The 124,314-nt window shown below is 35.2% G+C and overlaps 9 protein-coding genes across 16 annotated transcripts; 4 read left to right on the top strand and 5 right to left on the bottom strand.

Moving 5' to 3' along the window:
• The first annotated feature begins 4,114 nt into the window (after positions 1-4,114).
• LOC133859465 (uncharacterized) lies at positions 4,115-8,720 on the top strand. Of its 6 annotated transcripts, XM_062294876.1 has the most exons (9): positions 4,157-4,174; positions 4,799-4,866; positions 4,965-5,067; positions 5,293-5,329; positions 7,130-7,203; positions 7,305-7,398; positions 7,530-7,612; positions 8,259-8,458; positions 8,578-8,720. In XM_062294876.1, exons 3-8 carry the CDS (start codon positions 4,996-4,998, stop codon positions 8,442-8,444), a joined length of 546 nt encoding a protein of 181 aa, XP_062150860.1. In that variant the 5' UTR covers positions 4,157-4,174; positions 4,799-4,866; positions 4,965-4,995; the 3' UTR covers positions 8,445-8,458; positions 8,578-8,720. The 6 variants fall into 6 exon arrangements, with proteins under 6 accessions (XP_062150857.1, XP_062150860.1, XP_062150855.1 ...); XM_062294871.1 differs by having other exon boundaries at positions 8,259-8,720; XM_062294872.1 differs by lacking the exon at positions 4,157-4,174 and adding an exon at positions 4,269-4,313 and having other exon boundaries at positions 8,259-8,720.
• Positions 8,721-17,212: 8,492 nt separating this feature from the next.
• LOC133859464 (isocitrate dehydrogenase [NADP]) lies at positions 17,213-23,299 on the top strand. The gene is made up of 16 exons (XM_062294870.1): positions 17,213-17,357; positions 18,968-19,011; positions 19,107-19,216; positions 19,548-19,585; positions 19,719-19,796; positions 19,888-19,941; positions 20,013-20,114; positions 20,298-20,389; positions 20,490-20,593; positions 20,780-20,848; positions 20,939-21,054; positions 21,212-21,246; positions 21,822-21,964; positions 22,127-22,249; positions 22,335-22,424; positions 22,982-23,299. Exons 1-15 carry the CDS (start codon positions 17,309-17,311, stop codon positions 22,414-22,416), a joined length of 1,239 nt encoding a protein of 412 aa, XP_062150854.1. The 5' UTR covers positions 17,213-17,308; the 3' UTR covers positions 22,417-22,424; positions 22,982-23,299.
• Positions 23,300-24,306: 1,007 nt separating this feature from the next.
• LOC133859474 (uncharacterized) lies at positions 24,307-42,753 on the bottom strand. Of its 3 annotated transcripts, XM_062294885.1 has the most exons (16): positions 42,411-42,749; positions 42,208-42,291; positions 41,429-41,569; positions 41,236-41,306; positions 38,141-38,234; positions 36,385-36,462; positions 31,712-31,778; positions 30,588-30,673; positions 30,402-30,452; positions 29,312-29,359; positions 28,135-28,255; positions 27,848-28,028; positions 25,623-25,760; positions 25,362-25,474; positions 24,986-25,057; positions 24,307-24,906 (listed from the first exon to the last, which is right to left on the bottom strand). In XM_062294885.1, the coding sequence occupies exons 1-16, from the start codon at positions 42,717-42,719 to the stop codon at positions 24,779-24,781; spliced, it is 1,782 nt and encodes a 593-aa protein (XP_062150869.1). In that variant the 5' UTR covers positions 42,720-42,749; the 3' UTR covers positions 24,307-24,778. The 3 variants fall into 3 exon arrangements, with proteins under 3 accessions (XP_062150869.1, XP_062150870.1, XP_062150871.1); XM_062294886.1 differs by lacking the exon at positions 25,623-25,760 and having other exon boundaries at positions 42,411-42,753; XM_062294887.1 differs by lacking the exons at positions 24,307-24,906; positions 24,986-25,057 and adding an exon at positions 25,066-25,218 and having other exon boundaries at positions 42,411-42,752.
• An 8,811-nt stretch (positions 42,754-51,564) lies between these two features.
• On the top strand, positions 51,565-62,047 carry LOC133859462 (glutamate decarboxylase). The gene is made up of 7 exons (XM_062294869.1): positions 51,565-51,773; positions 51,953-52,151; positions 59,351-59,557; positions 60,135-60,349; positions 60,475-60,728; positions 61,087-61,139; positions 61,214-62,047. The coding sequence occupies exons 1-7, from the start codon at positions 51,688-51,690 to the stop codon at positions 61,697-61,699; spliced, it is 1,500 nt and encodes a 499-aa protein (XP_062150853.1). The 5' UTR covers positions 51,565-51,687; the 3' UTR covers positions 61,700-62,047.
• A 16,242-nt stretch (positions 62,048-78,289) lies between these two features.
• On the bottom strand, positions 78,290-79,759 carry LOC133860927 (universal stress protein PHOS32). Its single transcript, XM_062296599.1, has 4 exons — positions 79,536-79,759; positions 79,307-79,416; positions 79,106-79,224; positions 78,290-78,559 (listed from the first exon to the last, which is right to left on the bottom strand). Exons 1-4 carry the CDS (start codon positions 79,708-79,710, stop codon positions 78,466-78,468), a joined length of 498 nt encoding a protein of 165 aa, XP_062152583.1. The 5' UTR covers positions 79,711-79,759; the 3' UTR covers positions 78,290-78,465.
• An 8,093-nt stretch (positions 79,760-87,852) lies between these two features.
• Positions 87,853-93,228, top strand: LOC133859459 (transmembrane 9 superfamily member 2). The gene is made up of 8 exons (XM_062294868.1): positions 87,853-88,075; positions 89,076-89,116; positions 89,216-89,801; positions 89,888-90,025; positions 90,137-90,293; positions 91,321-91,805; positions 92,668-92,918; positions 93,013-93,228. The coding sequence occupies exons 1-7, from the start codon at positions 87,927-87,929 to the stop codon at positions 92,885-92,887; spliced, it is 1,776 nt and encodes a 591-aa protein (XP_062150852.1). The 5' UTR covers positions 87,853-87,926; the 3' UTR covers positions 92,888-92,918; positions 93,013-93,228.
• A 943-nt stretch (positions 93,229-94,171) lies between these two features.
• On the bottom strand, positions 94,172-103,421 carry LOC133859458 (pre-mRNA splicing factor SR-like 1). The gene is made up of 5 exons (XM_062294867.1): positions 103,238-103,421; positions 102,321-102,706; positions 99,246-99,326; positions 96,109-96,180; positions 94,172-95,390 (listed from the first exon to the last, which is right to left on the bottom strand). The coding sequence occupies exons 2-5, from the start codon at positions 102,606-102,608 to the stop codon at positions 94,518-94,520; spliced, it is 1,314 nt and encodes a 437-aa protein (XP_062150851.1). The 5' UTR covers positions 102,609-102,706; positions 103,238-103,421; the 3' UTR covers positions 94,172-94,517.
• Positions 103,422-107,431: 4,010 nt separating this feature from the next.
• Positions 107,432-109,880, bottom strand: LOC133861374 (microtubule-destabilizing protein 60). Its single transcript, XM_062297158.1, has 7 exons — positions 109,840-109,880; positions 109,645-109,701; positions 108,538-108,579; positions 108,342-108,440; positions 108,158-108,217; positions 107,960-108,054; positions 107,432-107,859 (listed from the first exon to the last, which is right to left on the bottom strand). Exons 1-7 carry the CDS (start codon positions 109,870-109,872, stop codon positions 107,727-107,729), a joined length of 519 nt encoding a protein of 172 aa, XP_062153142.1. The 5' UTR covers positions 109,873-109,880; the 3' UTR covers positions 107,432-107,726.
• A 5,019-nt stretch (positions 109,881-114,899) lies between these two features.
• On the bottom strand, positions 114,900-121,662 carry LOC133860981 (cytochrome c oxidase assembly protein COX11, mitochondrial). The gene is made up of 8 exons (XM_062296670.1): positions 121,474-121,662; positions 119,146-119,242; positions 118,194-118,554; positions 118,002-118,054; positions 117,128-117,200; positions 116,725-116,829; positions 115,198-115,278; positions 114,900-115,104 (listed from the first exon to the last, which is right to left on the bottom strand). Exons 2-8 carry the CDS (start codon positions 119,217-119,219, stop codon positions 115,003-115,005), a joined length of 849 nt encoding a protein of 282 aa, XP_062152654.1. The 5' UTR covers positions 119,220-119,242; positions 121,474-121,662; the 3' UTR covers positions 114,900-115,002.
• Between the last annotated feature and the right edge of the window lie 2,652 nt (positions 121,663-124,314).

Genomic DNA, 124,314 nt, shown 5'->3' with positions numbered 1-124,314 from the left:
GGTTTTCCTAAAGATAAGTCTCGTAATTTTTCTCTTAAATCTCGGCAGTCTTTATGTCTACCAAAAGATTAAGGTGGTTTGGGTTTTAGGCTCATGAAAGATGTTAACTTCTCTCTTATCTCTAAGCTTGGATGGAAACTTCTCACTAATCACAACAGCACTTGGGTAACCTTTTTCCAGCAAAAATATATCAAATATAATAATCTCTTATCTTCCCCTCTTTCTTCTGGATCTTGGATTTGGAATAGTATCAAGGCTATTGTTCCTCTCATTTTTAAAGGTGCTTGTTTTTTTCCTTGTAAATATTCTAGTTTACCCATTTGGATTTCTCCCTGGATTCCCACATTACTAAACTTCATACCTGTTTCCCGTTTACCCTATGAGAAATGATCCCTACACTCATTTCTCACAATAGCCCCATAACAAGCTGACGTGGCTGGTAATATTTTATTATTTTTTTTTGTTTTGTTTTCTTTTCTTTTTGTAAAAAAATAATAAAATACTACCAGCCACGTCAGCTTGTTGTGGGGCTGTTGTGAAAAATGAGTGTAAGGATCATTTCTCTTACCCTATCTTATTTCTTCTTATCCTTTTGGCTATTTTTGATCTTATCCACTCCTCTACCTCCACTTGGAATTCCACCTTTTTGTTTTTTCTTTTTCATCCTCTCACTGTCTCATAAATTTTGAAAATTAATATTAGCCCCCATAAAGATTCTGTTATTTGGACCCCTTCAACCACCGGAGCTTTTTCCACAAAATTAGCCCACCATCTCCTCACCTCTTCCGTCCCCCTCACCCCATCTCCTCTCCCCAACCCCAAAGTCTCTCTGGAAAGCTTTATGGAAATTGAATCTCAATCATCGCTTAATATTATTTTTATAGAAAATGGTTTGGAATATTATTCCTACTAAATTCCGTATTTCTCAAACTATCAATTTCATAAACCAGGATACTTCTTGTTCTCTTTATTCTTCTCCAGTTGACTCCATTCTCCATCTCTTTTTTTATTGCCCTATAGCTCGTGTTGTTTGGCGTCAATCTTTTTGGCCCATGGATAGTCTTGCTTTGCCTGTTCATAAACCAGGACACTTCTTGTTGGCCCATGGATAGTCTTGTTTGGCGTCCATAAACCATGATACTTCTTGTTCTCTTTGTTCTTCTCCAGTTGACTCCATTCTCCATCTCTTTTTTTATTGCCCTATAGCTTATGTTGTTTGGCGTCAATCTTTTTGGCCCATGGATAGTCTTGTTTTGCATGTTCATAATATTGTAGATTGGCTTCTTATTATCCTTAACCTAGCTGTTATTGGTATTCCTCAGACAGATTCTCATATGTTTCAAATCTTTGCTGTAGTGGCTTGTGATTAACTATGGTTTTCAATGAATAAAGCTCATCATGACAATCATGTACCAAATGCCCTTCTTATTTCAGCTACTATCAACAAACTTGTCTTGAAACATCACTCAACTTGGTCTACTACTCTGATTCAGAATCCTGAGGTTTGGAAGAAACCAACTTTCCCTTTCTACAAGATCAATTATGATACAGTTATTCATCCATCTTCCTCTGCTCAAGCGGCGGTCATCGAAAATTCCTTTTGAGTTGTTATCAAATGCAGTTCTCTTATCAGCTCTCCATGCGCAACCCTTTTTGGTGAAGCCAGAGCAGTTTTATTAGTTGTTTAGTTGGCATTCTCTCTGCAGATATCTTCTTTTATCTTAGAAGGGGATTATCTCACAGTTACTCTGGCGCTTTAGAATCCAACTATTACTCAAGACTGGCGTATTGCTTCTACCATCTCACACATTCGCTCCATCATCTCACTCACAACTAGCTGGTTAGCTTGTCATGTTAACCGAATTACAAACTTTTATGCCCACTATGTGGCATCCTGGGCCACAACCAAACTTCATGATGTGAAAATTATAATACTCGCAAGCGCACGAATCTTTTGCAATATAGTGTATGTGCAAGTGCGAGGTCGATCCCACAGGGAATTGCGTTGCAAAAATTAATCTCTATTCAAACTAATCCTATTTTAACCTAGTTCCAAATTTAGGGTTTTTGTTAAAAGAAAGTATAAACGAAAATAACGAAAATAAAGGGGTTTAGGGTTTTGGAATTCACACTCACCAAATCATATCAACCTAATCTCATGCTCATCACACTTATTCAAGGTTGTCACTTATAAATCTTAGGTATGCTCTACATTGCTTCAAAAATTATTTAGATCATTCAATGATTCCGTTCATAGCACAAATCACAAAGAGTACCAATTGAAATCCAAACATCCAATGTATCATTCAATCACAATGGATATCTTCATTCTAACCGATAAAACAATGTATTAGTCAAACGGCGCACAATGAATGTCCAATGTTTTGATAGATGAAAAACCAAGCAACCGATTTAATGAAACTTATTCCACATCATCACTTGTATCCGGAAACCATAAGAGATATCAAAACATCATTTCAAGAAAATCGAAGTAGAACAATGAGAAATCAAACCCATAAACTCAAATAGCATGAACAAGCAAGAAACTCGGTTTCTCTTCAATGGTGAGGTTTCATCCTCAACCCCAAACGAAAATATTAGCTACACATGATAAAATAACTACAACTTAAAACATTAAAAGCATAAAAATCAAAGAGTTGCAAAAGGAAAGAAATAAGCTACAAGAAGAAGAGAAGCAAGAAGTTATGTACAAAGAGGCTCATGCCTCTTCCTCTTTTTTTCATTTTCAGCCTTGGTCTCCTTTTATAGCCAAGTGGTTTTGTGTGGAATGGGTGAGTGGGTGTATGAGTGGAGAGATGAGTGGTGAGTGTTTTATGGAATGAGTGGTGAGTGTTTTATGGAATGATGTTGAGTGGAAAAAAGTGATTAAGTGGCTGAGAATGTGGAGAAAAACGAGTATTGGCTCTAGCTTTGGGGAGACAAGGGATGAAGCAAAAGAAAAATAATAAGAGAGATGGTTCCGGATTTTCGGGATGATCCGACGACTGAAATTCAAACAGCCATATCTTTTTCCACGCATCTCCGAATTGGCTGAAAATTGTTGCGTTGGAAAGCTGACATCTTGAACTTCAATTTAGACCTAAGAAACTCCCAAAACGGATATCTTTTGGTCCTGTTATGATCAGTCTAAATGTACTGGTCTGCTGCATCCGAATTTCCTTGTATTTTGCTTGAATTGTATCATTTCTCTCTTATTGTCCTACAAAATATAAAAACACTAAAACTAACCAAAGCATTAGAAAATAACAAAGCTAAAGGTTTAACTAATGTAAATTAAGGGGTCCAAATACACAATATTTGGTACTCATCACTTCACACTGGCTGCATTCCAATTTTTTCTGCTTGTTCTAGAGCCTCTCCGACCTGTTTTGGAACGGCTTCCTCTTCTTCCTTTTTGGTTCCTTAAGTTTTGTTTGCTCTTTCTGTTTAGTATTTATTTAAAAAAAAAAAAAATGTATGGCAACCACTATACCCCACAATGTCGTTTAAGGTCATGGTGCCACATCCGCCAAAGCAAACTGGGACTAGTTGTTGGGTTCCACTTGAGACTAGATCCAACGGTTCAGATGTCATCTGCAGCTGATGGTATAATCCCACCTGGCGTGGCCACTTGGTTTAATTTGTGTTTGACAATTTTTGTAATGTTATTTAGTAGATTGTACGAGATTGCTATACTATTATAATGATATAGCAATTATATAATAATTTACTAAAAGCATTTTTAGTTACTAATATCAAAATTCTATTATTTGTTGACAATTTTACTTCGAGTGGGGGGGAAGCATATTTTTTATTAAATCATCTTAAATTAAAATATAAGAATAATTTATTTCAAATTCTATAATAATTTTAAAAATTACTACATCACCTACAAATAAAAGAAAGATAAAAGTCCTACTTTTACAGTATAGATGACATGGCTCTTTCCCTTTTTACACCAAACTCGCTTCTTCCCTCGCTAGTCGCTATTGTAGCCGTTGTCAGATCCGCTCATCTACTTTGACGAGTTACGTCAAATTATTTCTTCCCTTTTTATATTCCTCTACGCGCGCTCCCACTCTTTCTCCTGCTTCCATATCGAACAGCTGCCTTGCATTTTCTTCCACGACAGCTCCTTCGTCTTGCTGTTGGGGACTTGGGGTATATCATTGAGGTAATCTTTTCTCCCTCTCGTTGCTCTCTCTCTCTCTCTCTCTCTCTCTCCTCGGTAATTTTCCCCTATTCCGTTCACTCTCTCCTTTTCTCTCTCTGTATATGTCCAAATTTGGAGTTTGAAGAGTGCTAGGAACTGGGTAATCGATATTCTGATGACTATTTGAAGGTTTAGTTCATTTGTTTAGTAATATGTGGAATTTGGAGAGGAAGAACAGTGAACCTATATATTGTATGTCACAAATTTATCCCTAAATTCGTGTTGGTGTGTAGGTGTTGGTTGAGTCCAATTCATGAGCAAGAATTGATATGGCTATTCATATGTGTTGATTTTATTTGATGATTTTTTGTTGGGTTAGCAAATTGAATGGGGGACAATGCGTTTGAAACACGCATTTTCCTATTTCACATTAAGGGGGATTGATTAGAGAGACTTCAATACCTCTGGTTCTGAGGTTTTGGGGGATGGGTCTCGACGAGAATTTCCCGGGTTTGGGTTACACACACTATAGTAGCTCAGTACATATTCTGGGTTCTGAATTTCGTTGGTTGGTTAGTTCAAAAGGCGAAAGCTTTCCCTCTCCAAACCTTAACCAAGCTTTTTTGCTTATAAAATTCAATTCAGGGAATATTTGATTTTGACAATTCAAAGCTTGGGACGAGTTGGGTCAGAGGATTTTAAGACTCGCCTTGGTCCTTGTTCCCCAAAGCTTTCCTTTTATTTCTCACATTTTATTTGTGTCTTTGTGTGCATTTCATTTTATTTATAAACTTCTTTTGATCGTATTCAGGGCATAATCAAATAAAGTAACCGAAACAAGAATGTTTACCAATGACCAGAGACAAGAAGAGCGAACGGGAAGATATGGAACTCCAAGGCTGCAATACCTTCAAGTACTCTTCCTACAATTTTGACAATCTACTTTGTTATATACTGTCATTCTACTTCTTGTATGTACCAAAGTTCTGTGAATTTTCGATGATATGTTAGTTTTATTCTTTAGGATGTTGATACGGCCGTTACCTTTTGATGGGAAGGTTGTTGATTCATCTATGTGTATTTGATTTGCTGACCTTTGATATATTTAAGTGGGACCAATTTTTTCCATTTTGTTGCAGGAATTGGTGAGTCAGTTTCAGAACTCTACTGATGAAGGTGTGCATCATCTTGATTATGTTCCTCTGTTTTTATGTGGGTAGCCTATTTTCCGACTCTATGACTATATGAAGCATTAAATTTTTTATTGTGTACAAAAATGAGGAAATGTCAAGCTTGCCATGTAGCAACCATAGGTATGGCAACAATTTAATGTCCCTCTACCGTATCCGTATGGTTTTGCCTCTACCACCTGAGAAAAGATGAAATCCAACTTAAAAGTTGACTAGTGAAACGAAATAAAATGAGGCCTTGAGTAATATGAGTATGGATTCTGAGTTTTGTATTGAAAAGTTGCACGATTTGTGCTGAAAGAAGCATATGTATTTTTTATGTTGTGTGGTTTGTAACTGTATTTTTTTATGGAAAGGGGAAAGGAAAAGCTCGAGTATGGATACATGTTACTATTTAAGTTTTAATTGTCTGCTGGTTTATCCTATTGTCTTTGCTCTAAAAGGAAGCTTCGAATTTCTATAAGGCTAGCAAACAAGTACAAGCAATCATGTGCAGAACCCAATCTAAATCTGGTTTACAAGTGCGTTGTCTTTAACTTTACTGCAAGTCTTTAACTTTACTCCATGGAATTTACACTTAACATAGACTTGTAGATATATATGATGTGCCCACTTTGAATGAAAAGGTGGGTGTCTATTTTGGCAGACCACCACTTGTGGCTGACTGAGATAGCAGACAGCATTTGTGGCTGCTGGACGATGGGTTGGCTGACTGTGATGGTATGGCTGTCAACCAGTTCTAGCAGTGGTATCAGCAAATGTTAGATAATCCCTTATATTGTTATAGTATTAGGGCTCTATTGTGAATAGGCTCTTAAAACGTTAGGATGCATGAATCATGTGATTTGGTTGTTATTTGATGATTGATTGTTACTAATAATAGGCACCACATTTGTAACGCTACCCATGTCAGTGTAGTAATTTGTCTATGAGACTAAGGTATTTATTTTAATGAAACAATTCTCCTTTCATGCTACTCTCATTGCTGATAACCTCTTGCCTCATTTTACTTGTATACATCAAGAGAATGGTGCGGCGGAACATGTTGTCATTTTGTTGGGACCAACCCAACTTGCTGGGCAATTAGTGCCAGTGGTCTTTGGATCAAATGGCATTTCCTCCCCCATTAAAAAGGATGGGGAGTGAAGACACTTGTTGAATCCTATATGGTGCTTACTTACCAAAAAAGAAAGAATCCTATATAGCGTTTGAGTCATATTTGCATATCAAAACTGAAAAAAGAAAAATTACTGAACCATTCGTTGTTCTAGCCATTGGTCTTTTTCTCCAATATTTGTATTCATAGGTTACCTCGGAGTTGTGATGAAGTAGCTACTACCACTCATAGGTTGGAAGCCACGATTCAAAAGCCTATTGTTCTTGAGGACACAAGAATTCTCTTAATTGAGCTTTTTTATTTTTTTGATAGGTAAGAAATTAATTTTATATAAAAAGCGTAAGGCGCCCCTTAGTACACTAGTAGTATACAGGGAAAACGCCTATCTAGAAATAGAAAAGCTCAATTAATTCTCTTAATTGAGCTTTGAGGGAGAAAAAGCGTGTCATTCACCATTTATGCTAAATGTAGACATGCTCCTTTGCTTTTATATGCTTTTTTGAGTTATATTCTAAAAATAATTATTATCTGATATTGTTACTCACTTTGTCAATATCAGGGTACATGGTGTACTTAGCTAAGATTTTTAATTTTTAATGACAGTTAATTCACCTGTGGGAATATCCTTAACTCTGAAACATGTAATTGATTTTGTTCTTTTATTTACAGAAACAAAAGAGAGAATTGCTGCTAATCTGGCAAACTTTGCATATGACCCTTACAATTATAAATTCTTGCGCCAGGTATGGTACATTGCCTTTGGTTATAATTTTTCTACGAAATAACTAAAATTTCTTCCATAACCTTTTCCACCTTCTAAGATTTACTTATGATTTCTAAACAGCTCAATGTTGTCGAACTTTTCCTTGACTGCATAACGGAACCCAATGAGAAGCTTGTGGAATTCGGGCTTGGAGGGATATGCAATTCCTGCGTAGGTAAGTATGGAAATTTACCCTCTTTGCAGTTCCTAAGAAATCTTAAAGGCACATTGTTTTCCATTATAAAATATAATGATGGTTGGGCCCTAGAGCGTGATTTAACAAGTTTTTGTGTTTTATTTCTGCAGATCCAGTGAATGCTGCAATTGTCACTCAATGTAGCGGGATTCCTCTTATCATTCAATGTTTATCGAGTCCGGTTAGAAACACTGTAAGTGCCACAACTTTTAGTCAATGGATTTTTTGCACTCCTTTAACTCAATTTTTGCACTCCTTTAAGTCAGGTTTCTTTTTCTTTCATCTTTTAGAAGATGGTAAGTAGGTGATAGTATGATTATGGTTCTTGAGATATGTGTCAAATTTCAATTTCTCTATCTTTTCAATTTAATCCTTACAGTTTAAAAATGTCAAAATGTTTTTGTACGCATATTAGGCGAAAGAGTAATGTTTATTGCACACAAAGTGTACACAAATCTGATTTGTCCAGCAGTTTTTTTTTTTTTTTTTTTTTTTTTTTAAAAAAAAACATTTCCACGTCAGATTTGTGTACAAAGTATGTACCTTTGTGTGCAAGAAACATTACTCTGAGGCAAATAACAATTGTTTTTGTACTCGTATACGTGTTAGTCTCATAAAATCAGAATAGATTGGGACGTGAAAATTGAATTTGAAAAAAATCATTAAAAAAAATTAAAATTGTGTTCTTTAACAGGTCACGTGTGATGTGTCTTTAGATATCTGATTTGATTTTGGAATGCTTTATCAATATGTAACCTGAAATTGATGGTACCAAAAGCATATATGTTTTATGGTTTGGTGTGCATATATTCATATATAAAATTCACATTGATTTTTAGGTGAATTATGCGCTTGGTGCTCTTTATTATCTCTGTAACGCATCTAATAAGGGAGAGATTTTAAAGCCGGAAGTGATTGATGTCATCAAGAGATATGCTGCAGCTGAAGCGGTTAGTGTCAGCTTTAGTAATCTGGCGAAGGCATTTTTGGACAAACATGTGGGAGTGGGAACAAGTGAGCCTTAAAGGCATGCTTTCTCGTAGGGACGCCACTATCATATGAAAGCTCAGTTCGCATTGGCAATTCGTTTCTCTATCTTGCTAGAAATTCTTTTGATTCCTTGTTTGGTTTAATCATTACTCGTGTGTCCATGTGCAGGGGTTTTGCATTGTGCTTGATGGTTATGATGTAATTATGTAACCCAAAAAGCTTGAACTCGACCCAAAAGGGTGGCCATGCCACATTGGCATGTGTCAGCCCAATTTCTTCAAAGTAAGCGGCGGATAGAAGTTTTTTACAAATCGGTTTGTAGAAAATTTTATAAAACTCACATATAAGAGTGACGTGTGTTCTTTAAATATGTGAGAATTACATGTTTTTTTATTAATGCTATTAAAAAAGCATACGGAAATTTATATACTATTAAAACGCGTGATTCTCATGTGCTACGAGACATAAATCTTATATGTGGGTTTTATAAAATTTCTGTCCGTTAGAGGCTACCAACTTATTTAGCAATTCAATTGGATATATTTTTTTTAGAAAAAAAAAAAAGAAAAAAAAAAGAAAAAGAAAAAAGGAAAAAGAAAACTCTTTTAACGAAGTGGTGTGCTGTCATCAATTCAAATACAATATGGGCTTTTTGCTTTTCTCATCAAACCCTAATCCCCATATTCTTATCTAAAAGAAGAATAGATATATATAGTCGGTTTCTTTATATATATATATATATATATATATTAAAGGAGACACATGTCACCTTTAGATTGGATATGATGTGCCAGCAGAAGATGGGATGGAAAAGATCTATTTAATAAATTTTAAAACTTATAGAAAAATTTAATAAAAAGTGATAATTCACTTCTAAAGCAGTTTTTTCTAAAATAAAATGAGATAGAAAAAACAAAAATGATGGTTCAACCAGCTAGTCTCCAGCCAAAAAGAAAAGAAAAGAGAGAGACAGCTGGTCAAACTTCCACTATTCAATTTTGGTTGTCCAACTACTGCTGGCTTTGTCCTACTTAAAAAAGGAGTCACATCTGATGTCCTGATTAAGGGTAGTTTTCACTTTTCATATACCCCACTTCCAAGAAGATTCTTTTTTGTCTCTGCCTGCTTTTAGTTCTTGTTTGTTTTTTTTTTTTTTTTTAAGGATCTTGTAATATCATTAAATAACTGACAAAGTAAGCTCAGAATTTACAAGTCCCGACAGACATGTCGGGTAAGAGTCAAACCACACCTTGTTTTGCTCAGAAGAAATAGCAAATTTTGCAAGATTGTGAGCAACCTGATTACCTTCCCGTTTTACATGAACAACAGCCCAAGACCCAAACTCCCGAAGAGTAGCCCGAACATCCATAATAAAATTGCCAAACTTACCAACGTTATCTTAATTATTGTTGAGAGAGTTAGTGATTTCTAACGCATCGCCCTCCAAAAGAATAGATTGAATACCCAGAAAGAGTCCAAATTGCACTGCTTGGCGCACCCCGTAAGCCTTTGCAATAGATGAGTCCATAATATGCTTTTGAGTTGAACACGCAGAAGCAATTACTCGTCCATCTGCATCTCGTGCAACCACTCCCACCCCAATCATTTTCTTTGGTCGACTGATAGCTGAATCCCAGTTCACTTTAATCACATTCCCCATTGGATGAGACCACTTCACTGTAGTAATAGTGGAACCAAGACCGGCATTTGACATCACGCCTTCACTGGATTTCCGAAATTCCTCTAGATCTTCAATTGCACATTTCATCGAACAAATGGGGGGCACAAGCTCTCCTTCAAAAACCCTTCGATTCCTCCTAAACCAAATCTTCTGAGCAATCAAGATCAGTAATTCGATCTCCTCCTTCTCCAACCGGACCTGCAATTTCCCAAATAAATCCATAAAACTAGTCTCCATCACCGGACACTTCTGGATTCGGACTGGGCTTTCATTCCACACGGCCTTAGCTGCTTCACAACTCCAAATGGCATGGACAGTAGACTCGGCTTCTAGACCACACATGGGACAGAGTGGATCATCAGTAATCCTGCGTTTGCATAGATTGTGCTTTGTGAGCAGAATCTCATTACAAGCTCGCCAAAGAAAGAGCAAAACATTCCGTGGAAGATGCAACTCCCAGAGTTTCTTCCACAGTGGCGTCTTCAAGGCTACAGAAGAGGTAGTTCCTTGTAAACTTGAATGACTTTCCATTTCAAGATGATATGCACTCTTTACTGAAAAATGCCCTGTTTTTGTTTCTGCCCAAATCACCCGGTCTTGCAAAAAACGTGGAGAAATGGCTATACTACATATTTGTTCAACCAAATCGGCTGGGAATAATTGCTCAATTACAGGTAAATTCCACCAATTCACATTAAGATCAATTAGATCACTGACTTTGGCCTCTGGACTAATCCCTGGAATTGGAATTTGGATTTTGTGAGAAAAAGTGTTTGGTATCCATTTATCCCCCATAATTTTAACATTCAAACCATCACCAATCCTCCACATAATACCATCACTCTTGTTTGTTGAAATTTGGACGTTGTTTTCTTAGACTTAAATATTTAAATTTTATTAATTTTAATTTTTAAAATAATTAATAATTTAACATAATTTTATATTAGAAATTTTGAGTTTGAACTCACAAATAAAATAAAGCATTAAAATAATAGTTGAATATTAAAAAAATAATTATTTTTAAAAAAAAAAAAAAAATTAGCTTAAACTTTTGAAATAATTAATAACTTTACAAAGAAAATACGGGCTCGTTTGCTAATAAGAACTAACACTAAATTTGATATATTAAAATATAGATGAATGTTATATCTCATTCTAGTGTCCTTTTGGGATCTTTTTATGCTAATATGACACCTTATATTTTTTTTATAAAAACAAGAAAAAGAAATCAAGCTATAATTTTTCTTTATTAAAAACAAGGTGTTATGTTAGCATAAAAAGACGACAGGAAGATACTAGAAGGAGCTGTAACATTTCTCTATAATATATGAGATGAACAATTTGAACCCTGATTTCCAGAATATATATGATTAAACATTTAGACCCTAATTTCCTGAATATATCTCATGAACCATTTCTTACCTGGATTTTTATTTTTATTTATTAAAAAAATCTCAATCAAATAACAGTATAACACGAAGAAGCGTTCATATCGAGTCTACTTTCTAAATTCTTGCTTTCTTTTTCGCTTTTTCTTTCTTCTTCTTCTTCTTTTTTTGTTTTAAAAATTTTTATCTAGACTAGTCATATTTTTCAAAACCGCATTGATTGTTCATCTCATCTCAGAAAAAATGAATAAATAAAGTGCCGAAGGTGGTGACTAGGCTTGTCAATTTTTTACGCTACCCGCGAACAAAACACGAAAAAACAAGATCTAGGTTTGGCATTATCGGGTTCGGACCATAATCGGGTCAACCCAATTATAACCCGTTTATAATCGTGTTTAGCAGGTCAATCTGCGGGTTGGCCCCCAAACACGACTATGACACGGTTCCATTAAAAAAAAGAAAGAAAGTGAATTTAGTGATTTAGTGAAGAACCATAGCCACCCGCCTTTTGGCCCTTTCACTATTTTTGTCTTTCTGGACGATGAAGATCACTTCTCATTTCTACCTTCACCAGTTCACCTTTCACGCAGCCAACAGCCATGACGCCTCATCGGCTTCAGCCTTCACGCAACGCCCATCCCGTCTAAAACTCTGAGTCTCTGACCGACCGAGGTGCGTTAATCTTTGATTCTTTGTTCCTCTGTCTGTAGACTTTGTACCGAGATGCTTTGAAGCTTTTGGTTTAGGCCCCTCAAACCTTGGAAGCTCGTGTCTGAAACTCTGAAATCTGAATCTTGTTGGTAATAGCGACGAAGTCCCAGCGGCTTAATCAGTGAATTGTGTTTATCGGGTCATGTTCGTATTACCCAGTTCACACTCGGATCGTGTTTAGGTTATAGGTTCCAACCCGATTAATAATTGGGTCGGGTTTGTGTTGGACCCGATTGTGTAATTGGGTCAATTGAATCGATACGAATCTGACCCGCTAACCCGAATTGCCAAGTACAGAGGTGACGGTCCTCCTATCCCATGATTGAGAAAAAGATTCCAATAAATATATGTTTCTTTTTTCTATGGGAACATATTTGATTTTTCCTCCTTTTGGCTGCAAGTCTGATTTGGGCAACTATTTTTTTCAGACGGTGCTAGGTTATTGTGTTAGGTGGAACTCATGTGACGTCGCAGATTATTGGCATTGCCCACTGGTTTAACTCCATTTACATTGCTGCCATTAAGCCACATTTTTATTTTTATTTCATTTTTTGTGATTAATAAATATTCAGAATCTAGAGAATTTAAGTATGTCGTATTTTTTTTAGGAGTAATACTATTTTTTACACATTTATTATATTCATTTTATATAACCTAATGTAATGTAAAATAGATGTAATAAATAAGTGTGAATAGTAACATTATTCATTTATAGCATGTTGTCGAAGGTTTAATTAATGGGAATTGAGAAAAATTAATACAATTCAATTAAGGAACTAAAATTATGAAGAAAAAAAAAAAAAACCTTTTTCTTTTGGGCAATATGGAAAGAGCAAAGTTTTTATTTATTAGGCTAAGAAAATTCATTTATTCATTCAGTTCATAAATCAATCAAAAAACACCAACCCCATAACAGGATCTAAGGACCACTTTGCTCCTTAATTACAATACTATTGATACTTCGTATAGTATCCTCCAACCAAATACAATATACCTTATTATGAGCCGCCTCTTTAGCGAGTACATGAGCTGTGAAATTAAAATCTTTAGACACATAAGTAAAACTCGTAGCTCGAAACCATTTTATTTCATATTGAATGCTCTCTATGAAATGACCCATCTTTGAGAAATTGAGAAAACTCGTGTCGATGTCGGTAAGAATTATATAAATTCTAAAAACATATGCTAGTTTAGTAAATTAGATTAAAAAAAGTTCTTTCATTTCAATTTGGAGAAAAATGTTATCACTATGAAAAATGTTTTACTAGCAATAATTTATTCCAAACCTTTCACAATCCATTTGTTGAATTGTTCGTTGCTTGGTTTAAACTCAATAGGAACGAATCCCCCTTTAGATAATTCGCTAAAAGAATGAAAAATGGTGACCTGATTTACATGCCAAAAGTCAGTGGGATAGGACTTTTTCTCTAAAGTGAAAGACTTTATTGTTGAAAATCCCAACCTTCCAAGAGTTAAAAGTGGAATTGGTAATGGTGGTTGTTCAATTGCTTCATAACTTAGCTTCTACGGAGCATTATGTTTTTGACTATTTATGCTGTAAAACTACGTTTAGTTTTTAAAGAAGTACAAAAACATTCAATTATGAAAATTCTTTAGGTCAGATGGATCGGAATTTGATTCACTGGCGGAATTGAACTCGGCTCTATTCGTGAATGAGAAAGGGTTCGATTGAGCTCATCTGCCTTTAAAAAAACTCGAGATGCAAAATTCATATGCTCAATATATTACATAGGGACATTCTTTCAATTGACTATTCGAATTTGTTGCAATTTCAACGGTCAATTACGATAAATTTTGGTTTAAGAAAACGTACACCCCATGACCCAATTTCGGTTCAAGATTTTTTTTTGGGGGGGGGGGGGGCAAGCATGAAGAAAACGTTACAAATAGTAGTTTATTCAAAACCTTCATACATATGGATATATATGAAAGTTATGATATCACATTACTTTTAACATATGGTCCATACCTTGTATTGACATGGTTACAAGATCATTATTTTAAAAATAGAATCAGACCAACTCTTTTCATGTACACCCAATGCATGACCTCACAAGAGAGAAAAAAAAATAGATAACTGAGTACATTTTCTTATAATTATTGGACATTGGCCTAGTCACCAAGGACATCCAAGTCAAAGGTGGTGACAGAATCAAGATCTGTGCTTGTAATCCTTTGCGTTGTCAATTTGTCAGTTTCCTTTTATTTTAGGCCTTTTATGCCAATTAAACATGGGAAGTTTTCTAACTGGACAACGTTTTTGTATGTAAAAAATTAGATCCATCATATACTTTAAAATACATTGCTAACATAAGGGATTGCCAAAGCCAAACTATAATATTTTAGAAGTTTGAGCAACAAAATAAGGAGGATGTATAGAATATTTCTAAGAAAATATATTGTTTAACATTATAATATTTGCACCTTAGACACCCCCCTTTAGGATATATATATACAGAGAGAGAGAGAGAGAGAGAGAGAGAGAGAGAGACTTAAATATGAGAAATATTTAGACACCAAGTTGTTAAATACTCAAGATTACCGATCCCATTTCCATAATAATCAAAACCAAAATCCAATAAAGCAATAAAACAATCAACACAAAGATTTTGATAATAAAGTGAAAACATTTTGAAAAATTATTCAAAAGTAAAACCATTTCAGGGCAGCCAACTCTAAAGGCATTCACTATAAAAGACTTGTGTTACAAATTGTTCTTGTAATGCCCCGACTTTAGATATACACACGCCTCACCACTGTTCACTTAACAAAACAATAAAAAATTATTAAAATTTTCTCTTTTTTAAAAAATAAAAAAAAAAATTATTTCTCATCCATCACACACAACTTTCCTTTTAAAAAAAAAATATTATTTTAATGAAATAATGATATTGAATAGTTAAAATGTAATGCTTTAAAAAAAATGGATGACTAAAATATAGAAAATTGGTTTTTAGCTATTTTGGCTAGTGGTCTTACCAAACATAGTCAATTGGGTGAGTTTGGTAAACATTTGTGTTGTAGATATATATTTATTTATTTTTTGAAATAGTAATAAGAAATAATTGGCAATAAAATAAATAGAAGTTATGGATTTTTTTTTCGTATAAAAAAGTGAAAAAAAAAATTGTTAAAAAGTAATTGGTATAATATAAAAAGTAAAGAAAATTGTTAAAATAGAGTTTACTTTTTGAGGAAAAATATAGAGTGGTTTGCCAAATATATGTCTCAAAAAAATAGTGCTATACATTTTGAGTTCAGGATGAAATCATGATTTTTTTATTGAGAGGAGCAAAGTAGAAATAAGGGTCAGACCCATTTTTGATAGGGATCAAACCTAATTTTATATATATATATATAACTTCATAACAAAAATTTAAAGAACTTTCAAAAACCACTGCATAGTTCCATCACTGACTGTGTTTATTCTAAGTGCTCAAAATAAAATAAATTACTACCAAATCTGATGGTTAATACTAATACTAGTTTTAATAATCTCATATACTCATACTATGTATCTAACCTTGTTTTACCACTCCGACGGTTTTGCATGTTGATGCCTCTGTTTGTTTTTCCTCGATGGTCTTGTAGGCTTCAGACCGATGGCTCGGGTGATAGTTATCTTCTTTGGGTAACCGTTCCCTTGCAAGAGGTGCATTTTTTGGGTTAAGGGGTTTCTTTCGGGTGTGCTTTTGGGGGCAATTTTGTCGGGTGTTGGTTCCGGATTCTTCTAGTCGGTTTGATGGCGTGACCCAGTTTTGTTATGGATTTGTCATTGTTCCCTGTTGTGTTTTGTTTTAGTCTTGTTGTAATATTATAAGGCAGTTGCTTTGTATTTTTAGATCAAACCTGGTCTGTAAAAGCTAGTGTATAACACAAAATGTGTGACTTCTCATCGATCAAGGAGAGACTTATATATACGTAGATGCATCTTTTGTTGTCTAGGTTATTTTGTAGCAGATGTGGTCTGTTATAGTGGTTTAAGTCTGACATTGTCTGGATAGAAGATTCTCTGCCCCTATGCTTCTGACTTAATTTATTATGAATCTTTTGTACCCCTGAACATTAGACCAATTCGGTCTCGTTTCTATCTATTGAAATGGATCTTTCATTTCATAAAAAAAAAACCCCTGTTTACCATCCAAAATGACTAACCAAAAATAAAAAAGAAAAAAAGAAATAAGTTATTGCACCAGCATAATTGGTTGCATTCTCATTTTCCCTCCTATCCCATTTGTAGCCGGAAAGATTCCCCCCTCTCTCTCTCTCTCTCTCTCTCTCTCTTAGTTTGACTATTGTGCTTTTATGATTTAGGTACTATCTTAATTACCCTTTTGGTTAATTACCCTTTTACTAATTCCGTAACCGTCCAAGGCAACAATGGGTCAACGCTATGATAATTATCTCCAGCTGACTAAACCAAACAAGCACCATACACGCCTTGTTGGATTGGATGGTCCAGCTTACAGAGTGCCAATTAGGTAAGCATTTTACCCGCGGGCCTTACTCAAAGTTTAGAATTAATCTTGTCCAAAAAAAGCATCAACCTTGATTAATCTCAGTCTCTCCGTCCTAAACGTATGGCATAATTATTAAGGGATTTTTACAAATGAGGTTTCGAACTCTTAGACCTGCATTGTGTGAAATGTAAAATATAATCATTTCATTTTAAGTAATAATCCCTTAAAATGAAATGATTATTATACCCATCGCCATCGGATACTCTTCATTTCATTTTAAGTAACATGAAAAATATAATCATAATCATAATCATAAAATAGCTCCTCTCCGCTTTAAGCTTCGTTCCCTAAAATTTTGATTTATTTTTTTATTTTTATTTTTTGAAGAAAAAATTTTGATTAATTGAATTTACAAGAGAGTGTTTATTTTTCCACCAACGAATAGAATGGCAATACAGGTAATAAAGAAGGAGTAGAAGGACAGAGAATTACTTCGCTCATCTAGTGCATAACGGGATTCAATATATATAAAAAGGGTCTTCCTGCCTCTCCACCATCCCTCCACTCTCACATCGCTCTTCGTCTTCATTGATACCAATTCCTGCACGACTCTATATTTTCAGAGAGTTCAGAGAAAAATGGCGTTCGAGAAGATCAAGGTGGCCAACCCCATCGTTGAGATGGACGGTGAGATCTCCTCCCTCTCCTAAGAAGCGCTTTTCAATGCCCTGATCCTTCTCTCTCTTGAGCTCCCAATTCGCAGATATTTTTGTTCGACCTTTACCGACTGTTTATACCTATAAACACCTACTTCATTATCAACGAACGAAGAACGACACTTTCTCTTTCATTAGATCACAAACAACACCTGTGATTGCATATAAACTATGATCAACATGAAATTATTTTAATATCAACTTCCGGAAATGGCCGATCTATCTTTTTTAATTGATAGAATGCTTTTCTACGCTCTAAGATCTGTCCGGTAGAGTATTTAATGTACATATGTGTCGTAGCTAAGATCTCTATATATTAATAGTCGTTTAGAGGTTTTATCTTGATGAGAATATTCCGATCCCTAGCTTTTTGTAAAGATTATTCAATAGTATGGATTTTGTTCAATAGTATCTTTATGGTAACCAATAGGAGAATTTTTGGTCAATATATGCATCAACTATATATATTGTTCCATTTCGAGCTCTGCTCCGCTTGCGTGAAAATCACCGTGATTGAGCTGGGCCTGGCTGGCCTCGCCTTATTTAATCGGACAAGCTCAACTACTGTCTGTTGGTTGATTGGTTAAGTTATTTGATTACTTTAGTTGCTAATCTGAAGTTTAGAAAGTAATTCTAGAAAAATATACCAATAATATTGTTGGTGAAGATGACATGAGACAGCTGACCTGATTGCTATTATCTGTGATAGACTCTGAAATTTACTCCATGTTTTTGGGTTCATTTTCTATTCTTTCCCTGGTCTGCAGCCAATTCTTTGGAATAATAATTGAGAGTGGTATTTGATAATAAATTATCTGTATGACTAATATCATTGTAAGTGATAAGAGCCTTGTGATCTGATATAAATGCAATTGGTTGCTATCAATTTTGATATATGTATGAGTAAGATTGCTGCCTCATTCTATCCATGATGAAGAAGTCCCTTTTCCAAAAGAAAGTTCTCAAAATAAGGTATATAACCAAAGTTTATGAGCAAATAATACAATATCAAGCTCGAAAAGGCTTATAAAAATATTAGAAAGTTAAAAAAAGGATAAAAATGAGGCTCCAAAAGAATAGGGGATTCAGTAGTGGGACAGGCGTCTGCTGCAATTTGCAATTGATGAACTTGTATAGAGCTTTAACAACGTATATGCGAGTTCATAGGTTGTTCAGATAAGCAAGTTCTTGCTTGTTGGTGACTTCATCTCATTCTCTAATTCTTTGACAAACTTTGCCATAATTCGCAACACATGCGGCATATTAACTATGTATTAGTAGCATATCATGCTGTCTGATATGCTACTTCTTTCGGTTGGAGATTTGCAATGGCAGATAGAAACAATGATAGGGAACAGAAAATTCCTGTTTTGGAAACAATCTAATCTCTATGAAATGGTTGATTATTGGAAGAGGGCCTCGCTTCATGTGGGTGTGGCCACAAAGCAATACACTATAAATTTGACTAGATATTACGTCAGACTTTGCAATGTTCAATGTTTCAAAGAATTACTTTTATGCAATGAAATATATTTCTCTTTTCTGCTTCTCATACTATGCATTTTTTATTCCATGACACAGGAGATGAAATGACTCGAGTATTCTGGAAATCAATAAAGGATAAGGTGATTTAATATTATTGTGTCTCATCCACGTGTCATTCTGGTCAAAACTTTGAGGGACTTGCTTATATGCATAATTTTCTTTGTTGTATCTGCAGCTTATTTTCCCCTTTCTGGATTTGGACATTAAGTACTTTGACCTTGGACTTCCTCATCGTGATGCCACTGATGATAAAGTTACAATTGAAAGTGCAGAAGCTACTCTTAAGTATGTTTTGGTACATTTTTTTCATAAGTTTCTAGAAAAAATGTTGGTTCTTGTGGTTAATAGTATTCGATCCTTAACAAGCAGAAAGAAAATGTTGGTTCTTGTGGTTTTTTAATACCTGTTCCTATATTTGTTACCTTGATATATTTCTATGCCTATGATTCTATTAATATTTGGTGGTAAAAATCATATTATCTGACTATGATGTGACCTAATTATGATATATGACTTGTGCTGTTTTTATTTGTAGCAGCATAGAATTTTTTTTTTTTTTCTTTGTCTGGCACCCTTTATTATTGTTGTACATTGACGGTTATTTTGTCAATTATAGGTATAATGTAGCCATCAAGTGTGCAACTATTACTCCAGGTACTAATGTTGAACATGAGCATCCATTTTACTTGTTAAAATCCTGAACTGCCTGGATCCTTACTATTATTATGATATTTCCATCAGTACTGGACATGAACAGGAGTTTCATAATTTTTCTGGTGATTGACAGATGAAGATCGTGTGAAGGAGTTTAAGTTGAAGCAGATGTGGAAGAGTCCAAATGGGACAATTAGGAATATTTTGAATGGTCAGTGAACTTGAACTTATGATAATCCGTCTTGGTTACAATTGTTTGCATTTTCCTTATGATGGGCTGCTGTGGTTGGCATATTCTGCAGGTACTGTCTTCAGAGAACCAATTATTTGCAAAAACATTCCTCGCCTTGTCCCAAGTATGTACAACGAGATTTCCTTTACATTCTTTTAGTGTAGTAGAATTTCTACTGACTGTGACTGTTATCAGGTTGGAACAAGCCTATATGCATCGGAAGGCATGCTTTTGGTGATCAATACCGAGCAACTGATACAGTTATTAAAGGAGCTGGGAAATTAAAACTGGTGTTTGGTAAATCTTTTACTTTGTTTGATGGCCTTTGGAGATCCTACATATTTAGATTCTATAATTACTGCCAACTGTAGATACAGATGATTCCTTTGTACTTTTAAAAAAAAAAAAAAGTACACAAATTTCTCCAATTGGTATTCATGTATAATGGTTTATGAGAAAAGGTTCATAAAATGCTTGCAGTACCAGAAGGAAAAGAGGAGAAGACAGAGTTGGAGGTCTTCAACTTTACAGGTGCTGGAGGAGTGGCATTGTCTATGTATAACACTGATGAGGTTTGATTCTTGGGCCTCCTTTGTATTTCAGTTGGAGACAAATATCTCAATTGCTGGACACAACTGATTTTCCTTTTTCATATTTGACGCGGGCATTCAGTCTATCCGTTCTTTTGCCGACGCTTCCATGAACACTGCCTATCAGAAAAAGTGGCCACTTTATCTTAGCACAAAGAACACCATTCTTAAGAAGTATGATGGAAGGTATGTGACCTTGTTAGCTTGTTACTTATAACTCTTTTTAAATTAATATTATTGTTATTTTCTTATTATAGAAATTTAATATAATTCTTTTTCACAATTTAATCCTGTGGGAATTTTGTTAAACCCATGTTCCTGGCCTCTTGTTCCATCAATATATGTTTGATAATATGCATTCATTCAATGAAGATTCAAGGACATATTTCAAGAAGTTTACGAGGCCAACTGGAAATCAAAGTTTGACGCTGCTGGCATATGGTGAGCATTCTGTTAGTTTTTGCTTTAAAGTGATGGTTTATGCAGGTCACCCTTTCGTTTATTAAGTTAGTTACATGATTGAATTGGAAGGTATGAACACCGTCTCATTGATGATATGGTGGCTTATGCTCTCAAGAGCGATGGAGGTTATGTATGGGCATGCAAGAACTATGATGGTGATGTCCAGAGTGATTTCTTAGCCCAAGGTGTGTAACAAACCGCTAATGACTTTTAAGGAGTCAACATAGAGAGACTTTCTGTATTCTGTGCCTGGACCTTAGACATATTATAACTGCATTAATGTTGTGAGTTGAATATTGTATCTGGGAATTCACTGCTTTCTTTTGAAATGCGTGCTTACAGGGTTTGGATCTCTTGGATTGATGACATCTGTACTGGTGCGTTTTTTGTTAAACAGTTCCTTATGTAAACTAAAATTATGGGTGGCATCTTGGATCTCTTGTGTTAGCTTAGTATATATGCCTGCACTGTAGATTCTATTTGCTACTTATCCTATCATCAAAAATTGCTTCAAGTTCAAAAAATATTGCTAGATTGTACTGCAAATGTTCCCATTTTTAGCTTGCAATTGTATGCTATATAATGCCATCAACACTGTTTACTCACTTGTCACACCATCATACCATGTATATCTGCAGAAATAATGAACTTTTCATTCGAGAAAAATGCACAATTTCAACATTAGGTGGTAAGATAGACATAAATGCCATGGACTTATTTCCTTGCCATTTTTTATTTTGCATATGAGTCTATGACTGAATGACAGCCCAATGAACTTGGAAATAAGGCTTTGGGAGTGGAGGAGCATAAGCATTTGGGTGAATACAAAAATATAGGATGTAGAAACACACTAGAGCAGGCATTAGGGTTAAAACATGATTCAATCTTTCTCTACCTTTTTCGTTCCTTTATGTGTGTGGTTTGGCTTACTGGTAATGTGGATTTGTTTCAGGTTTGTCCAGATGGGAAGACCATAGAAGCGGAAGCTGCCCATGGTACTGTTACACGGCATTATAGGGTTCATCAGAAAGGAGGTGAAACCAGCACAAACAGCATAGCCTCGATCTTTGCTTGGTCGCGAGGGCTTGCACACAGGTATGGTTTTGTTTATCTGCAGAGTTGGGCTCTGCACTAGGTTCTTGAGATATTATGTATATTTTAAGCTTCATTAGGGGGAGAAACTTGAATGGAAATGAATTTACTTATTTAGAGAAAATGGATTTTGTTTGAGTATCTAACTATATTTTTGGTTGACAGGGCGAAGCTGGACGAGAATCCTAAACTCTTGGATTTCACTGAGAAACTAGAAGCAGCTTGTGTTGGAGTTGTGGAATCTGGAAAGATGACCAAGGATCTTGCGCTTATTATCCATGGACCTAAGTAAGCATGTGTAGAGTAGGTAGATGTTCTATTTAACATGATTTACTATTTTCATGTTTGTGATATACCGCCATGCGTTGTACAGGCTTGCTAGGGAACACTATCTGAATACTGAAGACTTCATTGATGCTGTTGCTGGGGAACTTAAAGCAAGACTTTCTGCCTAACCATAGTTGTACGTAAACATTTTTATCAATTTCATTCTATGCGCTAGAATGGTGTTTATACCTCAGTTTCTGATTTGTTTTTGTTTTTGCCCCCTCCTGTATACGATGAAAGATAAAAACTGCGAAATAATCTTTTTGGCGAATACTTTGACCTAAATCCTCTTATCTTTTCTGCTAGAGATAGATGCTTGTTAGGTGGTTTTTAATGTGCAATGCCTTGGATACTTAAAGAAGTATGAATCGATTTGTCACAGCGTCATTTATTAGTGGGTAGCATCTCCCAATATGATTTAAGAATCTTATTATTATTTTTAAAGCTCATTTCACAGAGTTTTTCAGTCTCAAGATCTCTCTCGGGGTTCTGGTTCCAAGATTTTGTATTATTGCTCGTTTTGTGTTTAGGTTGGGGGTACACATGGCTTATAAAATTTGAAATTAATTACACCTTCATGTTCTTCTTTCCGTTGGGTCTATGAATTTTTTCACTTTCATTTTGAGCCATGATATATGAGAACTTGAATAAATGAAGTTTTGGTTTTTTTTTTTTTTTTTTTTTTGGTGGCAGGAGTGGATCCTACACCGTGAAGAAAGAATGAGAAGTCGTTTTGGTAACTCGATATGATATTAAGGAACAATAAAACATTTGTTGGGGGGGTTGGATTGGACGTTTCGGTGTCTTCATGTGGCGGAGTTTTGGGGGGCGCTAATTCTGATTGCTTTAACAGACAGCTCTCGACTTTTGATCATCTTTAATCTCATTTTCACACTAGACTGGTGCTCTACTTGCTTGAAATGAATTTGGTTCTACACTATTGAACGTATCGTATGTCTAGCAGTCTAGGTTCTATCAAAATTATATCGAGTATCAAATTTGTGTTTTCCACATCGCCAAATAATATTAAATTGAATTAATATCCTCCCAATTAATTAAAGTGAATTAATATCAGAGTCATTGTGATAACTTCCCATTGATTAACATATGGATTCACGCCGTGTGGACCACGGCAGTTTCATACTTTTTAAACCCTTTACTGTGACTATTGCATGCACTTCTAAGGACGTATTTCGTAATTGTATGTTAACACAACACGGTTATATAATTCATGTTCAAATTTTCAAACTTTTGTTTTGGCATATAACATGCTGACACTTGGCATGGTTCTACAGCGTGACTGGCTAAGCAAGCTTCTGGTATGTTTTCATATTAAGTAAGGCTACTTAGTATGGCTATCATTTAATCACAATGGTGTGATAGTAAAAATTAACTTAAAAAAATAAAAATTTAATAGTTGCTTTTCATTGTAACATTACCCCAATTATATAAGATTGTTTAGTAGTCTACTGCATAGCATTTCTTTCATTTTTGAGTGCCCTTATCAACTTGTAAGAAAGTGGACTGTTGATGGGGTAAGAAGTATATGGGGGAGAAAAATGGAAATGCTTGCAATAAAGACTTACTTGCAAATAGAAGTTCTCCAAACTAGGTTAGGAGAGTTTTTTTCTCTAAAACTGTTGTGTTCTTTTAAACATATAAAAAACACGTTTTCTTAAAAACCCCAATAGAGTTTGGACTTACCATGAAGGTCTTAAACTGTATCTTTCTCACACACGCATGTAGAGTCCAAGAACCTGTTTAGAATTGTGTTGAAAAATAGAGCATTTGAGATAAAAGTTTCATGTTCAAGCTTTTTTCAAAAATGCGTTTTGGCCCTTTTTTAGAGTAAAAAAATAAAATAAATAAATAAAAGTACTTTTTGACCTTCTTTTTTATCAAACAGACCCCTTTTGCATTGCACCACTTTTTGTGCAGTACTTTTTAAGCTCTTAACGCAATTACAAACACTCTTTAATCCAAGTTTTTCCCTCTCAGACGTTAAACAAAATTGATGGTAAACCAACAAAATAGACCCATATATATATATATGGTCCTATGGATGTAATAAAACTAAAAAGGAGTTCCCTTGGAGGGACAATGGTGTCTTTTGAAGATGAATCTCAACCATACTAGAATCAAAACCAAGGGTATATGCAAAACTCACAAGGTTTGGTTAAGGCCTAAATTAACTGACAAATACAGCCAGAAAAAGGGTTCCCTCGGTTGAAAGATAACAATATAGATGGCCACCCCAACTCTTATTGATCCCTAACCAGAAATGAATGATTTTCTCACATGTATCCAACTCAAAGATGTGTATATACCAGTCAAAGCAATCAGTACGCAGATCAGCAGCTTCAGAATATCCCTTCAGACCACCGAATATGCACCTAAGCACCTTTTAAGATTGTAGGCAGCAAGATGGAGACAAACATTCAGGCGACACCGATCAAAAGGACTAAAATGAGACAACATGAAAAGAAATCTTCATCTGGGCTTGAATTCAATGCACAAAGAAAGCTTGAGGATACTCCTTATAGCACCAACAAACGTTTTACGAAAGGTCCAGAGAAAATGCCTGACGTTCTCCATCCAAGAAAGCAGCTCCAGTACCTCTAAAATAGATCAATACTAAAGTCAATGTGGTGGTTATGATTAGATGGGTATCAAATAAATACTAAAGTGAAAACTTACCAAGAACAAGCCTTAACCGAAGATAACTAACATTTGTCTTGAATCTGTATAATAGTACTTTTACAGTAGAGTCTGAAGCACAACAGAAGGAAGAAAATAAATAGGAGTGGGATATCTGTATGACATACAGAAGACATGTTTGGAAACTTGTAGGTCCAGTCCTATGGTCCGAAAGGCCCACAGGACATAAAAAATTCACTGCACGTGTGTGTGTGTCATGTATGTTCATTATCCTGCAGCAGAATTCAGCACCTAGTAAATTTTAATTCTATCATATCATTTCCTTGTTGATATTATTAGAAAGCAAGTCCTTGCCAACAAGACAAGAAAACGAAAAAAAGGGTCATGATTAGAATTGTGCACTTTGTTAGCTTACCAGATTGAGGATTCAACTTTGGGGAAAGACCATATAATGCATATTTGGCATAGGCTAGCAACCTAACCCGTTGTGAAGCACCCAGCTTGCTAATGATAGACCTCAGTAGCCCACTGAAAGAAAGAAAACGAAAGAACAGAGAATGTGGAAAATATCAGACAACATTTTTTCTTTCTTTATTTCCATATCAATCTTACTTTTCCCTCTTCTTTTCCAGAAATTAGTTAGCATCTTATGTAGTTGAAATTGAGCTCTTCTTACTCTGTTCGCAATATTCTGAAAAAGTCTGGAGGCAGAGATTCCATAAATGAAGATATGTCCTCCATATTCAGAGAATTCAACTCCTGCTTTAAATTCCTTTTCTCTTCACCGGACATTCCCCTCCCAAGGACCGATTTACTACCAATCATGTGACAAAAGTTACATGAGATTACTGTTGACACTGTTAAAAGGATCATGAAGGATGAATGGGATATCCAGCAACACGAAGGAAAAGGGATTTAACAGAGGAGTTCCTGAACGTTTCCAAATAGTAGAAAGAAAGAAACAAAGGGGGAAAAAAATAAAGAAAATATAGATTACTATATTTAGGGAAAACTTCTAATGGTCCTTCCAAGCAATCACCAAAATAACCTATTATCAATTTGAATTTTAAGAATTTATATGTGAAAGGAAAAGTAGATGGGGTCTATAAGCCAAAATCTCTCTCTAAACACAGAAACAAAACAAGAAAAAACAAAGAAAAAGATGAGAATGTAAAACAAAATTCCTTTTGAGCCATGAGGTTCTCACTGTCAAAAGTACATCAAGAGTTGATTCAAAAGCACACGGTGGCCTAGTTTGCCTTGTGGCAAGAAAAAACAGGAAAAAAAAATATATAAATGAAAAAAAAGGGACCGCATACTTCCATAATGAGTTAATTCTCACTCAACACCTTCAATTATCATTAATAAACATAATGCCTTCACTTGATAATAAAGTGCGGGAAGACTAGATACAGATATAAACACAAACACCCAACACTCAAGATTAGTATCGGTCGACAATCACAAACATTCAGAAAATGCTTAGCACCACCATCCTTCTCTAACTCAATAGGCAATGCTGTCAGTACCCCCATGGTCATTCTATAATTGCAAGTAATAGCTCTGAGGTATTCACCATATATCTTAAATGTTTTCTTACCTTTAACTTCGTAAGTACGTCTCATGATATCAGCTGTGGGTTGAATTTGCGCTTATCTTCAGAAACTTGCAAGTGCAAATATGGGTAATTCTTAGAAACCCTAGTATGGAGTCTTCTTCAAAGATGGAAAAAAAAAATTAAAGGAAAAAGCCAACTCTAAATTGAGGCTTACTATACTCCAGTGGGGCTTTTAGTAAGGTGGCATAGAATATTTTTAGAGGTAATTACCTTTTCCCTCCATCAACTATCAGACATTATCAATATGTCACCACGAACTAACACCTCAATCAAAATAGAGCATTGAACTACCATTTACATACCAAAACCCTCATTCTGTCAGTCAAATTCGTGAAAAGGCTCAAATACCCTAACTCAAGTTTCAAATTTACATATAATACCTTAAAATTAAACAATTAAAAAAAAGAAGAAAAAAAAAAGGGGGGGGGGGGGGGGGGTGATATATATACATTTTTTTATTAAATTACTGTTTGAGGGTGTTTTTGTCTTTAAACAAAATTTAACGTATTCCATCCGATTTAACGAGATTCCTTAACGGAATGGGGGTTTTGGTAAGTAAATGGTAGTTCAATGCTCTCTTTTGGTTGAAGTGTCAGTTCGTGATGGCATATTGACAATGGCCGGTAGTTGATGGGAGAAAAATGTAATTACCCCATATTTTTATATTGCTTCATCCTTAATTGTTCTCCAATTTCTGTTCCATGTAGAAACACTTGTTTTTCATAAATAGTTGGACACCGAAAAAGATGGACCCTAGGGGTACGTTTGGATTGAGTGAGAGGAGAGGAAAGGAGTGCGACACCCGGTATTTTTTTGGATTGGATCATCAAGATGTTGTATGAGCATATGCTTAGTCCTACATTGGTTGTGTACTAAATGGAATTAGACTATATAAATGATTATAGGAAGCTTTAATTTAACCAGTCTTTTTGAGTATACGCAAATGTGGCTTGCACATCCCTTGGTCGTGAGTCAAATGAACCCTTATCTCTCTACAATTAACAATTTGAATGACTATGTTTTTTTTCTCTACCAAGGGCAGAGATATCTACTCTCCTCTCCTTTCTACTATTTACTAAAACATTCAAACAAATGAAGGGGATAATTATTCTCTCCTTTCCTCTTCCTCCTCCCCCTATCCTCTCTTCTCACCCTCTGAACAATAAAAAATGGCATTGTTACGGAATATTAACATTTTTCATATGTCATTGCACCCTTACCACCCTCCCCAATCCATTTTCAATCACCATTATTCACAAACTAATAGGAAAAACAACAATTACCTGTCAATAGTTCTTCCAGTGAAAATGAGAGGGAAGTATCTAGCGTACTTTCCAACACCAAAGCGTTCACCTAGTTGTTGTATTTTATTTGGATCCAGAAGAATTAAAGCCTTCCAAAGCTCACAGTAGTCCAGTCTAAATCCTTCATCTAGTTCTTTGTAGATTCCATGATCTAAAAGAACTGCATGGTTTATTTATGACAAAGAAAATGGTCACAAACAACATATACAACATTGTTTTATCCCATATAGAAATTAATGGATATTTAATCATGAATCAGGACATACCCAAAGAAAAGCCATTCCGACCTTCTGGAGAAACAAATATATTACCAGGATGTGGATCTCCATGGAGGAAACCATGGATGAATATCATTTCAGCAAATACTTCCACCAGTGCTTTTGCAACCTACAATAGGTGAACGATTTGGTATATCCAAGGATTTAGTAGGACAGAAGTTTGCACAGATGCACTAGGATGAGCTATGGAAGGCGTGTCAGATTCAAAGATAAAAGCATAATTTAGGGAAAATGTATACAATTAAGACCTTTCCAAATCTGCCAATATTTATAAATGAAAAATTTGATTAGTCAGCATCATGCTTGGACGTAGATTTTATAGCTTCACCACAAAAAAGAGAGATATGGTCGAAGTGAGCAAAGCTGCTAGCAAGTAGCTGGTGCTCGGCAGGCTTGATAATAGTTTGCTAGCAAACCAAGCCCGGGTCGACCTTCCAAGCTCATTAAGAGAATGAGCCAAGTCCAAACATTATTGGGCTCAGCTCATTAGCCTTGTGGGCCAAGTTGATATGAACTCATAATTAAGCTTATGAGTTGGTAAGGGAAAAGACCATGGGATTCCTGTTATCTCATAAATATCATTCTTTCAACAGAACTGTTATCTCGCGGTTAAAAGCTTTAGAAAATGCTGCTTGAAGTCACACATTGACCAGATAATGGAAAGTAGCATGCCCTCCATATAGACGCTTCACATCTCAATTACTCACCGAACTGCAGGCTGTATATGGGGGAGGAGCACGTGTAGGTTTGCCTTTCAACTCGAAATAATATATTTTTTTTTATAAAACCATAATAATCAGGAACAAGAAAATTAAAAGTGGAAGCTGTAATAGGGGCGTCCTCCCCACCCACATTGATTTGAGTAATTGATGCAAAGCGGAATGGACAAGCTTCTAAGTAACATTAGCAAACTGATCTTAAGTTGCCAAACATCTAAACAATTCTCAAACTCATGCTCTTTTCTCGGGGTTGAGCTCTGGCAAAGCTTGAATATTTATAATCTCACCAAACCAAGCTGGCACAGCCAAATATTTGGCTTGGCAGCTCATTTGCAGCTCTAGAACATATACCATAGCCACTGCAGGTTTTTTTTTTTTTTTTTGATAAGTGGACATTGCAGAAAAAATTACAAAGACATAACCTGTAGATGTGTCAGAAAACCAACCTTTGTTGGATTGATTCCCATTTCTTTTAGAAATTCCACGTCATCAACCTGAAATCTAATAAACTTCCCATTAATAGCACAGAACAGTCTGAAGTCAAAAGCATAATATAACAACTATAGAATAAGAAAGTCATTCCAAATACTTGTATATGTCCATGTATGTAATATATTATATTCAGTAGGCCCAATGTCTGCAATTGAGTAAATAGCTCTACAAAAGAATGGAATGGATCAAAGGGGATATTAGAAAGATTTTTACAAGCTATAACTTTCATCACTTTTGAAATACTTAAAATATACAGATAAATTGAACTTTGGGAGAACCAACAAAAAAAAAACTTCCATTTTATTTCCTTTTTTTGTGCAGTAATGAGATCTTCAGAAGAATGATTTCACACATTCTCTCTTGTTCTTGGAACAAATGCATTTGAAAAATACTGAAGTAGTGATACATAGAATTGTCAACGATCCTAATCAAGCACGTAGTTATCCGTAAAATTCAAAATGTGATAGCTTTTTCGGTCAGTTAGGAATGTTTTCTATTGTATCTTTTTTCATTTTAAATAGGTAAACAGTCCCACCAATTCAGACTAATCACCATCTCCTCATGTTTCTAATTCTTTGCAATTTACAGAAAATTCATTGAAATCCAAACAACCTGTTTGTTTTCTCATACCAAATTTTACCAATCCCCTTTTTTCTCCTCAAGCCCAAACCTAATTCCCAAACCCCAAGATTTGCCCTTCACGTCCTACATCATTAACTGGGACCCCAGAAGTCCTATTAAGTGAAAACATTTGCCTCTGAGGAATAAAAACAGTCAACATGCAGAACTAAAATAGTTAAAAACCCTTAACCTGAACCATATCCAGATGGGAATTTGGTGAGTAGCAAACTTTTTTTAACCTAATTTATTTTTATTTTTTTTCGTTTTCTAGCTTCAAATATGAGAAGGATTCTTATAGTTTCTCCAATGATAATACCTAGAGCAGCCATTTCCTTTCTTACAGAGATAGACACATGTTAGAACAGTCTAAGGAATCAGAAAAACTAAAGAAAAATTATATTGAAGGTATCATAAGTATCGTACCTTGTGACCCCTACAAAACTCCATCGTCAGAACCCGGCTTGTCGTCAACTCCTGAACCCATTTATATGGCAGTCAGGTAATAAAACATGTCAATGTATTTATCATCAAACTCAGGTATTTATAGTACTGAAGACAACTGTTTGATGAGCAATGTATTAAAAATGAGGAAGAGGCCAATCACCATACCCAAAACACTCTAGGAACCTTGACCATGTCATTGTTTTTGAAGTTTCTGGCAGTTCTCTCAGAATTTTTTGCTTCCTGAATGAAGTCTGTAGAGTGAAAAAAGAGGGGAAAACAACTACTCTTTCAATGATCTTAGATAATGACTAAAAAGGGGAATTTTAAGAGTCATGCTCATCTAAATTAACAAGTGATATTTAAGGCATAAGCTGATATACTCTCAACCAAGGTTATCAGCATTGGTGTCAGATTATATATAGATGGGCTTTTACAAAGCTCATTACCCGTAACAAGCAGAAATGGAGAATATAATTTAAGATAAACAGAAAATTATTGAAAAGATTGAAAAAAAAAAATACATATTTTCCAACACCAAACTGGTAAAAGGCAAAGCTGTGTTACATACTATATGACAAAAAATCAACCAAATGCACTTCATACGGCAGAACCTTGGGTATAATATATTTTGGATGTTCCCAAAAGTGCCTTTGATCGATACAATAAACTGAAATCTATTTCAATTTAAATTTTGTTTCCAAATTTGACCAACTTGAATTTAACACCCAGACCAAAAGGCTGTCACAGCCTCCTTGATCAATATTTATTCAATGATATGGGAATGATGCTTAAGAACTATTAGGAACACCAATAAGGGGATAAGAAAAAGTGATGCTCAATAAATATTAAAAGGTAATCACTATCACTATCTTGGATCAATTATTAATAAGTACAAGAGATTCAGAAGGATGTGGCAGTGACAGTACTGCAATATTTTTTATGTTAGGTTTGGCAACTCTCAAAAAAGTTAGGGGACATTTATAACTTCCATTGCTAAAACAACTAACGTCAACAGTGAGTTACTATACTGAGCCATGCATTCATCAATTGATAATAACATCTTTTTTCATAAAAGATATCATAGATGTCTACTGGCCCCACACCAACTCCATTATTAGTACTATCAAGTAGGCAGGACAAGGAAGAGAACACAAGCATAAAAATTCTGAAGAGGACGGTGGTTGAAATATCATATTAAAAACTTTTCTATACCTCCTTCCTGAAACTCAAGCTTCTAGTCAACAAGAACCAATACTAGGTACAATTACCAGAGACGTTCTATGACTCACCAAGTTCTAAAGAAATAGTTTCAGCAAATTCTGTTACCAGCCACTCAAACCTGTAATCAGGGAATAACTGCGGCAGAAAAGAATGAAAAAAAAAAAAAAAAAAAAAAAAAACACTGATAAGCAAATGAAAAATATGGGGCCAAAAGCATAAATTATAACAGAAAAAAGACAAAAGGGAAAAAAAAAAAATTGAGATTCTTAGCCAAAAAGAAAATCCCAAAATGAAATAGAACTTTTAGATTCTTAAATCACATACGAGTTCAACTACAAATTTGTTCTGATTACAACTCCATTTTTTTTGGGGGGGAAAGTAAAAAAGTGCATACTGAAACAAAATTTTATATACATATCATTAAACTATAAGGAGACAACAAATTAAATTTCACTGATGTGTGTCATTTCAGCCAACCAAAATACAGAACCATTTAGGAAACATTTGATAACACGAAGAAAAGGACAAAAGTTGACAACACATGGCTTGGAAACTAAATGCAAAAGTCGCCAATACACAAAGATAAGCTAAGGGGCAATTTGAGTCACGGAATCCTTGCATGATTCCCATCACTCTTTGGAAATCTGTTCAGGATTCCTTTGATTGGTTTGCAGTTATGACTCAAGATTCTGGCATCTCAGATTTCTTCAGGCCTCACATCCCCACGAGATGTGGTAATGTATGACAATATGAAATTCCCAACTAGTGAAATGATGGGCAATGATCGTAATGTGTCAACTGTGAGAATGCGATCACCATTCAGAGGGATGGTAGTATGAGATTTCCACCAGGTGGGAATGACAGGTAATGGGCAATGTGTAAACCAGGTGCTGGAGTCTTACATTCTCAAATATCTGATTCAGGGAATGTAGGGATTCTAGGAATGTGGGTTTTTATGGGAATCCAAGATTCCCATGCCCTATAGAAGTTTAATGAGTACGTTAGAGTCCCACACCCACCAATAAACAAACACACTTGTAGTAGCTATTAACTTCCTTTAAGAACTGAAAAAGTTGTAAAGAAATTTTATTGAAGCGGTTCAAATCAAGCACAATGTGTCATTAACAATATAATTGTTATTACTTCATCTATTTACCTATAAAAAAAAAAACAATATAATTGTTACATAAACTTTGAACTGCATCAACATATACACAAATATACAAATATATATTATGTTTGAGTACAGAAAAAAACATCTACACCCAGTTCAAAGTAGTATATCATAAAAACCAAATTAACACTACAATGTTATAAACACCCAACTACGGGCTACGGCTACGGCTTTGGGTACAATGTTATATCCAAATACTCCTCACATTGCTTTCTTCTTATGGGTTACGGCTTTGGGCAGAATCCTCAGGGTGGACAATCTTAGAAGGCAGGGGTTTCAGCTGATTAACCGGTGTTACCTCTATAAGAAGGATGAGGAAACTATTAATCATCTTATCCTTCATTGTGAGTATGCCGTTGACATCTGGCACTTAGTTCTTAACAGCTTTGGGGTCTCTTGGGCCATGCCTAGTAACATTCTTCAGCTTCTCCATTGTTGAAAATTTCTTGGGTGTGGACATCCTAGAGAAGCTATCTGGAAAGTTATTCCCGCCCTATTAATGTAGAGCATTTGGAGAGAAAGGAATCGTCGACTCTTTGAGGATAGCGAGACCAATGTGCTTCTTCTAAAATCTTCATTCTGAAATCTCTTCTAGATTGGGCTATTGTTCATGTCCCTAACTTTCCTTCAAGGAATTAGTAGATCAGATTTGTTTTTTAGTTGTAGTAGCAGCTAGAACTTTGGCTCTCTTGGTTCACTTGTTTACTCTTCGTGTACAAGGAATTCTCGTTTTTAAATAAAATTACTATTATTCATAAAAAAAAAACCCAACTACACTATACATAACTACATTGACTCACACATGGGAAAAACAATATACCTACAAACTTGAAAATATAACTCCAACTATTGTAAAAGTTATGTACTTTAGCTCTAATCCCAATTACTTTTCTTTTCATAAGTAATAATCAGTCTTATTAAAAGCGTAAGGCACCCTTAAGTACACTGGAAGTATACAAAAAGAATCATCTAATTAGAAAGAGAAAAACGAACATAACTAAGCAACAAAGGGAACACAAAAAAGCCACTGTCCAAAGATACAAAGTATGAAAGAACGAAGCTAAAATATCCTCCAAGGACCTCTCAAAGTCCTTGAAACACCTATTATTTATTTCCTTCCATAAATACCAAAAAAGGTAAATCAGCGCCATCTTCCAAATAACAGCACTCCTCGGCCTTCCAGACGTCCACCAACAAGCAAACAAGTCGATAGCTCTTCTAGGCATAACCCAAGACATACCAAAGCGAGTAAATAGAGCACTCCACAAAGCGGAAGCCACATCGCAGTGAAGAAGAAAGTGATCCATTGATTCCCTATTTCTCTTACACAAGCAACATCTATCCACCATAATAACATGCTCCTTCCTGAGATTATCCAATGTAAGAATCTTGCCTAGGGTTGCCGACCATGCAAAAAAAACCGCACTCGAAGGAGCCTAAGTCCGCCACACACTACTCTAAAGGAAGCGACTACCTTCAGAGCAAGCCAAGGAGCTAGAGAATGACTTGCCCTTGAACAAACCTCTTTTGGAAGAGACCTACCAAAGTCACTACCTCTTCTCACAATGACTGAGTGCAACACCTGGAAAAGTGAAGCAAAGCATCCACTTTCCAATCATGCACCTCTCTAAAAAAGCACAAGTTCCACTTATTGGAACCGCCCAAAACCTCTAAATTCTCCGCAACAAAGGCATCCTTAGCACGAGCAATACCAAATAAAACATGAAAAGCTTCTTTAAGAACCGTATTCCCGCACCACAGATCATGCCAAAATTTGGTCCTAGGCCCATCCCCCACCTCAAGTATAGAGAAGCCGGAGAATACCTCTCACCCTTTCCTAATTCCACAACCCTACCCCAAAGGCACCAACAGGCTTAAGGGAGCACCACTCACCCCATAAACTGTCAAACTTATACTCCATCGCAACTCTCACCAAGGTTTTATCTCAATCCCATAACCCCACAACCATTTACCTAACAGAGCACGGTTGAGCATCAACAAAAATGGTGAAATGTGAAATGTGATTCACAAAAATGGTGAAAATACATAGGAAGATGTCTGTTTTATCATTCTATATTAGGAAAAGTACCAATGAACCTACTTTTCATATAAAAAGAGAAGTCTTGCAAAATTTTTGTAGGACAACAATAACTCCTACTTTTGTCAAAAGAAATTGAAAGTTCATACATGTCCCATAATGCCATTACAGATACTACTTATGTCTTGATGAAAAGAAGTTGCATAGAAATCAAATTTTAAGTATTAAAGATTATACATTTCAAATTTTGATTACAATACATAATGAAATTTTCTAATGCTTCCAAGTAATACATCTAGGCATATTAATGGAACCTTAAAACAAGAAAAGTTCTTCCAGCAAAATTAATTACGTACCTTAAAACAAAAAAAAAAAGGGACAATTTTCACCTCCAAGAAAAGAATGAAACTAAAATGAATGATCAAGATAAAGCATTTGTTTGTGGTATGCTTTTGTAAGATAAAAATTGAGTCTTCAAATTTTTTTAAAATTTTAACATAAAACTATCATATGGGTCAATTACTAACTTTTGAGATTAAATTAAATTCTTCAATAAATTATTGTGATCAAGGTAAATTGAAATATATAATAGAATCTTTCATAACAAGAGGGAAAGGTTGTCAAACCACTTAGTCATTGTAGTTGAACTTTTTCACATGGAAATTTTAAAGGGGATATTGGGAAAACTAGAGAACAGCCATGAATAGTATTCAAATAGTTTTTTTTATTTTTTTAATCTTTTGGTCCATTAAAGGTCCATAGGGCCTAATGGCTAAACTATGGAAGGTAAACCCGTCCCTGCCCTCAAATTCCTCCAATAAAAGCAGTAGTGCTTTACACGACAAAATGTCGGTACTAAGAAATAATATATGTTTCAACTTGTGACTAGCCAGCAAGATGAAAGATATGATGCATGGTTGGCAACACAATGGAAAGAAAAATCAAGAAATAAATGCATTGTAGGAAGGCAGAAGTTGCATAGATTAAGTATAAGCTAAGGTAAACTTCTTCAAGCTGGCTTGGTCATGTGAAACAAAAACCCAATGCTGGACCCCTGAGGAGGAGTTATTTGATTCAAGATTAATGGAAGAAATGACTCCAAATAGAGCTAAAGGAACAAAGGGATAAATGTAGATGAAGCTAAATAGTTGAACTTAAGGCTTCCTTGAATTAAATGAGAATTTGCCTGTCACAAACCAAATCCTTTCATCAATGAATCTAAGTACATCACAGTCATGTATTGCATAGAGCATACCATACACAAAAATGACCACACTCGATAAAATTACAAATTACAGTATTTGACAAAAAGGCTAATGCAGATATTTCTAGAGTTGCAATGCGATGGACATATCAAATGGAAAAAGAGCTTCAACACCACATCATAGAAAAAAACTAACTTCAATTTCATGCACATTTCCAAAATGATTTGAATAGCATATATATATTATTTATAATCTATATGACAAAAAGGTAACATCAATATTACGAGACAAATAACTATCAGTCTCCAGAAATTCAGTGCTCACCCATGCAACGTATTTCGAAATGAAAGACATGGTACTCGTGTCCAGTGTCATCTGATCCTCTAACCCAGGGTATTGCACCTACGATCCACAAAAGAACATCATTTCATTATCAAGTTCTACTTAACCCCTCCTATTAATCCAGGAATATGAACAAGATGCAACAAGTGTTAAAACATAAGCAAAGAGGACAAGGAAGAGAGAGGCATGATATAAACCCCCCCCCCCCACCCCCCCCCCCCCCCCCCCCAAACTCTCACTCCTTTCCTTTTAAAAAAATGATTAGATCAAATATACAGATGATTAAGTCTTTTTTTTCATTGTCAAATGGCTGACCAGCAATTCGGGCTTTTTGCAGGCAAATTGCAACATAAAATCCAAACTGAGGACAGATTTTTGGGCTAGCTCACCCTTGCAGGATATCCCATTATTTTGGGATACTAGCAATCTGACCATACAGATGCAATGAAGTTCATAGACCAATTCAATGACGGAACAATCTATTATGATTCCAGTTACTTTTGGCATAAGTTACTATCCAAAGAAGCATCTTAGGTACAAATCATCTATGAATGTCATCATCATCAAGTTGAAACATTGTGATTATCAACTGTAATCACAACAATATCAAATAGACTTCAGTTTTTATAGGAAACTGGACATGGATGGTGGTTTGAGTGGAGACGAGAGGCAAGATCCCAGTATATTTAAATAAATAAAAAAATTATATATATATATATATAGACACACACACACACACACACGTATGTATTTACACAGATAGGCAGATATATAGGTAGTTTTTTTTCTTTATATAAGTAATCAAAATATCATTAAAAGCACAAAGGCGCAACTCAAGTACACATGGAATCTACAGGAGAAACACCTAGTTAGAATGAGAAAACAAGTCAATAAAATCATGAAAACTAAGCATATTACAATCTCGAGTAGTTGTACAATGAAAAAGAAAGACTTAAGTTCCACCACCGTTCTATCATTTCTTTCCCTCAAAAGCCACCATTATAAGCAGGACGACACCATCTTCCACAAATCTGGGCTTTGAGGACTGTACATGAACTAGGTAGTTATATATGCATGTATTTATTCTTCTATTGTACATGAACTAGACCCCTGTCATTGGTGTCTTCCGTGCACTATAACTTTTCAAAATAAATTTCATGTCTTTACTATAATAGAGCTATTGCTTCATGCAACAGTAAAGTCCTCAGGCTCCTAAGTGCGAGCACAAAAAATTGTCTAAAATCACTTCATGCAAAAATATGAAAGGGTACTACTATATCGAAACCACCCCTCCTACGCCCCACTTAGATGGAATTAGTATTGTGTAATGACTCTAATGTCAGTAATTTTTTTGATAAATAATCGAAATATCATTAAAAGTGTAAGGCATCCCAGAAACAAAAGAAGTATACAAGAAAAAACACCTATCTAACTAGAAGCAGAAAAAAGAATAAGAAAATCATAATAATTGAGCACCAAGGGAGAAATAAATGCAGTTGTCCAAAGAAAAAGAGTATAGAAGAAAAAGGACTCAAGCTCCTCCAACGTTCTCTCGCTGTCCTCAAAATTTCTATCATTCATTTCCCTAATGTCAGTAGTATAATATGTAAAGTGAGCAAAATAAATGAAAATAACAAAAAAAAAAAAAAAGGAAGGTTGTGCACAAACAAGTATGATATAATACGAAGACTATAATCATGTCAGGATTACTTAGATTGACATCACTTTTTTAACCAACCTTAACTGCTACTTCTTGGTGATCTTTCAACATCCCATGGTGTACTTGAGCAATAGATGCAGCAGCTATCGGTTGTTCATCCAATGACAAAAATCTGAAGTGTATTCTAAAGTCAAGAAACAATTCCAGCATTTCAAGTAAAAGAATCTACTTTTTTTCTTGGGTGGAGCGGAGTAAGTTGATGAGTAGATTTAAGGAGTATATTACCGATTTGGAAAGTGAAAAGTGCAATGGCATGCCATTAAAAATAAGAAAGATATAAAAATGTCTAGCAAAGGAAAGTTTGTGCCATGAAGGAGATAGAGGAGTTGAAAAGAGAGTTCATGAAGTAGATGAAGTCATTAACTTAGCTTGAAAAAAAAAAAAAGGAAAGAAGGCTATCTTACAAAGGTGCCATACGGGAGATAGATAAGGAGTTCAAACAAGAAAAATTAACGAAGTAAATCAGGACCTTATTAAATTCATTCAGAAAGAAAGAAGAAGAACAAGAAACTAAGCAACCATGCCTTCAATAAAAGTCTCTAAATCCCAAATCAGTATGGTGAACCAAATTTTTACCCTAGAAAACTCCAATGGCAAGTAAAAACTACCAAAGTATGCCTACATAGCATCTACCAATATAAAGAATGTCCAAAATAAACTCAAAACTTTTCCATTTCTTGTTCACATGGTCTCAATTGCACATGGGAGATCAATTAAGGCCCATTTACAATGAATAAGCGAGGTTGCACCTTATAGTATAAGTATATACATCCATATCGCACAAAGTGAATCTTGAGGGAAAAAAATCCACACCATAACATGAAATGAAAAATTAGGTTCATGTTATTGATGATATATAACCGCATCTTTAGCAAAGGTATGTCAAAGTACCAATAACTCACAATGTTGTGTAAATGAGCATTTGCTTGTGGAAATTTGTTTGATAGGTAAAATGATCCATTCAGGAAGAGAACCAGCACAGGCAAAGTACAAGTACAAGAGATGATATATGACCTAATACCTAAAGGAGCATCAAGGTTTCAATCAAAAGAAAAAAAATAAGTACAATAAACTAGGAAAGAAGTGGAAAAAGATCCAGCAAAGAAAAAGGTTCTTAAGGAGCCCATATTTTGTTTCATGCAATGCCACCTCAATTGAATGTCTTTTCTCATATCCGAAATTCAAGCCAACCCTCAAGATTTTAACCCTTGGCCTTGGGTTTTATCTCAGGGGGTAAACATGTGAGGTCGTGGGAAGTCTGTCGTTGGAATCTTGGTATCCTCCCCCAAAACGAAGAAAAAAAAAACAGGAAGAGGAAGAGGTCTCTTGGCAGCACCCAATGCACACCAAACAGTAAGAAGATAGGATATTAAAGCTCTCCTAGCTTCCAAACAACGTAAAAGGAGGCAAACCACTGATTCATCATCTGCTATAGCACCAATTTCGAATTAATTTACTTTGTAGTCGTGAATGGACCTCGTAATATGCAGTGGACTTGCGGCAGTTGACCAATTGCATTTGGAGACGGCTAACCATAGTCAACCGGCCATTATAAGGCAAGCTGTGAAAGTTTGCTTCAGAAGACGGATTGCATCTGGAGACAGGGAGTCATTATGAAGTATGGAGTCAGGAAGCAGCTGGGGCAGAGCTCTGGTTAATAGTTGATATGAGGTTGGCCTCTATAGAGGAACTCTTATGGTTCGGGACAGTTTTACCAGGCGTATATTCTTTGATGTGGGGGATGGAAGGAGGGTCCCTTTCAGGTAGGATATTTGGTGTGGGGAGGAGCCACTAAGGTTTAATTTGTTGATTACTGCAGAGGTTAGGAAGCCAAAGTGGTAATTTACATGAATTGTTACCAGGAGTCCTTTGTTAGTATCCAAATAGGGAGGTGGAATTGGTATTTGCCTTTCTGGATCTCTTAGAAAGGGCACAAATTAGAGGATGGGAGGATTCCTAGGGATGGCACCAGAGAGAAATAAGAAGTCCATAAGGGGGAATGACAACTTAGTTTCCCTAGGAAGGAACTATGTGGTATTCTAGCTACTCCAAGTTGGCATCTTTTGATTGATGTTGATTTCATAGAATCCTCAGGGTTGGAAATCTGACCAAGAGTTTGTTGGCATGCATTGGGCAAACTGGCTGCTATAGTAGATGGCAAATTAAAGGTAATTTCATCAACTGCCTCGCAATGTGATTGGACCTCATGCTAGTCCTAGATAACAATCCTCGCCAACCCTCCCAAATAATCTCTTTCAGAAGCTTCTCAATATCCTTTGCCACTGAAACAAGAATAGTAAATAGTGACATAAAACCGTTTAAGATTAAATTTAGTCTTAACGCATCTCCATATGCTAGTTTTACTACATTAACTTATTCCACATCCCATCCTATCCGCATACAAGATTTTACATATGTCCTTTTTTCCCTTATGTTCAATTTTTATCCTCACAAGAGAATGTCCCTTCTTGAATCTGTACTCCCAGACAGAGCCCATGATCCATTATGCTACTGCTCCCTAAGTCCTATGCAGACTAAGTGTCTCATTGCGAAACCAACAATCACTTATTCTTTTGCTGATATCAGCGCTTCCTCGCAATTTTGACAGACAATGTATTCATGTCATTTCATTGAATTCTATTCTATTTAAAGCAAGTAGTAAGGGCCTAAAGTTACATAGTATATCACATATAGTTAATAAAGAACAGTGCATTAAAAATGCATACCACTAAGCACGCTAGATTTCCAAAAATCAATTAACACATTCCCTGAGGGAGCCCAAAAAGAAAAGAAAAAGAATTATCTAAACATAACGTTCCTTGATACTGACGGAAATTACATGTTCCATTCATAAAAAGTTTTTACAGATAAACAATAAGAGAAATGCTATATGTACTTAAACTTTTACAAAGAGAGCCTTACTAAGATGATGTAGAGCTTATTCATTGGTACCCGTAGCATTTCTTTTTATTAATTGTTTTGATCATCTCCGATGAATAAGCTCCACATCAGTTAGTAAGGTTCTCTTTCCAAAAGTTTAAGTACATGTAGCATTTCTCAACAAATAAATTGATTTAGAAAACAAAGATTTTAATTAATGAAGAACGACTTACATTTCAGACAAATCACGTCCCAGATTGCTGATTAGTACTTGCTTTATAGCTTTGAAATGACAAGGAACTGCCTAAGGCATTAGTAACCACAAAATTAGCATAAGAAACAATTAGATGTGCCCCTTCCTACATAAATGTAGACAGATTCTTTTTTAAAAAAGGAATATTACTAAGCAAATGTATTAATTGGTACCTGATCCTGCAATGAAGAAAGAGTTGATGAGTATTCTTTTGGGACCTGCCGCATGGCAGCAACAAACTGGCCAGCTTTGACATAAAACCCTTTATTTGCTTCACATAATTTCAGAATTCTCTTGGCTGAGCGTAAATGGACCTAAATGCCATTGTAAGATCAAAATTCTCACTAGAACACTATAACTATTCATGGTTTTTTTTTTTTTTAACAAGGATCCTTTTCCTCTTAGTGAAATTGTAACTTCTAGAGAATAAACTTAATATGAGCTGGCGAATGTGGACTTCTTGAGAATGACGTTCTTTCAAAGAATAATCAAATGCCTTTGATCAATTCTGCGAAACCTAGCGACACGCTTGAAAACTAAGTTATAGAATCAAATCTGAAACCAAAGAAGCCCTGTTGCATATATTACAAAATCTGTTGTTATCAGGAAGCTATACCCATAAATGCATGTGTCATTACAATTATGAGTGAAATATCATGTGGCATGAGTTCACCCTATATGGCTCGGCGAGACAGTCTAAAATGGAAAAATGGCAATTGTGAAGGCCAAGAGTAATCTATTGTTGACAGAGCAATTTAAAGCATATGAAATTTAGCATTGCACACTCGCATGCATGTGCTCCAGCAGTAACAAACTCTGATTTTGCAATCAATCTGTAATCTATCCCTACCATTTCTCAATAACAAACACAAATTAAATAGAAGAACACCAAAGCAATAACTAAATTTATAAACAGAGAGAGAGAGAGAGAGAGAGAGAGAGAGAGGAAAACCTCATTCAATTTGCGAAGGTACTCTTCAGAGTCCTCCGGAAGCCCATGTAAAGAAAACTTGTAGTCGACAACAGAGCAAGCAATCTGCAACACAGCTTCCCAAGAAAAAGAAAAAAACGATAACAATAACTACACAGTCAATTAGGTAGAGCGAAAAACAGAGGCATTGAAGTATAAAAGCGAGAGAAAAGAATGGGACGGACAGTGGAGATTGCACGAGACGAGCGGAGGACGCCATGGAACACAGTTCGAATTTTCTCGGGGAAATTGGAGGAACCGAGGAAAGAATCGTGTGAAAGTGAGATGGAATTAGGGTTAGAAACATGGAAGGCAAGGCCGGTGAATGTGCCCGTGCCTGTTACGAGGTAAAGAGCGGTCTTTGCCTTCGCGGGAAACTTGAAAGTTCTACTCATTTTCGGGTCTCTGGAATTCCTTCCTTCCAGTGAAGAGTAAAGAGGATCCGTTATAGTTTTTTTATTTTTTATTTTTAAAGAGTGATGACATTTTCCCATTATTCCGTCCTTTGAAGGGGTTTCTCAAATTATTTGGTGCATTTATTGATTTTCTTAGCCATTTCAGTTTTGAAGAATGAGAGATAATAAGATGAAGTATAACATTTCACGTATTTTTATTATAAATAATGCTCCATACCACCATTTCATCTAGATGAAAAGGTTTTTTCTTTAGGAAATGTGGATGGGGAACAAAACCAATTAGAACATATATATATATATATATATATATGAATTGCTCAATACCCCATGTTGCAATTTCTCTTTGAATGAAGTTTTTTCTCCAATGGTCCAAAGAATTTATTTCAATGTATTTTTTTCCCAAATTTATTTTGTGTTTCCTAGCTCTCCCTCGACTGAGGAGGAGGGCCACCTCCCTTCTTTTTTTCTTTTTTCCTTTTTTTCTCCTCCTTTCAATTTTCCTCCTTTTTTTCTCACTTTTATATGCAACTAGAAAGTCAAATCTATTGTGCTCTGCCCACACGTCTGCCGCTGTTCTCCACTCCTCCCACCACTGCCCATTCCAACGTGTGCGCAACACACGCCTCCCTTGCGTGCGTGGTGAAGCTTAATTGCAATGGCTTCGATTCAACATTTTTTAGTGTTTGTCTCATTACTGTGAAGCATTTTTTTGTTTTCCACAATTGTTACTTTATTGGTATTTCCGTTTCAAGAACATTATCTACGTTAGTAACAATTTGTGGCCGCTCCAATTTTCTTAATTAATGGGCCGAGTCATTTATTTGACCCATTACGATAGTCATGGTCATAGGTTTTATCACACTTATTTCTGGTTATTTATGGGCTATTGTTTGGGTTCTCCATGGGCTATTGTTTGGGTTCTCCACCCTTTGTTTGTATTTCCTCAATTGTAATTTTTTTCTTTCTTATTCCCCAGCATTGAATTAAAAAAAAAAAAAAAAAAATCCTTAAATCACATTAACAAACATGGCATATAATTTACGACATATATCACGTCAACTACTAAAATATGAACTACACGATATTTATTATTTATTACGTTTATAAATTAACGTGACAATTAATTCATATGACACTCACTAAGTTAGACACTAAAATTTAAACTACAATGTGATCATAATTCACATTGTATTCTTTTTTGAAACGTGAACGGTCTCATGAGTTTATAAAAAGACTATATAATATCCCAAACATTTTTTCTCTGACTGTAATTTTTTTTTTTTTTTCACATGTGATGCTTAAATTGCCATATAGGTGAATAATAGCTTAAATGTGTGGATTTTTCTTATTAACAGTAAGTATTATCATAACTATTTTATTTCAATTTCTTACATTTTAGAGTTAAATTGTAGAGTATTGTCTAATTATTAATATTGGACTAAAATGATTTATTAACGCAAGAACTTATGTTTTACGGGAGTCGGTGAAATTATCTTATAAAAAGAGAGAATTGTTTGCTGATAAATGTGGCAAAGCAACAACAATTTCTCCAAACAGAAAATGTCTCATTTGCCATTTTGGGACACTATCGTAAAAGAAAAAAAGTCGGTCTTTTAAAAAGTAAAAGTACAAGTAAAAGTAAAAGAGGATTTTACTGTACAAGCTTACGAAAGGGGGCATTTTGGGTTTTGGGTTTTGTGTTTCCATATTTTTGGAAGGATGAAACGTGGCGAAGGCAACGTGCCAACAACACAATAATTTTGGAGAAAAATACAATTTAGATCCCTAAATTATCACATTTTATTTAGATGGCCTTCCAAATTATCAAAGCTTGTATTCTGACCCCCAAGCTACTAAAACCTTTGAAAATTACCCATGTTTTTGGTGAAATATTTCCATAATACTCCTGACACGTGTCATTTTTCATTTAAAAAAATTTGAAACTTTTTTTTAAAAATATTGCGATCGACCAGAGGACGTACTGCTTATTTTCAGCATTGTCGTTGGGCACGATGCACATTTGCAGCTCGGTGAACTCGTCCCCGCCTTTCCGAACACAGACATGACTAATTTTTTATCCTTCGATGTTCATGATATTGATCTTTCGAAGGTTATGAATGATTTCAATCTGAATTTTATTTTGTTACAAACAACAAGCAAGTCTATCATCATTGTGGAATACCTCAATTGGTTTCTGACGAACAAATCAACGGCCGTGAGCTTGTTCGTTGATGTTCATATTCATTTTCGTCTCTATATTTTTTTGGCGTTCAAAACGTTGGCCAATAGCTACTTGGGGCTTAAGGATTACAAGCTTTTATCTCAGGTGGATGATATTTTTCAGAGCGGGGCAAGCTCGAGCTCGGCCAAGATCAGCGAGCTGATGATTGCAAATCGGAACTTGCTGAGCCAGGCTATAAAATCGGTCATCACAGCATTGCAAACGGATGGTGACCGAAGGTGTGTCGGGAAGATCTGGTCGCGGTTGGGAAATAACGTCACCCCAAACATCCATCTTTTTAAAAAAAAATATAAATATAAGAAAAAAAATAAATAAGAACTAAAATTTTAGTTTACTTATTTTTTTAAAAAAATTAATTTTTTTGAATTTTTTATTATTTTTTAATTGAAAAATAACACGTGGCAGTGGGTATTATGGGGATATTTCACCAAAATATGTCTTTTTCAAAGATTTTTGTAGTTTTGAGAGTCAGAGTACAAGCTTTGATAAATTTGAAAGGCCATCCAAAAAAATAATGATAATTTAGAGGGTTAAATTGTATTTTTTTTCCATAATTTTGTATCTTTCATTTAGCTAGCGGCATGGGAGCCAAATGATAAAATGGGAAGTAAAACAAGAGCTTTCGTTCTTTGAAAAATGTCAGCTTCCTTGTAGGTGAAAGAACAAAACAAAAATTGAGAGAGAGACAAAAGAGCAAGGCTGGACGTGAAAAGGAGAGAGCCAGTTTTGACTTTTGAGGAATGAGATTTTTATTATAAAAAAGAACATTCTAAACACCTTTCCAAACTTTAACCAAATTCTAGATGAAATGGCCGGTGGGATGCAGCATTATTGGAATGCTCCTATAGCATTCACAGGGGCTTTCTTATTGAGGAGTCTATTTCTTAAGTTTTAAAAAAAATATTAAAAAAGTCACAAAAATTATTCTACAGAAACTTTCTTAAAATTTTTGTTTTTCTAGAAAGTGGATAGTGCTTCCTAATGCTATTCACTTTTCATTCAATTGTTTATTCACAAAATAATATTATCTCTCTCGTACTTTATTTTATTTTTCCTACTTTTAATTAAAGTAAAAGTAAAAAAATATATATTTTAATGATATAGGAAAAAATGAAGAAAAATTACTGTATGATGTTTTTTTATAAAAAAGTAAGAAAGTAGTTTTATTTTCTATATTTAAGAAAAATAGTTAAAAAAAAAACTGTTGAAAACGATCTTAGTTAAAGCAAAAGACTTAAAAACCCACCCATAAGCTTATGTAAACCTACCTCCAAAACCCAGCTATAGGCATGATACTGTACATAGCTGAATCAATGACGGAGAGAGGGGGGGGCCGGTGGGGGCCATGGCCCCCCCTCAACTCTCAAGAAAAAAAATAATAATTAAGGTAAAAAAAAAAAAATTGAAGTTTTTTTGCCTATTGACCCCTAACAAGAAATTTTTTTGCCCCTTGGCCCTTTCCTTTTTATTATCTTTTCAACTGATTTCATCTCATTTAGAACGATAGCTTTATTATCAAAAATTTTTTCCTTTAATATTTAACGGTAGCAAAAGATATGTCTGAGAAGATAACGATAGAATAAGCTTTGCAAAGTTGTAAAGGCTTTGTTCAAAATAAATTAAAAGGGTTTAGTAAAGCAGTGCATTGGAAGAAGACAGATGTGGATTTGAGGAGTCACACGCCAAACAAAGCTCCATTTCCTAAGGATGTGTGGCAACAATAACGTAAAATGGATAAAAATAGCAAGATGACATTAGAAAAGTCTAGAAGATATGCGTTTCATTTGTATTGTGTTGTGTTTAGCAAAATGTGTTTTAAATAACAGTTGGTGGGTTATTGCGTTAGTTAGAGTGGATTGTTCTAACAAAAGGAGCAAGATAATATTAGCTTCAAGAGCCATGTCATTTAGGTAAAGCCTTGCGATAAGGCCGAAAAGCACACAATTTAACCAACTGAAATTTCTCAATTTCAATACAGAAATTGAGACATTTTTTATTTTTTATTTTCTGAATCTTTGGACAACGGTTTTCTTTACTTTTTTTTTTTCTTCCAAAAAACTCTTTTCACTTTTGCTTATTGATTTTCAATTTGAAGGGAATAATAAAATATCAAAACTGGATTATGTTTAATTTACTTAAAATTTGCCTTTATATATATATATATATATATATATATATATATATATATATATATATATATATATACACTTTAACCTATACTTAAGAAAAAAATTTATTTGGCCCGGCCCCCTCCCATTAAAATGTCTGGCTCCGTCCCTGAGCTGAATGCATCAGTTTTTTATTATTGATCTTTCCTCTCTCTCATTTTTTTATCATTTCTCTCACCTCCTCTTTCCTTGCACCTTCCATACTTTTTGGACAAAGGAAAGAAGACTTCTTGTTTGTGTTGGTTTTTGTTGAATAAAAAAGTTTCAAAACGATTATTTTAATAAAGTAGATAAAAATTTGGACAACCGTTGAACGAGGTTTTGAAAATTGGTTAATTAGCCAATGTAATAAAAGTAGGTTTTAGTTATTTATTTTACATAAAAATTTACATAAATCACTAAAAATGCCGTGAGTCGGAAGCTTTGCTTTTACCCGAATTTCTAACTAGTTGCTTGGGCTAGCCTACCAAATGATCCGTTTTAAGTGTGTAAGTTGGATGATTTCAAGAAACTCACTATCATGTTCTCCCTATAGTCATTGAGAATAAGATCCCTTTGTGGTTCTAATTTCTAAACATAAGCTGTGAATTAAACATAAAATGCATGTATTTGTCTTATTGCTATTCATTACTGATTGAATAAAGATGATGAGACTTGTGCAAAATTAGGAGCATAGATCCTTTTACTTTTCCACCGAAAGAAGTCCACTAATCTTTATTTCAATTGAATGGTTGTACACGTTATATCTGAATTTTCAAAGTTTAGACGTCCACGTACGTTGCTACGGGTCTAATTAGTTTTGACAACAATTGTGTGCCCATGGGCGAGGGCATCTACTTGGAAAGATGTCTAAATTACGATACATTCAAACAGTGACGACGATTCCTTCTCTTTCTTTAATGGTTTCTGCCCAAAACGTGCTCAATTAAGTAAAAAAAATAAATGTTACACACCCAAAATAAAAGAAAAAAACTAAAAAAAAAACAAAAAACAAATATTTTTTTTTTAACCCATTAATATATTTGTACCTTTCTTTTTTATATATATAAATTAATATTAATTTGAACCTTTTGATACACAAAGTACATGCGCACTTGGTGTCCGGCCGGGAAGCTTCATTTGAATCATTCCCACAGCATTCGCACTTGTCTTCAGATTTCTCTTTCTCTGTCTCTCTCATCTATTCTTGGCGTTGAATGATTCGACAGGAGAGAGAAAGAAGGTATGATTTTCCAAAACCAACAAAAAATTCTTTGTGAATTTTCTCAATCTTCTTTCTAGCACTTTAGTTAACATGCATTTGATCGAATATTTGTTTAAATTATTCCAATTCCTTGCATTTTTGGTGGTTTAACCTGCCTTAGATGAATCAGGATTATTATATCAGCTGTGGGTTTTACCATAAAGAAGAGCTGACTGCCTGTATTAGTTTTACTAGAAGAATAATGATTCAATGCCACTTAAATATACAACTTTTTACTACATTGCATATGTGAAGGTGGTCTCCCGCTACTTTTTGAGTTTTTTTATTTTTTAAAAATAAATTAAGGTGAGGGACCACCTTGTCACATAGACAAAGTGGTGAAAAGTTGTATATTTAGGTGGTAGTAAATCATTACTCTTTTGCTTCTGTTTTTGTTTGTGATGTCTAATTGCCACATACAGATCGACAACATGGAGGCGTCAATTTATATTTCACCCGACAAGAACTCCTTTGATTGCCAATTTGATCCGTAAGGAACTGGAAGCTGTGCAGATGAATGTTTGAAATGATTTTGACTCCATAAAGGTCGACACGGCCATGATAACTTCATGAATCCCAATTGCAATGGATAAAATATATACAAAAAGTGAATGGCAAACAAACCCACTTAATTGCTATGGATAAAATATATACAAAAAGTGAATGGCAATTGGCAAACACTAACTAATTAAGAAGACTAATTTTTACGTAGAAAAATAAAATAACGAACTAAAAGTTTTGGGCATAGTTTTTATCCAAATCGGAAAAATTCCTGTAATCCGATGGTGTGTATTTAAAGGACATATATAAATTCACTTTTGAACTCGTTTTAAATTTATAATTTTTAAGAAATTAAAAATTATATATCAGACATATCATAAAAAACTGTTTTTAAAATGTTTTCGATCTTGTGAGAATCACATTTAAGAAAATATTTTTTTATAGACCTGTTTATTTTGATAAACTTAAACAAATGCAGAGCGTTACATGTAAAATCACTTAAAAAAAAAATTAAAATTTTAAAATTAAGAAAATTAAGAAAAATAAAATAAGTTGGGACTACTGTAGGGACACCATGACCAGAAGGGCCGGGTTGGCCATGCAGCCCCCCTCCTCCACTTAGGGTAATCACACGACTACCTTATTTTTTTAAAAAAATAATAATAATAATAATAAATAAACTCTAACCTCTGCAAAAGTATCTTTTGCATATTTATTTTATCAAAATATTCATACAATAAGAGAATGATACAAATTTATAAAAGGTGTTTTGATAAGCATTTTTATTGTTTTGAGTCATTTGTTAATTAATGTATTTATCTTAAAACAAAAAATAAAAATACAAACAAACATGACCTTTTCTCAAAATATTATCATTGTTGATTTTTACTCCCATCCCAATGATTAGCCAAATTAAAGAGTAATACTATATATTATTCACATTCATTTCAAACATTGGCTGATGTGGTGTGTTTTAAGTGATTTTTTATTTTTTTTTTGATTAAGATCCTCTACAATTTCAAATAAATTTTAGATTCTCAAATTACGTAATTTTGGCTATTTATAGGCATAGAAAGTAGAAACACTTAGAAAATGTTACCTATTAAAAATGTAGTGTGTTATAGTTGAGAATTAAGTATATTTTCATAAGTTTTTGCTCGCTACGTTGTAAAAAATTGTTGAGCAAAAAATTATCTTTTAATTTTATAAAAAACAAACGTATTTGCAAAAGTGAATAGGAAGCCCTTTGAAAGATAAATTCTTTCTAGCTACCTTGATAATGTGCCACATTTTTCATAAGTGGCATTTTAAATTGCATAATTTGAGAATTTAGGGATCCTTATCCCTTTTTATGTTAGTTACTTAATTTTTTTTTTTTTTTTTTTTGACATGTCCACACAAGGGGATAAGAGATTCAAACTAGTGATCTCCGCTTTATAAGGCGTGGTCCTCAGGCGATTGAGCTACCCCTTGAGGACCACTTAATTAATATTTATTACATCAATCGTAAACATAATAAATAGACGAAAATAGTAGGTAAAAAAACTAGAATTACTCCATACCTATATAACTGATGGCTATATCCTCTTAATTTGCCACATTACTTAATTTTTTTTTGTTTAGTACATCAATAAAGAAAGTACAACAAATTATAATATATACATAGGGTTGAACAACCCAACAAAGAGCTATGAATTAACCTCATTAATAGTGATAAACATAAATTAAAAGGGAATGCATCAAATCAATGACGCGGCCCTATACATTCTTGGTACGAATACCAAGAAAGGTGGTCGTCAATTAAAGCGGTTTGGTAAGGTGCACCAGTAATGGCGCATCCTAGAGATGCAAGAAGAGCCACAAACCTCGAAAGGTTCAATAACCCAATCTATAGCCTAGCAAAGAAGACATTGATGAGGGTCAAAACAATACCTATGGTGGAGGTAACTTTAACAACCAAGTAAACTAGGGAAAAAAAAATGGAACAAAACACTGGTTTCTGGCGTGGCGGAGGCCACTCGCTGGCAGGTGAGGACCACGCGCTAGCGATGGTTGCCAGGAGGAAGCATAGTACCATGGGTGACCAGCGATAGCTGTAGAAGGCGGTGGAAGCCATCACGCACAGGGCAGGGTTGTCGGACACACGCGCTGGTGCGTGTGGAACACACTTCAGCGTGTGGTGGCTGGATGGAGAGGTGGTTGATAGTAGAGCGGAGCGGAGGGAGCCCAGATCAAGGTGAAGTGTCACATGTGGTGGTGAAACTTCCTGAAGTGGATAGATCTAATTTTGAAAAAATCAAATTCAATAACTTCAAAAGGGGGCATATTCGAGGCTCAAAACTGCTTGTGAAGGTTGAAATCGGATCATCCGCGTTAGAGAAGAAACCAGTAGAGATGTTGAATCAAGACATATCGCCAAGAGCGATAAATAAGACTTCCGAAGAGGCAGTTTGAGACTCAAAAGAGGCAAAATAGAGAGAGAGAGAGAGAGAAAAAAAAGAAAAAGGAAAAAAAAAAAAAAAAAAAAGAAAAAGAAAAAAAAGAAAAAAGGGGGGGGTGGTGAGGGAGGGAGGAGATAGAAGAGACGTTTAGGTATCGTCGTAAGAGAGAAGTGGCAATCTTCGACTTTTTTGAATTTACTGTGAAGAGAATTGATTCGTCCCACCCACTTGTAATATTAAAAATTAATGCCGCAATTGGTTCCGTGTTCCACTGTAGAAATAAAAATATATATATATATATATCTGCTTTATTAGAAGACCAAAAGCAGATCGGTTATTCTTGATCGTTAATTGCCGCAAACCGGTACCACCCTCCTCATAGCTTCCCCAGGTCTCCCCCTAAGCTTATTCAATCAGATCTCTCTCTCTCTCTCGATCTCTTCTCTTAACCATGGTTCTCTCCAAAACTGCATCAGAGTCGGATGTCTCCGTCCACTCAACCTTTGCCTCTCGATATGTTCGAACATCGCTTCCTAGGTGATTAATCATATCTTATAGTACCGTTCAATTCCTTTTTTTTTTTTGGGTTAATTGGGTTTTAGATTCAGTGATTGTCAATGACCATTCATATACAAAAAGTTTTGAACAACGGAGTTGTATTCGATCGGATCTCTCTTCCTAAAACCCTGCTTTGGCGATATATATGATTGTTTCAGGTTCAGAATGCCGGATAACTCTATCCCTAAGGAGGCGGCGTACCAGATCATCAACGACGAGCTCATGTTGGATGGGAACCCAAGGCTGAACCTGGCTTCGTTCGTGACCACCTGGATGGAGCCGGAGTGTGACAAGCTCATGATGGCTTCCATCAACAAGAACTACGTCGACATGGACGAGTACCCTGTCACCACCGAGCTCCAGGCAAGTCTTTTCCATCGTAAACGCACTTTGTCATTTCTCTATCTCAATTCTTTGGACTTGTCCTCGTCTGTTTCTCATATAATAATAATAATAAAAAAAAAATCTCAAAATATGACTTAGAAAATGTAATTTTTTTTAAAAAATAATTAAATTTACGCAATTTAAAAAAGCACAAAAAGACACTAGAAGAAACTGTAATATTTTTCAATATCGATATTATTAGATATGTGTTCACGTGAAGCGCAAATCAAAGTTTATGATGACTATATATAACTATATAAGTTGCTCTAATAAAGGACACGATTTGCGCCTTTGATAAGGTCAATCCTTTTGTAGCCGTTGGATTTCATTTGGGATAAGAGTATACGCCTCTGCTAAGTTGATGCCAAATTGAAACATCTAGATCTACCACATTTATAGATCTCGATCATTTTAACACGAGTGTTTAAAAATAATATTCGAAATACTTGAGCTAAAATATTTTTTTGACTTGATTTATAATTGCATTTTCTTTCCTTTTGATAATCTTTTGGATTTATATTTTTCACATTCATATTTTTTCGATAGGAAATGATTGTTGTATAATTCTTGACATAACTTTTGCATAACTTCAACAACTTTTTTTTCAAACTAATCATTATATTTGCTTTCCTACATATGGGTCATACATATCAAATTATTAATTTTTTTTTTAAAAAAAAATGTTGGAGTTGTAAAAAAAAGGTTTTTCGAATATTATATGATGTGGTCTTTTTTTTTTTTTTTTTTGTTTACTTGCACTTCAAGTAGAAGAAAATAATAACTATATCTATAATTATATTTTACCAATGGATAATTAAAACGGCATGCAATATCACTTTAATTTGTGAAGTCTAACCAGATAGTCCAAATTAAAATACGGGCTTGAAGTATGTTTTAGACTTGTTTTTTCTTTGCGTACGTAGCCAGTGAGAATTAGAACAGATTAGAATGGTCCACCTTGTAACTCATGGAAATTTCACAAAATTAGAATGGTCCACTTGGACCACGAAAACTTCTATGAGCAGTAGCAATATATTGTCTAGCTATTCAAGTTTTCAACCATACATTATATCCAAGTTTGAAACAATAGAGTCCAATCAGAATTTGGCTTTATTTTTTATTTTATTTTATTATTTGTAATTTTTTCAACATTTCAGATTTAATTCTACTATCTTTAATTATTCTCATTAAAAACTTAAAATTAAATCTGAACCGTTTAAAAAATTAAAAAAAAAAAATTATTATAATTTCTTTTACAACAACTGAGCCAAATGCGATCCGCTTCAAGCTAGTTCCACCCTATAAACATGCATGTGATATGTCATGTGGAAAATGAACTCAAGAGATGCGGAAATGCGCTCGAAGTCTCACCGGCCAATTGCCAATTGCCTCTAGCTAGTAGCCTTCTAGAACATTTGCTCCTCCATTTCAAATACTCAACAAAACCGTACACCAATTCTTACTTTTATGGAAATGGACCAAATGGTCATAGACAGTGGTTGAAACAATTGCAGTCCAACTGTATTGACCAGAGCTGAAGCCGGCTTAATTGACGGATTCCAAATGTTGTATTTTTAGTTTTGAAAGAGGAATTTGGTTAGGTCAGATTTAATTTTATTTATTCGTAAAAAAATAAAAATAAAAAGTCTTAAAATTAAATTTAGACAGTTAAAAAACACCTCAGCTAAATCGTTGAAAGAAATGCCTCACCGGTTTTACGCTGCCATGCGCAACAATCCCAATGTTTTAATTAATCCATCGATACAGTTGGCCCAGGAACTCTACCTAAATGTCAAACTGATTATGTTATTTTATTTTAGGGTTAAATATTTTGTACACCCATGTGCTTTACTATCTTTATTTTTTGTCCTTTCAGTTTTATTTTGTACCAAATTTGATACATGTGGTATATGAAAAGACAGAAATGGTACTTCCGTCCAAAATTAACGTCCAGCCATGTCATCCTACAGGTGTCGGCGTACATGCGCGACACCTATCATCGTGACACACCTCAGTGTTGACGTGGCTACCATTTTTTTATTATTATTTTAATGATTTCTTATATATATATATATATATATATATATATATATATATATATATATATATATATATATATATATATATATATATATATATATATATAAAATCTGGGGTGGCTGCCACCCCCATTTTGGCCAAGGGAGTGGCTGAGCCACCCTCAAGGTACTATTTATGATACTTATTCAAACCACATGGAGCACATCATGAAATTTATAAAACCACAGGAGTATATATTGAAAAAAAAAATTGTGTTTAAGTAACAAACATTTGGTCATTTTTTGAGTTATATCAATTGGCCACGCATATAATTTTGTGTATGAAGTACCATTTTTGATATAATTACAAAACTAAAGTACCATTTCTAATACTTATTAAAACTACTTGAGGCACATCATGAAATGTATAAAACCACAAGAGTATATATTGGAAAAAAAAAAAATTTGTGGTTTTAATTTTAAGGGTTTTTTTTTTAAAATAAAAATAAAAAATTTATAGGGGTGGCTTTGGCCCTTGGGGGTGGCCGAACCACCCCATGGGCCACAGGGGTGGTTCGGCCACCCCCATGGGCCACAGGGGTGGTTCGGCCACCCCCAAACTGGCCGGTTTGGAGGTGGTCGAGCCACCCCCAGGCCAAATGTGGGTGGTCGAGAGCCACCCCAAGGGCCAAAATGGGGGTGGCCGAAACCACCCCCATTTGGCTTGGGGGTGGTCGAGCCACCCCCATTTGGCCTAAGGGTGGCTTGACCACCTCTAGACCGGCTAGTTTGGGGGTGACCGAACCACCCCTATGGCCCAAAACCTTTTTTTTTTTTTTTTTTTTTTTTTTTTTTTTTTTTTTTCACTTTGGCCCTTGGGGTGGTCGAACCACCCTTGTGGGCCACAGGGGTGGTTCGGCCACCCCCAAACTAGCCGGTCTGGAGGTGGTCGAGCTACCCCCAGGGCAAATGTGGGTGGCCGAGAGCCACCCCAAGGGCCAAAATGGGGGTGGCCGAAACCACCCCCATTTGGCTTGGGGGTGGTCGAGCCACCCCCATTAGGCCTGGGGGTGGCTCGGCCACCTCCAGACCGGCCAGTTTGGGGGTGGCCGAACCACCCCTGTGGCTCATGGGGGTGGTTCGGCCACCCCTAAGGGCTAAAACCTAATTTTTTTTGTTCACTTTGGCCCTTGGGGGTGGCCAAACCACCCCCGTGGGCCACAGGTGTGGTTCGGCCACCACTAAACTGGCCGGTCTGAAGGTGGCCGAGCCACCCCCTTGGCCAAAATAGGGGTGGCTGGCCACCCAAAAAATGACCAAATGTTTGTTACTTAAACATAATTTTTTTTTTCCTAATATATACCCCTGTGGTTTTATAAATTTCATGATGTGCTCCTTGTAGTTTGAATAAGTATCATAAATGGTACCTTGATGGTGGCTCGGCCACGTCAGCACTGAGGTGTGTCACAGGGACAGGTGTCGCGCATGTACGCTGACACCTGTAGGATGTCGTGGCTGGAAGTTAGTTTTGGACGAAAAATTGGACGGAGGTACCATTTCTGTCTTTTCATATTCCACGTGTACTAAATTTGATAAAAAGTAAAACTAATAGGGCAAAAAATAAAGGTCGTAAAGCACATGGGGCAAATAGGTATTTAACTCTTTATTTTAATATTTGAGTCTATTCTTCCAAAAAAAATTTTTTATTTTTTATTTTTTTTATCTCCTGAATCTTGTCTTTTTAGACCATCTTCATATACATATATTTAAAAAAAATGAATCGAAAAAAAATGTGAAAAGAAGTAAAGAACCATTCTCTTCTATATTTGTAGCTGTCTTTATAATTAAATAATCCTACTAGATTAGACTTAATTATCACCGAGATTGCAGCACTGACCCTAAATAAAATGGGTTTTGATCTTTGCACAATAGGTTATGCATAACTTATGTACAATCTCTTTTTATATATATATATAAGTGAGACCTACCGATTTCAAATTGATTTCACTCATATGAGTGGTTGTGCACCAAACATTTTCCAAATAAAATCGGCCAGTTCCATTGAACCAAGTGAAGCCATGCACTCTGACCTGAACTAATGAGAAAGGGTGATGGGCTATTCTGTTCAAAGCTGCATCATGTACAGCGGAGTCGGTGTAGACTACTCGTCGGGCCCACTTTTATTACTATTATTATTATTGTGCTCGAATATCACAAGCATTTTGTTTACAAAACCGTAAAATATCAAATACAAATATCATTTAAAAGCCTAAAAGATTTATGAATGGCACTTTTTCTCCGGGTTTTTTTTTTTGCTAAGTGGCAGTTAGTAATATTTTAGTATAACAGATTATGGTCGGCTGGCTGCCGGTGTTTTTTTTTTGCCTTTTCAAGCGGCTCTTCTTCATTTTAAATGAAAGGATGATAAATCAATTTATACTCTAAATTATATTTAATATTTTTAATAATATATATGTTGACACATAATGAAAATATTATCATATTATTTAAATTTCTAAATAATATGTTAAAAGAATCTTATTCTTGTTAAGGCTCCGTTTATTTTGTTTTGTTTTATTTATTTTTTTTTTTTCAGTGTTTGATACAGCTGAAAATATTGGTAAAATTGAACATATTTTCGTTTGATCAGAAAAATCTCATTTAAGTGGTGTAAAATGATTTTTTTTTTAATAAATAAAAACAAAATTCGTTAAACGTTTTTTTTATTTTTTATTTTTTCAAAGTTGAGTTTTTTCTTCTCGACGCAAAGTAACCGACATCTTTCTCACAATTCATTTTCTGCTGTCGGAAGCTTCCAAAAGTTGTTGGACACCACCGCCAAAAATTGCCACATCTAGCCATCTTCGTTGTTACTATTACTGATTTTTTTGTACGAATCAAATGTCAAAAAGGACAACTCAATTCGATCATGAAAAATCTTGTCCAATGGATATGTTTGACAAAGAATATAACAGAACATAGTAGTGTTTTTTTTACTATTTATATTCTTTTTCTCACTTTTTTCACATTTACCAATAATGATCAATATTAAAACATTTTTATTTTTTTTCATTTTTTATATTATATTAACAATTTTTGTTATTATTCAAATAAAAAAGTTATTAAAATACGAACTATTCTAGCATCAGAAGTACGTCACTTGCCAAACATTAGTCGCATTGAGGGACGCGGTCTAAGAAAACATTTTCTGACTGTGGGGGCCTTACCAGGGTATTGTCACACTTTCATAGGATTTGCTAGCCGGCGGGCCAACCAAAAATTGCATGTGAATGTACTTCTCGAGAAAAACCCAAACTAGTCGCCTCATCAAACCATGTCATGTCTGGTCAGTGGTCATTGGAACCAATGGTGCGTTTGAGATTTTGTTTTCGTAAATAATAAGTGTGATTTTAAATTCAATCGCAGAATATAAATTGTTTAGGAATTATATTTTTAAAAATTACGATTTGAAAACGCAGAAAATCTACTTTTTTAAATCGCAGATAAGATGAAGATCGAATAACGGCGAACTATGAGAACCGACTTCGTTGTAAAAAACGCTGAAGTGATTAATAATTTTGGATTATTTGATTCTGTCTCTCTCTTTTGTCCCGATATAAGAGCTTGAAGATTGAGAGCTGGAGTTTTCATAACTAGACAAGAAACGGAAAAAGGAGATCCTGATTGGTGGAAGAAAAGATTGAAAACAGTAGGATAAGGTGATTGTGTAAGAAAAGGAAGGATGGTGACTTGTTTGAAAGAAAGTAGGAAGGATGGTGACTTGTTTGAAAGAAAGTAGGTTAGAAATATGGGTGTAAACAGTAGAGTTGGAAGGAAAAAGTGGGTTTATGATGTTGAAGAAACCTTACTCTGTAGATAGAAGGCGGAGGATTCTCTCTCTCTAAAAGTTCAACTGAGAGAAGTAATAGATAGAGACTCCCATTTAACTATGGAAGTCAGAGTTGCTACTAATTCAAGTAATAGAAGTGAGAGAATTTCTAAGAAAATTATCTTTTGGAGCCGATAAGTCCATATGAGGTTTCTCATATTTGTCAGGGATTAGGATCCTAAATTTGCTACACACATAATAGTGGATATAAATTTTCTATAAATTAAGTTGTAAGAAATCTTCCTTACTCAATTTTTAAAAGTGTTATGTGTCTCTTCAACATGTGAGAAACATGTATTTTTTTTTATTAATACAATTAAAAAAGCAGGTAAATAACACATACTATTAAAAAAAAAAAAACGATTTTCACTTACTAAGGGACATATAATATTTTTAGAGACCAAGTTAATTTTTTTTTTCTTCCTACAAGGGAATTTGTGAGAAATTTTTGTCTATAATGAATGATATTTTTATGACTTATGAGGGGTGCGTTTATTTTTATTTGGAAAAACTTCACTTACTACTCCGATCTTTCATTACTTTTACAATCATACCTTTAAACTTTAAAAAGTGTCAATTTAGTATATCTATCTTTTATTTTTTTATTGTTTTCAATTTCAACCATCCGCTAGAATTTTTCGTTATAAATTGAAAAATGAATACACTAAATTGATATTTTTTAACGTTCAAAGGTATAATTACAAAAGTGATAAAATATTATGAGTCGTAAATGAAGTTTTCCTTTTTATTTTTATTTTTTCATGGCACTCTTTTGATACAAACTGGCACTATATCAGTATTGCTCCTGACTGGCATACGTGATAAGTTGGGTAATAATAAATTAACTTAGTTAAGAAGTTCACTTGTTCCATAAAGAAGCTTAGATCTTATTTGGATTGCCCGCTGTTAAATCATTCAGTCAGGAAATAATACTGATATTCACTTGATTAGACTAAAAAATATCCGTAGTATAATTGTTAACCCGCACCAACTTAATTCTGTAAAGGAGGTGGAATAGAATTATAATCTAGTTATGATTTTAAAAGGAAATGCAGTAAGCAATAAGTATGGAAGGGAATATATCTTATTTATTAATTGATAAGCATTTGAGAGACGGCTTATGGCTCCGCAGAAAGATGTGCATTAAATTAACAATGGGCATGATAAAAGTTTTATTCTAATTCATTTATTAATATATAATATATATGCTTTTAGGCATACAAGTAAATGATGCTTAAAGCAAAGGCCAACCATCTTTTGATTACATGCAGAACCGGTGTGTTAACATGATAGCGCATCTCTTTAATGCCCCACTTGGAGAATCCGAGTCCGCCGTTGGAGTGGGCACGGTGGGGTCGTCGGAGGCAATAATGTTGGCTGGGTTAGCATTCAAGAGGAAGTGGCAGAACAGGAGGAAAGCAGAGGGTAAACCCTTTGACAAACCCAACATCGTCACTGGAGCCAATGTTCAGGTATGATCATTCTACAAGCACGTACGTACTCCTGTGGTTGGGGCCTAGCTAGCTAGTTCTTTTTCTTTGCCTACTCACATGGCCAGTAAAGCTCGGGCTTTTTGTTAATTTGCGGGTGTAGCTTCAAAAAATTGTTTGCATTTAAAGAAAATGAAACCTTAAGCCTAATGCTTCGTAAAGCACTAAAACCAAGTGACTTATCCCTTGTGCCAACTCCCATTGAGGTTTTCTCTTAAACCATTTGAATCAAGATAAAATTATTTATCAACACTCTCCTTCCTAACTCTTTCATTTCCTCCTACCAATTAAATAACATTCTATTGCTGAAATGAAAGTAAAGTAATTAATGAAAGAGCAAATGAAATCAAAGTTACTATATATTTCAGAAATCAAATTTCTCTCCAATCTCCATGATTCTATGTCATTAATTAATAAGGAGAAAACAGAGCACAAATATTCAAGAGCATAATCGTGGTGCACTTATTCATATCATTTTGAGTACTTCACAGTTTCAGTTCGTATATATATATCTTCTAAGTTGTATCGTATCTCCTACGTACATTCGTACTGTATGAAGGTATGTTGGGAGAAGTTTGCAAGATACTTTGAGGTAGAGTTGAAGGAGGTGAAGCTGAGGGAAGACTACTTTGTGATGGACCCGACGAAGGCAGTAGAGATGGTAGACGAAAACACTATTTGTGTCGCTGCTATCCTTGGTTCCACACTCAACGGAGAGTTTGAAGATGTAAAGCTCCTGAACGATCTCTTGGCTGAGAAGAACAAGGAAACTGGGTATTACCTCTCTCCCTCTCTTTCAAGCTTTGTCTCAATGCATGTATGCATGTGCTTTGCAATATTACATGCCTACGTACAAAATTTTCAAGTTATCAATTAGTGTGTTGCATTTTGTTCGGTAGATGGGATACTCCTATCCATGTGGATGCGGCGAGCGGTGGATTCATTGCACCGTTTCTCTACCCGGAGCTTGAGTGGGATTTCCGGTTGCCACTGGTGAAGAGCATCAATGTCAGCGGCCACAAGTATGGACTGGTCTATGCCGGGATTGGGTGGGTCATTTGGAGGAGCAAAGAGGATTTGCCTGAAGAACTCATCTTCCATATCAATTATCTTGGAGCTGACCAACCCACATTCACCCTCAACTTTTCCAAAGGTAATTAAGCTTCTAATTACTGTATATCAATTTTTTTTTAACCTTACTGGTGGTAGAATATAATTTAAATGATTAATTCTACGATTTCTTATCGGTTTAAAATTTTAGGATAATTGGTGATTAAACATAATACCTCAAAGCCAGAGATCATGAATTCGAGTTCTAACTCCACAATTCACGCAATTTTCAACAAAAAATTTCACATATTAGGCCACACAATCTATAGTTAAGTGTTAAAATATAATTTATATTATTTTGTCTACCATTTCCTAACTTTTGTGATTGCATGGAATCACTTTTTCAGTGTGGCATGTGTTCCCAGCTTCTTATAAATTGTAGTCTGGTTTCTCTAATGCAGGTTCTAGTCAAATTATTGCTCAGTACTATCAACTAATTCGCCTGGGTTTTGAGGTTAGTCAACAGATATTCTTTAATTTATTGCCAAGTATTATCAATATCATATCATAATAGTTTTTGTTTTCCAGGGATACAGGAATATCATGGAAAATTGTCGAGAAAACATGCAGGTACTCAAAGAAGGATTGGAGAAGACAGGGCGGTTTAACGTAATCTCAAAAGACAATGGTGTGCCATTGGTGGCATTTTCTCTAAAAGACAGCAGACGCCATGATGAGTTTGAGGTGTCCGACTATTTGCGACGCTTTGGGTGGATCGTGCCTGCTTACACCATGCCACCAGACGCCCAAAATGTGACAGTGCTCCGCGTTGTCGTAAGGGAAGACTTTTCTCGCACTCTTGCTGAGCGCCTGGTGGTTGACATCCAGAAAGTGTTGCATGAACTTGATGGCCTGCCTGCCAAGATCAGCGCTAAGACCGCAATTGATGGTGAAGGGGCTGGCAAAAATGTTACTTTGGTGACCAAGAAGAGTGATCTAGAGACGCAGAGGGAGATCACTACGGTTTGGAGGAAGTTTGTCATGGAGAGGAAGAAGATGAACGGTGTTTGTTAGAGCTTGAAGACGATCGACTTCGTATTGGAGCTGAGGGTTGTTAATCCTCTTTCTTTTTGATTAAGTGGAGAAGTAATTAAGCATCTTATTGTTTGAGCTTGGTGATGCTTACTCAGCTGACTCTATTATTGCTTGTCAATGTAAAATGAACTGCATTGCTCTAGGTTAGAACTTAGATGAATGCATCTTTAACATTGGGTGCAAGTGTGTTGGCTTGAAGTCCATGGGAGTTTTCTGTGTTTAGGTAAGAGAAGTCCATGGCCCATGGGGTTCTCTCTTGCCCTTAGCAAAGAGTGCATGTGGTCCTATATATATAGTGATCCCTAATGGTAGCATGGGCGTGGGTCATGTTGTGCGTCCAAAATAAACAACAAATGGTTCGACAGAAGACTTGGGCCTATGACACAGCCATGGGGGCCGGATGGGGCCTTGAGCAACGTCCATCCTGCCTGGGTTGCTTGTAGTTCATGTCAACCTAGTCATATTCAGCGCTGAATGACATGAATGTGCTGTACTTGTCTCAAAAAGTTTAAGGGGATAGAGAGGGGAAAATTTAAGGTTTTTTTTTTTTTTTTTTTTTTTTTTTTTTTTTTAATATATAATAATAATAATTTTAAATTGTAATTTTAAAACATTTCAATTTAAAAATAATAATTTTAAAACAAGATTTTTAAAAACGCCATTAAATTTATGAAAAATTTGCAGTTTGGTATTTTAAATCACAATTTAACCTTTAAAATCACGCGTTTTTAGAAACGTACTCTATTACCTTTAATTTGAAAATGTAACAAACTACGTTTTCAAATCGTAAGTTTTTAAAAACGTACTCTCAAATAATATATTTTCTACGATTTAGTTTAAAATCGTATTGTTGGTTTGTAATGTCGCAGTGTCAAATGTACTCTTATTAATCATTTAAGGGATAATTGCATTATTGATCTCTAATGTTAGCCTAAATTATGAATCACTTCCTGCGATACAAAAATTTTATGAAAGGTCATTGCGGTAAACTATAATTACGAATCACTTCCTAAACACGTTTTTCATCCATCAAATTAATAGAGTCCGTTAGTCAGTCACGTCATACTCAATAAAAAATCGACTTATATCTATTATAATAATAATAAAAAAAATTAATTATTTATTTAATATTTTAACACTTTTTAAAGTATAAATTAAATGATTAATTCTATTACGCTGTACACAAAATCACATAATTTAAATGTAAAACTTTGGAATCTAATCAAAACAATTTTCCCGGAAATCATTTACAAAAACAAAATCGAGACACAAAAAACATAAGCAGTAGTGGCCTAGTGGGGAAAACAAAGAAAAGGCTCTGATTCTGCCCAGTCAGCGACTGGACCCAACGGAACGATCGGCCAATGGGTTGGGTTTACTGCTAAAATTCTTGCTCTGCACGGCGCTTGGGGAAGGGGTAAACTACCGGAAGCGTGAGGAGCGCGAGAAAAGTAGAAGCTTGGATCTAAAAACCACACACTATAAAGACCCCATTGACCGATCGTTGAAGCCCCTGGCAACATGGGGTTGATCAAAAGCACCTTCTCCTTCCTTGTGGGCACAGCGTTCGGAGTCTACGTCGCCCAAAACTACGCCGTCCCCAACATCAAGAAGCTCGTCGGCTCTGGGATTCTGATAGCGCAGCACATCGAAGAGACATATCGGAAGCCGAAGAAGAGCGACAAGGACGATTAGTCCCGTATTTACGATGTCGTTTAGGAGCCAGGTTTTCTTTTCCTTAATTTTCTTTTGGAGAGAACTTGTTGGGGGGTTTGTGGCGGAAGTGACGGTCACTGTAGGTTCGGATGTTTCGGAATCCGATCGATTCTAAACTGTTTATGGAAAATTAAACGACTTTTTATGCCCTTTGGTTCCAATTTGATTCAATTTGTATTGTCTGAATCCATAACATTAGTGATGAATTGAACTTGATGTGCTCAGATCGCAATTCTTTGTAGTTTGCAGCACCTTTCTTCAAGATACTTCGCTATCTGTTAAATGAAAAATACTACCAATATTCAACAACGAGCGCTCTAATTTTAACGCTAATTTCATTATTGACAGATGCACAAGTAGGAAGATAGAGCCAATACCTTTGGGATCCGAAAAGTTTTTTTTTTTTTTTTTTTTTTTTTTTTTTTTTTAATTTTTTTTTTTGTAGCATATTCACACGATAATAAGACTTTGAGCATTATTTTCCTGGTTATTCATAGCTAGGAATACTAATCCAGACAATGATCCCAGATGGCCAAGAAAATGATTTATTAAGAAACACTTCAAGTAAATCGATTATTACCAAAATTCATAACCCATGCCAGATTTAGCTGACTAATGTTTTTGGATCCAAACTCTGATATATATGCAGAACTTAAGGTGTAATAGTTAAACCCGCATTTGATTTCCTATTCTGGTGTAGTGCAGGGTTCCAGACTCGTATATTTTTTTTTTGATCCAACTCAGAAGAAAAACCAGAGGATATAGTGTAAGAAAATATGAAGGCCAATTTTTTTTTTTTTTTTTGCATCATGGGCTAGCTTCCTGTGGTGCCGATTTCGGATTCCTAAAGTTAATGGGCACTCTTTTCATCTCCACTAGGCTCTGTACCCAGTAGTGCTCTGCCTTGAATTCTTTTCTGTAGCTTTGATTTCGTCATTTTGGGCAACTGTAATTGTTGGTACAGTTTTCGAATGATGATGTGCCAATGAATGATTGGCCTTCTGTTAATTGAGTATCCGAACAAGGTTGTTAGGCCTCGTGAGAAGTAATCTGCAAAACAATAAAGGCTTGTCAGGAGTTAGCTAGCAGTGCTTCCTCCGATGGTAATGTTAGTGAGGGTTTTATGAAAAAGAGAGTAAATGTTATCTGAGAAGTTAGGTGTTACCAAATTTATGACTTCTATTTATACCCTTTTTTTCTCATGAACTTGCACTTGTGGGCTTTCTAAATCTTCAGCCTACTGTTCAATCGGCGTGAGTGAACAATGGTGGGATGTGACATGATCAACGGTCATTTATGGTATTCTGACTCTTTGGCATGATGAGCATGTAGAGCAGCGCGTGACACTGCTGTCCGCCCTGTATTCTGATCTGATTTGACTATCTAATCTCATGTCTAATAAATGTTCAAAGATCTTAATAAATGCGGGGATCTTCTACCTTAAACGCTTCATGGTTGCTCGTCGGGAGTGCTCGGTATAGCTGTGAAGTTCCCAGCACCAAGCAGTCCTAAATGCTTGACATCCGTTTCCCTTCGAAGAAGTGCTACTTTGTTCGAACAAGAACTCTGCTACTCTGAGGAGGTCTCATTGTCCGCATAAGAACTTACTATCCGAAGAGAACATGACTAATGGAGCAGCCCAACCTACTGAGCCTAATTGGACTAATCCACTCCGAAGACCCATTTATGATTGGGGAAGGATAATTACCCAACAGTAGTTGATGGCGATGAACCATGTACATGCTGGGGCTATAGTAAGAACTCCTACTGCAATTATCTGTATAACAAGAACTAGAGTGGTTGACCATTTAAATGACCGGGGCATAAAGTATGATCTAAGCACGGCTTCTGCTAAAGTTGCAGCACTTCTTTGTTATTGTCATACATATAATTGCAGTAGGAGTTGGTACTGTAATAACAAGTATTCCCAAGGCCATAATGTTCATAAACATTTATTTGTTCTCCATGGTTCCAAGAGAAGACATAGAATTACCCATTACTGTACAGATGAAGACCGTGCTGCTGAGTTTTGCAAGCTGATCTTGGCGGCGTGGCATCGAGGTATCTAGTCCCACTGACAGTCTTATTGCTACGGCTAACAAGGTCAGGGAAGTAGCGTTGCCTGAGGAGAATATGCACGGGAACCAGAATTTCCGACTGCGGGAGTGCTGATTCCTTGGTGGCATCTGCAGCCATTGCGACGAGGCATGCCAGTGACGCTGCTGCAACGTAGATGCCAATCCATGGCATTGGCTCTCTGAACTTTGTGTCATCCAGGTTCCCATCAATGTTGCAGCCGAGCTTAATTACCCATCTTCTTCCGTTCCTTTTTTTTTTTATCTCTTTTTCCTAGAATTAAGAGGTTTGGCTCTGTTTGTAACTTTGTGCTATTGAATGATTTATTTGATCGATAGTTTTCCACTTGGGTCGCGAAATACTGCCTTCTTGTTGGACTTTTCTCCACAAATGGTCATTTCAGACAAAACTTCAAGTAAAAAGTCGGGAATTGGTTTAACCCCGTAAGAGCGCTCGAGTGAACTATTACGTACTCTTTTAAAGGCGGTTACATCTAGACAAACTCTCTAGCGGTCTCTGCACCACTATTTATTTTAAAGGAGATCCTTGCCGCTAACCATGGGGATTGAGGGGATGGGGTGAGGATCGATAGAAATGTTGCCGGTTTTGAATTTGGCTGCGGCTCAATGTGTCACATAGTGGGCACAGAAGTTTGCACTTCTTTTGACTTTCCGGACTGACCACAAAGGATTAATTGGTATGGAGTCAATAATATTATGGATAATAGAGGAAATTGGGTTGTTGAAGTGCTAAGATAACAATTTGAGAGTCTCCTTCAAGGATAAATCTTTTGATATTGAGAGATATCACGATAACAAGCTTATAGTAGAAAGGGATCACACTTGATCAGCGTACTTGGAGCTTGAGCAAAGCATTTCTCATTTTTTCCATATTCTTCTAGAAGCTCGCCTAAACCATTTAGCTGAGCTGTAGATATTCTTATTCCTTTTCTTGTTATATTGTTAGAGTGAGCTGGCCTTTGTATATTCCCTTAGTTGTTCATTTCCGTTGTTTTTTGATTCCTCTGTAATTCTATATATACACATGTAGCCTTAGAGCTTGAATACAACGAGAATTATTCTTCTCCATCATTCTCTGTTTCTTGATATGGTATTAGAGCCTTTTTGATTTCCTCAGAATTTTTTATTTTTATTATTATTTTTTTTTTCATGTCTTCTTCTAACTTTTCCATCGAAGATTCTTCTCCCTATCATCTCCACTATGGTGATAGTCCAGGGACTATTCTTGTCTCTCAGTTGCTCGATGGCGATAATTACCACACATGGAGTTGTTCCATGGCAATGGCGCTCATTGCTAAAAACAAGGTTGGCTTCTTTAAGTTCCCTTGCTAAGCCAGCTGACGAATCAGGCACTGTTTTTAGGTGTGGATTCGCTGCAATACCATGGTTTACTCATGGATTTTGAACTCTGTCTCTAAAGACATTGCTGCAAGCGTTATCTATATTGATAATGTTGCAGATGTCTGGATAAACTTGAAGGAGCGCTTCTCCAAGAAGAATGGACCCTGGATTTATCAAATTTAGAAATCAATCTCCTCTCTCTCGCAGGATGATCTTTCGGTTGGTGCTTATTTTACAAAAATCAAAGCTCTTTGGGATGAACTCAGTAATTACAGACCTATCCCTTATTGTTCTTATGGATCCATGAGAACCATTCATGAATATTTTCACAATGAGTATATTTTTCAATTTCTTATGGGTTTGCATGATTCCTTCTCCCATATTCGAGGTCAGAGTTTGTTGATTGACCCTCTGCCTCTAATCAATAAGGTTCTGCTTCAGTTGGCTATTTCATCAACAACTCTGCTGCTATGCGGAGTAAAGTTTCTTCACTGTCGCCACATTTTAGAAAACCACAGGCTCCGCACAAAGATAAACCAACGTGCAGCCACTGTGGAATCATTGGGCACATGATGGAGAAATGTTATCGCCTTCACGATTATCCGCCTAGATTTAAATTCACAAAGAACAAAGGGAGTTCCCATTCAGTCAACCATGTTCGGGATTCTGAACATCAGTAGTTTCCTCATCTCTCCATCACACAGGAGCAGTGTCAGCAGCTTCTAGCTCTCATCAAACGCGCCTCCTTTGATTCCTCACCTGCTGTTCATCAAGTAGGTAGTTCCCCTCATCAGGATCATCTTTTCTCCAAGGTGACAGGTAACATCCTTTCCTCTGCATTGAATAAAAGACATTCTGTTTTTTATTCCTCTAGAGCTTTTCATATTGCATCCACTTGTACTCATAATCGACCTTGGCTCATCGACACAGGTGCCACTGACCATATGGTCAGTTCTCTAAAATTTTTCACTACCATCACTGCGGTTGTTTCTTCCCGTGTCAAATTACCTAATGGCCAAATTGCTTTAGTAACACATCGGTACTGTCAAAATCTCCGATTCATTGATTTTAACCAATGTTCTTTGTGTTCCCTCTTTTACCTTTAATCTTATATTGGCCAGCAAGTTTCTTAAGACCATTTCTTGTTGTCTCATTTTTATTCGCAAGTTTTGTTTTGTGCAGACTCTGATCAGTTGGGAGACGATTGGAGTGGCTAAAGAGAGGAATAGTTTGTTTTACTTGGTGCAAACTGCTTCTGTTTCAACTGTTTTTTCCACTAAAAATGTATCCGCTGATATTTGGCATTATCGTTTAGGCCATTTGTCTTCCTCTAGACACCGTTTGTTACATGCTTCTGTACCAGACATTTCTCTTAATCGTAAATATGTTTGTACTATTTTTCCTCTTGCTAAACAGAAGAGACTTCCTTTTAATATTAGCACTTCAGTTATTGAATTTCCTTTTGATTTAATCCATTGTGATATATGGGGACTCTTTTCTGTTCAGTCTATTTCTGGTTCTTATTATTTTTTAACTATGGTTGATGATCATAGTAGATTTACTTGGGTTTTTTAATGAAGCACAAGTCTCAAACTCGCTCTATTCTTTAGTCTTTTCTTACTCTTGTCGAGACACAATTCCAGCTTAAAGTTAAATGCTTACGCACAGATAATGGTCCTGAATTTCTTATGTCTTAATTTTTTAGTTCACATGGCATTATTCATCAACATAGCTACGTTGAAACACTACAACAAAATGCGATAGTAGAGCGTAAACATCAACATTTACTCAATGTCGCACGTTCTTTACGTTTTCAGGCCCATCTTCCTTTATCTTTTTGGGGGGAGTGTGTTCTTACTACTGCACATATTATCAATAGACTTCCCACACCATTACTCTCAAACAAATCTCATTTTCAACTTTTATTTCATATCTCCCTCTTATTCTCATTTGCGGGTTTTTGGGTGTTTATGTTAGGCTTCCACATTAACTCGTTCTAGGCATAAATTTGATCCTAGAGCAAAACCATGTCTGTTTTTAGGCTATCCTTTTAATATTAAAGGTTATACATTATTTGATCTCTCTACCAAATCTCTGTTCATTTCCTGGGATGTTATTTTCCATGAAAACATTTTTCCTTATGCTTCCAAATCTTTCCATCCTACTTCAACTAGTAACTTTGTTTTTCCACTGTCTTCTCCTGATTTCTCCCATACACAGCTTTTGGACTCGGTTGTCATTTCCTCCTCTTCTCCTACTGTTGTCTCTCAGCCTCCCACATCTTCATCTATTCCCCTTACTTTCTACACGGGTTAGTCGTTCACCTCATTACCTCCAAGATTTTCATTGCCAAGTAGCCTCCTCTCTTCGTGCACCTCAATTATTTCCACTGGCTGATGTTGCAGGTACAAAATATCCTCTATCTTCTGTTCTTTCATATCACAAGCTTTCTAATACTCACTTGCGTTTTAGCTTGTCTGTTTCTTCTGTTTTTGAACCACAGTTTTATCATCAAGCGGTTAAATATCATCATTGGAGGCAGGCTATGCAAGCTAAGATTGCTACCCTTGAGGAAAATAAAACTTGGATTCTTGTTGATCCACCTCCCAACAAGAAACCAATTGGGTGCTGCTGGGTGTACAAAGTCAAATACAAATCCGATGGCCAAGTTGAATGGTACAAAGCCCGTTTAGTCGCCAAAGGATACACGCAATGTGAAGGTTTAGATTACCACGAGACTTTCTCTCTCGTGGCTAAACTCACAACTGTTTGTTTACTGCTTGCTCTTGCTGCTGCCAAGCATTGGTCCTTACATCAACTTGATGTAAACAATGCTTTCTTACATGGTACCTTAGATGAGGAGGTATACATGATGTTTACACCTGGTTTTGACAACAAGGGGGAGTCTAAAGTCTGCAAGCTTATAAAATCTTTATATGGTTTGAAACAGGCTTTACACCAATGGTTCTCCCGATTTTCCATGACTCTTCTACAACATGGATTTCTGCAATCAAAGTTTGATTATTCCCTCTTTACTCGTTTACAAGGAAGCTCCTTTATTGCCTTATTGGTTTACGTGGATGATATTATCATTGCTAGTAATGATTCTGCAGCTGTCTCTCAGTTTACTTGTTTTCTCAACTTTCAGTTTTGCCTTAAAGATTTGGGTCCTGCCAAGTTTTTCTTAGGCTTGGAAATTGCTCGCAATTCTACTGGGATTTATGTGAGCCAGCGCAAGTACATTCTTGAGATCCTTGCAGACAATGGCCTTCTTGCTACAAAACCTGTTGCTTTTCTTATGGAAGCTAATTTTAAGCTTTCAAAGGCTACTGGAGTTCTTTTTACTGATCCTACTCAGTACCGACGATTGATTGGTCGCTTAACCTACTTAACCATCACTCGTCCTAATATTGCCTATCATGTCCAGGTTCTTAGTTAATATATGGCAAGTCCTTGTCAACCTCATATGGATGCTGCTATTTGGATTCTCCGATACCTTAAGAAAGCTCCAGGTCAAGGCCTTTTCTATCCGTCAACTTTGAACTTCAAACTAAAAGCCTTTTGTGACAGTGATTGGGCGGGGTGTTCCGATACTAGACGCTCTACTACTAGTTTTTGTGTTTTCCTTGGTGCTCCTCTCATTTCCTAGAAATCCAAGAAGCAACTTACTATTTCTCGGTCTTCTGCAGAAACTGAGTATCGCTCAATGGATTCTTGTTCTTGTGAGCTCACTTGGTTGTGTGCTTTACTTCGAGATTTTACTATTTTTCATCCGCAGCCTGATCTTCTTTTTTGTGATAGCAAAGCTGCTCTTCACATTTCCGCTAACCCTATTTTTCACAAACGAACACTAAGCACATTGACATCGACTGTCGTCTAGTTCATGATAACATTCAGCAAAGCCTTCTTCGTACTATGCATATTACCTCTCAGCATCAACTTGCTGATATTTTCACCAAACCCCTTGGACGGGTTCTTTTTGAGACTATACTTTCCAAGATGAATATATTGAACCTATGTATTCCTCTTGAGGGGGAGTATCACGATACCAAGCTTACGGTAGAAAAGGATCACACTTGATCAGCATACATGGAGCTTGAGCAGAGCATTTCTCATTTTTTCCAGATTCTTCTAGAAGCTCGCCTAAACCATTTAGCTGAGTTATAGATATTCTTATTCCTTTTCTTGTTATATTGTTAGAGTGAGCTGGCCTTTGTATATTCCCTTAGTTTTTCCTTTCCATTGTTTTTTGATTCCTCTGTAATTCTATATATACACACGCAGCCTTAAAGCTTGAATACAACGAGAATTATTCCTCTCCATCATTCTTTGTTTCTTGATAAGAGAAGAGGCCAAGGACATAGCCAATCTAGCAACTAAGGCTTCTCCCATGTTTGGCAGACACAAGGAACTAATCTAGGAGGTCATTCTTATAATATGCCCATAATGATTATGACATACAACTGCTTGTGCCGAGTAGGTGTCTCTAATGGTTGTATTAAAGTTGATTTTGAACCAATAAGGGAGAGGAGGAATCAATTTTTCTTCAATCAGAGTATTGGAAAGATGTTTCCTAGCCATAACATGTTCAAAAGATACTTTATTAATATTTCTTGACATTTGAAGAGCATCAAAAGATAGGCCAATCATGATAGGCCTTGCATGTCTCGATTGGACCAAAGAAGATCACAAGTCACAGTAGCAAAGATTTAGAAGTGATGATGATCTTTCTTTGAAATTTTGAGAGTTGGCCTAGGGAAAATAATTACTTTAATCCGATTCATCATATTAGAAAATACCAAAGTTGTTGAATCAAGAGGCCAGAAAGAATTACACCACACCAATCTGGCAAAATATGCATTTGAAAAATAAATGTTGGAGTGAATCTTCCTCTACTTTACATAGGGGATCAGCAGTGGCAGAGTCAGAAATCTGTCTTAATAGGGGTGGAATTAAAATAATAAAATATAATGATAAATACTTTTTTTTTTGTTCTTTTTATATACTATATTTTTATTATAATATATAAAAGTATGGTAATTACAATTCAAAATATAAATTATAACATAATATATGTATCACAAAAAATGTATCTATCAAATTTCATAAATATATGCCAAATTGAAATATCAGTTAACATGTAGGCACTAATACAAAAAAAATAAAATAAGTAAATAAATAAATACAAAGTGTCTAAAATTGCATCCTACGCGTCCTTAGAGAAACAAAATCATCAAGTATCAAATCTAAATTGAAGCTTTCAGAAAGTTCCCTTTCAATGTAGACAACTAAATTATTTGCAAGAAACTCATTCTCCATTTTGTTACAAAGTATTGTTTTAACAATCTTCATAGCTGAAAACGCTCGTTCAGTAGTCACCGTAGACACTGGAAGAGTCAAAATAAGACAAATCAATCTATCAATAAGATAGTATATTTCTGATTTTCCTGTCTCTATTTATCCTCGACATAATTCTGTAATGGAAGACAAGTTTTTTAATTTTGGATGATTAAGGACATCAAGTTCAAAATGCTTCAATTGAAATCTCAAACTAATTTTTTCCTGCACAGAAAAATCAAGAGAGTAGTACTTCTCCACAAGACTACAAATATCATCAATGTTAAAGGATTTATAAGCATCATTTGGATTCAAAGATGAACTAAGTATCAAGAGTTCTATTGTCCATTCATCAAATCTACTATTGAGCTCTTGCAATTGAAAGTTTATAGTAGCATTGAATATGTCAAAATGATAATGATGCTCCACCATGATGTGATCCCGTTGATGACGACCTCGACCTTTAACATAACGAGCACTCAAATTTGGAATGTCAATTTCAAATTTCTTAGAGAAAGATGCTACTTCCTCAAGTAAATTATCCGAATATTCATCTCTCAATTTTTGGAGGAGTGTTTTTGTACTAGAAACTAATTGCATAGCATTCAAGATGTCCTGAGATTTTTGTTGCAAATGTTGACAAAGACGATCGGTAGTAACCATGATTTTCATCATCAAATGTAAAATGAATATGAATTTGAAGAATGTAATCATTTTATAAGCAGCATTAGCATCCTCACGTTGAGAGTAAGTAGATCCTCCTTTGATAATATTTTCAAGTACTGAACAAGTAGGACCAAACACCCTTATTAGGCTACAAATAGAATGATAATGAGAACCCCATCAAGAATCACCAGCTCATTTCAAAGTGCCAATTTGGTTAGTTTATTTTTCAGTTTCAAGTTCATCAATAGCTATCAAATGTGCGATTTCTGCTACTTAAGTTGCTTGTAGTTCATTATGACGTTTACATGAAGCACCAACCACATTGATAATAAAATTCAAATTTGGAAAGAACTCATGAACATAAACTACCTCTCGAGATGCAACAACTAATGCTAATTGTAATCGATGAGCAAAACAATGAACATAGTATGCACGAGGACAATCACTAATGCTTGCAATCCTTTCCATTCATCACGCATATTGCTAGCACCATCATACTCTTGTCCATGAATACTTTGAATATCAAGACAAGACAATATTGAGAAAGAACATCAGATATTTTATTTTTTAAAGTCAACACCGATGTATCTTTAACATGAACAATATCAAAGAAGCGTTCTTGTATAAATCTATCTTTGTCAACAAATCTCAAAACAATAGCCATTTGTTCTCTCTTAAACTCATTTCGTGCCTCATCAACAATAATGCAAAATTTTGATTTACAAATTTCTTCACGAATTGCATCTCGTACCCTCTTTGCCAAGACATGTAAAATCTCTTTTTTGACATGATGTGAAGTATATTTAGCGTTTTGTGAAGCATTTTCTAAAACAACCTTAGCAACATCCTCGTTGTAAATGGAGATAAGTTTTATAAACTCAAGAAAATTGTCACGATTTAATGAATCGGGACCTTCATCATGACCTCTAAGAGCACATCCTTGAGATATTAAATACCGAATAGAATCGATTGAAGTCTTCAATCGCAAACGATTGTTCAATTTTTCTTCTAAAGTTTGCTTATCTATGACCTTATCAATATGTTGAGATTGGTTCTTCAAAGTGTCATAATACTTAACAGCATTATTATGAGGCGAACATGACCCATTTCCCATATGGACCAAAAAAGTACAATTCATACCATCATTAACCTTCTTCCAATTATGAAATCCTTCAATAGTAAATGCATTAGCTCCAAACCGTCCCGTTGGCTTTTTACAAAACAGATAACAGGGTAAACAATAAGCAGCATCTTTTGTAGGAGAGTATTCTAACCAAGGAAACATTTTATACCAAGATGATTGAAATCTCTGACGATTTTTTCCTTTTCCTGAAAACGGATATCCAGATTATCAGGAGGAATGAATTTATATGGACCGTCTTTAAGATAAGCATGTCTAATTTCATCCTGTTGATTAACAAGATATTTCCACACTTGAGGATGTAACCCTGGATCATGTTGTAGAGTAGAAATGTCAACTAACTCAACTTCTTGAGATTCAATTCTTAACATCTTAGAAGCAGCTTGCTTAGGAGCTGAAGTTTGATGATTAGATGTTAAGGAAGACATTTTAGAATTTGAATCAGCATCTTTTTCTTAAAAAATGCATCAATTGTTTTTGACTTGCTCATGTTGTAATCTATGAGTTTTCGGAAACCTGAAAATTTGTTTATCTATTAGTGATGAGACTTTTCACACTAAACAACTAATGGCCTAATGGCACATATTCTAATGATATTCTAATAAAATTGTTAGCATATTCTGATAGCTATTAATCTAATAAATCAACAAACAATATCTTAATAATAAAAAAAAAAACAATAACAAATAACGTACTTGAGAGTGACCAAAATTCTACTGAAACTTGTCACTTGGTCAGTTAGCCCAATCCCAAAGTATAAAGAAAACCTTATATATAAAAAAATAAAATAAAAAAATAAAAAAATGGCAATGTTGTTCTTATCAGAATAATAAATAAATAAATAAAAACTACAATAAAAAATAAGAGTTAATAAAATTATTTATAATCACATTGATGTCGAAAGAATAAATAAATAAATTGAATTCAAGTATGGAAGTTTGAACAAAAATAAAAGTTACAATTTATTAAGTAATAAAGATGAAAGATTTTTTTTTTTTTTTTAATAGAAACTGTATTCTATCATTGATATTGCAAAAAGCCCAAAGGCTTACAAGTTGAAAATAAGGGATAAGGCCCCCCATTCTCTAAGCCAGAAGGATCTGACTTAGTAAGACAGCTGTCTAAGCAGAAATACAAATTTTACAATAATGACATTTGAGCCTCTCTTACATTAACGCTCACTCTCTAAAGAAAAGAGACCTGATCTAGCAATTAGCCAACAAATATTCCCATAAAATTTGAACAAAATACAAGCAGATTGTGACCAGAGAAATAAGAGAAAAACACAAGAACACTTAAGCAAAAACCACCCAAAACAAGCTGTCGGCAGTGGAGGAGAGGGCCAAGATGCCGGACGGCGGTGCGTGAAGGACACGTGCTGACACCGGTGCCAGCCAGACGGAGGTCTGACGCCGTATAACCGATTGCCACCGAGCTCGGCCTGAAAAAGGCGGAGTGTGGTCCACACGCGCACCAAACAACAGAGAGCCCCCAGGCGCGTGGGCACCACGCGCCGATGTCTGTCGACCGACACAACCGGATCTTGCGGCGGCAGGGGCGGAAGACGACAGAAAATGTTGCTGGGTAGCGCGTGTCAGTTAGAAATTGGCGAGGAAGTGTAGATCTGGCTTCCAAAATCAAAGAAAAAAGGTGAAGAAAGGGGCAAAAAATCATCTCGCCGACGACATGTTAGCTCGGCCACTCCCCCAAATAAGACATCTTTAGATGAACAATCCTGCCAAAACGAAAAGAAAAAAACAAAGAAAAACAAATAAATAAGCCACCATAGCCAAAAAAATGCTAGGGGAAGATCAACCCCCACCGAATTTAATTGGGGGGAACAAAAGCTCCACAACCCTAGAGGTTGAGGTTGAGAGAAAAACTAACCCCACTGAACCAACTCAGAGGGAACAAAAAACACCCTGACTCACGAGAAGCCAGAGGGAAATCACCACCGGGAGGGGGAGGTGTGAAAGCTACCCCCTCTCGGTGAAAACCATGCTCACAGGGGAGAGGCTCTAGAAGAAAGGGTTTTGGATGAATTAATTCTCTATAAACCACAAAAACAGAGTTACAACCCTCCAGTAAAAACAAAAATTGGAACACATCCAAATAGGAACAAAGGCTGCTAAACAGCAGACCACACCAACAGATTTTATAAATAAAAAATTTTACCATAGAGAATAATTGGACCTGATTTATGAGCTTAATTTCATAACAAGATAAATAACACTTTTGACTTGCCTAATAATTAGTAATCCGTTAATTAATAATTGACTAGAACCATATATTATATCTGCCTAATATTAATTTAGGAATTTAAGTTTTTATTGAAAAAAAATAAAAATAATAATACTATTTTATAAAAATGTAAAATGTACTGTTTATGTTTATGAATAACAACACTTCAATAACCCCTTTACGTAATTACGTCTTTAATATTAATTTGCTAATTTAAGTTTTATTGACAAAAATAATATAATACTATTTTATAAAATAAATAAATAAAGTGTGGCTATTAACACAGCCAAGAAAAATATTGAAAAGTAACTAAAAAAAAGAATACAATTTAATAAAACTAATACCATTTTGAAATGATTGTATCGCCTTAAGCCTCCATATCCTTCTTCCTTGTCAGCTTTCTACTGTTTCCATCAATTCAGTCCACTTCACACACTGCTCGATGCTAGACTATTCGAACACTCAAACTCAAACCCCGACGTCCACCTGCGACTCTCTTCTTCTTATCTCTCTTTTTGTTCGTCTTCTTTCTTCCTCTTACAAAAATGAAAGCTTATAGTGTGAGAGATTTTCGAAAGGGGAGGTGGAGAGGCTAACATGAGAGCTGGCTGTGGTCAAGTGGGCGAGCTCGTAGCGGTGGTTATATGTTTCCTACTTTCTGATTGTCGGGGAAACTGTTGCTAGAGAGAGACTGTTGATTTGTGAGTTTGTGTCTTTTATATATATATATATCAGTTGATTTTTTTCTATGTGGGAGTTCTAGAGTAATCGTTGAATGGGCAATGATTTATTTATTTATTTATTTATTTTTAACAAAATCGTTGTGTTCCCAAACATGTAATGGTTGGTTTTTCTATGTGGGAGTTATAGAGTTTGCAGAGAGATAAATCATCTTATTTTTTTTTGCAAAATCATGTTTATGAGCCTTAACTGTTGGTTTTTTCGTGGAGAAATAAAGCACTTTTTTTTTTTTTTTTTTTTTTAACAAATCGTTTGTGTATTGTAATTGAGCCTTTTTTTTTTCCTCTCCCTCTGCTGATTGCAAAAAAATAGGACTTTTTTTCTTTGACGGTTGGTTTTTCCATATAATTTTTTTTCTTTCTATTATCAGCAGGAGGCGGGCATCAACATCAACATTTTTTTTCTTCTTTTTAATGTAATTTTTTTTTTCAAATATCCGTAAAAAAAAAAATTCTTCAGACATTTAGGGGGGGCGGGGGACCCCTGGCACCCACCTTTGTCTCCGACACTGGGGATCGGACATTGATTTGTATTATTTGAAGAGAGAAAAATTGAATTTAAACATTCCCTTATTGGAAGAATATTCCAGGTAATATTATACTTTTTTCAAAAATATTATTCTACTTTTTTAAAAAATAAATCATATTTTATTTAACTTTTTCAAATTTTATCTCACAAAGTCAAACCTCATAATTCGCACAATAAATTTTAATAATATTCGAATTCAACACCCAAACGGACCATAAGCCTGTCATTGAGATTCAACTTCCAGATATATTTTCAAAAGGAAGAAGACATAGGTAAAGTTGGAATTGCATTGTTATTGTTCAGAATAGCAAGGTAGGCTGAGTTTGTTGAAAATTGACCTAAGTTAGAGAAAATCCGTATAAATTTGGTCTTTGGTTCCAAAGATATACAAATTAATGTTAGAGATCTCTCGAGCTGAGGTGGCATCAAATACTGAGTTGAGAGCCAACAAATTCCATTGTTTGATTCGTTCCAAGGATAATAAAATCCGATATAATTGCTGATGTACAATTCTGATTTTGAGGGTATTTCAGAGATGGTTTGAAAGAAGGTATAGTTAATTGGAATATATCCAAGTTTTAGTCCAGATAGGAAGCTGGTCACAGAGACTTGGAGACAGGTACCTGATAGAAATCCTTAATTAAATTTGAACCCACCTTTTTAGACTATCTAAAGCCCTTTTAAAACTAATATTATTTTATTAGGATATTAAAAAAAAAAAGTATTAAACACTGCTGAACTCTTCCAAGCATATGAAGATAATAAAAAGAAAAAAAGAAAATCTAAATAGATGAGATCAGAGTATATATAACAAGCAAAAGTTGATTTGTCACAGCCACGCAAACTCTAAAACGAAAAAAATAAAAATAAATTACAATACAAATTCCTCTCTCATCAAGGCAACATGTAGGCCAGGGGGACATAAAAGTACTTAACAATTAATTAGGCTTGGAAGATTGGGTTCCCTTAACCACGGTGACAGGACATGAAGCATTTGCTACAACGTGGTTGCTTACGCTGCCGAGCAAGACCCTGCAAAATCACATTGCTCATCTTAGCTTAATCAAACAGGTGTGTTATATATATATACACGGCCAGATTTTTATGTGCGATACGTTTACTTTACAAATCAAGGATAACAAATAGATTTGAGTGCTTAATTTAGTTTAAATTATATAGGATTGATATGGATTTGACTTAGGTGCTTAATTGGAAAAAATATATATATATTTTTAAGGATTTAAATTCCTTACATCTGGATTTTTACACAAATTATAACATAAGTGCTGTATTTATTTTTACAGCACCTAATTGCTGCATAAAAATAAAACCAATTTAAAAGGTCTCAATCTTTATCAATCGGTCCCGTCAATCTAATCATGATATAATTGGATAATGCCAAAAAAAAAAAAAAAAAAAAAAAAAAAAAAAGAAGAAAAAGAAAAAAGAAACAGGATATCTGGATAAAATACTCATTTAGGTGTAGGAAAAAGAAAAGAAAAAAACGGTATGAATGATTGAATGTGGCCAAGCTACCACTTTGACACATAAAAATGGAGAATTTTTGTGAGAGGTTACCTTTTGATAGCGCCAAGACCCCTGCTCCCAACAACAAGCGAGTCGAGCTTGAGATTCTCCACAGCATAGCATAACTTCTCCCTTGGATCCCCCCAGTAGACCTTGGCCACCACCTTAGCCTGCTCCAACGTACACAAAGAAACAGTGTTAATTTACCATGCACAGCAAAGCATTCATATATTCTTTGGAAGTTGTATATACCCCTTTGGTCTTTGACACTGTATCAAGAATATCAAGGACCTCCGGATCATTGGTAAGCCCATATTGCTTCGAAAAGTTAATCTCCCTGAATTCTTCAAGAGGAACTAAAGCTGCAAAATAAACGAAAAAAAAAAATTGGTATAAGTAGATATATAAAGAAGTCATGGACGATAAAAAAAAAATAAAAATACTGCGCTATAACTGTTAAGGTGAAAAGGTAGAGACGTACGTGATCCAGTGTCCTCGAAAAGTTGCTTCCTGGTATGATCTGATTTGGGTGGCTGAACGTGGATTAGGATGATCCGATCTCCTTCCTCGATTATATTATCGGCGGCCCATCGAAGCGCTGATTTGCTGGTTGGAGAGTAGTCCATGCCAACACCAACCGTACGCGCCTTCCCCATCTCTCTCTCTCTCTCTCTCTCTCTTTCTCAATTCTCAATAATGAAGAAGAAGCCTTTGTATTAATATAGTATTGGGTGGTTGCCACGGGCATTTTTTATAACATATCTCTCTACGCAAAGATGCAGAACATTCTTGAAGGAACTAGTTGGGAAGCTGTCTTTTCATATACAGAAGACTTTTATTTTTTATACTGATCGAACTATGATGCATGTTGAAGCTATCTATCCCTTTATTCTTTGATGATAACATTTTCTTAAAAGAAAACAACACTAGGACAATAAAAGGAGGCTTTAATTGAACAGCATATATACTAGTTTCGAGACTTCTTCTTTCTTCCTTTTTTTTTTTTTTAATCTGTAAAAGATTTACACTTAAAAAGAAAAAGAAAAAAAAGAAGGGCTTGCCTACCTTGCGCCTATGTCAAAGTTTGAAGGGCCGCCGGGCTGGTCAAATTAATTTAAAAAGAGAGAACAAGAAGAAAAAAGAAAATCAAATGAACCCTTGAGCCCCATAGCACGAATTCGAATCCAGTGACCAATATGATCTCATAGCAGAACCCAATTTTTGATTTTTTGTCCTGCTGGTTCATTTTATCAAAACAGGGGGCAATACTGCTGGTTTTTTTTTAAAAAAAAAAGAAAAAAAGAAGAAGAGAATCTGTTAAATTCAAGGTTGTATTCGTTATTGCTGACTTGCTGGTTGCATGCATTTGACGCATCTATTTTATACGTCAGTTTTTTTTTTTAAAAAAAATAAAAATAAAATTAAAGTATGTTATTTTCAATGCTCTATGATTTATATGTTGGAATATTTTTCATGTTAAGCATGCATGATTTAATTTCTTTTTAGGTTTGTCATTTATTCGTTCATTTTCTAGTCTAGCTCATCTACCACAAACTCCCAATAAATAGAACATATTAACCTAATTTGTATCACACATGCAATTCAGTAAAATAAAGATGTTGCCTTAAGGACCCTTACCCATGGTGGATGTAGGCCATTAAGGCTAAATCTCGTGTTCTTTTTTCTTTTCTTTTTTTTTAAAAAAATAATAAATAAAAAAAAATCGTTCTTTTATATTTTACATAAATTCCAAATCTCTCGTGCCCTTTTCTTTGTCTATTTGCTTAATTCCAATGTTATTTCTTTCTTTTATATTTTACGTATAAATTTATGTAAAGTATAAAAGAAGGAAATAAATAGAGAGAAAATAAAAAAATAAAAAAAAACACGAGATTTAGGCTTAGTGACCTATGTCCACCACCGGTAAGGGTCCTTACTCCTTAGCCTTAGGTCTACATCTTTATTCTATTGAATTGTATGATCATAACATTATGTTAACATGTTCTATTTATATAGAAGATGAGCTGGCTAGACAAGGGGTGAGCAAATCCCCGTAGAATCCGCACCGTCCCGCAAAGCCTAAAACCCACACCTATGGTGTGGGCCATGGGGCCTTATTTGGGCCCCTTGGGCGGTGTGGGGCATGTTGCCGGGGGGGGGCCCTTGAAATTTCTCGGGTCCCCGCCCCGCCCCGCAGATTTTGAAAAAAAAAAAAAAAAAAGACAAAAAAATGTGAAAAACGGTAAGCAACCCTGGCAGCCGCACTAACCTCTACTCTTCTAGTTTTCTACTTTTCTTACTTTCCTTCTAACCTAACCCTAGCTCCCTAACTTTCACTTCTCTAACTCCCTAAGCACTAAGCAAAGCACCGCAGCCCGCATCACTCCGCCACTCGCCTCACCAGTCACCGGCCCTCACGCCCTCAGTCGCCTCACCTCCCCGCATGCACGGACACACCCGCAGGCCGCAGCTGAGGAAGGGGAAGCCCCTGCAATCGTCTCTATTTCCTGCTTTGCTATTTTGCAAAGAATCAAGGTTTGGTTGTATGTATATTTTGCAAAGACTCTTTACAAGCAACTCTTTGCTTTATATATTTGTAATCTTGCTTTTTTTGTATACATCCACGCTGACCAGGTAAATCCAAAAATAAACCTCTTTCAGTGACAACTTTAGATTACCCCTTCATGTTAGTAAGAACAAAACATGCAATTTTCTGTTTATCTGAAGCAAAACAATAAAAAACAAAAAAAATACAAATTTTCTTTGTGAGATTTCACGTTATTAGGATTCTTTTACAAGCAAAACTAATGAAGATCACTGTAAGAGATCTTGAAAAAGGGGGGAAAACAGAGAAAATTAGGTAATTTAGAATATAGGAAAGAGAGATTTAATATTTTGCTCCTATTACCAAAAGCTGATACCTGATTTTTCCTCGTCTCTTTTCTTTCCTGCTTGTTCTTTTATAATAGTTAAATATATTGATCGAGGGATATTTATATTTGAACATTAGTGATAAGTGGCAAGAGATTTTTTCAAACAGGCATAACCCGCGGGGATCCCCGCCCCATCCCCACCCGCCCCGTGCGGGAGCATAAAGTTTTTCGCGAGGTGCGGGGTCAAAAAATTCTCATCCCCATGCTTAGCCTAGGCTAGACTAGAAAGGGTAGAGGGTGGCTCGACTGTAAGGGGGTGGTCAAGCCACTCTCTTTGTCAATTGATTTGACGTGACACACTTTTTAAATTATTAGACTATAAATAATAGTGAGTGACTCAACGATGTAGCCTGATCATCTCCTTTGCTGATTGATTTGACGTGACATTTTCATGGGTAGAAGTTTTATATGTGTTTATTGGACGCATACAAATTAACTACCATATGTTATAATTTTGAAATTGGTTGATCCATTTGATATCTCGTTAAATTACATGTACCAAAAACGTCTTCAATCCTAAAACTTACTACAAAATTAGGAAATTTTTTAACCCTACAGAGATTCAAAAACCCATGCCATTTTAAATTAAACCATTAGTTGAATCATGCATCTCATTCAACATTAAAATTAAAAAATTTATTAACGCATTTATTGGCCTTGAACCATTTTACTAAGCTAATTAACCTAGGTGCACAATCAAAGTCCATCATCATGGGCTAACCTACGGGCTAAGGCGCTAAGCTACGGTTTAGGTAAGGGATGTGAGACATATATATAGCCTTCTCGCAGCACGTTGCGGCCTGCCCTCGATCACACTCTTGCCCTTGCGATGTCGCCCCACATTGTAGGGCGCATGCTTTCAGTTTGTAGCTTGCTTAAATCGTCCTTGATGTTGATCCGTAAATGCATTCTAGTAACAATCCGTGCATAATGCCTCACCCTAGCTATTTACAGAATTAATGGTACCACTTGCTAAATGGTTAGCACCAACTCGATCAGAATCTTGTCTTGTTTAATGCAGGGCGGAACTAAAATTTTAGGGAGAGAGTAAAATTTAAAATAAATAAATAAATAGGAGGTAAAAACTTAATTTTGAAGCGTCTATCTCATATATATATATAGAGAGATAGAGAGAGAGAGAGAGAGAGAGAGAGAGAATTTTAAAATTTTGATAGCAGTCTTCTATGTAATTCCGCCCTTACTGTATACCTCTCCGTACACTTGGGTCTCCATTGTGCTTCAACTAGTATACGAATGGCAGCATTACTCTTGTTAGTAGTCTTGGATACGGTTGTATTTGGTAAAGAATTTTGAGAAAGAGAAAGAATCGAGTTGATTGATTTGATATAAAGTAGAAAGAAATTTTGGTTTTTTTTTTTTTTTTTTTGGGTTATGAGATAAATTTGATCCCGTTTGAAATTTTTCTTCCCCTCTCATTCTCTTATTTTTACTTCTCCAAAAAAATATCAACTTCAAAATATTTTTAACTTTTTTAACTTTTTATATCACATCAACAGTTTTTTATTACTTTTTAAATAAAAAACTCACAACAATACAATTTTTTTTTTTTCACTTTTTCATATAAATTATTTCAACTTTATATCACATCAATCATATTTTTCAATTTTTTTTTTAAAAAAAATCCTAATTAGAAGAAGGGGAAGGGAGATTTTCAAATGGGGCCAAAGTAAAAAATAAAATAAAATAAATTAAAATTGTTTGGTAATAGAAAAAAATGAAGTTAATTTTTTAAGAGAAAGTATAGTTATTTACCAAACGTAACTGTCTAGCCCATGACTAGCAAAATATGGATACTAGCAATTTGAATAGCACATGTAAAAAATGTTACACAGGACTTATTTGTCTGAATAGGTGACCAAATAATCCAAAATTTATTTATGTGAGTTTGATATGAACTCTTTTATAATGTACTGTCTAAATTTATGGAGATTCCAATAAAGCATGCCATGAAAATGTGGTCAAATCATGATTCTGGTACCTTCTTAATTGGATTAGAACATTTTTAGTATTCTCACCAAATTTTACTGTTAAAAATAGCTAAAAACTACTTTTCTCTATTATAGCCATTCACATTTTTAAAGCAGCCCAAAATTTATTTAAGTGTGTGAGTTTCATATGAACTCTTTTATAATGTAATGTCTAAATTTATGGAGATTCCAATGAAACATGCAATGAAAATGTGGTCAAATCACGATTATGATTCCTTCTTAATTCGATTAGATCATTCTTAGTATCCTCACTAAATTTTACTTGTCAAAATACCTAAAAACATCTTTTTCTCTATTATAGCTATCCACATTTTTAAAGCACCATTAACAGCGTCACTATTTTAGCTATCCACTATCATATTCCATTTAAATAATCTTTTTCAAAATGGAGGTTGTGTGTGACGCATGAGAGATAAATTAAAAAAAAAAAAAAATAGTTTTTTATTGTTTGGTGAGTGAATAATGCTCACTAATAAGGGAAATGATTGATGCATTACTAGTACGCAACTTGTGCACTACCCCAAGACACATTGGGGTGGGACCAGGGGCGGAGCTACTAAGGGGCTTGGGGGGGCCTGTCCCCCCAAGCTCCAAGGTTCTCCCCAAAAAAAAAAAAAAAAAAAAAATTTATCCCAAATTTTGTTATTTTTTTTTAATTTTGGCCTCCTCAAAATTTTTTTTTTCAATTTAACCCCCAAAGTTAGGGGTAATACTTGGCTGAAGCAAAGTTTCCGGATTAGCACTGCTCCAAAGTTAGGGGGCTGGCTCCGCCCGTGGGTAGGACCCACACAAGTTGTGCAATAGTTGTTATTCTATCATTTTTCCACTTGTGATGAATACTTTTAACTCACTATTTTTATTTTTATTTTCACAAAATAGGGATTTAGTTTAGACTATTTTTAAAAAATTATTTTAATGAGTTTACTAAAAATACTTTTGGAAGGGACAATACCACCGTGATCAGTTTGCCAGACAGGTGGTGACAGCTTGAGGGACGACTTCTAACTTCTAAGGCTCAATTAGCCTCCAGCTAGTTAAAATTGGTGTCTCCAACACGGACTTGCTCTTGAATATCTGTTGACTGTTGGTGCAATCAACTTGTTCAAAATTGCATCTAAAAAAAATACTTGTTCAAAATTGCAAGATTAGATTACTTGGGCTAGCTTTTTTTTTTTTTTTTTTTTTTTTTTTTTTTTTAAGAACGTTACCTTCATTACTTGAAAAAAGTCTCAAAAGGATTACACGAGATTACAAGAGACCAAAAGGTCTGCACAAATACAACAGTACAACAAATACAACAGAAGGTGTTAACATCGCTCTAAAGGCGGAAGCACTGGCCGAAGGCCATAGTAGTGAGTAGAGATAAAGAATCTCTACCCACAAAGTCAAAAAAAACTCAAGTTAAAGCAACTATCAAGTACAACAGCCTAATATTATATGAACATACTTGGGCTAGCTTTGTTTCTTCAACATCGTCGTTCTCTTCATTCCCAAAGCGAAAAGCAGCAAATACCGAGGCATCCACTCACCTTATCCATTAATTTGTTAATTATGATACACAAATTTAGACGTTATGCTCACATTACAAATTATTCTTAAATTTGGATGGATTACATTTGTAATTTAGAAAGCATTACAAATAAATCATATAATTTTGGATTGATAGCTACAATAAATCCTTAATTCTATATGATTTTCATCTCTTATAATTCTTTACCCGAATTTCAAGTAATTCGAGCTGAAAATGAGAAAGGGATGCATGGCTCATGATAGCAAGCATATTGGTCCCACACTTCAAACCCCATATTCACTCATCTCATTTCTAAAACTTCAGACAGATAGGATTCCAATTCTTTCTAAATATTATGAGTAACGTTATATACTATATTACTATCATATTATGTTAATGTGAAATTGTCGATTCATCCTTAAATAAAGTTTTATTAAAAAAGAAAAAGAAAATCTAATAATAGAATGACAATACCTTGTCAAGATAATAGAATAGTTGTTAATTAAATAATAGATATACCTGCCTCTTGAGTGGTACCAATGTCATGTTTCAGTACTTTAAAGGTTTATGTGGGTGGAGGGGAGGGGGGAGAAGTATACGTACCCTCTTAAACTATCAGGGTATCTCCCAATTGTTAATGTGCTTGCAAACTATCAATTATGTCAAAGTTCTCCCAAAACTACCAAATAATGTTAATGTCCCCTAATGACAAAATTACACTTTCATACAATTATATAAAAACAAAATAAAAAAAAAATTATTATTTGTTTAAAAAAATAAAAAATTAAATGTTTTTTTAAAAAATAAAAACCAAGGTTTTTAATTCTTTTTTTATATATATTTTTTAATATTTTGTTTTATATAATTTTCAATTTGGGTCACCTTTAGATTTTCATTTTTCTCCTCCTTTTTTTTTTTTTTTTTTTTTTGAAAAAAAAAACTGTTTTCCATATTTCAAAAAAATCTTTTTTTATTTTTTTCTTTTAGGTTTAGTTTTTTTTTCTCGAATTTATAAGGATATATTTATTTTATTGAAACTTTTTTAAGGTTATTTTTGTCTTTTTGTTGGTTTTAGGGGAAACATTGGCATTTTTTAGTAGTTTAAGGGAAAACTTTGACACAATTGATAGTTTGATATGCATATTGACAAGAGAAATGCTTGGCTATACACTCTTATTCCACTCCTATCTTACCCTTGTTTATATAGACCAATAATGTGAGAGATAGTAGAGAGAGTGTAGTAGAACCTTGATTTTTTTAACAATATTATTAGTCCATATAGACAATGGTAGGATATGAGTGGGACGAGAGTGTATAGTCAATCATTTCTCTTGTCAATATGCATATCAAATTATCAATTGTGCTAAAGTTTTCCTTTAAACTATTAAAAAATGTCATTATTTTTTTTCTAAAGCCAATAAAAAGACAAAAATAATCTTAAAAAAGTTTCAATAATATCATTAATATCTTATATATATCATTAATATCTTATAAATGTTAGATAGAGGTTTTTTTTTTTTTTTTTTGTAAGTAAGGTTAGATAGAGTTAACAATAACTCATTAATACCTATAATTTTTTTTTAGGGAAAATTGCACCGTTGGTCCCTGTGGTATTCCATAATTATTTTTTACTCCCTGTGGTTTAAAAAATTACTGAGAGATCCTCGTGGTAGACAATAATTACAAATCGATCCCTGGCGTCAGATTCTGTTAAATTTTTTAACAGATTCCGTCAAATGCCACGTCAGCGACACGTGTCGCCATCTTATGGCGACATGTGTCCATCTTAATAAAAAAAAAAATAAAAATACTTTAAAAAAAAAATAAAAATACTTTAAAAAAAAAAATGCGCGCCACCCCCAAATGGGTGGCCAACCGTTCAGTTTTTTTTTTTTTTTGATTTTTGATTTTTTTTTTTTTTTTAAGTATTTTTTTTTTTTAATAAATTTATATTTTTTTTTATTAAGATGGACACGTGTCGCCATAAGATGGCGACACGTGTCGCTGACGTGGCATTTGACAGAATCTGTTAAAAAATTTAACAGAATTTGACGCCAGGGATCGATTTGCAATTATTGTCTACCACGAGGACCTCCCAGTAATTTTTTAAATCATAGGGAGTAAAAAATAATTATGGCATACCACAGGGACCAACGGTGCAATTTTCCTTTTTTTTTTTTTTAATCTTCGCTAACCGACAGATCCAGTTACCTCTTTAATACGCCGGTCATTTTCCTTACCTCTTTACTTATCCACCCCGAGTCCCCGACCACCCGCTATGAAGAGTGGTTTCCACTCAACAAAAAGGCGCGTGGGAAATCCAACCTCAAAAATGTTTCCCCTCACCCACTTTATCATTAAACTTCAATCCCGGTTTTGCTTTTGCACATAGCAGACTCGGCCATTCTCTCTGACTCTCAATGGACAAGGTAATGGCGTGTTTGGTTGCGGCCATTGTGATCCTCTGCAGCCTGACCCACGTGAGATCCGACGCGTCCGATCACCGTTACAAAAGAGGGGACGACGTCCCTCTCTACGCTAACAAGGTGGGACCCTTCCACAATCCCAGGTATATTCAATCAACTTCTTCATTTTTTGTTTTCTATGATTCGATTCGCACTGAATTGGATTCGGTTTAGGATTTCATTTCCCGCGAGGATTTGGACTTGATCGCACAAAACCAGACAATTGAATTGAAAATTGCTTTTTGGGATATTAGTTCCGTGGAAATTAAAATTCTTGCCTTTTTGGGGTATCGAATTCGAATTCAATTCCAAATGCGTCTTGCGTGTACAACAACCGAACCGTGGAATTAGGGATGGGGATTCTGAATTTTCGTGTCACTGCTTCGGTTCTGTGCAATCCATAGAGCCTTAGAATGAATAGTGGATACGGCGATTTGGTTGTGTTTTGAGTTACATGAACTCTGTTTGGTTGCTAGGAAATGGAAAGAAAGAAAATTGGAAGCTCGGCGTTTTGTGCTGTTAAGTTTCCAATTTAATGATGGAACCTGAAATAGGCGAATTTCTGTAGAAGATCCGTTGAGTAGATTAATATTTTATTATGAGTAGAACTAACTACACTGTAATGCCTAGTATTTTGGAGATTTCAAGGGGGGAAACAACACGGTAACCAATTTTTGCTTTTGAAAGCAACTAGTTCTCCAAAATGTTGAGGAAATGATGCCTAAATACACGTTCTCAATTGGTTACGCATTTTGTTTAGTAGATTGAGGTTTTGGGTTTTGAAAGGTTTATCCTGACGTTGGATCATTCTCACTCATTTTTTCCCCATTCTTTTGCTTCAGCCTTCATACATGTTTGATTAATGGAATAAAGTATGGGATCCCATCTATATGTAGGAAACTAGGATCATGATAATGTAAGGTAGATCATAATCAATTTGGAGTTTTGGTTCATCAAGTGAAACTGAATACTTTTTAATGTTTATTTTAATCTTTGGGAGATAATTTTGAGAGTATCGTGTTAGCTGGTTTCAGATTTCATCGTAGCTTCTTACTCATCACTGGCTGACGTTGTTATGTTATTCTTTGGTATTTAATGCAACAGCGAGACATACCGTTATTTTGATCTCCCCTTCTGTTTACCAGGTTTGTGCATATTCATGTTTCTCCTCATCCAAATGCTCTAATTCCAATATGGAATTTTCCTTTCTTATTTATTTTTTCTGTTGTTGGGTGTGGTTGCAGGTCCTCTGCAAGAAAAGACAGAAGCTCTTGGGGAAGTGCTGAATGGGGATCGATTAGTTGTTGCCCCCTACAAACTCGAATTCCGAAAAGACAAAGAATCTGAGAGTGTTTGCAAAAAGAACCTGACACAGGAAGAAGTTTCTCAATTTCGGACTGCAGTTTCAAAGGACTACTACTTCCAAATGTACTATGACGACTTGCCCATATGGGGTTTCTTAGGAAAATTTGACAAGGAAGGAAAAGATGACCCCAGCGAGTACAAGTATTACCTCTCTAAGCATCTTCATTTCGAGGTCTTTTACAATAAGGATCGTGTTATTGAGGTTAGTGCAAAAAGTGATCCAGATGCCCTTGTGGACCTGACAGAGGACAAAGAAGTTGATTTGGAATTGACATACTCAGTCAAATGGAAGGAAACACATATTCCATTCGAGAAGAGGATGGAGAAGTACTCACAATCTTCTTCGATGCCTCATCACTTGGAAATCCATTGGTTTTCAATAATAAATTCATGTGTGACTGTTCTCCTCTTAACTGGATTCCTTGCCACGATTCTCATGCGAGTCCTAAAGAATGATTTTGTCAAGTAAGAACCGCCTCCTAACTGTTAATTAGTACGGGGGTCAAACATTTCATTGTTTAAGGTAATGTCTATGCTTTTATTTGTATAAGGTATGCTCATGATGAGGAGGCAGCTGATGACCAAGAGGAAACTGGTTGGAAGTACATTCATGGTGATGTATTCAGGTATCCAAAGTACAAGTCATTGTTTGCAGCATCGCTTGGTTCTGGCACCCAGCTATTTACTCTGTAAGCATGCTTTTGAAGAAGTTCTATTCTTAAAGGTTTAGTGCAATTAGGCTTGTTTTTAACTTCTTTTTAAGCAATCTGGTAATGTTGTCTATGTGCACTTGTTTTCAGTGCAATTTTCATTTTTATGCTTGCACTAGTTGGTGTATTTTATCCTTATAATCGCGGAGCTCTGTTCACGGCTCTTGTCGTCATTTATGCACTTACATCTGGGATTGCGGGCTATACTGCAGCCTCTTTCTATTGCCAGCTAGAAGGAAACAACTGGGTATGTATTCATGGATTATTTGTTTTCTTGTCCCTTTTATTGATCATTTTATAGGTGGTCCATTTTGAGGTTCATATTATTGGGACTCCTTTGTAGTGACATGTCTTGAATAGTGATTTTAGTTAGTTTCATGATATTTATCCCAAACACAAGTCGCTTGGAGGTTTTGAGTCTTGATTTAAAATGCCTTCTTACAAAACCATGTGCCTGGATTTGACATTAATGCTTTTTAAGGGTGAGAGAAGGGGATGAATAATCTTATGTCCTGTTTGTGTGTCCCATGAATTTGATTGACCCTGCATATTTAATGTGCAGATCTATAATCTTGAATAGGACCTTTAAGAAAAGCTGGAGCCATTAAGTCGTTTCTGCAGCTCATGAAATGTACTAACTTTTATTGTGTTATCATGATAATTGTGATTCCTGGATTGCTTCATTCACAATTTTTTTTTGGATTTGTTCATTGAAAACTATACAAAATGCTGAAAAAAGGCCATCAGATTTGTGGGGTGATAAATGGGCCTTATGTTTTTGGTCATTGCTGCTAGAGAAATAGCGCAAAATTGTTTCCATTTAAAAAAGAAATCCTCAAAATGCTAAAATCCATTCTGACTAGAATCTGATTCCCTGATGCTGATCGCTCGCTCCCTTCCTCTCTCCATATTTTTCCAAATGTTGGTCTAGTAATATAGTCCTTGGCGTGCATTTCAGTTCATGTAAAAATTGGATAAAGGGGCTGAGTAAAAGTTAAAATTTAGAAGCCTTCATATTTTCCTATTTGACTAAGCTCTGTAACTTATTAATACTATTTTCCAACTTGAATTGATTTGAATTCCTTGTTTTTCTTGATTAGAAATATCTGAAAATTAGCATAGTCTTCAATCTTATATGCATAATTTAAATTCCAATTACATATGGTTATTATTTTCTTGAGTGAAACATTATTCAATGGTGCTGTTCTTGTGGAAACTAGAAGCCTCAGTTGGAAAAATGCTACATTTAACAGTTATGGTTTTTGGCATGACAGGTGAGAAATTTGTTATTGACTGGAAGCTTGTTCTGTGGACCACTGTTTCTCACGTTCTGCTTTCTTAATACTGTTGCAATTGCTTACAGTTCCACTGCAGCATTGCCATTTGGAACAATTGTGGTGATTTTTCTTATATGGACTCTTGTAACTTCACCTTTATTAGTATTGGGTGGGATTGCTGGAAAGAATAGCAAGGCTGAGTTTCAAGCTCCATGTCGCACAGCAAAATTTCCTAGGGAGATCCCATCATTGCCTTGGTATCGTAAAACCCTTCCTCAGATGGCAATGGCAGGGTTTTTGCCTTTCAGTGCTATCTATATTGAGCTCTACTACATATTTGCTAGTGTATGGGGTCACCGGATCTACACCATTTACAGCATTCTGTTTATAGTTTTCATCATTCTCTTGATTGTCACTGCATTTATAACTGTGGCGTTGACGTATTTTCAACTTGCTGCCGAAGACCATGAGTGGTGGTGGAGGTATTATTTTCTTTTCCAGGCTTCTGTGTGTAGCACAAAATATCTCCTAGCTTTGGTACATGCTGTTTGTTAGGTGTTTTCATTCTCAATCCATGTGTTCTGTTGCATGCAGCAATGCTGCTTGTTAAACTTTTCAGATTTTACTGCCTATTTTCTTATAACGAAAGTTACTTAGGTAGGCTCATCAATAGTTAGGTGGTGACATTTAGGCTAAAACTAAAAATTTAGTGTCGCTTTTATAATGTGTTTGCATAGAAGTTTACATGTTGACCGGTCTTTCAGCTCAATTGCCCTAGTCCAGGTAGTAGCATAGGCACTGTCCAAAACCTTTCAGTGTGTGTTTACCTTGTAACGAATACAATTTGGTGGTCTAGTGCGTATGCATTTTAGGAAGTAAAATGTGGAGAAGGGGGGGGGGGTAGGGGGGGGGGGGTGTGTTGCATGTATTTTTAAAGATTTGGGTTAGGTGCTGTAAATAAACTATAGCAAATGTACTGTGGTTTTTTCAATAATTCAGATTTAACTCCATTATCTCTCTCTCATAAAATATTTAGAATTAAATCTGGACCGTTAAAAACTATAGCACATATGTTGTTATTTTTTTGTAAAGCATCTAGTCCAAATCCTATTTTTATTTGTATGAGATCTATTTCCTTCAGTCACAGTTTGGATATATATATATTTTGTTCTACTGATTAAGCTTGGATCTTTAAAAAGATCTGCTTGTAGTTTACCTCTTTCTATAATTGTACACTTGAAATCATTTGAATGCAAATGGAACCCGGAGAGCAATAAATGATCCAATTCAGATAGATTTTCCTGTTAGGGGTTGTGTTTGACTTCTATATACTTATGTAATCAGGTCTTTCCTTTGTGGTGGATCAACTGGCTTGTTCATCTATGGCTACTGCTTGTATTACTACTATGCACGATCAGATATGTCAGGTTTCATGCAAACCTCGTTCTTCTTTGGGTACATGGCTTGCATTTGCTACGGTTTCTTTCTCATGCTCGGGGCTGTCGGTTTCCGTGCTGCCTTATTTTTTGTCCGTCACATATACCACTCTATCAAGTGCGAGTAGCAAGGCATTCGGTCTGCCTAAAGTTCAACAGGTGGCCTGCTTTTTCCTTTTGTAGGCCTATTTTTTGAAGCTACCCAAAGTTCTTTTATCAAAAAATGTGCGTTATAATGTTTCTGATATTACAGGAGAAGATTGAAGCTATGCGACAGACTTGCCTCCCAAGTTTCTTGTCATTCGAATCTTCAGGGATTGATTGACACAATCCATCAATGTGGTAGTATTTATAGTGGAGATCTAGTGGGACTGTAGAATTCCTAATCTTGCTTGCACTTCTTACCTGAAGCGGCACCTTGTATAACATTCTTCTTCTCGTATGCCAAGCTCCAAAATTGGTTTTGATATATTCTTTTCATTTTATTTGACACCCTCCTAACTTGTTCAAATCGTCGTATGAGCATGGGTATGGCCATACAAACCTATTCTCTTTTGTTATGTGGGTCGATGCTTTGAAAAGCAGTCCTCTTTACTTTCCATTATCAATATTCCTCTTCTCAAGGAACATCAAGATAACTAAGTCAGTACAACCTAACTGGTGGGCTGAGTTATTTTCTTTTTCAGTTCAAAGAAAACTTCCATTGCAAGCAGTGTAGTTTGAAAAAAAAAAAAACAAAAAAAAAAGGATTCTGTTTTATTTTCATGTCGGCCGCTTTTAAAAAAAAATTACTTAAAATAGGTCACGTATACCGGTATAAAATGAATGTGATAAATGAGTATGAAAAACAATATTATTATATGTTTTACTTTTACATCTCTACTGGTGTTTAAAATGTGTCGCCCTGATGATGGTAACCTACAATAATTGCAACAAATACTGTGTTCATACTTAACCGTAATGAGTAATGTTGTATGTCTTTGTTGTGTCTTTTTAAAAACGATATAGCTTTTAAAATTACTGTTGAATCAAAATTTAAGAGTGATTTATCGTAAATCTACTAGTTATTTTAAAAGTCACATTAATTTTAAAAAATTGATTAACATGTAGCATATTAATCTACCGTTACACGGTAATATCCAGAGTCTAGAATAGAATTAGAGATCGCTTATTTGATTACTCGGACAATTTCATTCCAGAAAAGATGGGATTCGCGGCAAAACAGCTCCTTGTTGAAACTTACAAAGCCTTGCACTTAAACCCACCATTCATCTATTCCAGTTCCAGCTTTGACATAGGCTCTTTTGAAATGTTCCATTCTACATCGCCGGTTGGCCGTTGGGCTTCCCAGGTTAGCCTTAGGGATGCTTAGTACTAAAGAATAAAAATTAAACAAAATCCAAACACGAATATGAGAGTCAAAAGTAGTCTTCCACAATTTAATCAGTTAGATATAGTATTACATGTTCCACAGAAGACTCCAAAACAATTATCCAATTATGAAGCATTAAATAGAATGTAAGCAGTACCCAAAACAAAAACTGAATAACATCTAATGTACATCCAGCCTTGCAAAAGCACACATGGAATACATGGCTGGTATCCATCAATCTACATCTACTCGAAAAGAGAGAGAGAAAGAGAGAGAACCAAGTCATGAAGGCGTTTGCTTTGTTGATCCAAACACAAGGAGCTGTCCTCCTTAAAGACTTCAATGACACATCTGATACACAGGAATTGCATGAGAACCACTTCGCACTATTTCCAAGTAGAACCACCGAGTCTAATTACTTCTTCACCACCATTATCCCTCGTAGGAATCCTTACCATGCTAGCATCGCCTGTTTGATTGCCTAAATCACCGTAGAGATCCTTAAGTTTAGCCAAATTGCTAGATACCGATGTCTTCTCCTTGCTCCCATCTCTTTGTGGACTTGAAGGACGACCGGTCTGTGCAATGCCAGCTTGCAAGCTCTGACTTCTGCTCCTGCTCCTACTTCTACTCCTACTATTATAATGCCTACCATCATCACGGCTGCTCCTCTCATGCTCCCTTCTGCTTTCCCTCTCTGCATATTTGGACCTTCGATCATAATCATAACTCCGCTCTCTGTCCCTCTCCCGGTCCCTATCTCTATCCCTGACTCTGTCCCTCTCCCTGTCTCTATCCCTTTCTCGATCTCGAACCCGATCCTTGTCCCTTTCTCGATCCTGCTCCAGATCCCTTTCTCTTTCTCGATTCCGATAACGGTCTCGATCCCTGTCTCTATCTCTGTCTCGATCCCTGTCTGAATAATCTCTATCAGAGTATTCACGACTCTGGCTGCGATGGCTCCGAGGAGATCTTTGTAGATCATCACTGCTGGCTCTATCAAGAGGGGCCGGTGGTATGGTACGACGAACAGGTGATGAGTCCCTGGTAGAAGCACGATGAGGAGCACGCTGACCAAAAGAGACAGAAAGTGCAGCTTTGACAGAGGGTGGCCGACGAGCAGTGTCATCAGATCCATGCCGGTTGGTATCCCCAGTTACACCACAATGCTTGGAGGGGAGGTTCAACTTCTCAAGATTAGCTACAACTTGGCGCAGTACAGGAACAGGGATGCGGGGAAAAAGGGTATCAAAGTAGTACTGCAAAAGCACGGAGTGTTAAGTCACTTTTCCACCAAATTGGAAATGAAGACAAGCCATGATTCTGTTCAGATGGTACGCAAAAACTTGCAAGGGAGAATATCAAAGACAAATACTCTAAAATTTATTTCAATTCATTTTATAACCTTATTTTATAAGACCTCACAGGAGTGCAGATCAATTCTCTCTCTTTGGCATGAGACTCGCAGAGAAACTCTCCTGATACTTTTCATGCAAAGAGGAAAAGAAGGCAGCCACATCTTGCTCTATTAAGCTCGTTCTTTTACCAATTATTTGTAGGAGAAGAAGGTTGGACTTATGCCCGCAGACATCTATAGCACCTCATTAAGCTGTTACATTAAAACATAGGAGCCGCATTGTATCTGTTTTCGGAATTTTCTGGCACATCAGGATTCTAGAAGAATCTATCTAAAGATGAAAAGATCTAGGTTCAACTATAAATACTAACTATTGTGTTCTCCTTACTTTCTCTTTTAAGAATTTATTTTCACGAATTCCAATATCAAGTGATTAAATATACTGGTATGCAAAGTAATTTATTATTTATGAATTTGGGCTTCAAAAAAAAAAGTTATTATTTATGAATTTGGGATATTATTAACCAATGCTCAAATCAGGGAGGGAAAAGTCAAACAAGAGTAGAGAAGAAAGTGCTGAAGCAGGCACAATGATATTTCAAATATTAAGCACACCTAACCTGTCCAAGAAGCAAATCACGAACATATACACCCATCGTGGTCATTCTTCCATTGGATCCAGGAGAGAATTCCTGAAGTACAATATCATGATTCTATTATAAATGGACAAGGATTATATTAAGAAAAATAACTAATTCCATTGAATTTGAGTAAGGATAAGATCAACTAACACTTACAGCCCAAAGATAACGTAGTGGAAGCCTTGAGCGCTAATTGAACATATTACAAAGGGGCTATTTTTAGTTGAATTCAAACTAGTCCAGCACATGAGCCAGAGCATCTTTGAAGTTTATAATTTAAGGTTAAGACTTAGGATTGAAGACTTAAAACTAGCAAGTTACTCAGGCACAAAGGCGAAAATTAATCAGGTTCTCAAATAAGAATTTATTTATTTAATTTCTAGTCAAATAAAATAATCTAACATGTTTTCCTAAAATATTAAATACTTAGATCTACGAAGCGTATTGTTGCAGTTCCCAACAATAAGGAACATGAAAGAGAAAGTGGAGACTTAATGCAGATGGCCTTCAGAAAAACTGCAAAATCAACACGACTACAAGTTTGAAGCTCAAAAATGGATTTCCCTGTAGGTCCCTCTTACTAGCATAGCAGTTTCGGTGGGAAAATTAACCGCATATTGTTTTTTTGATGAGTTAAACAAGAAGAAAGGTTGAGGGAAGAATATTGTTTCAGCCACATTAGAAAAAAAATCAAAGGGGAAAAAGTAAATTTCTAGAAATGTTTTGGTTATTTATTGCTTTATTATCAAAACCCAAATCCTCCAAAATTCTTTTTTTAAAAGGTGACAAATACAACTTAAACGTTAGGGATTAAACCCAATTATTTCGTCCTTTGACCCTTATGAATCAGGAGATGGGAATGTCATTTGGTCCAAGAACCATTCATTCAAATTCTCCGAACTTCTCAAACTAGCCTTCTTAATAACTACCCTAAAACTCAATGGTATTGGCGCCCAATGGTAGATGACTATACAGTATACAGCCAACAACCACAAAATATAGTTATCTCACACTTAGAAATTCTAAAATTTCTTAATCTCCTTCTATACAAGGAACATTAGAATATATATAATCACAGATAATCCTACTGCATTGATGATTTAGAGAAGTGCCTTCATCCCTAGTTTAAAAATGAGACAAGTCTATCACTCATCCATGTAGCATTCGGCACATGTACCTGAGACAAGTCTATCACTTACCCTTTGTAGCATTTGGCACACGTACCTACTCTGCAGGAGCATTGTCAAAAAAAAAAAAAAAAAAAGGCTTGCCTGACTCTAAAAGCAAACTATCAGCTTAAAAAGTCCAATACACTGTAAAGGCACATTTATTTCTAGGTGCATCTTGTAATAAGTCTAAAAAGCTGGTAAAAGCATGTCATATATATGCCACACCATTTTCTCTCTAAAGCTTCATGCTTCCTTAAATCCAATGCAAATATTTCATATAGATAGTCAAGGTTTAAGCTAGAACTAGAGCTGAAACAATCTTGCTTCCCTTTTGAACTTATCAAAAAGTCTCAAGGTGAGGATTTACATTAAGGATAACTAAAAAGACTAACCTCTTCTTAAGGCATTGAAAACCTTGCCATGGGGGCTCAACACAATTTGTTATGAATACGTTAAGCATATGTTATAAAAATATTACTTTGATTTTTTAAAATGATTTTTCAATTTTTCCTACTTTTATAGGTATTCTTAATTATTAGTTATTATTTAAATGACCCTATGGTTCGACTGATAACACAATTGTTGAGCTAGTGACCCAAGACCTATAATGGGTCAATATCTGCCCTGCGTTTAACAACTATTATCTATACCCTTGTCTAATCATGCTTTAAAATTTTCTTTTTTTCTTCTCAAAATCATGAATGTATTGTTGTTTCCCAAGAACTAAAGCTTGAACAAGATATCCTTTTCAAGAGTTACCATTTTAGAAAGTTAAGACACTTCTTCAAATTCTAATGAAATATGAAATACTAAAATACCATATGCCAATAGATAAAAGCAGCATGTGGAGATCGGTGATTGAGGTGAAGTATGGGAGTGTGAGGGGAGGTTGGTGTTCTTTACCGGTGACGGGGCCTTATGGTGTCAGTGTTTGGAAGTTTATTCGAAGGGGGTGGGATAATGTTGCCAAGTTTTTGCGTTTTGAGGTGGGTGATGGGTCCCATATTCGCTTCTAGGATGATTTATGGTGTGGGAACAGGCCTCTCAAGCTCTTTTTTCCAACTTTGTATACTATTGCGCGTTCTCCTGATGCTTGGGTGGTGGATAATTTGTCTATGGTAGGAGGTGTGGCTCATTGGAATGTTCTCTTTACGCGCAATGCTCAGGATTGGGAGTTGGAAATGGTGATGTCCTTCTTCGAACAGTTATACTCTACTCGGGTTCGGCATGGGGAGGTTGATAGGGCGGTGTGGATTCTTTCCAAGAGGAGGAATTTTGAAGTGAAGACTTTCTATAAAGCTTTAGTTTGTCACAAGGCGGCTTCTTTTCCTTGGAAGGGTATATGGCGTGTTAAAGCTCCGAAGCGGGTTGCGTTCTTTGTATGGACAGCAGCTTTAGGAAAGATTTTAACTCATAACAACTTACGAAGGCGTGGTATTGTGGTGGTTGAGTGGTGTGTTATGTGTAAAAAGCATGGGGAATCCGTTGATTACCTTCTTCTCCATTGGACATGGCTCAGGTTGTTTGGAGTTTCTTTTATAGTTTGTTTGGGGTGGAGTGGGTTATGCCTAGTAGTGTCTTGGATTTATTGAGTGCTTGGGGCACTTTGCTGGGTCGTGGTCGTGTTCACGGTATTTTGAAGCAGATTCCTCTTTGTGTTTTGTGGGGCTTGTGGTGTGAGAGAAATTCTAGGCTTTTTGAGGATGTGGAGGTTCAGGTTGGGGCTCTTTGTAGAAATGTGTTTAATATGTTATATCTTTGGGTGTCAACGCATAGCTTGGGTAGTATGCCGTACGCTAATTTTTTACTTTCTTGTTCGTTTCGGTTCTCTAATTAGGGGCTTCTTTGTATACTTCCTGTGTACTAGGATTGCGCCCCTCTGCGCTTTTTAATGAATTCTTACTTATAAAAAAAAAAAGATAAAAGCAGCATAACACCTTTCAATACCTCTTCGTCTTTAACATATGGATCAAACCAACTCCATAATGTCTTTGGATCTGCAGCATATCTCAAGTACAGGAATCCAATCTGCAACCAACATTTGACATATCAGTCCCAGATATTATAGGGCATATCAAGCTCAAAGCTAAGATGAACTGTAAGCACTATATTAACATATGATGTACATGAAAATAATAAATATCATAACATTAGCTACAATGCCCCTTTCTTTTCAATAAATTATTAGTCTAAAAAAAAAAAATTAGCTACAATACCAGGAAGAATATAAAATTGATCCTAACTTTAAAGCACAAACAGATGAGGCATCTAAAAGTTTTCAGAACAAGAGCATAGGACATGGAATAGTGGTTCTAGTATTCATGAAACCTACTTATCAAAAAGATGCAAAGAAAATGATAGCGAAGACAATGTTATGTTTCTATAGGAAAACAAACAAAGAGCCTCTTATGGTGCTTAGAGAAGCAAGAACCCTAGGTTCTCAAAAGAACCTAGAAGCCAAAGGTAACTTTATATAGAACACAAACTCAAGTGTCTAGCGTGTCATAACCTCTATTTCTAAGAGAATAGAACCCTAAAATCCAAGTAAAATTGAATCATAGCTCTAAATTAATTCTAATCCTAGTCATAAATTTTCTTCTTCCCCATCTAATCTTACGAATGGGAAGTCTGTAGATCATCTTCAACTACTTTGAGTTGTCTTGGGTTATGCCTCATAGGATGGTTGATTTATTCGCTTGCTGGTGGAAATGTGGACACTCCCAAAGTGTTGTTACATGGAAGATGGTGCCTTCTTGTCTTTTGTGGTGCCTGTGAAGGAAACGAAATGATAGAAGTTTCGATGACCAAGACGTTAGAGGAGCTCAAGGCCGCCTTCTTTTATTCTCTTTTTTCTTGGACAGCTGTGCACTTAACTCCCTTAGTGGTGCTTGTGGAGGGAACGAAATCATATAAATTTTGAGGACCAAGAAAGGACATTAGAGGAGCTCAAGACCTTCTTCTTTTATTCTTTTTTTTTTTCTTGGACAGCTGCGTATTTAGCTCCTTTAGTGATTAGCTTTAATGATTTCCTTGTTCTTTTTTCTTCTCTTAATTAGGCGTTTCTCTTGCATACTTTATGTGTACCTGGGTTGCGCTTTGCGCTTTTTGATGATAATTCGCTTACTTATCAAAGAAAATCCTAGCCATACATTTATCAGGCTTTTCTAATCAGGTGTTGTTTCCTTGGAAAAGCAAACGGCAAAGCAAAATCCAAGAGAAGATTGTTGTTAAAATCCCTTAGGTGGCCTTTTTTTTTAGCTTGGAATTGTGCATAGTTGAAGATTTTGACTCTAGATATCTCATTAAAAGGAATATGATTCTTGTTAATTGGTGTTGTATGAGCAAGTCTAGTGAAGAATCAGTTGAACACCTATTGCTTTATTTGGAGTTCAGTGGACAATGCATTTGAAGGTTATTTTTTTTTTTTTATTGATAAGTCAATGCATTTGAAGGTTATTTTTTGATAAGTAATGCATTTGAAGGTTATTGATGTGTTTTTAGTTGGAATGGTAGGTTGAGAGGGCATAGTAATGAACCAGCCTGTAATGCTACTCTTCTATGCACACTGGGGACTCTTTAGAGGGAGAAGAACAACAGGACCTTTACTGGTCTTAAGCTTTGAATGACCCAGCTTAATTTCTTTATTTTTGTAATCATTGTATACGTAGATGCTTGCTTCTGGAAGCACCCAATTTTATTCTCTTTTAGATTTCATAGACCATCTGAATTCTGCATGTATTCTTTAGGTGAACCCTTTGTATAATCCTACTATACTTAAGGTCTCTCATTTTTCTAACAACTTTAGTGTTTTTTAAAGAAATTTACATTGCTCTTGCATCACTCCCTCTACAATAATTTCCTGCACTTCTTTTTTTGATGACAAGGAATCCCTCCAAGGCAAAGCCACTTCATGTACCCACCATTGTCAGGCAAACCTGGGGCCCGTGTAAAGCGCCCCCTCCATATAGATTGAATAATACTCTAGCTTCACCGCCAGGCTAACCCCAAGGAATTGTTTGCATCCAAGAGGATTCGAATCATAGACCTCAAGGGACTACCACAAAGACCAAGACCCTTACCACTTGAGCCAACCCCTTGGGGTTACTTTCGTGCACTTCTTTCTTCCTTTAAACTACAACCAGAACCCCATCTAAACACCATCACCCTCGTTAAACTGCTATTGAGGTCTTAAAAATCATAATCTTAAAACCATAGCCCATAGTAACCACATTTTTAAAATAAATAAAAAAACAAACAAACAAACATGGTTAATTTTTGTCTCTTTGGACTGTCTTGGGTTATACCTAGCCATATAGTTGACTTGTTTTCTTGTTGGTGGACTGCTAGTAGCACTAGGAGTGTTGTTGTGTGGAAAGTATGCCTTCTTTCCTTCTGCAAATCTATTTCTATTTCTGCCTATATAAGCAAGTCTTACCATGCTTGCATGAACCTTCTATTGCAATCAGGATTTCAATAACCACAAAGAACTATATGTACCATGACCAAAATACAGCCATCCCTGTTAACAAGAACAATTCACTACCACAACAACAAATATATATTAAAGTTTCATTACTAATAAAATCCCACAGAAAAAGCATTCATTATTGCAAAAAAAAACAATACCTAAATGAGTCCTCTAGAATCACAAACATAGATCACACATTCTAAACAATTAGTCAAAAAGCATCTTCAGATTTTATATAACCCACATTAAATAGATGTCAAAACAAGTGCATGCATATTTCCTAGTAATTTATGTAGATGATAGATACTGTTAAAAAATACAAATGTGACCAAAATCTAGAGAATATATTTCTTAGCTAGATAGTCTTCCTCATATTCAAATGACACTCCAAAGATGCATATATCACGTTGGCATATAGGCATGCAAATCATTCAGTACCATCAATTCTTTTTGATAAGTTTTTATCAAGTTTTTTTTTATAAGTAGTACTGTCAATTCTTTGACTAATCTAAACCAAGACAAGTGAAATATAGATACGAAAAGGCTCTACTTACTGCTCTAATGTAAGGAGAATCTGGGTGCTTTAAGAGGCCATGCATTTGTTTGACAGTGAGTTTCATAGTAAAAAACTTATAAAGAAGACAGAATGCTGTTGAAGGACCACGGCAGTTTCCAGTCATCCATGGTTCCACGTGATCAACTTGATTATAAATTTCATCTATCACCTCATGGTATGTCTTCAACCGGTAAAGCTCTTTGAAGTAATCAGAAGAAAGAATGTTCATACAGAGAACTTTTTCTAGCAAAGAATCAATTGGTTTGCCACAAGTCTGTATCTCCATTATTGGTTATGAAATATATATCCACCCACACTTGCAGAACCGAGACAATTTATAATTCTCAGCAATAACGGTCAATTGGAAGCGTCACCATCCCATTCCTGTGACAAAAGAAGTCAACAACTAATGAGGACTCCCGAATGAAAACAAATACCAGAACCCTAAAACAGAAATTACCAAGAAATCAATGAAATGGGAAGAAAAAAAAAATCCAAAAACCCCACTCCACTGAGCCTGAAGTTCAATATCTCAGCTATATTTTCCTTATTTTAGACCAGAGGAAAAAAAAAATGGACCTTCGAATTCTTTCTACACAGAATGCAAATCGTAAAAACCTTGCCCGCAGTTCCGTTGCTTACGAAAAAAAACGATTTAGAAACATTAATCTTCAAAAGCAACAGAACTAAAAAATAAGAAACAAAACATTAATCCTAAAAACATTAATCAAAAGAATATTCAAAAACCTAGAAATCAAAACATAAAGATCGAAAAGACATAATCCAACAATTGAGCTGCGAATCCTAAAAAATGAAACAGTAATACGATAAAATTGAAACAAACAAACAAACAGAGAAGCAAATTCAAAAAGGAAAGCTGCAGAGATTAGGCATGAAATCATAGAGCCTACGCACCAATTGGAAGCAACGGCTTATACGATGACGTTAAAGGATTGGGTACGCGTAGTAAACCCTAACAACAGCGCCGTTCAGTTTTGGCTCAGTTGGTTTTGGTTTTGGTTTTGGCTTTGGCTTTCGTCACCATTGAAGGCGATACAGAAAAGGAACAGTAATATGGTCAATCGCTCTCCAGATTATACCCAACCGGTTCTATTAAGAACCGGACCAAAGACCACACACCTCTCGGCACGCGCGTGACAGTAGTTTTTCTTTTTCTTTTTCTTTTTGGTTTTTTTAAAGCGACTGAGAGCAATTAGTCAAAACACTTGTTGAGCCAAATGCCACCGACTAAATTTTAAGTTTTTTTTTTTTTTTCTTAAAATTTGTCAACAAAAAATCATTTTTGAGTCAATAATAAATTTGTCATTTTAAGAAAGAAAATAAATTTCACGCTTATGATTAAAGAGTAAAAATTATTTTATGAAATTTATCTCCTCCGCCGGCACCACCCTCTCTCCAAACCATATCACCATCCATCCTCATAAAGGAAACCAGTTTCCCTTCCCCCTCAGCCTCTCGGCCGCCATTTCTCTTAACTTGTCCCAACTTTCCTTTCCTATAGCGATTATCATCCCCTTTCTCTAAGAAAAATGATTATTACACAACAATTGTGCAACTGTTGTGTAAAGTCTTAAAAACATGTGATGAGTCTCGTGTGGTGGGTTTCACCACGTGAGTCCCACGTGGGACCCACCCTATGTCTCTAGAGTAGTGCACAACAATCACTCCTCTTATTGGCAACGGTATTTATCTAATAATTATAAGCAATTTCCAATTGGTTTTTAGTTACTGTGGAAAAATATATTGAAATATTTTCAACTAATGCTCCGTTTGTTTCGACGTAAAATGGTTTTTTAAAAAATAATTTTGGCATTTTTCAGTATTTGGTAGGGGCGAAAATAATAGTCAACCAAAAAATGATTTCTGTTTGACAAAAAATGCTTAGTTAATTTCAGAAAATGATTTATGCTTTTTAAAAGTATAAATCATTTTTGCAGTCAACTCTCTTTTAAACGACGCGGTCAACCTTCACACTCAAGCAGTCGACCATCGCCAGAATCCGGTAGCTGGTTGGTGCCAAAATCTGAAAATTTCTATCGAAATACAGCGACGTCTAGCTGAATCTAGCGAAACCAATCGAATTTGGCCAGATTCCGACCATACAACTAGAGTTTGGCCATATTAGGCCAAATTCCGGCCAATACAATCCGAATCTGGCCGTATTAGACTAGATGCCGACAAATTTGGTCGGAATCCAGCGACGGTGACCAGACGTTGCAGGACTCTGTTTTTTGCTATTAGTGATTTTTTTCGGGCAAGTCAAACGCTGAAAAATATTTTCAAAAAAATCATTTTCCTGAAAAATGATTTCGTCAAAAATATTTTACGTCGAAACAAACGGAACATAAATAAATTTTCCCTAAATAAACCATCAAAATTCAATCAATACGTTAACAAGATGGTTTATTCTTACAAGGGCTTGCAAACGCCAAGCATATGATCAAGTACTTCTGGAAGTCTCTCATGTGTTACTCCAAAAATGAAATGATTTTTAAAATCACAATTTGATCAAAATTTAATAGTGATTAATCACGAGTAATGCTATAAGTCACTCTTTTGTCAATCTTGTGTCCCTCCAAAAATGATATGACTTTTAAAATCACCATTGAGCTTGTGATTGATCACTGTTTAATTTTGATCAAGTAGTGATTTTAAAAACCACATCATTCTTTGACACAAGAGTGACAAAATAGTGATTTATAGAATTACTCATCAATCAGAAGCGTCTAGTGGTGATTTTAAAAGACATCTCATTATTTAATAGACATAAAAATGACTTATAGCATTACTCACCCATGTCTTTTTTTATGTATTTTAAAAACTGATATAGCTTTTAAAATTATCATTTGATCAAAATTTAATAGTGATTTATTATAAATCAAATAATGATTTTAAAAATTACATTATTTTTAAAGCAACACAAAAAAGACATGAATACAACGTCTAGAATTACTCTATATTTAGACTCGCCTCCCTTCTCTACCTACTTACTAGAGAAGAATAAGAAAATCTCAGCTCATGCATGCCTCCATCCTTATACAACGTTTCCTTTTCTTTTTTTCTTTTTTTTTTTTCTTTCTTCTTCTTCTTCTTCTTCTTTTTTCTTTTTTTTTTTTTAAAAAAAAAAAAATATAAAGTTTCCTTTCTTTCTAAACTTTTCTACCCCTCAAAAGTCACAAGAAAAAAGTGCCTAGCTGCCTCCCAAAGAGGCCAACCTTTTCTGTTGCTTGTTGTAAACTCTAACTCTTAACATTTTGTTATTTTCTAAATAGAAATGGATGATTGAAAAAAATAAAAAACAGAAGAAGATTTGTTAGATCTGTTTTCCATATCTTAGATTTTTTAAAATAAGCTTGAGTCTCTCTTTTCCCCTTTTTTTTTTTAAATGATTGGCACAAATTGAATTGATGTTTTTTTTTTTTTTACATATCTTTTTTTATAAGTAATTTCAAATCAATTCATTAAAAGAGCAGAGGGATGCAATTATAGTACACAAGAAATATACAAGGGAAAACTTCAATTTACCCCCATGAAGTTGTCACCGATTTGCAATTCAACCACCAATGTTTCAATTTCGTCAATTGCACCCTATAAAGTTTCAAAAATTTTCAATTCAGCCAATCCGTCCAATTGATCCGTCTGAATTAACGAAATTGTCCTGACTTACCAAAAATGCCCTTAATAAAACAGTAGTGTTTTGGCAAAACGCTGTCGTTTCAGTAAGGGTATTTTTGTCAACTTTGGACAAAAAATCGCATGTGCCACTCACGTGGGTCCACTTCCGTTTCTTCAGACGGCTCAATTGGATGGAATGGGGTGGATTGAAAATTTTTGAAACTTAATGAGGTGCAATTAACAAAATTGAAACATTGGTGGTTGAATTGCAAATCGGTGACAACTTTATGGGAGTAAATTGAAGTTTTCCCAATATACAATAGTACCCCTAAAATGATAGAACAAATAATAAATTTAAAAAGTCTACATAAATAAAAACATTCAAGCAATAATGAGGCGTTATCTAAATATATAAAGTTTTAAACAAATACTTTTGAATCTCGACCATTGATGTCTCTATATTTTCAAAGAGTCGCGCATTTCGCTCCCACCAAATACACCACATTAAACACAGAAGAACTAACAGCCAAGCTTCTTTAACATTGAGTACTAAATGTGCTTTTGTATGTGCCAATTAAGTTATATTATAATTTTTAGACATAGATAATGCTATAAAATATATTTATCTCTTAAGAAAAAGGTGGAGTTTGTTTTGAGAAGTGTTTTTTTTAAAAAAAAAAATTAATTAATTAATTTCAACCAGCTGCTTGCAAGTTGGAGCTTTGTACTTGAAATTTCCTTCCGGGCCTCACAATCAGTTGTTCTGTTTCAGTCTTTTGGCCCACCTTTGACAGATATGTAATTGGCTTAAAGCCCATCATCCATGCTGCTATCTCTAAGTTTTGTAGCTCGGATTAGGGCCCAATTCCCCGGCCTCCGCTTTGTAATCTTTTACGGTTAACGAAGCCTACCCTTAACTTATAACTTGGGAAGAAAAAAAAAAAAAAAAGTAAAATTTTCAACTTATTTGATAAAGGGGAAAAAAGAAAAAGGGCTTATCCAATACAAGAATGAAGTTTCATAACCCGATTGATGGGTTATGGCTACATGCATGTAGCCATGTGTTAAACGTGAACTCTCACATTAATTAAAATGACTTTTAATAAAATTTATATTCTTTATCATTTTTAATTAATTTTCTTTTTTTCAATTTTATCTTTTAATCTTGCCCATTGTCAACAAATTCTTGTTCCGCCACTGTTTGGCAATATGGGAAAAGTTGTTGTTTTCTCTAACTTTCCTTTGATTTTCTGCGTTAGGTTAAATTTTTAACTTTTCGATAAATTCAGGCGATCACTCCAACTTACCGAATCATTCATTTCGCTCATTCTTAGTAGTTTTTTTTTTTTGTACACTGGTGATTTTTTTTTAGGTTGTTTGATTGTCATTTTCCTTTGCATCGAATAGAAAAAAGAAAAAAGAAAAAAGAAAAAAACATGAGAGAGAGAGAGAGAGAGAGAGAGAGGATCGTAATAATAAGGAAAGGGATGACAAGTCAAAAGACTAGTTACTTTATTCTGTCCAAGGAAAAGCCGTCTCCTCCCATAGAAACAACACGTACCCACAAAAGAAAGAAAAAGGAAGAAAAAGAAAAACTAAAGAAATTATCACTAATGACTCTCTATATATAAACGATCGATGTACCATATCACAACTACGGATCACGTAAAGTAGAAGTTTTCTACGACTAGATTGTAGTAGCATGCATGAAGAAGCATGAGGAGTAGGTTTGAGAAGCTTTTTCCGTAGCTATATATATGCATGGTTTTTATCTGATGGGCTTCAGACCTTGACTCCCTTGAAAATCATAGAATCCACTGGAAGAGATGCGGGTTCCGCACTTGCCGCTCATGATGCGGAAACTTCTTGGTTCTCTAGGAACTGTCAAGGGCCTGCTTGATCTATAAAATGAAAAAAAAAAATAAAAAAAAATAATGTTATCTCGAGAGTTTGCAGATCCCACGTGGATTTATCATACATGCAGTACTCTGTTTTAATTACCTTTGTGGAAAGAAGGGTCTATCGAAGAAAGGCATCAATTGAGCTCTTGGAATCATCTCCTTTCTTAGCAAACGAATCTCTTCCTCTTCTATCATCTGCTCATTCACGTACGTACGGTCAGCATTTCTGGCAGAGTACTGCTCTCATACATATATATATAACAGATTAAATTAGTGCTTTCAAGACATGTTTAAGTACCTTCTGCAACTTCTCTGCTTGTTTTTTCTGTTGCTCTATGATATACAACTTGGTTGAAACCTGCATGATCAGTGACTCGATCGTTTACATAAAAAGCGATCGATGCTTAATTGATCAGTTTGAAATTTTCAAACTAATTAATATATATAGACAAAACAAGCAATTAAGCTGATCACTCGATCACCTCGTAGTTGAACATTGCGCGCTTGATGGCTCTTTCTTGAGTACGAAGCTTGATTTCTTGTGGCTTGGTGTTCTCTTTTGCAAGAGGCTTTTGAGAAGCCTAGAGATTGACATGTACGGATTCTCAAGATCGAGAGCGAGAGAGAGAGAGAGAGAGAGAGAGAGAGAGAGAGATGTTGAATACATTAATTTATTACCTTAGATTTTCCAAAGAGCCTGTCTTTGAGTTCGTCTTTTGTCTGTGAAAACATCCCATGTTAGCTACTTTAGTGGCAATAATTTACGACGTAGGGGTCCAGAGCTATCATGCATGAAAGAATATGCATGCGCGCGTGTGATGGAGATCGAAGAACAACGCCTGTATGATTGTGCTAATAAAGGGGCCTTCCTGGCCTGATTCTCTTGGCCTTTCGGCTCAATTATTCCAATATATACACATATCTAGCTATTAGACATCTCTTTCCTAGCTTTGTAACCAAAGGAGTCGATTAATTGTGGTGTCACAGATCCAAGTAAGGAAACAATCATGGCAAAAAAGGAATTGTTTATGACAAAAAGGGGAAACAGTGATCAGATTTTCTTTTCCTCTTCCCCACATCTCAATGTAATATTGTAAAGTAGTCTATATATATTTATGACTTTAATGATGAGGCACACTTCTTCGATCTACAGGGAGTATTCAAAGTTGCCTATCATATCTTAAATTATGAAATGTCCCTCTTTTCTGATATAAAAAGACAAAAATATCCTTCATAAAATAAAATTAAAATGATTTTTTTTTTTTATCATTTATAAGGAATTTTTGTTATTTTGATCTTGTAGATATTGCAACTCCAGCAGTCGATTATATTAGGAGGGAAAATGCAAAAATTAAACTGTAAAAGAAAAAGAAAGAAGAAAGATGGTAGGTTAATTAAGGAGGGATAAATGTAATTTCCCATAAATTATGAATTTGAAAACAAAATAAGTAAATCCAAATCAGATATATGTGCTCCCAAAATAAGTAACAAGATTTGAATTTAAGATATATTTATCTCATTCTTCTTCGATCGATCTACTATACTATACTTACCAAACCACATCTTGATCACCATAACTTGATTAATTTTTTTTTTTTTTTTTTTTTTTTAAATATGTAAAACTGTGCTCACATAATAAGATTTGAATTTTACTTATCAAAAAAAAATAATAAGATTTGAATTTTTTAAGTTGGACCCAACCCAACCTAATCAACTTAATTAGAAAGTCTAGAGGCAAGCTAGCTCCTGTTAATGGGGCATGCATGGAACATATATATATCTCACCATTCCACTGGAAGTAGAGCTCCACGAGACTGCAGATTGTGAACTAGCCTTCACAAACTAATTCCAAGGCAAAAAAAAAGAAAAACAAAACAAAAAAACATATATTAAGGATCGATCAACATGGTACTAATAATAGTACTAGAAAAGACGAATAAAGAAGGAAGAAGAAGGTAGCTAGATAGCATGAACTGCAACCTTGAGTGCGGTTTTGGTGTGTGTCTTCTCCATGTTAAGGCTCTCTGATGGGTGGAATCGTTAGTGAATCGAAGTGAATATATATAAAGGGTGGGGAAAACTAGAGAGGTTGGAGATTGGTAACTGTCCTAAGTGCTTCTTTCTGTTGCTACATCACCAGCATGCTTGGAAATTTGCACCAAACTTTCTGATTAAACCTCCCTCTCATTCCTATATTTGTCATGCACTAACAAGTTCCTTCAAATCTCCTCTTGACCTACGTTTGCTAAAGACATAATCCCAGGTTCCTATTAACTAATTAATCCAAATATGCTTCACTTTAATTCTAATTATAAATTAAACCAATTAAGGGTATAACCACTTCTCATCTCAGTAGCTAGCTTGCAATCTCAGTAGACTAGAACCCAGCTATTTATACTAGTTAATTTATACCATATTAAGTTCAAATGCTATTAATGGTACATGCATCATAATATATCAAAGATAACGAATACACTATAGACTGTTCAAGCAATTTTTTGGACGGTCAAATTGATGATGGGCACTTGCAAACTAGTAAAACTTATTACCGAAAATCCGTCGGTCCTTGAGTAACTGGAGACGTACACTTCGATGTTTAAGTCAGCATATCATTCGACAAAATAACCAAATGGAAAAAGTTTATATAGGCTCCAGAATACAGCCTTTGGATGCTTGCCACGTGACGGACTTGTAACTGCTTGATCAAAAGTGCAGTTATTTTCAATGTAGTGGGAGTTATTTTTCGTGTACGTATTGAGTTTATGCAGTTATATATCTAAAACGTAGTGAGGTACACTTGAGTGGTCGATCTACATGTACGTAATTTTTATCCAAACACAGACTGCTTGTGATTTCAGAAAATATATAAATTTAAGAAAAAAAACTGCAGTGATTGTTGTTTTTGTAATCAGATTGAATTGCTGTAATGATATTATTGTCTATATGAGTCCAATTTTTTTTTTCCCCCGAGCTTTTTAATTACTTGAGCCAAGTGAAGCATGCAATTAACTCCACGTACTGTATTTCAATTATTTGATGCATAGAGAGAATGCCACTAATTACACCCAAAAAAAAAAGAAGAAAAAAACAACAAGAAAAAGAAACAAATTAAAGAAAAACTCCGATGAATAATGTTGAAGGGAGACAGTACTAGTAGCACAATAATTACATTAATTAATTAATAAAAAGAACAAAAAGATCGAGTAGGATATATATTTATGAGGTCTGATCGATTGACTCAACAGTGTTGTACGTTGCGGCATGCACGTCACTATCTTTTCTACAGAAAAGCATACATGAACTGATCAAAGGTCCAAAAGACGAGCACAGGTTGTTAACCACCCACTCTCAAGTATTTCTTGTTAAAGCCGTTACATAACAAAGACACAAATAATTAGCTTTGATTGCGTTTGGGGGAAAGTGGAAACCCAAAGAAACTTTTTAATTAGTTTATCATGGGTAAGCAGCGTGTCATATATATGATAGAGTACGTTAGGTCATGGGTTCGAAAATTAACCTACTAAAGCAATGCTTATGGTTTAAGTTTAATTTCTTCGCAAATAAAGTCATGATTAGCCCTAAAAAACAATTAACGAACTATTACCTTCGATCTCTTAATTTAGACAAATAAATGGACAATCGTAACAGAACATGACGGGATGGCCAAACCACTGCGCGCTGCGTTTTGAAGAAGCTTTCTTGCCGGGGGGTTGCCTCAAGTTATTTTTGTAAGAATTTGTGAGGAGAAAGAAGTAATTTTACAAAAAGATATAGAATTATATGTCGTTTTGAGATAAGGGTACTGAACTAGAAAACGGTTCAAATTGGGGTATTTACGTTTCCAAACGTCTCACTTAAAGATACTATGTTAGGATTTACTGTTAAATACTGTCAAAATTCTAAAAATACCCTGTGTTCTTTTTTCTTTTCTTTTTTTTTTTTAAAAAAAAAGTAATAAATAATAATAAAAAAAAAAAATCAAAGATTCAGGCATGAGTATTTTTGCAAATTTCGTTAAATTCTGACCAACACCTAAATCCTAGCACTTTTTTTCCTAAAAAAAATGGGGGGAATTAAATCCTAATGGAAAACTCTTAAGTGAGATGTTTGCTAGTTCAGTACCCTTATCTCAAAACAACATATAATTATAATTCGATACTCTTTTGTAAAATTATCCCAAAAGTTAATCACAAAAACACTTACCTTCGGCTATTGTTGCTCAAGTACTTCAATTGTAAAATTAGATTGAATGTCTCCGAATTAATTTACACCTTAATTATGTCTGAAAGGAGAGTGATGGATAGAATTTATAGTCCATCTTATTATCACATTAAAATTGTAACCGATGAATAATCACATGCTTATTTAATTATAGATAAGGTAAGTCGACCCTCATTATATATCTACAATTTAACTGCTTCGATCTCCTTCCATCAAGGCTCAAGGGAGACAACTTTTCACCTTCAGTAGTTATATATATATATATATATATATATATATATATATATATATATATGTATTTTAATTACCCAAAATTTTAGTTTAATAAAAGCTATTTTAATATAGTAATTATATATGTTATCTCCTTTTCAAGTAAGTTGGGGTTGGTGGCAAAGTCAATTCCATTATGGACTTGGTGTCGTGGTTCAAACCCCACAATCAACAGAGAAGCAGCAGTAAGAGAGTTGCTTAATATTTGCAGGGAGCAAGAAAAATTTGCTAGCTAGCTGTTTGGTTGGACAGCAATCAGACGCATCTCGTTGCTGCATGCTTTTTGCAATGATGATCTATAATGGACTAGACTGCTATAATTAGTTCCCCCCATTAGAGTACTTAATTGATGTCAATTTTGGTTGGTCACTGATCCAAGTTAAAATTTTGCGTATGCTCTTTAGAATTCGCCACTATATGCTTCAACTTCTCAAACTTTTAAGGCTGGATCATTTTATATATATATAAGTTGGATGGAAAAAGTGGCTGGATAAAGTGCTTTTTATTTATTTATTGATTTTGATTTTTTGGGAAAAAATGGGATTTGAGGAAGTTTATGGGAAAAAAGGTAATGTGCAAAGCAGTGACCACTTTTCTATTCAGCATAATGGACAACGCTGATGGAATGGCATTTTTTGTACAAATTGGTAAATTGATGTATCCAAATGTCACGCAATTGTGATTTGTGAGTTCATGAGGTTAAGTTGAAAACGGGTTGTAGTTTAGGGGGTTTAAATATATATACCCCCTTTATAATTACATCATTCCAGTTTATATTTATTTTCATTTAATTAAGGAAATCGTGGGTATTACTAATGTTCTTTGTCAAGCTTTGCAGCAAAATTTTCAAGATATCTTGATTGCTATACATTTAATTTCTACTACAAAAGCACTCATCCAAAAGTTGAGAGGTGGTGCTTACGATAATTTGCTTGAAAATGTCATTTATTTCTCTGAGCAATTTGAATTGGACACTCCAGATTTGAGAGCTCATATTGAAGGTAGAGGTCGCCATCAACATGATCACATTATAGTGGGGGCAACATTATCATCTTGACATATTCAATGTTACCACACACTTTTAATTGCAAAAGTACGATAGTAAATTTGGTGAAGGGTCGGTGGAACTTTTGACACTTAACTCAGCTTTGAATTAATAGGATGCCTACAAATCCTTTATAACTGATAATATATATATAGTCTTGCAGAAAAGTATTATCCTCTTGATTTTTTTGAGTAGAAGAAAATTAATTTGATAATTCAATTGAAGCATTTTGAACTTAATATACTAAATCATCCGAAATTAGAAAAATTGTCTTCCCTTACGGAATTATGTCAAGGATTGATAGAAGCAGAAAAATCAAAGGCATACCATCTTATTAATAGATTGATTTGTTTCGTTTTGACTCTTCTAGTATTTATAGCGATTATCGAACAAGCATTTTTAACTATAAAAGTTGTTAAAATAAGACTTTGCAACAAATGGATGTGATGAGTTTCTTGACAATAATTTAGTTGTCTATATTGAAAAGGGAAATTGGTGAAAACTTCAATTCATTCAATACTTGATGGTTTTATTTCTCTAAAAGAGTGTAGCTCCAATTTTAGACACTTTTTTTTTTTTTTTGTATTTTTGTTTCTTTTGTACTAGTGCCTACTTGTTACCTTACTCATATATCAATCTTAGCACATATTTATAAAGTTTTAAAGATATACTGTTTGTGATACATATATTGTGTTGTAAAATATTCCATTTTTATTTTGAATTGTGTTTATCATTTTATATATTTATATGTATATAAAATAGAAAACATAATATGTAAAGAGAATAAAAAAAATTATCTTATCATTATATTTTATTATTTTAGTTCCGCCCCCAAATGAATTCATGACTCTGGCTACTGGCTCGAAAACTGATTACCCCAAAATAATCAAACACACCCTTATATAAGGTTACATAAAATGTATATTTTCTTTTCAATTCTCATAACAGTCTCTCCTATCACAATCTAATTCAGTTGCTTGACACACCTCTCTTTTGTCTCAAGTCCTCTTCTCTCCTTTGCCACCGGCATGATCTTCCTCAAGAACCCCTCAAAGCCTCGATTGACTCCACTATAATCCTCCTCAAAGCAAAATAAAACTTTCATTGTTTTCCTTCATTCGGAATTTGTTCATATTTAGTTCAAATTTGATATTTTGGGTTTTTTTTTTTCCAGGGCATTTTGAGTCTTGCAAAATCTGTGTTTTTTCTGTATGGGGGTTGGGTTTTGTCCCAACCAATAATTATCAGGGTCAGTGACTGTTTGCCCACCTGGATAATGCTCAATCAGTGAGGGCAAATTCTATGGCAGGTTTTCAAGAACAGCAAGAATTTTTCAAGCTTCCAACAGAAAGCATTATTATACTATGAATCTGTGAGAAAACATTGTGTCCTCAGTTTGCCATGATTGTGAAGATGGCAGAAGAAACATAGACGATCATATGAAAAAAAAAAAAAAAAAAATCACAAAATGCAGAAAAATAGATAAACAAGCAAACAAAAAAAATTAAAAAAAAAAATTGAAATTTATTTCACTTGTTTTCCCTCTTCTTCATTTAATACAAAAAGTCAGCTCCTCCCATGGATGATCTCAGGTAGCAGTTTCCATTTTATTCCTCAGAAACCTTGAAAAATGTATAGGATAGAATTAAGTTATTGATACCATCCATTCTGGGATCTTCTTCAAACTCGGGATCAATATAAAAGAATACCTGCATTTTGACAAATAAAAGTAACATAATTTCAGTAGTTATAAGCAGTTTTTCTCATAAATCACTTGGATAAATATGAAAAACACTGCTTACAGGCATGTCAATCTGCTCTCCAGGAAGAAGACGCTGCTCCTCAAAGCAAAAGCATTGTATCTTATTGAAGTAGACTCCAGCCTGGGGAGACAAAAAAAAAAAACAAGGGTCAACCAGATCACTTACCAGATGAAATAAATAAAAATCAACAATCTCAAAAATCAGAGCTCTAAACTGAAACGCAATAAAGAAACTCTCTTAAGCGTTAAGGTATCTTCAACTTCAATGGGCAGTCGCCTGTTTATATCCCATTCAACTATAGACCCCTGATATCATAGAATCAGTACTCCATGATGAGCAAGACCTCTTATCTACTTAGAAAGAGTCAGTCTATTTAACATATTGCTATATGATTGTTATACAACTGAAATAATGTGGCAGTAAAAATCAGCCATTGATTTTTCTTTTTTACAAGCTCTTGTTAATCCAAATGTTGAATTTTACTACCACTTCATCCCAATTATATTGCATTCGTATAACAGTCTACTAAATAGTATTATTCATTAAAAAAACAAATGAACAATAGGCTCAGATATAACACCATACTACATGGATGTAGACTCATCAAGTACTTTAGATTGTTTATACATGCGATACATGCGTATGTGCATGTGTAAGTACTTTAGATGATTTTGAGTTGAAAAGGTAAGGGAAACATTTTTCATTTGAAAGAGAGACAAAAATTATAAGATTATACTTATACACGACCTAGCAAGCAATTATGCATAGAACCTCAGAGTAACATGAATAACATAACATCTTTCCCCAAGCTGATTAACTCAAAGGAGGCTTTCTACCAGAAATTTAATAAAAAGTAAGTGAATCAAAGTAATTACTAATGAATACACAACTGTTTTGAGGGGAATCCACATACCTACAATTCTACAAATGTGAGAATTTGTGGGAATCTGGGCACTCGTGGCATCTAGATTCCTTTGAGCTATTTGTAGCCAAACAAAGGAATGCCTGCAAAATTTTCTCTGGATTTCCAGGAATCTTAAAATATGTCTGGACCCAAAAGCCACCTAAAGGTCGACCCCAATTCACCACCAACCCAATAATTCGAGTAATCTTTTTAGAAACAATAAGCACTTGCAGGCCTTGATCCTAATACACCTACCCCACTTTTCAATTCTTCATTATCATTTTTCGCTGGATACAAGTTACAAGTTTAATTACCTTGAGAATATAAGAACGCAGAAAAAGGGAAGATGCATGTGCAGGCACATATGCCTGCACGTGCGCACACAAACTGAGTAACAAACATAAAACAAAATTATATAACTAACTACTCAAAATAATCAGCATAAACAAGTTTATTTTTAAGATTTAATGACAGCTAAAAAACCCCTAAACTTAACAAGAGAAGTCAGCAACTAAACATACAAAGTGAAGTCCGTATTTTAATAGAGAACCAAGTAACCATATCATATGAAATCCAATTATATTAGAGTGAAACACTATTCAGCAATTCAGAAAAATCTGCCCATTTATTATCATTAAATACTAAACAGTATTTACCAGTACCTTCATGGGGGTGACATTATAGGTAGACACACCGGTTATTGGAGTTGAACTTCGATTTTCAGCAGTGTAAAATGCAAGGGCACTTTCTCCAGGTTTGACCCTTACCTGCAGCAAATATACCAAGATCGTAACAGCTCAGCAACAGAAACTGCTAATTTGTTCACAAACACACACATGTATATACTCTAGTATTAGAGTCACGTGGAGCCTTATTACTGCTAATTTGTTCTTTATATTGATATTTCTGAAGTAAAATAACTGCTTAATCAAATTATTTTTTTTAGCACAAATTATATATATATATATATATATATATATATATATATAGAGAGAGAGAGAGAGAGAGAGAGAGAGAGAGAGAGAGAGAGAGAGAGAGAGAGAAAGAGAGAGTCAAAGGAAGAACCTCTCTTTGTGTGGGAACAAACTTCCATGGCATTCCATCAGCCACATCAGCATTGAACTGCACCACAATCTCCCTGCAAGAACAACAACAAGAACTCATCAGGCAAGAGCATGTATGGAAAACAAAACGTAAGCAGCTTCATTGTGGTCAGAGTCCATTTAATGTCATTCTTCCAGAAATGCATGAAATACTTCCACTTCAATGTAGAAAGTAGAACACAAACATGTGATCATAATCACAAATCCAGATAGCACAAGCCCAATCAACAACTTCTTTAGTAGTTTCAAGCTCTGTGGAAATAGTGCATAGTTGGAAGAGAGGCTTTTATAGTAAATGCTATTAATTCCTAAACACTGCCTTGAATTATATGAGGGAAGAGACACTTTATTGAGAGTGGAAGCGCAATATTAAATGTATGGTTTTTTGAGTTCAAAAAGTCTCACACATGAAGGATAAGGGATGCAAGCTTTGTAACTTAGTAGTGGGACAAGACATGCAAGGACAGGGATTCATTTGGAAAATTTGTATGTTTTCTCCAAGTAAATTGTTTGAGTCAATACATACTTTTGTAGGTTATTTTCCCTTCTCATCTTCCCTCATTTTTAGCATCATCACTGTCTTGCAAAATACTTGCTCAAAGCACCAAACAAAAGGAATATATATATATATATATATATATATATATGTAACCTGAAAACAGTACAATGAAAAGTAGGGGGACTTACAAAACACAAAAACATAAGAAACGAAAATAATAAAAGAACTAGTACTGACACCACAATTAGCTTCTAATCAACTGAGAAAGAAAAGGCTATGGTCATTCATATTGGAAAAAAGAAAAGAATGAGCTCCATGTATGAAGTAGAAATCACACCTTGTGGCAACAGTTCCATCTTTAGCATGCCGAGATATCTTTTCTTCAACACTCTACAGATAGCAAGATCTTGTTGTAACAGAGAAGAGAAGAGAGATATGAACTATGAAGGGGGGAAGGGAAAGACGATAAAAAATAAGGCAAATGACCAAAAAAAAAAAAAAAGGGAAGAAGAAATAAAGTCAATCACACCTCACGGCGCTGAATAGTGCCTCCATACCCAGTAGCCTGGCAGAACCTTCTGTACAGAGGAACAGCAGCATAACTACTTCCGACCATTGCAAAAACCAAAGCTGTAAGGTATAAAAGCATCTTCCTTGATTTCTGTTCCCTGGAAGCTTGAGAAGCATAGTGGCGTCGTATATTGTTTGAACAAGACTTCCCAATATACCCAGAACCAAAAGGTGAAAACTGGCTACACTTGTCAAATGGCCTTGTACTAAATTCACATCTCAACTTCAAACTCCATATATCATAATTGAAACCCCTCCGATATCCTGTATTAGCTTGGATGAAATTGTAACTCGACCACCCTAAAACATTAGGTGTGCACCTGAATCAAGAACAAATTCATCCACATGTAACAAATCCCAACAAATTAAGCTTCATTTAGTGAGAGAAGGAAAAAGGAAAACATTTTCATACTCTGTTTGAAAAATAAATGGTCCCAGGAATTTTTATTTTTTTTTACAGAAAGATTGTTGAAGAGCAAAATATCTCAACCTACCACTGAAGCTGGAGAAAAAATGCAACATGTCTTCAAATAGCTTCCAGAAAATGTGTGATTTTTACAGGGACTTTAACCATACTTTAAGAAAATATACAGCTCATATCAACTCGATCCAAGTAGGTTTTAATCCAGTTAAATCGGGTTAACACTATGGATACTCATCAACTACTCAGGGTCAGGCACATGTATTCTTTTCCGCCAATGTCCTATCCAAAGTCATATTCTCTATCGCCCCCCTACTATTTAACATATCATCCTTAATCATTTCTACTACTACTACCCATGTTATTTTAGGTCTCCTCCTCAAGAAAATTTCTAAATTTTTGGTAACATAATCTTCCAACTTTTTCTACCAAAACAAACAAAACCAAAGAAAGATTTAAGTTCAAATCTTAGTTTTAAGAAAAGAATTACCTAGATTCAAGATAAGTATACTGTAAATTCTTGAGGTAAGGGAAGGTTCTTCTACAAAGTCTTGAAAACGACATATTCACAGGACATCCACTGGCATCTGAAAAGAAAAGCAAAAACACCAAATTGAAATTGAGAAATCAAACTCTATTATCATGTATCATATCTTTGGTTGCTAAAAATATAAAAAATATAAATCTGTATTATGTTCCTTTTTTCTTTTTCTTTTTAGAAGTAAACGCAAATAATTAAAAAGCGCAACTCAAGTACACAATAAGTATATAAGAGAAACACCTAACTAGAAGAAGGAAAAAGCTCAAGAAAAACAGGAAAGCTAGAAATAGTTGGGTCAAAGACAGTTGTCCAAAAATAAAGAGTCTTGGAGAAAAAATTCTTTAGTTGCACCACCATCCATTCATGGTCTTCAAAACTGATCATTTCTTTCCCTCCAAAAACACCGCCACATAAGCCGTGACAGAACTATCTTCCAAATAGTAGTATTCTTTGGCCCACCAGATTGCCCTTTCTAGTAGGCGAAAAGGTCTCTACTACTTGACTAGGTGCAACCCAAGCCAACCCTGCAAGGCTGAAAATGGTATTCCAAAGGGTACTAGCCATCTCATAATGGAGTAAAGGGTGGTCCACTGACTCCTCATTCTTCTTACACATACAACACCAAACAACCACAATGACATACCGCTTTCTAAGATTATCCATGGTTGGAATCTTCTCCCAGGCAGGCAACCAAGCAAAGAACACCCCTCTCAAAGGAGCCTTATTTTGCCAAATATTCCTCCAAGGTAAAGGAGTGCTATCATGAGGAACAAAGATATTGTTGTTTAATATAACATCGAACAACCCTCTCTTGGAAGGTACCCAAAAAAAGCTTGTCTTCGCCACCCCGTTTCAATCTAAGGGAGTACAACAAATTAAAGATAAAGATGAAGAGATCCACCTCCCATAAGCTGCTATGAGAAAGTTAACATTCCACTTATGAGAGTCGCTAAAAAGCGCCAAATGGCCTACCACTGAGACCTCCTTACAACGAGCTAAAATGAACAAGTTTGAAAAAGCTACCTTGAGGGCCTAGTCCCCACCCCACACATCATGTCAAAACTTAATTTTAGAGCCATCATCGACCTCAAATCTAGTATGACTAGAGAACTCCCCCAGCCCCTCCTAATATTCTTCCATAGCCCCAGCCAATACGACCCGTGAACCTCATTTGAACACCACCCACCCCACGCACTGCCCTATTTAGAATCCACTACCACCCTCCACAAGCCTCTCTCTCATGAACATAATGCCAAAGCCACTTTTCCAAAAGAGCTCAGTTAAACAAAAGTAAATTACATCTTCCTTTCCTTTTTGACTTCCCACAAATATGACACAATGACTTTCTTTTTAATCAACATCAAAAATTACAAAAATTTGATGAGAATTTCAATTCTTCAAGAAAGCCAGAGCAACATTAAAACTCAAAATTCAAATCTTGAAAAGTATTTTTTTTTTTCCTGAGTTTTATAAGCAGCCATTCAGACCAATGGAGTATAATTTCCAGATAACTAAAAAGCAACACATGATTGAAGAAAAACTCCGAAGGACCAAGCTAAAAGTCCAACCCAAATTATCTGAATAGAGTCATATGAAAGCTGAAAAGAATTAATCAATGGAGGAAATGAAATGAAATGCATTTTTTTGTTGGTTGGGGGGGATTACGTAAATCCTTACATTAAAACCCGGGTTTCTAATTGTTGCGACTAAAACCCCATAATTTCAAAGACGTTATAATATCCCCCTTCCATTAGTCTCAGCTAAATTTTAATACCAATGATGTGTAATGTATTCAATCACCCACATTAAAGTGTGATTCGGCCTTCATGGCCACAATAGAATTTCTTCCCCTCTTAATTCCCAAATCCATATTCAAAGCTCCAACACAATTCATGCTACAACAACTCATAGCGACTAGGTTTAAAGTTAACAATTCAACTACAAAATTCTCAAAAGAAATCATCAAATACATCCCCAACATAAACATCCACAAAATGAGTTTCCGTCTCATCCACATCCAAAGCCAGCCGGCCATAGACAGCGCCTCCAGAAACGGCATAACCCACTTCCCACACTCCAAACATTTGAGCACATAAAACTCAAAGAAAAAACCATTATCCAAAAGTGCGGAATTCGTCCTACACTCTCCCCTCCCCAGGTCTGGCCCTTCCAGCCCTTCAAATGGGCATTATCAACTCCCATTTTCTTTTAGATAGCATCCTACCCATCATGTATAAATAAGGGTCAAGCATTTAGATTGAGGCATTCAGATATTACCGTATTTCTTCGATAGATGCCTAGCCTAAAGGGGCTGTTGCGTCCTAGCTCCCGTGAGTTCGCCGGGATTTGGTCGCCAGATGAGAGTTCAGGTGGCCGGCGGTGGCGAGTGCTGGTGGTGGAATCGAAGGTTATGGTGTGGGCTTGTGTGAGAATCGAGTACAGAGAGAGAGATAGAGAAAAAAAAAAAAAAAAAAAAGTTGGGGGGGGGGGGGGGGGGTATATCAGGGGAAAAGAATGAACCGCGAAATTGCGAATGTTGCTAGGAAATTTTTTTTTTTTTTTTAAAGGGTTAATTAATCGAGTTCAAAGTGTCATTTTTTTTTTTTTTTTTTTTCATTTTTAGACCTAAACTATATATATATATATATTCAGCCAAATCATTTTTCAAAAAATATATTTTAGTTAAAAATGTTTTTCGACGTTTGGTTTGTATCGAAAATTAGCAATGGCAGGCGACCTCTAACGACGACTGGAAATGATTTGTGACTTCCGACAACCTCCAGTGGTAGATCTCGACAACTTCCTATGGCGGCCAACAAACTCTAACAGTGGATTTCGAGACCTCTGAACGACGGCTAGTCGCGAATTCAGGCAACAACTGGAGACTTCTGGTAGCGATGGAGAATGAACTGCGAATGAGAGTGTGCGCGATAAATAAAAGCTCAAATTGATAAAAATAAAAATACAGTTTTAAAAAAGTAAAGCTATTTTATGAAAATTAAATAAAGTTTTACTAGTCAACCAAAAATATTTTCAGTTTGACTACGACCGATCGTACCAAACACTGAAAAATGAAGGGAAAAAAAACGTTTTGTATATAATATTTTACGACGAAACAAATGGAGCCTAAAAATATGTATAGAATTGCAGCTTTAAAAAGTGTTATTTCTACCAATTAAATGTTTGGATAACACTGGTATAAAATTGTGGTTTCATGGACAAATTACCAACAAAGACATAGTTAACAATTAATTAAAATTAGTACATTAATAAATCACCAATAACAAATTTAAAGTACATTAAAAATTAGTCTAGATCATAAATAATAAAAGTATTGTTTACAAACTACAAATGGACCAAGTAATGTTGTCACAAACTACTTTCATCTCCTCATCATGTATATTGCAAATTTTTTTTCTTATTATCTTCTTCATTATTATTGCTCTCTAGATTATGAGAATTACCTTTATCCCACTTAAAATCCTTATACTTCCTTCCTATCATATATTATAATAAAATTATGAATGACCACAATAACAACTACAAAAAGCGTTTAGTTTTTAATATCATAAGGTGACATTCATTTTAAAATTCGCCACTTATTCGTCCACACGACAAAATTTCGCTCAATCACACTTCTAAATGATGATGAACATATATAGCTAAACCTATATTTAATCCCATTTCCTTGACCAGCTTCTTGAAAATCTAGAAGGTGGTATTTATCCCTCTTAGTGGTAAGTATTCCTTCATTAAGTATCAACTTGGGCGAAAAAAAAAGAGGAAAAAAAGTATCAACTTGGCAATGGGTAAGGCTAAATGGATTAAAGATCATATTGGGCTACATATGCTTCTAGCTTGCTTTATAACATTTCGCGTGGGTCATAGGTATGGTAATTCATATTTGCATGTCGAGTTTAGGTCTTGTTAAGATATGGGTATAAGGCTATAGAAGTTAACTATAATCTGACATATTTAATACACGGGTCAGATCCCTAAACCCTAACTCGTTATTTTCGTGTTAGGTTCATGTCGGGTTTATGAATCATGTAAAAAATTGCTAACTCTTTTACTATGACACGTGTCAAGTTGGCTCCTATCGAGATATTAATATAAGACCGTATATGTTGATCATAATCCGACCCATTTAGTTGAACGAGTCAAAACCTTCAATCATAACCAGCTAATTTATATTGATAAATTCACAGGTCGTATCAAAAGTTATCCGCCTCAACATATTTTAAGGCTTCATTTTTTCTCGATCTACTCAAATAAGGAAAAGAAAAAACTGAGTGTAGAACGCTCTCTCCATTGAGAATCTCCACCGTTTTGGGTGCTACAGGACCCCTTTGAACTCAACGCATATCTTACACGTACCCACAAACCACTTGTGAAATCAACATGTAAGAGCATTTCTAGTAGCCTTGCCAAAATAGTTTTTTAGCTATTTTGGTGATTTAATTTGATGAAAACAATAAAAAAACAACTCACAGCAGCTTCACCACTTTAACCAAAAAGTTTTGGTGAGTAAAAATACTCACAAATTTTGATGAGTAATATTCATTCACCAACCCACTCACCAAGTTTGTTTCTCATTTCTATCTCACATGATTAGCACACTTTTTTCATTTTTTTCTCCCATTTTCTTATCTCATCCCTCACCTCTCACACACGATGATATCCTTATTTCATGAACATGAAGGTTTCTTTGTCTCTGACATAAATTTTGTGGTTCTTTCATTTATCTTTTCTTTGTTTATTTATTGAATTTGGTTGAAAAGCAAATGAGAATTTCTGTGAATTTCTTAGCAATTATCTAATCTCAAATATTAAATAGAGAAAAAATAAAGAAAACTAAAAATAAAAATAAAAATAAAAATTAAATGGAATAGTGATAGTGAATAGTTAAAATTGTGAGACTGCTGGGAGGATTTAAAAAAAATAGCTCACCATAACAGAGAAAAGTGGTTTTTAGTTATTTTAGTGAGTAAAATTTAATGAATTTACTAAGAATGCTCTAAATTAATTGCTGATGATTGATCTATGTAGTCTTATATTTATACATTGACACAATTTGAATTCGATATGCAACATAAGGGTTAGTTATTTTTTACACGA

The sequence above is a fragment of the Alnus glutinosa genome, chromosome 2 (genome assembly GCF_958979055.1).
Source record: "Alnus glutinosa chromosome 2, dhAlnGlut1.1, whole genome shotgun sequence".
Classification (NCBI taxonomy): domain Eukaryota; kingdom Viridiplantae; phylum Streptophyta; class Magnoliopsida; order Fagales; family Betulaceae; genus Alnus; species Alnus glutinosa.
This window is presented reverse-complemented; position numbering and strand designations above follow the sequence as displayed.

Excerpts from the sequence above, each read along its gene's own strand:
- LOC133859462 (XM_062294869.1), top strand. The coding sequence starts at position 51,688 with ATGGTTCTCTCCAAAACTGCATCAGAGTCGGATGTCTCCGTCCACTCA. Across the intron at positions 60,350-60,474 it reads GAGAAGAACAAGGAAACTGG|ATGGGATACTCCTATCCATG; the intron begins GTATTACCTCTC and ends TTTGTTCGGTAG. Across the intron at positions 61,140-61,213 it reads TAATTCGCCTGGGTTTTGAG|GGATACAGGAATATCATGGA; the intron begins GTTAGTCAACAG and ends TTTGTTTTCCAG.
- LOC133859465 (XM_062294873.1), top strand. The coding sequence starts at position 4,996 with ATGTTTACCAATGACCAGAGACAAGAAGAGCGAACGGGAAGATATGGA. Across the intron at positions 7,204-7,304 it reads ATTATAAATTCTTGCGCCAG|CTCAATGTTGTCGAACTTTT; the intron begins GTATGGTACATT and ends ATTTCTAAACAG. Across the intron at positions 7,613-8,258 it reads CGAGTCCGGTTAGAAACACT|GTGAATTATGCGCTTGGTGC; the intron begins GTAAGTGCCACA and ends ATTGATTTTTAG.
- LOC133859459 (XM_062294868.1), top strand. The coding sequence starts at position 87,927 with ATGGACAAGGTAATGGCGTGTTTGGTTGCGGCCATTGTGATCCTCTGC. Across the intron at positions 88,076-89,075 it reads GGACCCTTCCACAATCCCAG|CGAGACATACCGTTATTTTG; the intron begins GTATATTCAATC and ends TTAATGCAACAG. Across the intron at positions 90,294-91,320 it reads AGCTAGAAGGAAACAACTGG|GTGAGAAATTTGTTATTGAC; the intron begins GTATGTATTCAT and ends TTGGCATGACAG.
- LOC133859458 (XM_062294867.1), bottom strand. The coding sequence starts at position 102,608 with ATGGAGATACAGACTTGTGGCAAACCAATTGATTCTTTGCTAGAAAAA. Across the intron at positions 96,181-99,245 it reads CATATGTTAAAGACGAAGAG|GAATTCTCTCCTGGATCCAA; the intron begins GTATTGAAAGGT and ends ATTGTACTTCAG. Across the intron at positions 95,391-96,108 it reads GTGATTTGCTTCTTGGACAG|TACTACTTTGATACCCTTTT; the intron begins GTTAGGTGTGCT and ends GTGCTTTTGCAG.
- LOC133861374 (XM_062297158.1), bottom strand. The coding sequence starts at position 109,872 with ATGGAGAAGACACACACCAAAACCGCACTCAAG. Across the intron at positions 108,580-109,644 it reads GCTCTACTTCCAGTGGAATG|ACAAAAGACGAACTCAAAGA; the intron begins GTGAGATATATA and ends ATGTTTTCACAG. Across the intron at positions 108,055-108,157 it reads AAGCAGAGAAGTTGCAGAAG|ATGATAGAAGAGGAAGAGAT; the intron begins GTACTTAAACAT and ends GTGAATGAGCAG.
- LOC133860927 (XM_062296599.1), bottom strand. The coding sequence starts at position 79,710 with ATGGGGAAGGCGCGTACGGTTGGTGTTGGCATGGACTACTCTCCAACC. Across the intron at positions 79,417-79,535 it reads TTTCGAGGACACTGGATCAC|CTTTAGTTCCTCTTGAAGAA; the intron begins GTACGTCTCTAC and ends TTTATTTTGCAG. Across the intron at positions 79,225-79,306 it reads CAGTGTCAAAGACCAAAGGG|GCTAAGGTGGTGGCCAAGGT; the intron begins GTATATACAACT and ends ACGTTGGAGCAG.
- LOC133860981 (XM_062296670.1), bottom strand. The coding sequence starts at position 119,219 with ATGTCGTTTTCAAGACTTTGTAGAAGAACCTTCCCTTACCTCAAGAAT. Across the intron at positions 118,555-119,145 it reads TATACTTATCTTGAATCTAG|GTGCACACCTAATGTTTTAG; the intron begins GTAATTCTTTTC and ends TTCTTGATTCAG. Across the intron at positions 115,105-115,197 it reads GAGAGCAGATTGACATGCCT|GTATTCTTTTATATTGATCC; the intron begins GTAAGCAGTGTT and ends GTCAAAATGCAG.
- LOC133859464 (XM_062294870.1), top strand. The coding sequence starts at position 17,309 with ATGGCGTTCGAGAAGATCAAGGTGGCCAACCCCATCGTTGAGATGGAC. Across the intron at positions 21,055-21,211 it reads GAGTGATTTCTTAGCCCAAG|GGTTTGGATCTCTTGGATTG; the intron begins GTGTGTAACAAA and ends GCGTGCTTACAG. Across the intron at positions 21,965-22,126 it reads TCGCGAGGGCTTGCACACAG|GGCGAAGCTGGACGAGAATC; the intron begins GTATGGTTTTGT and ends TTTGGTTGACAG.
- LOC133859474 (XM_062294885.1), bottom strand. The coding sequence starts at position 42,719 with ATGGGAAAATGTCATCACTCTTTAAAAATAAAAAATAAAAAAACTATA. Across the intron at positions 42,292-42,410 it reads CGTCTCGTGCAATCTCCACT|ATTGCTTGCTCTGTTGTCGA; the intron begins GTCCGTCCCATT and ends GCTGTGTTGCAG. Across the intron at positions 30,674-31,711 it reads AACTATTTCTTTAGAACTTG|ACTTCATTCAGGAAGCAAAA; the intron begins GTGAGTCATAGA and ends TTCACTCTACAG.